The following is a 122,557-nucleotide window of genomic DNA, read 5'->3' on the forward strand; positions in this document are numbered from 1 at the left end:
TATGTTTGAAGCCTGAAATGTGGCAAAAGGTCGCAAAGTTCAAGGGGGCCCGAATACTTTCGCAAGGCACTGTAAGTATTTCAGACCCTTTACTCAGTCTTTTGTTGAAACACCTTGGGCAGCGATTACAGCCTTGAGTCTTCTTGGGTAAGATGCTACAAGCTTTGCACACCTGTATTTGGGGAGTTTCTCCACTTCTCTGCAGATCCTCTCAAGCTGTCAGATTGGATGGGGAGCATCGCAGCATAGCTATTTTCAGATCTTTCCAGAGATGTTCAATTGGGTTCAAGTCCTGGCTCTGGCTGGGCCACTCAAGGACATTCAGAGACTTGTCCCGAAGCCACTCCTGCTTTGTCTTGGCTGTGCGCTTAGGGTCGTTGTCCTGTTGGAAGGTGAACCTTTGCCCCAGTCTGAGCTCCTGAGCGCTCTGGAGCAGGTTTTCATCAAAGATCTCTCTGTACTTCGCTCCATTCATCTTTCCATCGATCCTAACTAGTCTTCCCAGTCCCTGCCGCTGAAAAACATCCCCAACGCATGTTGCTGCCACCACCATGCTTCACCGTAGGGATGGTGCCAGACTTCCTCCAGACGTGACACTTGGCATTCAGGCCAAAGAGTTCAATCTTGGTTTCATCAGACTAGAGAATCTTGTTTCTCATGGTCTGAGAGTCTTTATGTGCCCTTTGGCAAACTCCAAGAGGGCTGTCATGTGCCTTTTACTGAGGAGTGGCTTCCGTTTGGCCACTGATTGGTGGAGTGCTGGAGAGATGGTTGTCCTTCTGGAAGGTTCTCCCATCTCCACAGATGAACTGTGGAGCTCTGTCAGAGTGACCATCGGATTCTTGGTCACCTCTCTGACCAAGGCCCTTCTCCGCCAATTGCTCAGTTCAACCGGGCGGCCAGCTCTGGGAAGAGTCTTGGTGGTTCTAAACTTCTTCCATTTAAGAATGATGGAGGCAACTGTATTCCTGGGGACCTTCAATGCTGCAGAAATGTTTTGGTACCCTTCCCCAGATCTGTGCCTTGACAAAATCCTGTCTCGGAGCTCTACAGACAATTCCTTGGACCTCATGGCTTGGTTTTTGCTGTCATGGCTTGGTTTTTGCTGTCAACTGTGGGACCTTATATAGACAGCCTTTCCAAATCATGTCTAATCAATAGATTCTATTTTTTTTAAATTTAATTTAAGCTTTATTGAACTAGGCAAGTCCGTTAAGAACAAATTATTATTTACAATGACGGCCAAACCCGGACTACGCTGGGCCAATTGTGCGCCGCCCTATGGGACTCCCAATCACGGCCGGTTGTGATACAGCCTGGATTCGAACCAGGGTGTCTGTAGTGACGCCTCAAGCACTGAGAGGCAGTGCCTCAGACCGCTGCGCCACAGGTACACTCCAATCAAGTTGTAGAAACATATCAAGGATGATTAATGGAAATAGGATGCACCTGTGCTCAATTTCGAATCACATAGCAAAGGGTCTGAATACTTATGTAAATGTGATTTTTTAATTAATTTGCAAACATATCTAAACCTTTTTACGCTTTGTCATTATGGGGTATCGTGTGTAGGTTGATGAGAAATATAATTTAATCCATTTTAGAATAAGGCTAACATAACAAAATGAGGACAAAGTCAAGGGGTCTGAATACTTTCCCGAATGCGCTGTACGTTATTGTGTGTGTGTGTGTGTATGTCTGTTTGTGTTGCTTCACGGTCCCCGCTGTTCCATAAGGTGTATTTTAATCTTTTTTTCTTTAAAAAAAAAAATCTAATTTTACTGCTTGCGTCGGTTACTTTATGTGGAATAGAGTTCCATGTAGTCATGGCTCTATGTAGTACTGTGTGCCTCCCATAATCTGTTCTGGACTTGAGGGCTGTTTAGAGATCTCTGGTGGCATGTCTTGTGGGGTATGCATGGATGTCTGAGCTGTGTGCCAGTAGTTCAAACAGACAGCTCTATGCATTCAACATGTCAATATGTCTCACAAATACAAGTAGTGATGAAGTCAATCTCTCCTACACTTTCAGCCAGGAGAGATTGACATGCATGTTATTCATGTTAGCTCTCTGTGTACATCCAAGGGCCAGCCGTGCTGCCCTGTTCTGAGCCAATATAGGCTATGTGGTGTTTTTCTATTAGACCTACAAGGACATTTTATTTATCTGACAGTATTTTTGATTTAGAGATTCCGGTAAACTCTGTTTCCTTTCATGTGTCCTACCAATAATTATTGGATTATTCACCATGGTAACCAGTTAGTATAAAAACAGAATTAGCAGTTATTTCTCGGTTTTCAGTCAGTAACTTTAGGGAGTGAACATTATTAAAAATCGGACCTGAAATGAAAATGTCCCTTCAGCAAAATATATTTGACCTAAACCCTACCTGAACGCTTGAAGAAAATAAAAAAAGTGACTCTCCACTATACCCAAAATAATAAGTGGATAGCAGATAACAAAGCTACCATTTACCCTCACTTCTTGGACAGACCGGAGCCTTAGATATGCAGTTTTACAAACTGTTCTTCGTCCTGTAAGCATTACTTGGCAATGCAGGAATTTTGATAACGCAAACGGCTGCGGGCCAGAAGGTTGTGGGTTCGCAGACCACCGTGAACAAGAGTAGGGGTGGAAAGATCTCCTTTTATAGTAAAAGCATTGCATGAATCTATCATCATATTTGCAGGTCAGAGAAATTGAAATGTCATGCAACTCTTTGTCCTTTTACACCAAACAAATTTGCGAAATTACAGGCTAAGAATGGACTGATGTGTTCATCTTACCATATTTCTCCAATGCCAAATCAGTGTGTTTTGTTTGCAACAAAACTGTCCGTTTGCAAATCATTTAATTTGTGACATCATTAGGAATCTGAGCATGGTACATTCAGAAGTTGGGCCTATACCTTTCCAGCCCAAACAGAGTAGGTCTACCAACTAAGGAAATGTAAGCTTTAACTGCTGGCGACTCTTCTTCTGTGGCTTAACCCAAAGAGAGGTCACAAGTGTTCCCCTAAAAGCTGTCTGGGTTTGAACAGCTTCTGTTGTACAGAAAATGAATATTAATCAATTGATAGTGAAAGAATTAGATTACTTCCCAAGCATGGCAAATGTTTTCTCTCCTCGGCTATAGGTTGTAGCTCAGCCTCAATGTCAAAGAAACGAAACAACGATATTCCCATATATATATATCAGAGTCACGTCTTTCCTGGGTATTTCATAGTTTGTTCCTAGCTTAAAGCATCACGGACCCAAGCGCTGTTATAGATCCACTTTATATAATCAGATCGGTTTCATTTTCTTCAAAATCTTAAGCTAAGGGGTAGGCCTGTGTTTTTCACAATGTTCTTTAATAAAAAGGTAGGCCTATGTTATACCCTCTCAATTCGAGTCTTGGTTTTAACTTAACAGCCCTTCACTGACACCTAAGTAGGCTATTTAAAGAGTGCATGGTGGGTGGAGGATTTGACAGACAAATCTATGGATCAGTGTCTTCACCACCATAGTCCCTGTGCCCAAGGAAGCGAAGGTAACCTGCCTAAATGATTACTGCCCCGTAGCAGTCACATCGGTAGCCATGAAGTGCTTTGAAAGGCTGGTCATGGCTCACATCAACAGTATCCTCCCGGATACACTAGACCCACTCCAATTCTCATATCGCCCCAACAGATCCACAGATGACGTAATCTCAATTGCACTCCACACTGCCCTTTCCCACCTGGATGAAAGGAACACCCATGTGAGAATGCTGTTCATTGACTACAGCTCAGCATTCAACACCATAGGGCCCACGAAGAACATCACTAAGCTAAGGACCCTGGGACACCTCCCTCTGCAACTGGATCCTGGACTTCCTGACGTGCCGCCCCCGGGTGGTAAGGGTAGGCACCAACATGTCTGCCACACTGATCCTCAACACTGGGGCCCCTCTGGTGTTTAGTCCCCTCGTGTACTCCCTGTTCACCCACGACCGCGTGGCCAAACACGGCTTGTTGTTACTGTTGTTACTGCTATGAACAGAGAAAGTGAAATATTCCTTGATATTAAAAAAGAATCAAGCCGCTAAGAATAACAAGGCTTATAGAGACACTTTCCTCCTCATTCATTACCGCTGCACTGCTTGTTGTAGCGCTGAGTGGAAATAGGAAGAACGTGCATTGTATGGTTTATAAAAGTGTGAAATACAAAGTGTTGATAGTTCTGAGTAAGAACTTAAACATGAATTCACTCATAAAAACAGCAGCTATTTGCTGTGTTCGTTGACAGTCTCTCTCTAGTCATGGTTTTAAACGTTTTGAAATCTCACAGTATCAATTTTGTCATAGCTTTCTTTCATGCCTGCTACGTTACTGCAGACTCTCATCTGAGCATTCTGATTGGCCAGCGGTAGCATAGTGCACTTGATTTCCTCTCCAGGCCCACCGGAAGGCAGAGTTTGTACTTTCAGACACATGAAATGGCAACAGTTTGCCTACCCGGCACACAGGGTAGCTGAATTGGCTGCACCTACCACCAACAGCCCGAGACCAATTTAAAAAAAAATAGGAACACAAGGCTTTATATAGAAATGTTTGGTGATCGACTAGAAATGCCTTGGAGATTGACAGGTCGATCGAATGATTGGTGACCACTGGCCTGCCTACACAGTAGATATGTATATATATATATATATATATGCCTTATACAGAGTGTAAAAAAACATGAACATTATGCTCTTTCCATGATACTGACCAGGTGAATCCAGCTGAAAGCTATGATCCCTTATTGTTGTAACTTGTTAAATCCACTTCAATCAATGTCGATGAAGGGGAGGAGACAGGTTAAAGGAATTTTAAGCCTTGAGGCAATTGAGACAGGGATTGTGTATGTGTGCCATTCAGAGGGTTATTGGGAAAGATAAAATATTTAAGTGCCTTTAAAACGGGGGATGGTAGTAGGGGCACTAGTTTGTGTCAAGAACTGGAACGCTGCTGGGTTTTTCAAGCTCAACAGTTTCTCGTGTGTATCAAGAATAGTCCACCACAAAGGAACTTGACACAAATGTGGGAGGCAATGGAGTCAACACGTGCCAGCATCCCTGGGAAATGCTTTCGACATCTTGTAAAGTCCATGTCCCTGACGAATTGAGTCTGTGCTGAGGGTAAAAGGGGGTGGTACGACTCAATATTAGGAAGGTGTTCTTTATGTTTCATACACTCTGTGTATATCACACAATGCCTGGATGCAATATTCAACACTGAAATCTGTTACACTCGTTATTCTAAATGAATCTGTGGATATTTTCCACTGACAACAATATCAATCTATTTGTCTTTGTACAGGGTTTCATCTAAACGTCAGAGGATATCAAGTGGAATGGTTACTTTCTATGTTATAGAGTGGAATGGTTTTTCTGCTGGTGTATACTGAGGTAGCTCCTCTCGGAGAACCTCTTCCCGCAGTGTGTACAGGCAAACGGCTTTTCTCCCGTGTGGACCTTCAGGTGCATCTTCAGGTTGCCAGCCAGGGCGAAGCGCATGTGACACTGGGTACAGCTGAAGGGTTTCTCCCCTGTGTGGACCCTCTGGTGCCTCTTCAGGTCACCAGCCTGGGAGAACCTCTTCTCACACTGGGGGCAGCTGAAGGGTTTCTCCCCTGTGTGGACCATCTGGTGTCTCTTCAGGTTGCCAGCCAGGGCGAAGCGCATGTGACACTGGGTACAGCTGAAGGGTTTCACTCCTGTGTGGACCCTCTGGTGGATCTCCACCTTCTGAGGGCAGGTGAAGCCTTTGTTACAGAACATGCAGAGGAACTGTTTCTCTTTACTATTGCCTGAAGTGGCTCCCCCTCCCTGAGCCTGGGCTTTAGCCATGTCGTTTGAGTTTAATACCTGATCGAAAAAGATGCGGCCATGTGAATCGGAAGGTGCCATTGATGTGGACACTGGGTCGCGATCCCTGAATGCGTGTAAAGGGGAGTGAGTCGGGACATTTAGATTTGTTTTTAAGCTTCCCCTGTAATCTAAGAAATCTCTGCCATGTGAGTGTCCTTCTCCTAAGTGAGTCTCGTCTACATTCCATGCCAGAAGAGCGTCACCCTCCACTTTCACAGTCACTTCATCAACCACTATAACTTCCCCTTTCTTATCTAGGCACCCTTCAGAGTATACACTACTACTGTAGGGGTTCCAGTCCGCTCTAGACAGATCAGTCTGTGTCTCCAAATTCAAGGGCATGTTGCCACGGTCCACCTCTGTAGAGTAAGAACAAGACGGATCATTGCCAGTCTCTAATGTGTCACCTGAGTCCCGATGGGAATGAACAGTCCTCGGTCTCGGATTACTGTAAAGTAAAAACTCTGATCCGGTAGCAGGTGGACAGACCAGTCTCCCCAGCCCCAGACTCTCTGGGTCTGGCCTGTGGTCAGATCCTGTGTGTAAAAGCCTCTGTGTTACAACTAAAGTCTCTGTGTCCATCTCTGACTTGAGGGCCGCGTTCGGAGTTCCACTGACCTCCACCATGCTGCATTGCGTCCTGGGCTGGGGCGCAGCAGTGGATAGGTGATCCGTGGCTGCAGGGGGCACTAGTACAGCCGCTGTTCCAGTCTCGATGTCTCTGCTCTGTTGTGGGTCCTCCTCTCCTTCAGTCCTCTCCTGCTTGACCACAGAGGATCCTCCAGGACCTGCAGCCTCTGCAGACTGACAAGAAGAGAGAGGGTTATTACCGGTACATGAGTTGAATTGGATAACAATGTCGTAGGGAAGCCTCACAAGCTTCTCTATGGAAGATAAATGAGGACGTACATGTATGCAAGTGAATAGCTGAAGGGAGCCTTTCTGAAATAAATGGCCACATTTGATAGTCACAATTATGTTTAATGTAACCCTATTCCACTAACCTCTATCATGATAACGTGCTGGGTTGAGGTTCCACTCCCCTCACCAACAGTGATTGGTTGGTCATCACTCCATGTATTGCGTCCCGCTGACTTCACAAAGCTCCTGTGGCCTCCAGTGAGATGTCCTTCACCTGAGAGAGTGATTGGGGGAAAAGAGATGGTTAGGTTAGGTACTGTCAATGTTCAACAGTACATTGTACACTATTGATACTGTCTACAATTGGCAAAGATGTAAGGTAATACTTCTCATAACTTACTGATATACAATGTATTGATCTATGTATTATGTTCCATGCATCATATTGTTTTCATTGAGCAAATAATAGGAAATGCAGTAAATCCAGAATCTTGTTAAATATGATAGTGTCTTTTCACATGCATACAGTATGCAATAATTCCTCTGATTAGCTTTCTAAAAACTGACCAAGACCCAATTCTGGGTAACAAATCTAGACATGTGCATATGGGAACGGGGCGACAGGCACTGCGCTATAAATGACAGGCAGCCTTGGCCTTCTGTAAAATGTACCTCTTGCCATTCCTCTGTATCGGTCGAGGATCTTGACGCTACTGGGACGACTGGCGACGACGCGCTCCCGCAATGTCCTCTCTGCGCGCTCCCGTGCCACCTTAACTTCCAGTAGTTTCCTCCGTAATGCCCTGTTTTCTTTCTGGCTTTGAGTTATTTCCAAACGAAACACTGCATAGTCGTCGTCTACGAGTTTACAGATCTCTGCCACAGCTGCATTCGCTAACACCTCCATTATAGAGGCTATTTGAGTGTGAAAAACCATACAGTTAGAGTTAGCCATTGTTAGCAGCTCGACAACTAGCGTTACCTAGATAACATATATCATTCAAGTCCTGTCTCCAACGCGAATTAAACACTATAGCCGGTAAGTATTTGATACTTTGCAGTTAAATTAGTCACATTTTGAATTCCAGAGTGTTAATAACCGTTTAAATAACAACAATAAAAAGGCTAACGTATTAATTACTCTTGGGCACTGTTCGCGTCCGTTAACTTCTTCGTGTTAACGGACTAGACGCCGTGTTGCGGTATTGCTGCCGTTCACAGTTCGGAGTGTGAATTGCACATTTCTCGAATCCCAAAATTGAGATCTGAACCGAATTGGATCTGTAAAATTCCCATCCGACACCTACAGGACCCCGTCATTCTTTTAAAATCAATTCCGTTTTGAATCCGAGGTGGGTCGACCCAAAATATTTCAGAGATGAGGGTGAATCAGATCAAATTGGGTCTGGTCTATCAGACCGAAATAGATCCGAAATATATATATTTTAAAATCTGCTTGATTGCTGCGCTAGCCAGCATAATTGTTTTCACTGGTTTGGCAGGCAGTTAGCCATTTATCATGACTCTCAGTTCCATGACATTACACATAAAAGTAATTGGACGAAGGTGTCTTCTGTATGGGGAAGATTAGTTTAAGATCCCCGACACACAATCTTTTTATTTTTATTTCGCCTTTATTTAACCAGGTAGGCTAGTTGAGAACAAGTTCTCATTTACAACTGCGACCTGGCCAAAATAAAGAAAAGCAGTGCGACACAAACAACAACACAGAGTTACACATGGAATAAACAAGCGTACAGTCAATAACACGATAGGGAAAAAAATAAAGTCTATATACAGTGTGTGCAAATGGCGTGAGGAGGTAAGGCAATAAATAGTCCATAGTAGCGAAGTAATTACAGTTTAGCAAATGAACACTGGAGTGATAGATGATGATGTGCAGGTAGAAATACTGGTGTGCAAAAGACCAGAAAAGTAAATAAAAACAATATGGGAATGAGGTAGGTAGATTGGATGGGCTATTTACAGATGGGCTATGTGCAGCTGCAGCGATCGGTTAGCTGCTCAGATAGCTGATTTTTAAAGTTAGTGAGGGAAATATAAGTCTCCAGCTTCAGCGATTTTTTTTTTTTTTCTTCAATTCGTTCCAGTCATTGGCAGCAGAGAACTGGAAGGAAAGGCGGCCAAAGGAGGTGTTGGCTTTGGGGACGACCAGTGAGATACAGTGCCTTGCGAAAGTATTCGCCCCCCTTGAACTTTGCGACCTTTTGCCACATTTCAGTCTTCAAACATAAAGATATAAAACTGTATTTTTTTGTGAAGAATCAACAACAAATGGGACACAATCATGAAGTGGAACGACATTTATTGGATATTTCCAACTTTTTAAACAAATCTAAAACTGAAAAATTGGGCGTGCAAAATTATTCAGCCCCTTTACTTTCAGTGCAGCAAACTCTCTCCAGAAGTTCAGTGAGGATCTCTGAATGATCCAATGTTGACCTAAATGACTAATGATGATAAATACAATCCACCTGTGTGTAATCAAGTCTCCGTATAAATGCACCTGCACTGTGATAGGCTCAGAGGTCCGTTAAAAGCGCAGAGAGCATCATGAAGAACAAGGAACACACCAGGCAGGTCCGAGATACTGTTGTGAAGAAGTTTAAAGCCGGATTTGGATACAAAAAGATTTCCCAAGCTTTAAACATCCCAAGGAGCACTGTGCAAGCGATAATATTGAAATGGAAGGAGTATCAGACCACTGCAAATCTACCAAGACCTGGCCGTCCCTCTAAACTTTCAGCTCATACAAGGAGAAGACTGAGCAGAGATGCAGCCAAGAGGCCCATGATCACTCTGGATGAACTGCAGAGATCTACAGCTGAGGTGGGAGACTCTGTCCATAGGACAACAATCAGTCGTATATTGCACAAATCTGGCCTTTATGGAAGAGTGGCAAGAAGAAAGCCATTTCTTAAAGATATCCATAAAAAGTGTCGTTTAAAGTTTGCCACAAGCCACCTGCGAGACACACCAAACATGTGGAAGAAGGTGCTCTGGTCAGATGAAACCAAAATTGAACTTTTTGGCAACAATGCAAAACGTTATGTTTGGCGTAAAAGCAACACAGCTGAACACACCATCCCCACTGTCAAACATGGTGGTGGCAGCATCATGGTTTGGGCCTGCTTTTCTTCAGCAGAGACAGGGAAGATGGTTAAAATTGATGGGAAGATGGATGGAGCCAAATACAGGACCATTCTGGAAGAAAACCTGATGGAGTCTGCAAAAGACCTGAGACTGGGGCGGAGATTTGTCTTCCAACAAGACAATGATCCAAAACATAAAGCAAAATCTACAATGGAATGGTTCAAAAATAAACATATCCAGGTGTTAGAATGGCCAAGTCAAAGTCCAGACCTGAATCCAATCGAGAATCTGTGGAAAGAACTGAAAACTGCTGTTCACAAATGCTCTCCATCCAACCTCACTGAGCTCGAGCTGTTTTGCAAGGAGGAATGGGAAAAAATGTCAGTCTCTCGATGTGCAAAACTGATAGAGACATACCCCAAGCGACTTACAGCTGTAATCACAGCAAAAGGTGGCGCTACAAAGTATTAACTTAAGGGGGCTGAATAATTTTGCACACCCAATTTTTCAGTTTTTGATTTGTTAAAAAAGTTTGAAATATCCAATAAATGTCGTTCCACTTCATGATTGTGTCCCACTTGTTGTTGATTCTTCACAAAAAAATACAGTTTTATATCTTTATGTTTGAAGCCTGAAATGTGGCAAAAGGTCGCAAAGTTCAAGGGGGCCGAATACTTTCGCAAGGCACTGTATACCTGCTGGAGCGCGTGCTGCGGGTGGGTGTTGTTATTGTGACCAGTGAGCTGAGATAAGGCGGAGCTTTACATAGCATAGACTTATAGATGACCTGGAGCCAGTGGGTCTGGCGACGAATATGTAGCGAGGGCCAGCCGACTAGAGCATACAGTTCACAGTGGTGGGTGGTATAAGGGGCTTTGGTGACAAAACGGATGGCACTGTGATAGACTGCATCCAGTTTGCTGAGTAGAGTATTGGAAGCTATTTTGTAAATGACATCGTCGAGGTTCGGTAGGATAGTCAGTTTTACGAGGGTATGTTTGGCGACATGAGTGAAGGAGGCTTTGTTGTGAAATAGGAAGCCGATTCTAGATATAATTTTGGAATGGAGATGTTTAATATGAGTCTGGAAGGAGAGTTTACAGTCTAGCCAGACATCTAGGTATTTGTAGTTGTCCACATATTCTAAATCAGAACTGTCCAGAATAGTTGGGCGGGCAGGTGTGGGCAGCGATCGGTTGAAAAGCATGCATTTGGTTTTACTAGCGTTTAAGAGCAGTTGGAGGCCATGGAAGGAGTGTTGTATGGCATTGAAGCACGTTTGGAGTTTAGTTAACACGGTGTCCAAAGAAGGGCCAGATGTATACAGAATGGTGTCGTCTACGTAGAGGTGGATCAGGGAATCATCCGCAGCAAGAGCGACATAGTTGATATATACAGAGAAAGGAATCGGCCCGAGAATTGAACACTGTAGTACCCCCATAGAGACTGTCAGAGGTCCGGACAACAGGCCCTCCAATTTGAAACACTGAACTCTGTCTGAGAAGTAGTTGGTGAACCAGGCGAGGCAGTCATTTGAGAAACCAAGGCTGTTGAGTCTGCCGATAAGGATATGGTGATTGACAGAGTCGAAAGCCTTGGCCAGGTCGATGAAGATGGCTGCACAGTACTGTCTTTTATCGATGGTGGTTCTGATATTGTTTAGTACCTTGAGCGTGGCTGAGGTGCACCCGTGACCAGCTCGGAAGCCGGATTGCACAGTGGTGAAGGTACGGTGGGAAAATGGTCAGTGATCTGTTTATTAACTTAGCTTTCGAAGACTTTAGAAAGTCAGGGCAGGATGGATATAGGTCTATAACAGTTTGGGTCTAGAGCACATATGTCAGAGTCAAGGCCCGCGGGCCACATCCGGCCCGCAAGAAGGTTTTTTACGGCCCCTGGGATGATCTTGATTTATTATTAGAACCGGCCCGCAGCAAGCCGGCAGCCCGCAGATCTTTTACACGCACCAATACTACATTTCCCACAATGCAAAGGTGACGCACCGAGCAGTAGGCTGCTTCATTTCAATATTTATTGGCACAGCAGTCGTCAGCATCACAGTAAAATTAACTTTCAGATACCCATCAAAAATGGCAAAACGGAAGGTGGATACTGAGAACCGGGGGTTTCAAACAAGGTGGGAGTCGGAGTATATGTTCACGAAGGTAGCTGGAAAACCTGTGTGTCTTCTGTGTGGAGAAAGTGTGGCGGTACTGAAAGAGTATAATCTGAGACGACATTATGAAACGAAACACGCGGACAAAAACAAGAATATGGACATGGAACAAAGGCTACAAAAGGCAGAGGAATTAAAACGAGGCCTCAAATCTCGACAGGCTCTGTTCAAAAAAGCCAAATCACAAGGCCAGGCTGCTGTCAAGGCCAGTTTTATTTTGGCAGAAGAGATCGCTAAATCAGCCCGGCCATTTACGGAGGGGGATTTCATCAAAAACTGCATGATTAAAGTTTGTGACGAAGTTTGCCCAGAAAAAAGGCAACTCTTTTTAAATGTGAGTCTGAGCAGAAACACCATTGCCGAGAGAGTAGACCAGTTGTCCATCAATCTAAAAGAGCAGCTTGTGAAAAAGGGAAAAGATTTTATTGCATATTCCTTGGCTGTGGATGAGAGCACCGACATTTCTGACATTGCCCAGTTGTCAATTTTCATCCGCGGAGTGGACTCCAACCTAAGCGTGACAGAGGAGTTTTTGGCTTTACGTCCTATGCATGGCACAACTACGGGGCATGATTTGTATGAAGAGGTGTCAAGATGTGTAAATGAGATGGAGCTGCCTTGGGAAAAACTTGTGGGTTTGACAACCGACGGAGCACCTGCGATGTGTGGACACAGGAGCGGACTGGTGGCGAAGATACGGGAAAAGATGCAAGAGGAAAACGCGACAGGTGAGCTGACAGCTTATCATTGTATCATACACCAGGAAGCGTTGTGCGGTAAAGCCTTGAAAATGGAGCATGTAATGAGCATCATCACGCGCACAGTTAACTTTATCAGAGCCAAAGGTTTGAATCACCGCCAGTTCAAGGCATTTCTGACGGAGTTAGAAACGGAGCATGGTGATTTGCCTTATCACACAGAGGTGCGATGGCTAAGCCAGGGAAAGGTGCTTCAAAGATGTTTCGAGCTTCGTGAGGAGATTTGTCTGTTCTTGGACAGCAAAGGGAAAGACACAACACAACTCCGAGACGAAATGTTTCTGTGTGAAATGGCTTTTCTGTGTGACATTACGAGTCATCTGAATGCAATAAACTTGCAGCTGCAGGGTCGGGATCGTGTCATCTCTGATATGTACAGTACAGTGAAGGCATTTAAAACCAAACTGACTCTGTGGGAGACGCAGATGCGGAAAGAAAATTTGAGCCACTTTCCCAGCTGCCAGACCATGAAAGAGAAGCTCTCTACCAGTGCGTTCCCGAGCACACAGTTGGCTGATAAAATAGGTATGCTTGCCGCTGACTTTCGACGCCGATTTGCTGACTTTGAAGCACAAAAAAGCAGGTTGGAACTGCTCGGTAACCCATTTGCTGTTGACGTGGAAAGCTCACCACCAAACCTCCAAATGGAGTTGATTGACCTCCAATGCAATGATGCACTGAGGGCAAAATATGCGGCAGTGGGTGCTGCGGAGTTCGCCCGTTTCCTCCCCGGCACAATGCCCCAGCTGCGCATCCAGGCTGCTCAAACGTTGTCTATGTTTGGCAGCACATACCTGTGTGAACAACTGTTTTCTTTGATGAACCTGAACAAAACATCACACAGAAGTCGACTTACTGCTGAACACCTCCACTCAATTCTGAGGATTTCTTCAGCTCAGAGCCTTACCCCGAACATTGATGAACTTGTGGAAAAGATGGGACACCACCAAGTATCACCCTCAACCTCAAACAAGTGAACATTACTGTGCAATCACATATTTAGAGTTTTTACTCAGTTCAAGTTTAAAAGTTAAAATTTAATATTTGTTTTCACTGCATGTTACTTCTCCTTAAACAAAGTGTTGTTTTTGATTAATAGATTTTTGCACTTTATTTTTTTGTATTTCAATCCAATTATATTTTAAAAATATTTCAGTTGAGTGGATGATAGAAAATTGCTATTATTGTTTTTTCTTTGAAGTAAATTTAGCCCACTTTTGCTAAAATAGAAAATATAGTCTACTGATGGTGCCTTGAATACCGGTTTCTTTCATTTAATGTTCATGTTATGGGGATATTTATATAAAGGAAATTTGTCTTTTGTGTCTGTTGAAAATTAAAGATTACTGACAGAGCCATAAGAAAATATTGCTTTATTTATCTGATCATATTGTAATATATTTGTTAGGTTTTCAGTAGGTTCAATTAGGTTCACTAGACTATATGCGTCATTTAAAAATTTTTCAATGAACATTCGAACAGTCCGGCCCTCGTCTTTTTTATTTGGCCCTCCGTCCATTTGACTTTGACACCCCTGGTCTAGAGTGTCACCCCCTTTGAAGAGAGGGATGACCGCGGCAGCTTTCCAATCTTTAGGGATCTCGGACGATACGAAAGAGAGGTTGAACAGACTGGTAATAGGGGTTGCAACAATGGCGGCGGATCATTTTAGAAAGAGAGGGTCCAGATTATTTAGCCCAGCTGATTTGTACGGGTCCAGGTTTTGCAGCTCTTTCAGAACATCTGCTTTCTGGATTTGGGTGAAGGAGAAGCTGGGGAGGCTTGGGGTGCGGAGCTGTTGGCCGGGGTTGTGGTAACCAGGAGGAAAGCATGGCCACCTGTAGAAAAATGCTTATTGAAATTCTCGATTATCGTGGATTTATTGGTGGTGACAGTGTTACCTAGCCTCAGTGCAGTGGGCAGCTGGTAGGAGGTGCTCTTATTCTCCATGGACTTTACAGTGTTCCAAAACTTTTTGGAGTTAGAGCTACAGGATGCAAATTTCTGTTTGAAAAAGCTAGCCTTTGCTTTCCTGACTGACTGCGTGTATTGGTTCCTGATTTCCCTGAAAAGTTGCATATCTCGGGGGACTATTTGATGCTAGTGCAGTCCGCCACAGGATGTTTTTGTGCTGGTCAAGGGCAGTCAGGTCTGGAGTGAGCCAAGGGCTATATCTGTTCTTTGTTCTATATTTTTTGAAAGGGGCATGCTTATTTAAGATGGTGAGGAAATTACTTTTTAAAGAACGACCAGGCACCCTTGACTGACGGGATGAGGTCAATACCTTTCCAGGATACCTGGGCCAGGTTGATTAGAAAAGCCTGCTCGCAGAAGTGTTTTAGGGAGCGTTTGACAGTGATGAGGGGTGGTCGTTTGACAGCGGACCCATAACGGATGCAGGCAATGAGGCAGTGATCGCTGAGATCCTGATTGAAAACAGCAGAGGTGTATTTGGAGGGCAAATTTGTCAGGATAATATCTATTACGGTGCCCATGTTTATGGATTTAGGGTTGGACCTGGTGGGTTCCTTGATAATTTGTGTGAGATTGAGAGCATCTAGCTTAGATTGTAGGACTGCCGGGGTGTTAAGCATATCCCAGTTTAGGTCACCTTGCAGAACGAACTCTGAAGATAGATAGGGTGCAATCATTTCACATATGGTGTCCAGGGCACAGCTGGGAGCTGAGGGGGGTCTATAACAGGCGGCAACAGTGAGAGACTTATTTCTGGAGAGATACATTTTTTAAATTAGAAGCTCGAACTGTTTGGGCATAGACCTGGAAAGTATGACATAACTTTGCAGGCTATCTCTGCAGAAGATTGCAATTCCTCCCCCTTTGGCAGTTCTATCTTGATGGAAAATGTTGTAGTTTGGGATGGAAATCTCAGAATTTTTGGTGGCCTTCCTTAGCCAGGATTCAGACACGGCAAGGACATCAGGGTTGGCAGAGTGTGCTAAAGCAGTGAGTAAAACAAACTTAGGGAGAAGGCTTCTGATGTTAACATGCATGAAACCAAGGCTTTTTCGGTTACAGAAGTCAACAAATGAGAGTGCCTGGGGACACCTTTATTATTTTAGATTCTTTCTTGCTTGTGAAAGATAAGGGCCATATTTTTCGAAAGCCAAATCACAAGCGGTTTCTAAACGTTAAAACACAGCATCAGCAGGATTGTAGTTGGGAGAAGACTGAATGCCGCCTAGTGTTTTTGAGAGCAAGTAGGCAGTGAACGTTAACGTTAACATCATCCTCTACTCTCTTTACTGATTCAGCATAAAACCTGTCTTTCTTGCACCAGGCACTTCTAATCCCCAGCAACATGGGCACCCCCACAATTGACAGAGTTTATTTTTCAACTGATACCACACAGTCCCATACCCTCCTGTACACTTCTCACATCTCGAACTCTCCCTCCGACACACTGCTGCAACATCGCCATAAGCTTGGGATCTAAAACAGCCTTTGTGTGTTTGGCTAAAAAGCTCTCACAGGATAACTGACATATGCTAACATGACTTTTTCTGGTAAAGACTCCGCTTCAAAACTCAAAATGACAGACAGTGTCTTCTCAGTTTCACCTTTGTGTGAGTTTCTCAGGCAGACTACACGCTGCATTGCTGCCTTTCTCAGGTCGGAGTGTGATTACACATTTTAAACAACTAATAGCCTCACACCTGTAGGTGCAGGCCGGTGGAATAGAGAAAAACAACAACCGCAGTCTTGTCAACAGCACCCCTTTCACTCCCCAGATACCTACTGACCTTCCTCTCAGAATTCTGGATAGAGAAAAACTGCCTTCCCCACTCCCCCCCCCCCCCCCCCTCTCTCTCTCTCTCTCTCTCTCTCTCACATTGCCGCTCCTGGGTCAACCCTTCTGCTATGATGCGCCTACATTCCATCCCCCCCTAATAGGACCACCACATCTAAGTCCCTCTTCAGAGCCACCTCATCTGCTGACTCATTTCTCCCTATCCCAATATGAGCTGGGACCCACTGAAAACCTACTTTACACCCTTTCTTCCCCACCCTATAAAGTGCCATCAACAGCTGTTATCAGGTCTGGGCGTGCCTTTGACTAACCTTCTCTCAGCCTGACCAGGCTAGTCGCAGAGTCTGAACACGCAATTACCCCTTTAGGCCCCACTTCTTTCACCCATCCCAATACCCACACTAGTGCTAGCATTTTAGCAGAGAAAACTGAAGCTCCATCAGACAGCCGCCTACCCTGGTGTATCTGAAACTGGGGAATATGTATCCCAAACCCTGTTCTCCCACTGTCTGGGTCCCTTGACCCATCTGTGAAAATCTGCAATTAGGGACCCCACAACGGCCACAGATGCGCCTCAACCATCACAAAGGCTTTCCGCAGTCCTCGGCCCTTATTTCACAGAGAATGGTCATGTCAACATCAGGCTCTGGCAACAGCCACCGAGGAACACACGGCCAGCAGACAGGAGTCACATAGCTTGGCCTACCTCTTCCTCTTCTCACTCCAGTTCCCTCACCTCCCCATTCCCATGAGTCATGCCCCCATACTTTCATCCCATAGAACATGGCCAGCTTAGCTCGTCGCAGCCTCAACGAAACCACCCCCATTTCAACCAACAAAGCAGGTATAGGGGGAATAGACACTGTGCTGCACATTGCTGCCTCTTACAGGTCAGAATGTGAATTGCACGTTATCAAAAAAAAGTGGGGAAGGGAAAAAAAATAAAATAAATTTAACCCTACACATGCACTGAGTGTACAAAACATTAGACATCTGCTCTTTCCATGAGAGAGATTTCACCTGGATTCACCTGGTCAGTCTATGATCATTTATTTATGTCACTTGTTAAATCTGCTTTAATAAGTGTAGATGAAGGGGAGAAGACAGGTTAAAGAATGATTTTTAAGCCTTTAGACAATTGTGCCATGGATTGTGTATGTGTGCCATTCAGGAGGTAAATGGGCAAGACACAATATCTGAGTGCATTTGAACGGCGCACCGGTTTGTGTCATTTGATCCACCTCTACACTCAAAACCGCGAGGCACATGACGTGGAGTGCCAGCTGCCTCTGGGCGGAGGATGACGGCACGCGTCACAAACTCCAGGAATATCATTTGATCCACTTCTACACTACCCCATGCGGCATCCTGCTCTGGAGAGCAAGGCATAACACAGGTCAATCACCGAGGCGTAGGATATGGAGCATCTGTTGTCTCTGAGCAGAGAATGCACAAAAAATCTAAACCGTCCACCTCCTCGAAAATTTTACAGATGTAACAGTTCCCAGTTTGTCTTTTACCCAGCTTGAAACAACATATAGGTCAGCCAAAAAGCAGGGATACACTTTTTCAAAAATCCTCACTTCTAACGATCAAAAAAATCATCTCTGATAGGATTCTCAGGGATAACGTTGGAAGTCTCAACCACACCTGTCACTGCAGGTACTTTATCCTGGTCAGGCTCACTTCCAAACTCTGTCACTCCCTCCATGGTTAATTGTTGTAACAGTAGACATGCTCTCACAGTCAGTAGTTGATCTGTACTCTAACACCATTACTAGGTATATATTCAGAAGATGGAGGTTTGAGCCTTGTGCATTTCTTCCCATTCTTCCATGTCTGCATTATGACTCCGAAGCCACCTCAGTCCTCTCTGGCCTCCCTTTGAAAAAGGTCAAAGGTAATCGAGGAGAGGGAAAGTGGACATCCCACTTTTTTAATAGAAAAACAACATTGGATGTTCTAAGTCTATAACAATGCTTAAACCACATCAGGAGACCAATTTTGAGGTCTGGGAAAAATCTACGAAATGTTGGTTTCTGAGTGTAGTTGGCCTTTAATTGAAAACGCACAGGCACCTAGCACTGTTTGGTTAGTGGTGTTTCTGTTTCACGTGAGATGAGTTTGCAAAACAAATGGCCACTGGATTGAAGCAAATAATCACATTCTGCCAGGTAGACAGGCAACTTTATAGCTAGTTAACATTTGATTGAGAAGGTTTTCTGGAATGCCTTTCCATCTACGAGAAGACAGTTAGGCCTATCATTAGCGCCGCTATATTTTTCCTGTTCCTTAATTGTTTGAAAACTGGACGTTTTACTTCATATTATGAGGCATGTTTTACCGTAGCGTATAGCCAAAATCTGGAATGCCTTTCCATCTACGAGAAGACAGTTAGGCCAATCATTAGCGTCGCTATATTTTTCCTGTTCCTTAATTGTTTGAAACCTAGACGTTTTACTTCATATTATGAGGCATGTTTTACCGTAGCGTATAGCCCAAATCCCACCATTGAAACGTGGAGTCAATTATTTTATAACGACTTCCTCATACATTCTCCTGAAAAGCCAACTGCCATTTACTCCCGGGGTGTTGACCTGTTGCACCCTCTACAACCACTGATTATTATTATTTGACCCTGCTGATCATCTATGAACGTTTGAACATCTTGGCCATGTACTGTTATAATCTCCACCCAGGACAGCCAGAAGAGGACTGGCCACCCCTCAGAGCTTCTGCATTGCTTGCTGTTTGGGATTTTAAGCTGGGTTTCTGTATAGCAATTTTTTTATTTGACCCCCTTTTCTTCCCAATTTCATGGTATCCAATTGTTAGTAGTTACTATCTCGTCTCATCGCTACAACTCCCGCACGGGCTTGGGAGAGACGAAGGTCGAAAGCCATGCATCCTCCGAAACCCAACCAAGCCGCACTGCTTCTTAACACAGTGCACATCGCCCCACGGACCTCCCGGTCGCGGCCGGCTGCGACAGAGCCTGGGCGCGAACCCAGAGTCTCTGGTGGCACAGCTAGCACTGCGATGCAGTGCCCTAGACCACTGCGCCGGGCTGATGTAAAAAGGGCTTTATAAATTTGATTCTATTGGTTTTCTTTCTTTCATTGTCTAACAGCCAAGGCATTATCCTAGTCATATTAGCAACCCATTATAGTTGTTGCATCTTTAGATCTCCCCTCTTTCTAAATTTCTAACAGATATTACCATCTCTGTCCAGGAAACCGCTTGAATGTGCGGTGCACATTTTAGAATGGTGTTTACCTGGAAATTGCATTTTGGAACATTCCCACTGAGGCCTACTGCTGTGTGCACATTGCTGCACCTAAAATGTGAAGCAATAATAGTTTATCAACATTTTAAGCTAAACATTCTGATATGTTCCATCGGCCTTATTAATTTATGCAGTGTATACCTCCACTACACTACTTTTATACGCATTATGGGGATTTTAAGAAGTGAGTATACGCAATGCACACTGAAAAATAAGTGGATATAGGTGTATACCTGCATATACCCTACACTACTGCAGAGGACAGACTTTTGCCCAAATGAGAAAAGGCCAGAGAGAACTAGACAAATCAAGACACACCACTTCCGTTAACACTGAAGAGAAAGGATCTTATCGGTTGCCGTCAAAGCTCAAAGGGTGTGGTTAAAATAAAAAGGTGTGCCCTCTGTTCTTTGAAATACGGTACTACTTCTTACAATACACGTCAAATCTGCCATGATCAGTATCTTTTAAGCAGAGAGCAGACTTGTTTAGAAAGAACAGTGTGTTAGCAAGAAGAGAAATGTATAGAACTTTATTCCATCTACATCACGTCAATAACGTAAATATTAAACTGTCATTGTTTTAGCCTAGTTTTACTGTCACTCTAAAAACATGTATTTACACATGCCTGTTTCAGATGATAAGTTAACAAAGGGTTAATGAGGGGTATGTGGTTAATTACCCTCTTACGACAAGACACTTCACAATATAACTATGTCAGCTAAAGAATGGTTCCCCGACATCCCCTGTGTACATCTCAAGCCACACTGCTACAATTTCTCCCCATTGTGGACACTCCTATGTCTGATAAGGTTACTCCGGAAGGGGAAGCTCTTGTAACATAGTTTGCACTTGAAGGGCCTCTCCTTCGTGTGAACTGTCTGATGCTCCTTCAAATAGTTTGCCCGGGTGAAGTGCTTCCCACACGTGGCGCAGCTGTACGGCTTGTCGGCGTCTGCCCTAATATTCGGCTTGCCACATTGTGACCCAATGACACCAGAGGAGGTAGAAGCAGGAGCTTTTGAGCTCCCTCCTTGACCTCTTGCCATCGTTTCGGTGTTGTTGGGATTGTGCGCTGTGTTATAGGCTAAGTACTTCTTGTGGTGAACACCTATCCTGACCCCGTCTGTATTGGTGGGGTAACCCTGAGGTAACCGAGGAGGGCTAGACCCAGGTCCAGTCCCAGGCCTTCTATGAACCCAGTCACAAGGCAATAGACGAGACCCTGAAGGAAAAGACAGGCTTCCTGATAGGCTACCACCAGGGGGGTCTCCCACCACTCGCTGTGAATGCTGAGGCCCAAGGTGACCTGCTCTGTTCATCATGGATACTGTGGTGTTTGTATCATAGGAACAGGAGGGTCTATCTCTATCATCCCCAGGCCCTGCTCCATCCCTGCACTGAGACTGTGAAGAGAAGGGTCTGGGCTGCAGACTGGATCTCTGACTGGAGCCCCTGTCTCTCTGATGACCACCAGGACTGAGGTTATTCAGTCCACCTGTCCACTGGTTGTGTTCTGTGTGGTGGTGGAGTCTCTGTCCCTCGTGGTTCAGTCCTGGTTCAGACTCAGGAAGCAACCGTGACGGCTCCTGATCCAGGGTCATGATCAGGGGCCAGGTTTTGTGACCAGCCGCTTCAGAGGTCCAGTCTCTCCCGCCAGCAACACCGGATATCAGCAGGTCCTCATGGACTGCAGACTATAAACACAAATTGTACAGAAAAGCATAAAGGTTTATATAAGTAACTCTTTACTGTACACACAGAAACATGACATTATATTATAAATGTCAACCACAGTCAAGCCCATCTCTAACAATGTGATTAAATGAAGGTAGCCTAGTGGTTAGAGCGTTGGGCCAGTAACCGAAAGGTTTCTGGATCGACTCCCCGAGTTGACAAGGTTACAAATCTGTTGTTCTGCCCCTTAACGAGGCAGTTAACCCCCTGTTCCCCGGTAGGCCGTCATTGTAAATAACAATTTGTTCTTAACTGACTTGCCTAGTTAAATAAAGGTTACACGTTTTTAAAAGTACCAAACAATATGGAGCCATTGGAGTTTATTACAGAAAATGGCCATATGTGTTGATTCAGGAATTAAGTATAATGGAAACTCAGTCCCTGCAATGACACAAAAATAACCAAGTCAGTCAACACATGGTTAACTTGACCAAATGGTCAAAGTACTTTGTGTGTGTGTGATGCATCTAGTGCCGTGGTGTAGTGGTAGTTCGTCCCTGCCGCCTGCCTGCTTGCTACTTTCTGCTTTCAGCTATTCAGTAGTATTCAGACCCCTTCCCTTTTTCCACATTATGTTACAGCCTTATTTTAAATGGATTACGTTTTTAAAAAGTCCACAATCTACACACATTACCCCATAATAAAAAGTAAAAACAGGTTTAGAAATTGTTGCATATGTAAAAAAATATATAAAACAGAAATAAATACCTTACTTACATAAGTATTCAGACACTTTGCTATGGCACTCAAAATTGAGCTCCGGTGCATCCTGTTTCCATTGATCATCCTTGATGTTGCTACAACTTGATTGAAGTCCACCTGTGGTGAATTCAATTGATTGGACATGATTTGGAAAGGCACACACCTGTCTATATAAGGTCCTACAGTTGACCATGCATGTCAGAGCAAAAACCAAGCAATGAAGTCGAAGGAATTGTCCATAGAGCTCCGAAACAGGATTGTGTCGAGGCACAAATCTGGGGAAGGTTACCCAAAACATTCTGTAGCAATGAAGGTCCCCAAGAATACAGTGGCCTCCATCATTCTTAAATAGAAGACTTTGGAACCACCAGGCACTTCCTAGAGCTGGCCGCCCTGACAAACTGAGCAATCAGGGGAGAAGGGCCTTGGTCAGGGAAGGTGACCAAGAACCAAATGGTCACTCTGACAGAGCTCCAGAGTTCCTCTGTGAAGATGGGAGAACCTTCCAGAAGGACTCTCAAAACATGAAACAAGATTCTCTTGTCTGATGAAACCAAGATTGAACTCTTTGGTCTAAATGCCGAGTGTCATGTCTGGAGGAAACCTGGCACCATCCCTTTGTTGAAGCTTGGTGGTGGCAGCATCATGCTGTGGGGATGTTTTTCAGTGGCAGGGACTGGGAGACTAGTCAGGTTTGAGGGAAGATGAATGGAGCAAAGAACGGAGAGATCCTTGATGAAAACCTGCTCCAGAGTGCTCAGGACCTCAGACTGGGGCAAAGGTTCACCTTTCAACAGGACAACGACCCTATGCACACAGAAAAGCCAATGCAGGTGTGGCTTCGGGACAAGTCTCTGAATGTCCTTGAGGGGCCCAGCCAGAGCCCAGACTTGAACCCTATCAAACATCTCTGGAGAGACCTGAAAATAGCTATGCAGTGACACTCCCCATCCAACCTGACAGAGCTTGAGAGTATCTGCAGAGAAGAATGGGAGAAACTCCCCAAATACAGGTGTGCCAAGTTTGTAGCGTCATACCCAATAAGAATCAAGGCTGTAATCGCTGCCAAAGGTGCTTCAACAAAGTACTGAGTAAAGGGTCTGAATACTTCTGTAAATGTAATATTTCTGTTTATTTTTAATAAATGTGCAAAAATGTCATTATGGGGCATTGCGTGTTAGTTGACAGGGGGGGAAACAATTCCATCCATTTTAGAATAAGGCTGTAACTTAACAAAATGTGGAAAAAGTCAAGGGATCCGAATACTTTCTGAATGCACTGTATGTAAGTCTCCCCTGCCAGTACATAGCCTCTCCACCACCAAGACTACTGTAGTGCCTCCCCGTGGCAATACATCGTAACTGGGTATCGAGCGACCCCATATTAAACTCCAGGGGATCTCGGAGCAGTAGTGGGCAGTGAGCAGACATGCCCTGGCGCCCGTCAATCTCTAACCCACCTATGGATTAAATAGCAGCAATGCATTGTGGAGTGCACGAAAGCAGGACACACATGTCCCTGACCATCCACTGGAGCTGAAGAAGCTTCCAGCCGCAACATTTACCGTGCCTCTGGGCCCTAGCTTTGGACGCAGAGACAGTGGGACTTTCTCAGTGCAACGGCTCTCCCACTAAATTTAACTCACGCACAGGTAACTCATGCTAACATCACTTCTCTACAGCCCTACAGTGGTGGGGGAATGGCGAATGGACAGGGAGAGATGTTCACTGGCAGTCATAGCCATGAACCTGCATGTTGGCGGTCCAGGATATTGGCCGCTCATCTGCGTAACCAGGACAGAGAAAATGTGTGGCAGCACCCTGGATGTCTGAGCAGCCCTTTTAGGACAGCACTGTTCAATCTAACCTAAGGAAGGGGCTAGAAAAGGTGCCCTAGAAATCGCCTACTCTACTGAATCTGTCCAGCTTACCGTGGCTGGCAGATCATTCCCCAAACGGTAGAAACACAAGCAATATAAACAAAAAAGAAACAACAGGCAAACCGCTAAAAAATAAGCTCATAACCGCTGCTTGGAACGTTAGAACAATGGACAACATCCCGAGAGAAGAACTCCCTTGCTGTGCAGAAAACTGAGCAGATGTAAGATCAACATAGCAGCTCTGAGTGAAACAAGGTTAGCTGACGATGGCACCATCAGTGAACGTTTTTCTGGAAAGGGAAACCAAACGATGAGGATAGAATACATGGGTTGGGACTTGCCATGAAAACCAACCTTCACAGGCACCTGCAAGACTTCAGTAGTGGGCCCCAGACAAATTAAACAACTTCTTTACGCTCTTGGAGGACAATATAGTTCCACCGACACGGCCAGCGACCAAAGACTGTGGGTTCTCCTTCTCCGTAGTGTGTTTACGGACATTCAATCAATCTCTATCCCAGTCTGCTTTCCCCACATGCTTCAAGATGGCCACCAATGTTCCTGTTCCCAAGAAAGCAAAGATAACTGAACTAAATGACTATTGCCCCGTAGCACTCACTTCTGTCATCATGAAGTGCTTTGAGACAAGTCAAGGATCATGTAATTTCCACCCTACCTGTCACCCTAGACCCACTTCAATTTGCTTACCGCCCCAATCGGTCTAGACGATGCAATCGCCATCACACTGCACACTGCCCAATCGCATCTGGACAAGAGGAATACCTATGTAAGAATGCTGTTCATTGACTACATCTCAGCATTCAACACCATAGTACCCTCCAAGCTCATCATTAAGCTTGAGACCCTGGGTCTCGACTCCGCCCTGTGCAATTGGGTCCTGGACTTCCTGAAGGGCCGCCCCCAGGTGGTGAAAGTGGGAAACAAAATCTACACTCCGCTGATCCTCAACACTGGGGCCCCACAAGGGTGCATGCTCAGCCCCCTTCTGTACTTCCTGTTCACCCACGACTGCGTGGCCATGTACGCCTCCAACTCAATCATCAAGTTTGCCCTCACTAACTTTTACAGGTGCACAATTGAGAGCATCCTTGTTGGGCTGTATCATCGGCTAACCATGTGTATGTGACCAATAAAATTGTATTTTATTTGACTTACCCTCCGACATAAATGAGAGGCTAATGAAAATCAGGATTCCTCTCAACAAGACCAGACATGCCACAATAATCAGTGCTAATGCACCTACATTACCAAGCCCTGACAATATGAAAGAGCAGTTCTACTCATCCAACAACTCCCCGGAGTGACAAGCTAATCATTGCTGGAGACTTCAATGCCAGGGTGGGCAAAGACAGCACCAACTGGTAAGGAGTGATTAGCAAATATGGAGTGGGAACCATGAATGGAAATGGGCTCCTGCTCTTGAGCAAATGCTCAGAGCATAGCCTCACCATCAACACCATTGTCGGGCAATCAGACAAGTACAAAACTACATGAATGCACCCAAGATCCAAGCACCTGATGGATTATATCATTGTGCGACAGACCGACATTAAGGATGTCAAGATACCAAGAGCCATGCATGGTGAAGAGTGCTGCACATAGAATGGTCAGAGCAATCCTTGGTATGTACAGTGGGGCAAGAAAGTATTTAGTCAGCCACCAATTGTGCAAGTTCTCCCACTTAAAAAGATGAGGCCTGTCATTTTCATCATAGGTACACTTTAACTATGACAGACAAAATGAGAAAATCACATTGTAGGATTTTTAATGAATTTATTTGCAAATTATGGTGGAAAATAAGTATTTGGTCAATAACAAAAGTTTCTCAATACTTTGTTATATACCCTTTGTTGGCAATGACAGAGGTCAAACGTTTTCTGTAAGTCTTCACAAGGTTTTCACACACTGTTGCTGGTATTTTGGCCCATTCCTCCATGCAGATCTCCTCTAGAGCAGTGATGTTTTGGGGATGTTGCTGGGCAACACGGACTTTCAACTCCCTCCAAAGATTTTCTATGGGGTTGAGATCTGGAGACTGGTTAGGCCACTCCAGGACCTTGAAATGCTTCTTACGAAGCCACTCCTTCGTTGCCCGGGCGGTGTGTTTGGGATCATTGTCATGCTGAAAGACCCAGCCACGTTTCATCTTCAATGCCCTTGCTGATGGAGGGAGGTTTTCACTCAAAATCTCACGATACATGGCCCCATTCATTCTTTCCTTTACACGGATCAGTCGTCCTGGTCCCTTTGCAGAAAAACAGTCCCAAAGCATGATGTTTCCACCCCCATGCTTCACAGTAGGTATGGTGTTCTTTGGATGCAACTCAGCATTCTTTGTCCTCCAAACACGACGAGTTGAGTTTTTACCAAAAAGTTATATTTTGGTTTCATCTGACCATATGACATTCTCCCAATCTTCTTCTGGATCATCCAAATGCTCTCTAGCAAACTTCAGACGGGCCTGGACATGTACTGGCTTAAGCAGGGGGACACGTCTGGCACTGCAGGATTTGAGTCCCTGGCTGCGTAGTGTGTTACTGATGGTAGGCTTTGTTACTTTGCTCTCTGCAGGTCATTCACTAGGTCCCCCCGTGTGGTTCTGGGATTTTTGCTCACCGTTCTTGTGATAATTTTGACCCCACGGGGTGAGATCTTGCGTGGAGCCCCAGATCGAGGGAGATTATCAGTGGTCTTGTATGTCTTCCATTTCCTAATAATTGCTCCCACAGTTGATTTCTTCAAACCAAGCTGCTTACCTATTGCAGATTCAGTCTTCCCAGCCTGGTGCAGGTCTACAATTTTGTTTCTGGTGTCCTTTGACAGCTCTTTGGTCTTGGCCATAGTGGAGTTTGGAGTGTGACTGTTTGAGGTTGTGGACAGGTGTCTTTTTATACTGATAACAAGTTCAAACAGGTGCCATTAATACAGGTAACGAGTGGAGGACAGAGGAGCCTCTTAAAGAAGAAGTTACAGGTCTGTGAGAGCCAGAAATCTTGCTTGTTTGTAGGTGACCAAATACTTATTTTCCACCATAATTTGCAAATAAATGCATTAAAAATCCTACAATGTGATTTTCTGGATTTTTTTTCTCTTTTTGTCTGTCATAGTTGAAGTGTACCTATGATGAAAATTACAGGCCTCTCTCATCTTTTTGAGTGGGAGAACTTGCACAATTGGTGGCTGACTAAATACTTTTTTGCCCCACTGTACATCGTGCCAAACCACCCAAGGCGTCACAAAAAAAATCTACACCCTCCCCAGGGAAGCTGCAAGATGCCCATCTCAGGGCTCAGTTGCAAGGCAGCTTGGATACCCAACTTGCAAACTGCATCATGCCTTCGGAAAAATGTGAGGAGTTCAAAGAGACTGTACAGGAATCAGCAACAAAACTCCTTGGCACTAAAAAGAGAACCCACCAAGACTGGTTCAACGACAATGATGACGAAATCATGATGCTCCTGAAGGAAAAGAAGTCTGGGGGTTGTTTTGGAAAGACAAGAATGCAATCTGCCTCCTAGAGAGACAAGTTCAAAAACTTGCAGCAAAGACTGCAGAAACAGCTCCGATCGATGCAAGATCAATGGTGAGAGGGACTAGCAGAATGCACACAAATGTATGCAGACACACACTGCACCAAACAGTTATTTGAATGCCTCAAAACCATCTACGGACCGGTGAAATCTTGCACATCACCTCTGAGATCAGCAGATGACAAAAACCTCCTCAGAGACAAAACAAGTATTGCAGAGAGGTGGAACACTTAAGCAATCTCCTGAACAGACAATCCACTGTTCGACCCACAACCATAAACCTGATGCCCCAAAAGGCCATCCATGACGTGTACTCCATGACGAAATGCAAGGGCAGATCCACTGTTGTGGTGATATCTCTGAGGCTTTCCCATCTCCAATGGCATCAAGCAAGGATGTATCTTGAGCCCGATGCTGTTCAACCTCTTTTTCACCGCCGTCCTCAACCACGCCACTAAGGACCTCAACAGGCATCTACATCAGATATAGGGATGATGGTTGAATCTACGACCTGTGCAGGCTAAGAGCAAAGACCAAACCACAAGAACATTTTGTCCGCAAGGCCTTCTTTGCCGATGACTGTGCCCTACTTGCGCACACAGAGGCAGACCTCCAGTCTTTAGCAGACAACTTTGATAAAGCTTGGGAAAAAACTGTAATCATCAACCATCACTCCTGTCCAACCCAGTGGATCTAAGCTCCAGAATGTCGACCACTTCGTATATCTGGGGAGCACCATCTCCAAGGATGGCTCACTCGACCAAGAAATAACTAGCAGAATCCAGAAAGCAAGCCAGTCATTGGAAAGGCTGAGGAACAGAATACTAAACCGTAACATCACTCTTTTCACAAAGGTGAAAATCTACAATGTGGTAGTCATCCTAACTCTGTTGTATGGCTGTGAAACTTGGACCCTGTACAGTCACCACTTCAAACAGCTGGAGACATTCCATACACAATCTCTGAGATCTATTATGGGTATCTGGCGGCAAGACAAGGTCTCCAACCTGGAGGTACTGCAGAAAGCTAACAGTACCAGCATTGAGACTAAGATCATTAAGGCACAGCTCCGATGTACAGGCCACATCATCAGGATATTCTTTGGCAAGCTGCAGCAAGGGCACTAGAATATAGGCCGACCCCAAAAAGCGCTTCATAGACCACCTTAAACACAACCTCAAGTTTTGCAATATCCAGCCCAGCCAACTCACAGACATCGCCTCTACCCGATATCCACCTGGCACTCAAACGCTCACCTCTGTAGACAATTTAGAGCGGGACAGAAACATCTATCTGCAGCCAGAGCAAAGCATCATTCTTGCACAACCGCGCCCATAACACCACCAGAAGTACATGTCTGTCCCTCATGCCTCAGTTTGCTCTTCAAAACTGACTCCTGAGACACTGAAGAACCCACAATAAACCAAAATGACATCCACGAGTCGTCACCGTCGAAACCGACGGACCACTAGAGAGAGGGAGAAGGAAAATTCAGTCCCTGCAATGGTACAAAAATAGCCAAGGCAGTCGACACAGTTCACGTTGTATTTAACAAAATGGTCACACACTCACATATTATGAAGTACATCACTTTTATTGCACAAAACAATGTGACAAGTAGAATAACTTATCACTATGGTAACACTACCTTTTCTGTAAATCTGGTACCCTCGCTTTGATAAAAATGTATTTTAGAATACTTATGAAAAGGTTCAACATTACACACATCTTTACTACTTCATGTCAGGTAAACATGAATTAAGTCACTATCATTATCTGTCTATAAAACACCAGTATCAACCTAAAGGAACAACGTTTGTTACTCTTCATCAGTGAAGCATTTTTACAGACACCATCAAATCAACCATCACCATATCCAGTCTGCCTCATCATCATCATCATCATAATATAATACATTATATTTGGAGGACACCTTTCAGGGAAATCAAGGTAATCTTACATTAAACGTAGGCCTACATAAAATCAATAACTGTACAAAAGATCAAGTCAAGTGCATCAATCAAATTAATATTTAAATAAAGGACCAGACAAAACAGGGCAGATAAAAAGAGGAGGGAGGAGTTGGGTAGAGGATATGGACCCGGTTTAGGGTGCGGGATAGGGGGACACATACAGTGCATTCGGAAAGTATTGGGACCCCTTTTTCCACATTTTGTTAGTTTAAAGCCTTATTCTAAAATGTATTACATTGTTTTCCCCCCCTCATCAATCTACACACAATACCCCATAAAGACAAAGGAAAAACAGGTTTGTAATTTTTTGGGTAAATAAAAAGTAACAGGTATATTCCCTTTACATAAGTATTCAGACCCTTCACTCAGTACTTTGTTGAAGCTACAAGCTTGGCACACCTGTATTTAGGGAGTTTCTCCCATTCTTCTGTGCAGAGCCTCTCAAGCCCTGTCCGGTTGGATGGGGAGCGTTGCTGCACAGCTATTTTCAGGTCTCGTCAGAGATGTTCGATCAGGTTCAAGTCCGGGCTCTGGCTGGGCCACTCAAGAACATTCAGACTTGTCCCGAAGCCACTCCTGCGTTGTCTTGGCTGTGTGCTTATGGTAGTTGTCCTGTTGGACGGTGAATCTTCGCCCAAGTCTGAGGTCCTGAGCGCTCTGGAGCAGATTTTCATCAAGAATCTCTTTGTACTTTTCTCCATTCATCTTTGCCTTGATCCTGACTAGTCTCCCAGTCCCTGCCGCTGACAAACATCCCCACGGCATGATGCTGCCACCACCATCTTCACCGTAGGGATGGTGCTAGGTTTCCTCCAGATGTGACCCTTGGCATTCAGGCCAAAGAGTTCAATCTTCATTTCATCAGGCCAGAGAATCTTGTTTCTCATTGTCTGAGAGTCCGTTAGGTGCCTTTTGGCAAACTCCAAGCGGGCTGTCATGTGCTTTTTACTGAAGAGTGGCTTCCGTCTGGCCACTCTCCCATATAGGCCTGATTGGTGGAGTGCTGCAGAGATGGTTGTCCTTCTGGAAGCTTCTCCCATCTCCACAGAGGAACTCTGGAGCTCTGTCAGAGTGACCATCGAGTTCTTGGTCACATCAAGGCTCTTCTAACCAATTGCTCAGTTTGCCCGGGCAGCCAGTCTTGGTGGATCCAAACTTCTTCCATTTAAGAATGATAGAGGCCACTGTTCTTGGGGACCTTCAATGCTGCAGAAATGTTTTGGTACCCTTCCCCAGATCTGTGCCTTGACACAATCCTGTCTTGGAGCTCTACAGACAATTCGTTCGATATGATGGCTTGGTTTTTGCTCTGACATGCACTGTCAACTGTGGGACCGAATATAGACAGGTGTGTGCCTTCCCAAAGCATGTCCAATCAATTGGATTTACCACAGGTGGAATCCAATCAAGTTGTAGAAACATGTCAAGGATGATGAATGGAAGGATGCACCTGAGCACAATTTTGTGTCTCCTAGCAAAGGGTCTGAATACTTATGTAAATGTGATAGATTTTGTATTTTTTGTATGTGCATAACATTCTTAACTTGTTTTTACTTTATCATTATTGGGTATTGTGTTAATGAGATTTAAAAAAATATATATATAAGGCTGGAATGTAACAATGTGAACATTCAAGAGGTCTGAATACTTTCCGAATGTACTGTAGGTGCCTTAAGAAAGTATTCATACCCTTTGACTTATTCCACATTTATTTGTGCTAGTCTGAATTCAAAATTGATTAAATACATCTCACCCATCTACACACAATGCCCCATAATGACAAAGTTAAAAACTGTTTTTAGAAATGTTTGCAAATGTAGTACAGAAATCGAATTTACATACGTATTCACACCCCTGAGTCAATACTTTGTAGAAGCACCTTTGGCAACGATTACAGCTAGAGTGTTTCCGGGTAAGCCTTTAAGAGCTTTTCACACCTGGACTGTGCAACATTTTTCCAATATTCTATTCAAAATTCTTCAAGCTCTGTTGAATTGGATGTTGTTCATTGCTAGACAACCCATTTCATGTCTTGCCATAGAACCCAGCCACTCAGGAACATTCATTGTCTTCTTGGCAAGCAACTCAGGTGTATATTTGGCCTTGTATTTTAGGTTATTGTCCTGCAGAAAGTTGAATTAATCTCCCAGTGTCTGGTGGAAAGCAGACTTAACCAGGTTTTCCTCTAGGACTTTGCTTGTGCTTAGCTCTATTCTGTTTATTTTTATCCTGAAAAACTCCCCAGTCCTTAAAGATTACAAGCATACCCATAACATGATGCAGCCACCACAATGCTTGAAAATATGGAGAATGGTACTCAGTAATGTACTGTATTGGGTTTGCCCCAAACACAACACTTTGTATTCAGGACAAAAGGTGAATTGCTTTGCCACATTTTTTGAAGTATTACTTTATGCTTTTGTTGCAAACAGGATGCATGTTATGGACTATTTCAATTCTATACAGGCTTCTTTCTTCTCACTCTGTCTATTAGGTTAGTATTGTGGAGTAACTACAATGTCGTTGATCCATCCTCTGTTTTCTCCTTTCACAGCCATTAAACTCTGTTTTAAAGTCACCATTGGCATCATGGTGAAATCCCTGAGGTTTCCTTCCTCTACGGTAACTGAGTTAGGAAGGACGTCTGTATCTTTGTAGTGACTGAGTGTATTGATAACCATCCATAGTGTAACTAGCTTCCTCATGATCAATGGGATATTCAATGTCTGCTTTTTATTTTATTTTTACACATCTACCAATAGCTGCTTTTCTTTGCGAGGCATTGGAAAACCTCCCTGGTCTTTGTGGTTGAATCTTGCCATAACAAAGGGGTTGAATACTTATTGACTCAAGACATTTCAGCTTTTAACTTTTAATTAATTTGTAAACATTTCAAAAAACAGAATTTCACTTTGACATTATGGGGTATTGTGTGTAGTTCACTGACAAAACAAAAATCTCAATTTGATAATTTAATACAGTGACCTGCGAAAGTATTCACCCCCATTTTTCCTATTTTGTTGCCTTACAACCTGGAATTAAAATATACTTTTTTTGGGGGGGGTTGTATCATTTGATGTACACAACATGCATACCACTTTGAAGATGCAAAATATTTATTGTGAAACAAACAAGAAATAATACCAAAAAAAACAGAAATCTTGAGCTTGCATAACTATTCCCCCCCCAAAAGTCAATATTTTGTAGCGCCACCTTTTGCAGCTGCAAGTCTCTTGGGGTATGTCTCTATAAGCTTGGCACATCTAGCTACTGGGATTTTTGCCCATTCTTCAAGGCAAAACTGCTCCTGCTCTTTCAAATTGGATGGGTTCCGCTGGTGTAGAGTAATCTTTAAGTCATACCACAGATACTCAATTGGATTGAGGTCTGGGCTTTGACTAGGCCGTTCCAAGACATTTAAATGTTTCCCTTTAAACCACTCGAGTGTTGCTTTTGCAGTATGCTTAGGGTCATTGTCGTACTGGAAGGTGAACCTCCTTCCCAGTCTCAAATCTCTGGAAGACAAACAGGTTTCCCTCAAGAATTTCCCTGTATTTAGCACCATCCATCATTCCTTTAATTCTGACCAGTTTCCCAGTCCCTGCCCCAAAGCATGATGCTGCCACCACCATGCTTCACTGTCGGGGTGGTGTTCTCAGGGTGATGAGAGGTTTTGGATTTGTGCCAGTCATAGGGTTTTCCTTGATGGCCAAAAAGCTCAATTTTAGTCTTATCTGACCCGAGTACCTTCTTCCATATGTTTGGGGAGTCTCCCACATGCCTTTTGGCAAACACAAAACATGTTTGCTTATTTTTTTCTTTAAGCAGTGGCTTTTTTTCTGGCCACTCTTCCATAAAGCCAAGCTCTGTGGAGTGTACAGCTTAAAGTGGTCCTATGGACAGATACTCCAATCTCCGCTGTGGAGCTTTGCAACTCCTTCAGGGTTATCTTTGGTCTCTTTGTTGCCTCTGATTAATGCCCTCCTTGCCTGGTCCTTGAGTTTTGGTGGGCGGCCCTCTCTTGGCAGGTTTGTTTTGGTGCCATATTCTTTAAATTTTTAAAAAATTGATTTAATGGTGCTCAGTGGAATGTTCAACGTTTCTGATATTTTTCATAACCCAACTCTGATCTGTACTTCTTCACAACTTTGTCCCTGACCTGTTTGGAGAGCTCCTTGGTCTTCATAGTGCCGCTTGCTTGGTGGTGCCACTTGCTTAGTGGTGTTGCAGACTCTGGGGCCTTTCAGAACAGGTGTGTGTGTATATACTGAGATCATGTGACAGATCATGTGACCCTTAATTGCACACAGGTGGACTTTATTTAACAAATTATGTGACTTCTGAAGGTAATTGGTTGCACCAGATCTTATTTAGGGGCTTCATAGCAAAGGGGGTGAATACATATGCATGCACCACTTTTCCGTTTTAGATTTAGAAGAATTCTTTGAAACAAGTAATTTTTTTCATCTTCACTTCACCAATTTGGACTATTTTGTGTATGTACATTTACATGAAATCCAAATAAAAATCCATTTAAATTACAGGTTGTAATGCAACAAAATAGGAAAAACGCCATGGGGTACAAATACTTTTGCAAGGCACTGTAAATGTTCTATTTAATCCTGTAACACAACAACGTGGAAAAAATCAAGTGGTGTGAACTGAATACTTTCTGAAGGCACTGTAGGTATACTGAGAAGACACGGGGGTGGGGGGGTTAGGTAGGACAGAGTCAATGATAGGCTATAGGTTATAGGTATCTTTGAAGAGGTGTGTTTTTAGGATGTTTTTGAATGAGATGACTGAGTCTGCATGTTGTATGTTTGGGGTGTGTGCATTCCAGAGCCTGGTGCAGAGCAGTTGAAGGTTCAGGCAACTATGGTGGAGAGGCGGCAGGTAGCCTAGCGGTTAAGAGAATTGGGCTGGTTACCGAAAATGTTGCTGGTTCCAATCCTTGAGCAGACTAGATAAAAAATCTGTCAATGTACCCTAATTGCTCCAGTATCGCCGTCAATAATGGCTGATCCCTGCCCGTGACACTCTCCCAGGGTGTCTGAGGGCGTTGGGAAATTAAAAAAAAACACACATTTCCATTTCACACTGGTTAACCACTAATACATGCAGTGAAACAGGACAAATATAAGCACCCTCTATTTGACCTGTGAATGGGGGGGGGGTGACATGGAAAGAGGAAGAGCAGAGGGGGCACATGCTGGGTGAAGGTCAGAGAGGTAGGTGGGTGCCAGGTTGTGGGGGGCTTTGTAGATGAGGAGGAGTACCTTAGAAGTTAATACGGGATTGCACAGGGAGCCAGTGTAGATTGATGAGGATTGGTATAATGTGATCGGTTGATCTGGGTGAGGATTCTAGCAGTAGAGTTCTGGACCAGTTGAAGTTTGTTGGTGAGTTTGGGAGGGAGAGTGTTGCAATAGTCCAAACGGGAAGTGACGAGGGCATGGATGAGGGTTTCGGTCCAAAGTGACCCCAAGGCTTTTGACTTGTGTTGACAGAGGGACCGTAAAAACTGTCTATGGTGATGCTGAGGTTGTACTGGGCATTGTAAGTAGGTGTTGGTGAATGTCATGGATTTTCAGGAACTTGTTGCACTGTTTGGGGGAGGAGTCTGCAGGGAAGTTGTCAGGAGACTGAAGTAGGCGGTTCACTGTGGAGAAGATAACTTTTGGGTTGTTTTTAAACAGAGTTGATGTCGGAGTAGTAAAATGTTCTTGCAGCTGAGAGGGCGTTTTAACAGGTGATCTTTGTATGTTTGAGAATTAACTACTAGACCAGTCCCCTTGCTTTTAACTGGCGTAGCTCGGGGGTGTACCAGGGAGCAGTGTGGGTGAAGGAGACTGAGCGGGTTTTGAGGGGAGCGAGGGTATCCAGGGAAAAAGGCAGTCATTGCAGTTAGTGATGAGGTCAGGAGGAGACTGGGAGTAAGAACTGGGGTATGTATTAATAAGGCTCATGAGATCAGTGGGGTTTGTCACCATACTCATTCTTTCCTCAGTTCACCTCATCCAGTTCCCTAATACATCCAAAACCAACAGAACTACAAACAAACAAACTATTACTACATGTCACTATACTCTATACATGGGCCGTGTGCATTTTCTGCTGGTGTATCCTGAGGTAGCTCCTCTCTGAGAACCTCTTCCTGCAGTGAGTATAGGCAAACATTCTCCCGTATAGACCTTAAGATGCATCTTCAGATGGTACTGGTGGGAGAACCTCTTCTCACACTGGGGCAGCTGTAGGATTTCTCCCCTGTGTGGACCCTCTGGTGCCGCTTCAGGTGGTGCTGGTGGGAAAACCGCTTCTCACACTGGGGGCAGCTGTAGGTTTTCTCCCCTGTGTGGACCCTCTGGTGCCTCTTCAGGTTGAACGAGCGGGAGAAACTGGCATGGCACAGGTGGCAGCCAAACGATTTCTCCCCCGTGTGCATCCTCTGGTCGAGCTGCACCTGTTTGGGGAAATTGAAGGCTTTCCCACAAAATGAATACGAAAACCGCTTCTCCTTGCCACCGGATCTACTGACAGCGTCACTACTACTGTCATTTGTCAATGGGCTTGTGTAGCCATTTAGTGTTGAGGCACTGGCATTGTCTGAGTTCTGGTTTAACATTAGGAGAGTGTGAGGAGGATGAAGGCCAGGGAGTGTCTGTGTTGTCGCAGGGTCCATGTTCCAGTTGATAGATCCTATAGAAGGCAGGCTGAAGGCAGCACCTGTTAGGGGGTTAACCTGAGGCGCCATCAGTCTCTCTGAATCACAATTATAGGAGCAGGACGGAGCATCGCTAGCCGCATCTGCGTCTGTTTTCTCCTGCCGCATAGGGACACCTCCCCGTCCCTGCAGACCAAATCTACGCCTCACCCTGGTCTCAGCCAGTCTGTTGTCATGGAGACTAAATTCAGACGTGGTTTTGTGTTCGACTGTCTGTTTCTGGTTAACAGTGTTGTTCCCCAGCCCAGAGTTGAGGACGCTGTCCCATCCACTGACCTCCACTATGTTGTCCCGCGGGCCCTTAGCTGCATCCGTCTGGGTCTGTGAATCCAAGATGGCCGCCCAGTCTCCTCTGTCATCCTCCAGCCAACCACCTGCAGAAAAATAAACATGGCAGAGAACTCTAAATATGGAGTTTTTTTCTCTCAATTATCTGGTCAAGTTCATACATATAATGGGTTTTTGTATGTAAACATAAGTTGTATTGATTTAATTTTATGAAAGACAAAATCATAGCCAGGTGCATCACTATTCCCATTGAAGATCTATTACTGTATGTAGGCTATATGTATTTCTCCCTTACCTTGCTCCCCCATCTTTAGTCCACTCAGCAGGTCAATGCTCTCTGGTTCGTCTTCTATTGTCTCCTCTTTGACCAGCAGCAGATCAGGCTTCCCATCCTCCCTGTCTACTGACTGTAAGAGATACAGAGTGAGAGGATGTTGGATCAAGAATGAGGGATTGCTATGAGTATTATGCAAACATGTTAGTTGATTTGATTACTTGAAACGCTTTAATGGTTTGATAATTTAAAGCACATATGTCAGAGTCAAGGCCCGCGGGCCACATCCGGCCCGCAAGAAGGTTTTTTACGGCCCCTGGGATGATCTTGATTTATTATTAGAACCGGCCCGCAGCAAGCCGGCAGCCCGCAGATCTTTTACACGCACCAATACTACATTTCCCACAATGCAAAGGTGACGCACCGAGCAGTAGGCTGCTTCATTTCAATATTTATTGGCACAGCAGTCGTCAGCATCACAGTAAAATTAACTTTCAGATACCCATCAAAAATGGCAAAACGGAAGGTGGATACTGAGAACCGGGGGTTTCAAACAAGGTGGGAGTCGGAGTATATGTTCACGAAGGTAGCTGGAAAACCTGTGTGTCTTCTGTGTGGAGAAAGTGTGGCGGTACTGAAAGAGTATAATCTGAGACGACATTATGAAACGAAACACGCGGACACACACGCGGACGCAACTGTCAAGGCCAGTTTTATTTTGGCAGAAGAGATCGCTAAATCAGCCCGGCCATTTACGGAGGGGGATTTCATCAAAAACTGCATGATTAAAGTTTGTGACGAAGTTTGCCCAGAAAAAAGGCAACTCTTTTTAAATGTGAGTCTGAGCAGAAACACCATTGCCGAGAGAGTAGACCAGTTGTCCATCAATCTAAAAGAGCAGCTTGTGAAAAAGGGAAAAGATTTTATTGCATATTCCTTGGCTGTGGATGAGAGCACCGACATTTCTGACATTGCCCAGTTGTCAATTTTCATCCGCGGAGTGGACTCCAACCTAAGCGTGACAGAGGAGTTTTTGGCTTTACGTCCTATGCATGGCACAACTACGGGGCATGATTTGTATGAAGAGGTGTCAAGATGTGTAAATGAGATGGAGCTGCCTTGGGAAAAACTCGTGGGTTTGACAACCGACGGAGCACCTGCGATGTGTGGACACAGGAGCGGACTGGTGGCGAAGATACGGGAAAAGATGCAAGAGGAAAACGCGACAGGTGAGCTGACAGCTTATCATTGTATCATACACCAGGAAGCGTTGTGCGGTAAAGCCTTGAAAATGGAGCATGTAATGAGCATCATCACGCGCACAGTTAACTTTATCAGAGCCAAAGGTTTGAATCACCGCCAGTTCAAGGCATTTCTGACGGAGTTAGAAACGGAGCATGGTGATTTGCCTTATCACACAGAGGTGCGATGGCTAAGCCAGGGAAAGGTGCTTCAAAGATGTTTCGAGCTTCGTGAGGAGATTTGTCTGTTCTTGGACAGCAAAGGGAAAGACACAACACAACTCCGAGACGAAATGTTTCTGTGTGAAATGGCTTTTCTGTGTGACATTACGAGTCATCTGAATGCAATAAACTTGCAGCTGCAGGGTCGGGATCGTGTCATCTCTGATATGTACAGTACAGTGAAGGCATTTAAAACCAAACTGACTCTGTGGGAGACGCAGATGCGGAAAGAAAATTTGAGCCACTTTCCCAGCTGCCAGACCATGAAAGAGAAGCTCTCTACCAGTGCGTTCCCGAGCACACAGTTGGCTGATAAAATAGGTATGCTTGCCGCTGACTTTCGACGCCGATTTGCTGACTTTGAAGCACAAAAAAGCAGGTTGGAACTGCTCGGTAACCCATTTGCTGTTGACGTGGAAAGCTCACCACCAAACCTCCAAATGGAGTTGATTGACCTCCAATGCAATGATGCACTGAGGGCAAAATATGCGGCAGTGGGTGCTGCGGAGTTCGCCCGTTTCCTCCCCGGCACAATGCCCCAGCTGCGCATCCAGGCTGCTCAAACGTTGTCTATGTTTGGCAGCACATACCTGTGTGAACAACTGTTTTCTTTGATGAACCTGAACAAAACATCACACAGAAGTCGACTTACTGCTGAACACCTCCACTCAATTCTGAGGATTTCTTCAGCTCAGAGCCTTACCCCGAACATTGATGAACTTGTGGAAAAGATGGGACACCACCAAGTATCACCCTCAACCTCAAACAAGTGAACATTACTGTGCAATCACATATTTAGAGTTTTTACTCAGTTCAAGTTTAAAAGTTAAAATTTAATATTTGTTTTCACTGCATGTTACTTCTCCTTAAACAAAGTGTTGTTTTTGATTAATAGATTTTTGCACTTTATTTTTTTGTATTTCAATCCAATTATATTTTAAAAATATTTCAGTTGAGTGGATGATAGAAAATTGCTATTATTGTTTTTTCTTTGAAGTAAATTTAGCCCACTTTTGCTAAAATAGAAAATATAGTCTACTGATGGTGCCTTGAATACCGGTTTCTTTCATTTAATGTTCATGTTATGGGGATATTTATATAAAGGAAATTTGTCTTTTGTGTCTGTTGAAAATTAAAGATTACTGACAGAGCCATAAGAAAATATTGCTTTATTTATCTGATCATATTGTAATATATTTGTTAGGTTTTCAGTAGGTTCAATTAGGTTCACTAGACTATATGCGTCATTTAAAAATTTTTCAATGAACATTCGAACAGTCCGGCCCTCGTCTTGTAGCTGATTTTTTTATTTGGCCCTCCGTCCATTTGACTTTGACACCCCTGATTTAAAGGCATGGTCCCACACTTAAGACAAAATGAATCAAGACCTGGGCCCGTATCCACAAAGCATCTAAGTGTAAGAGTGCTGATCTAGGATAAGGTCCCCACCTGCCTATATAGTTTTATTCATTAGGATCTAAAAGGCTAAACTGATCCTAGATCAGCACTCCTGCAATGAGAGGCTTTGTGGATACAGGCCCTGACCTAATACCATTCAGACAGAAGTTCACAGTGGGCTCACCTCAGTGAGACTGTGTGTGGTCCTGTGCTGCTCAGCTGGTTCCTCTGTGGGTTCAGGAGGAGGTATAGTCTGGTTGTCCTCCATGACCATGGTCCCCTTAGGGTTGCCCAGACTCTCCTCACACCCCTCCTCCTTCACCAGCAGCACCTCTGGACCCTCCTCCTGGAAGAGACAGGTGATACAGATTACACAAACATACTGTATACTCCCTCAGGTATGTACACACAGATTAAACATGGAGTGTTTACCCATCCTCACTACGTTTGAGTCCTATACTGTAGTTACAGAATGATTTCATTGTTTTTAAACCCATCATGGTGGACATATAGTCAGCAATGATAAGTCAAAAGTCATCATCAGACAAGCCTGACTAAACTATTTTGTCGTGTACAGTAGGTGTTTGTTTGTGTGGGTATGTGAAGGTATATTTAAGTGTATATTGGTTATAAAGCGCTGTCGTGTTTATGCAGAATAGGGTGAGATCAGTTTTAAATACACCATATGAAACCACACATACACATGTCTCAACAAAAAATGTGCATGAACTTGATAAACTGCAGGCGGTGTGGTATATGGAGGGGGTGGTATATGATCAATATACTATGGCTAAGGGCTGTTCTTATGTACGACGCAACGCGGAATGCTAGGACACAGCCCTTAGCCGTGGTATATTGGCCATTTATCACAAACCCCCGAGGTGCCTTATTGCTATTATAAACTGGTTACCAACGTAATTAGAACAGTAAAAATACATGTTTTGTCATAACAAATGGTATACCATGGCTTTCAGCCAATCAGCATTCAGGGCTCGAACCACCCAGTTTATAATAGGCTATAGGAAGTGCATGCTCGGAGAAGCACAGGGAAAAGTTAAACGTCAAACTGCGTTCCCGAGTTTTTTGCGCTGCTGAGATGGTGAAAATAAAACGAGGCTGCACTGCATTACACACTGCAATTGATATTCCAATCATGAGCTACTGCCCTGCTATTGCTGATGTAAACATGTTTGTGCTGTCTAACTAATGGCTGTGCTGTGTATGGTGGCACTTTGGGAGGCAAGTCAAAGGCTTCTTCCGATGTTGTTGTATTTGTCCAAAAAATGCAATATACTGTACATGTGGAGGGACTGTTAAAGGGTGGACCAAGTGCGAAAGTAGGAGTTGACTGTACTGATAGTGACACCGTTGTCTGTGGTGATAGTTAAGTGTGGAGCGGACCGTACTGATAAATGCATAGATCTGAATAACGTGACACAACAGATGACAAATGAAAATAATGCTGTTGAACCACCAAATCTGAAACAAATTGTATGAGGGTGGCAGGGATGTTGGGGAGGATCAGAAAGTTAAGAATCACCCCATTTTTTTACAAAAAAAATGGTTCTTAAATACATTTTTAGATTATCATGCTATTTCAAATGGCGAAACATTTGACTTCCAATTTTGGGAGGAAGTTGCCAAAAACTTTGCAATGGCAAATTGGAAAACCCACTGTCATTAAACGTAGTGTCAAATGGTAAGAATATGTGTTACAATAATAGAGGTCATATTTAGACATTCTATTGCTCGTGACAACAAGGTGAAATTGAACAAAATGGTACAAACAGAGAATGTATATGAGGCTCAGCTACAACACCTATTGCCTGTAGAGAGTTTAAATGAGGGAATGTCAACTGCTCAGAGAAGACCCTCAGACTGCCAACTTAATATGCAAAATGGACACGCTTTTGAGGATAAAGATGCATCCAAGAGTGTCAGCGGTGCATACTACCACTTAGAGACAGAAAGTTGTGGTAGAGGTTTATCAGATGAGGAAATCATATAGTGGAGGGCACCAATATCTATAGTTGTATATAATATCGATTTGAGCGAGGCATTTTGTGATATTGGTTTATTCTTCCTTTTAACCTACACTATTCTCTAAAAAGGCATACATGACTGTTCCTGCGTGAACAAAGCCCTGACTGCTTAGCATACTTCAAAAAACTAACAATAAAACAAAAACCGGTTGCTTAGCCTACTTAATTATCTGCTGATGGACCGTCAATTGTGGATGGGCTTCTCATTGTATTCAATCTGGTTAGGTAGGTTTATACCACCAGAACACACCTGGCCACATGGGCAAGCCACAAGCAGTTGTCTGGACTTTGAACAATCACAGTTTCAAAGTATTTTCTATGAACCAATATCAATATCCTAATAAAAACATTTCCATTTCGGGGGTTCCCATCACTAATTCAGTGGATTTATTCTGAGGGATCGCAACAAATGAATGTATCATAACGTGTGTTAAATTCATTGTCTCTGCCGAAACATTTTATGAAATGGGGGACTGAAATTATTGAATGTATCCTAGAGTGTGTTTGACCATGATTTTTAAATGGTACACATCTGATAAAATTGGTGACTGTAGTGACTGTGTACCTATAGCCTGGTTGATGTTCATTACATTTAAATTGTAAATTAATTAGTTTTTGTTTAGACAACAGAAATTAGCCTTGTGTTGTTTTTTTTGTGCTGATATTTTAGTGTGTATATAGGTTTGTACTCCCAACCCCATGTTTACCTCTGCACATAGAATAGTTTCTTTCTCTATAAGCCAATATGTAATGTGTATTGCATTGCGACCAATGGAGTGGGTGGAGTAAAAGGTGTTGCTGTGCATATAGACCTCAGTCCCCCATGAAATAACTCCATATATAGATTCTGTTTTAAAATCCATATTTAATGTCACCTAAATATGTAGAAATATGAATCACTGTTAATGTTCAGACAATTATTTTTCATTTCATGAATAAATACAGGTTGACACTTCGACATGGAGGACTTTTATTTAGAAAAATGGTGAGATTCCGTGACCCGGAAGTACTCAGCAGTCTTATGGCTCGGGGGGGTAGAGCATTTTGGTCCTAGACTTGGTGCTCCGGTACCACTTGCCGTACAGTAGCAGAGAAAACAGTCTGACCTGGGTGACTAGAGTCTCTGACAATTTTATGGGCTTTCTTCTGGCACCGTCTATTATATAGGTCCTGGATTGCAGGAAGCTTGGCCCCAGCGATGTAAAGTTTGTTGGTGATGTGGACACCAAGGAACTTGAAACTCTCGACCTGCTCCACTACAGCCCCGTTGATGTGAATGGGGGCCTGTTTGGCCCGCCTTTTCCTGTAGTCCACGATCAGCTCCTTTTGTCTTGCTCACATTGAGGTTGTTGTCCTGGCACCACACTGCCAGTTCTCTGACCTCCTCCCTATAGGCTGTCTCTTCCTTGTCGGTGATCAGGCCTACCACTGTTGTGTCGTCAGCAAACTTAATGGTGGTGTTGGAGTCGTGTTTGGCCACACAGTCGTGGGTGAACAGGGAGTACAGGAGGGGACTAAACACCCCTGAGGGGCCCCAGTGTTGAGGATCAGCGTGGCAGACGTCTTTTGCCTACCCTTACTACCTGGGGGCGGCCCATCAGGAAGTCCAGGATCCAGTTGCAGAGGGAGGTGTTTAGTCCCAGGGTGATGAGCTTAATGGGCACTGGTGTTGAATGCTGAGCTGTAGTCAATGAACAGCATTCTCACATAGGTGTTCCTTTTGTTCAGTTGGGAAAGGGCAGTGTGGAGTGCAATTGAGATTGCGTCATCTGTGGATCTGTTGGGGCGGTTTGAGAATTGGAGTGGGTCTAGGGTATCCAGGAGGATGCTGTTGATGTGAGCCGTGACCAGCCTTTCAAAGCACTTCATGGCTACCGACGTGAGTGCTACGGGGCAGTAATAATTTAGCCAGGTTACCTTCGCTTCCTTGGGCACAGGGACTATGGTGGTATGCTTGAAACATGTAGGTATTACAGAGTCAGGGAGAGGTTGAAAATGTCAGTGAAGACACTTGCCAGTTTGTCCGCGCATGCTTGGAGTACACATCCTGGTAATCCATCTGGCCCCCTGCGGCTTTGTGAATGTTGACCTGTTTAAAGGTCTTGCTCACATCGGCTACCAAGAGCGTTGTCACACAGTCATCAAGAACAGGTGGTGTTCTCGTGCATGCTTCAGTATTGCTTACCTCGAAGCGAGCATAAAAGGCATTTAGCTCGTCTGGTAGGCTCGCGTCACTGGGCAGCTCGCGTCTGGGTTTCCCTTTGTAGTCAGTAATAGTTTGCAAGCCCTGCCACATCCGACAAGCGTCAGAGCCGGGGTAGTAGGATTCAATCTTAATCCTGTATTGATGCTTTGCTTGTTTGATGGGTCGTCTGAGGGCATAGCGGGATTTCTTATAAGCGTCCGGATTAGTGTCCCGCTCCTTGAAAGTGGCAGCTCTAGCTTTTAGCTAGATGCGGATGTTGCCTGTAATCCATGGCTTCTGGTTGGGATATGTACCGTGGGGATGATGCACTTATTGATGAAGCCGATGACTCAGGTGGTGGTACTGTATACTCCTCAATGCCATTGGATGAATCCCAGAACAAATTCCAGTCTGTGCTAGCAAAACAGTCCTGTAGCGTAGCATCTGCGTAATCTGACCACTTTGAGCAAGTCTCGGGTACTTCCTGCTTTAGTTTTAGCTTATAAGTAAGAATCAGGAGGATATAATTATGGTCAGATTTGCCAAATGGAGGGCGAGGGAGAGTTTTTTTATGGATCTCTGTGTGTGGAGTAAATGTGGTCTATTGTTTTTTTCCCTCTGGTTGCACATGTGACTTGCTGGTAAAAATGTGGCAAAATGGATTTAAGTTTGCCTGCATTAAAGTCCCCGGCCGCTAGGAGCACCGCTTCTGCGTGAGCATTTTTTTGTTTGCTTATGGCCTTCTAGAGTTGGTTGAGTGCGGTCTTCGTGCCAGCATAGGTCTGTGGTGGTAAATAGATGGCTACGAATAATATAGATGAGAACTCTCTTGGTAGATAGTGTGGTCTACAGCTTATCATTGGGTACTCTACCTCAGGCGAGCAATACCTCAAGATTTCTTTAATATTACACATTGCGCACCAGCTGTTATGGACAAAAAGACACACACACCCATCCCTCGTCTTACCAGACAGCTTCTCTGTTCTTACAACAGCTTCTCTGTTCTGCCAGTGCATGGAAAATCCCGCCAGCTCTATATTATCTGTGACGTCGTTCAGCCACGACTCTGTGAAACTTAAGATATTACTGTTCTTAATAATGAATGTGCCATTGGTAGGGTAATCGTAGGTCATCAATTTTATTTTCCAATGATTGCATGTTAGCAAGTAGAATGGATGGCAGTGGGAGTTTACTCGCTCGCTTAAGAATTCTCAGAAGGCAGCCCGATCTGCGTCCTCTTTTCCTCCGTCTTTTCTTCACGCAAAAGACTGGTATTTGGGCCAGTTCCCGGGAGAGCAGTATGTCCTTCTCGTTGGACTCGTTAAAGGAAAAAGCTTCTTCCAGTTCGTGGTGAGTAATCGCTGTTCTGATGTCCAGAAGTTATTTCCATTCATAAGAGATGGTAGCAGCAACATTATGTACAAAATAAGTTAAACAACACAAAGAAACTAGCACAATTGGTCAGGAGCATGTAAAACGTCAGCCATCCTCTTCAGCGCCATCTTTAACAAGCTCCCCTATGGCAGATAAATTAGGATGTACATGTAAGCAAATGAAAAGCTATGCGTAGCCTTTCTGAAATAAACGGGCCAAATTTGATGTACTGTAACTTTTAATGTTACACTACAGTGCCTTTCAAAAGTATTCACCTGCCTTGGAATTTTTCCTATATTGTTTCATTATAAAAGCGAAAGAATATGGCACCACAACAAACCTGCCAAGAGAGGGCCGACCACCAAAGACTCACGAACCAGGCAAGGAGGGCATTAATCAGAGAGGCAACAAAGAGACCAAATATAACCCTGAAGGAGCTGCAAAGCTCCACAGCAGAGAATGGAGTATCTGTCCATAGGACCACCTTAAGCCATACACTCCACAGAGCTGGGCTGTACAGAAGAGTGGCCAGAAAAAAAGCCATTGCTTAAAAAAATATATAATATGTTGGCCAAAAGGCACGTGGGAGACCCTCCAAACATGGAAGAAGGTACTCTGGTCAGATGAGACCAAAATTGAGCTTTTTGGCCATCAAGGAAAACGCTATGTCTGGCGCAAACTCAACACCTCTCATCACCTTGAACACCATCCCTGTCTATGTTTTTCCATCGGCAGGGACTGGGAAACTGGTCTGAATAGAAGGAATGATAAATGGTGCTAAATACAGGGACATTCTTGAGGGAAACCTGTTTGTCTTTCAGAGATTTGAGACTGGGACAGAGGTTGACTTTCCAGCAGGACAATAACCCTAAGCATACTGCTAAAGCAACACTCAAGTGGTTAAGGGGGAACATTTAAATGTCTTGGAATGGCCTAGTCAAAGCCCAGACCTCAATCCAATTGAGAATCTGTGGTATGACTTAAAGATTGTTGTACGGAACCCATCCAACTTGAAGGAGCTGGAGCAATTTTGCCTTGAAGAATGGGCAAAAATCCCAGTAGCTAGATGTGTCAAGCTTTCGAGACGTACGCCAAGAGACTTGCAGCTGTAATTGCTGCAAAAGGTGGCTCTACAAAGTATTGACTTTGGGGGGGTGAATAGTTATGCACGCTCAAGTTTTCATTTTTTTTCTATTTCTTGTTTATTTCACAAAACATATTTTGCATCTTCAACGAGGTAGGCATGTTGTATTATTGTTGCAAATTATATAAACCCCCCAAAAATATATTTTAACTCCAGGTTGTAAGGCAACAAAATAGGAAAAATGCCAAGGGGGGTGAATACTTTCGCAAGCCACTGTATGACACCAACCTCAATCATGATAACATGCTGGGTTGAGGTTCCACTCCCCTCATCAACAGCTAAGGGTGGGTCATCTCTCCACTTATTGTGTCCTGCCGGCTTCGCAAAGCTCCTGTGGTCTCCAGTGAGATGTCCTTCACCTGAGAAAATTATTGGAAAAGGGGTGCTTAAGTTTGGTACTGTCAATACTCAACACTATATGGTACACTATCACTATTGACACTGTCTAACAATTGGCAAGGATAAGGTTACACTTCTCATTACTTCTTAATATACTATTGATTGATTGACTGTTCCATGCATCACATTCTTTTGGAGTATGATAATTCAACATTCAGTTTATCAATAATCTACTTAGAATATGATCTTGTCTTTGTGGAATAATAATTTGTTCTTAATTGGTCTGCCTAGTAAAACAAAGGTAAAATAAAGTTGTGCAAGACGGGGTTGGTATTGCATACTATCCAAAAACTGTCCAAGACCCAATTCTGGACAACACATCTGAACACATACGCAGAGGAGAACCGGGCGACAGGCCCCGCAGCATCCGCATTCTAAAAAAATGTACCCCTTGCCGTTCCTCTGTATCGGTCGAGGATCTTGACACCACTGGGACGACTGGCGAGGGCGCGCTCTCGGATTGTCCTCTCTGCGCGCTCCCGTGCCACCTTCAGTTCCATTAGCTGTAGTTTCCTCCTCAATGCCCTGTTTTCTTTCTGGCTTTGAGTTATTTCCAAACGAAACACTGCATAGTCGTCGTCTACGAGTTTACAGATATCTGCCACGGCTGAATTCGCTAGCACCTCAATGATGGAGGCTATTTGAGTGTGGAAAACCATACAGTTAGCCATTGTTGCGTTTAGCTAACGTTAGCAACTAGCTAGCTAGCGTTACCTAAATAACGTCTATCAACCAAGTCCTGTCTCCAAGGCGAATTAAATACAACATTGGGTAAGTATGTGATGCTGTGCAGTTAAATTAGTCATATTTTTAGTTCCATCGTGTTAATAAACATCTAAATAACAACAATAAAAACGCTGACGTGGAAGTTGTTCTTTGTCATTGTTTACTTCCGTTTACACTCTTCTTCTTGTGCGTTTCCAGCAGACTAGTCGCTGTATTGCTGCCTTTCTCAGGTCAGAGTGCGAATTACACATTTAAATACACTACATTACCAAAAGTATGTGGACACCTGCTCATCGAACATCTCATTCCAAAACCTTGGGCATTAATATGGAGTTGGTCCCCCATTGCAGCAATAATAATAATAATAATAACACTCTTCTGGGAAGGCTTTCCACTAGATGTTGTAACATTACTGCAGGGAATTGCTTCCATTCAGACGCAAGTGCATTAGTGAAGTCAGGCACTGATGTTGGCTGATTAGGACTCCAATTCATCCCAAAGGTGTTCGATGGGGTTGAGGTCAGGGCTCATTCAAGTTTTTCCACATCGATCTCGACGAACCATTTCTGTATCGACCTCGCTTTGTGCATGGGGACATTGTCATGCTGAAACAGGAAAGGGTTTCCCCAAACTGTTGCCACAAAGTTGGACGCACAGAATCGTCCAGAATGTTGCTGCAGCGTTAAGATTTCCCTTCACTGGAACTAAGGGGCCTAGCCCGAACCGTGAAAAACAGGCCCAGACCATTATTCCTTCTCCACCAAATTTTCCAGGTGGCCCTATGCATTGGGGCAAGTAGGTAGCATTCTCTTGGCATCCGCCAAACCCAGATTCATCCATCAGACTGCCAGATGGTGGATCGTGATTCATCACTCCAGAGAACGCGTTTCCAATATTTCAGAGTCCAATGGCAGCGAGCTTTTCACCACTCCAGCCGATGCTTGGCCCTGCGTATGGTAATCTTAGGCTTGTGTGCGGCTGCTCGGCTATGGTAACCAATTTCATGAAGCTCTCGCCGTACAGCTCTTGTGCTGACGTTGCTTCCAGAGGAAGTTTGGAACTCGGTAGTGAGTGTTGCAACCGAGGACAGACAATGTTTACTTGCTACGTGCTTCAGCACGCTGCGCTCTCGTTCTGTGAGCTTGTGTGGCCTACCACTTCGCAGCAGAGCCATTGTGGCTCCTAGAAGTTACATTTGACAATAACATCAATTACAGTTGCCTCGGGCAGCTCTAGCAGGGAAGACATTTTACAAACTGACTTGTTGGAAAGGTGGCATCATATGACTGTGTCACGTTGAAAGTCACTGAGTTCTTCAGTAAGGCCCTCCTACTACCAATGTTTGTCTATGGAGATTGCGTAGCTGTGTGCTCGATTTTATACATACTTTTGTATACATAGTGTATGTCAAAGATTTAAAGTGGGGACTCTTGCTTCGCAAGCCTCACTAATAAACCATCCTTAATACTGTAGAAGCAGTGTTGTGCTAATTATAACAATTTGTAAATATTACACTTGTCTTTCATCTTTTGTTATTCACAGCCGATACAGATACTGTATCTATGAACATTTTGTCTGGTGGTGCTGGGGCTACCTTGCCAAGCATGTCAGTCATATTACCTTCCTTGATGGTGTCCTAGTATCATACAGGCATAGCCTATCAAATAATGACATGTAGCTAGCTATAAACAAAACATAGCTACTTACCAACAACACAGCAGTCTCGGGTTTGAGGGTTGACAGCCCAAGTAGAAGCTAGTTGGATAATAATCCAACTATTCCAGATGGCGCCGACAGACATGGCAGCTCTACTTCTAGCTCCGAAGCAACTTTGCAGTATTTTTTTTTTGTGTGTTATTTCTTACATTATTAGCCCAGAATGTTTTTTTGTGTTATTACATACAGCCGGAAATAACTTTTGGATATCAGAGCTGCGGTAAATCACCAGCATTACGACCAGGAATAAAACGTTCCCGATTTGGATCCTTTGTTCGTACCCCCCAGGGCAATTTAACTTATTCCAGAGGCTGCTCAAAGACGCGCCGGAAGAGAAGAGGTGTTCAGAGTGGGCTTCTAGTGCACACCATCCATCGCTTCCTGGGTATATTACGCTCATGTTCAGTCTCTGGACAATAAAGTAGACAAGCTCAGGGAGAGAATCTCCTTCCAGAGAGACATCAGGGATTGTAGCAAACTCTGTATCATGGAATCATGGCTCTCTAGGGATATACTGTCCCTGTCCATACAGCCAATTTGGTTCTCAGTTCATCGTGCAGACAGGAATAAAGAACTCTCTGGGAAGAAGAAAGGTGGTGGTGTATGTTTTATGATGAACTACTCATGGTGTGATTGTGATAATACAGTAACTCAAGTCCTTTTGTTCACCCGACCTAGAATACCTCACAATCAAATGCAGACCGTATTACCTCCCAAGAGAATTCTTGGGATTATTCGGTTATAGTCACAGCTGTGTATATTCCCCCTCAAGCCGAAACCACGAGACGGCCCTCAAGGAACTACACTGGACTTTATGCAAACTTTAAACCACATATCCTGAGGCCTCATTTGTTGAAGCTGGGATTTTAACAAAGCACATTTGAAGAAAACGCTACCGAAGTTCTATCAATACATTGACTGTAGTACTCGCTTAGGAAAAACACTAGACCACTGCTACTTTCCTTTTTGAGATGCCTACAAGGTCCTCACCTGCCCTCCTTCTGCAAATCAGATCAAGACTCCGTTTTGCTACTCTCTTCCTTTAGGCAGAAACTCAAACAGGAAGTACCTGGTCTATTCAATGCTGGTCTGACCAATCAGAATCCATGCTTCAAGATTGTTTTGATCAAGCGGACTGGGATATGTTCCGGGTCGCCTCTGAGAATAACAATGATATATACACGGACATGGTGACTGAATTCATCAGGAATCGATAGGGGATGTTGTTCCCACGGTGACTATTAAAACCTACCCAAACCAGAAACCGTGGATAGATGGCAGCATTCACGCCAAACTGAAAGCGCGAACCACCGCATTTAACCATGGCAAGGTGACTGGGAATATGGTTGAATACAAATAGTGTAGTTATTCCCTCCGTAAGGCAATCAAACAGGTAAAACGTCAGTACATAGACAGTGGAGTCGCAATTCAACGGCTCAGACACGAGACGTATGTGGCAGGGTCTACAGACAATAACGGACTACAAAGGGAAAACCAGCCACATCACGGACACCGACGTCTTGCTCCCAGACAAGCTAAACTCCTTCTTCGCCTGCTTTGAGGATAACACAGTGCCACCGACACGGCCCGCTCCCAAGGACTGTGGGCTCTCGTTCGCCGTGGCCGACATGAGTAAGACATTTAAGCGTGTTAACCCTCGCAAACCTGCCGGCCCAGACGGCATCCCTAGCCACGTCCTCGGAGCATGCGCAGACCAGCTGGCTGGAGTGTTTACAGACATATTCAATCTCTCTCTATCCAAGTCTGCTATCCCCACTTGCTTCAAGATGTCCACCATTGTTCCTGTACCCAAGAAAGCACAAGTAACTGAACTAAATGATTATCGCCCCATAGCACAACACTTCTGTCATCATGAAGTGCTTTGAAAGGCTAGTTAAGGAACATATCACCTCTACCTTACCTGTCACCCTAGACCCACTTCAATTTGCTTACCGCCCCAATAGATCCACAGACAATGCAATCGCCATCACACTGCACAAAACGAAGGAGCTTATTGTGGACTTCAGGAAACAGCCATGGGAGCATGCCCCTATCCACATCAACTGCAGTGGGGAAGGTGAAAAGCTCGGCATACACATCACTGACAATCTGAAATGGTCCACCCACACAGACAGTGTGGTAAAGAAGGCGCAACTGTTGGGCTATTTCACCGCCTGGTACGGCAACTGCACCACCCGTAACTGCAGGGCTCTCCAGAGGGTGGTGTGGTCTGCCCAACGCATCACCGGAGGCACACTGCCTGCCCTCCAGGCCACCTACAGCACCCGATGTCACAGGAAGGCCAAAAATATCATCAAGGACATCAACCACCTGAGCTACGGCCTGTTCACCCCGCTACCATCCAGAAGGCGAGGTCAGTACAGGTGCATCAAAGCTGGGACCGAGAGACTGGAAAAACATGTTCCATCTCAAGGCCATCAGACTGTTAAACAGCCATCACCGGTTACTCAACCCTGCACCTTAGAGGCTGCTGCCCTATGTACATAGACATGGAATCACTGGCCAAGTTAATAATAGAACACTAGTCACTTTAATGATGTTTACATACTGCTTTACTCATCTCCATATGTACATACTGTATCCTAGTCAATGCCACTCCATCATTGCTCATCCTAATATTTATATATTTTCTTAATTCCATTCTTTTACTTTTAGATTTGTGTATTGTTACTACTGCACTGTTGGAGCTCGGAACACAAGCATTTCGCTACACCCGTAATAATAACTGCTAAATATGTTTGTGACCAATACAATTTTATTTGAAATCTATATCCTGGCCATCTGCCCAAGGTTGTTGAACAACTTTTATGGAAGCCCACTTTCACTCCTATTTGCAGAGCGAAATGTGCGTGAGCTGCAGACTTAACAACAAATGCCCACATGGTTGGGGGCGGACCACAGCTGGGGGCGTGTTGGCTCTGGGCAATTAGGCATCATTGGCAAAAGTAAATAATCCATACCCAGCCCTCCAACAAGCTCAATCACTCTGTTTTGGACAAGACTAACTTCACACTTTGTGGTCAATTCTGACACTAGAATTAATGTTTGACTTGTATTGATGCGACATGGGCCATTTAAAGCCGGAGATGTTGGTTCTAAGGGGCAGTTGACCTTGAACAAATCACCTACTCTGTAACATGGACTCACTTGGTGAAATAATAGGGGTTGACATGATTTTTAAATGACTCCACCTTCCGCTGTCCCCAATTCATACAACATCTGCAAGGTCCCTGAGTCAAATAAAGCACATATTAAACTACAAAGAACAGGGAGCTTTTATAAAGCCTCATAAAGAAGGGCAGTGATTGGTAGATGGGTAACAATAACAAATCAGACATCGAATATCTATTTAAGCATGCTGAAGTTAATTTCCTTACAAAAAAATATTTCAGTTTTGAAACTACAGTAAAAGTTAAATAACTGCAGTTGACTGGTATTTTGGACACAGTAATTGCAGAATTACTGTTAATTATAAGTTATACTGCACTCTAACTGCAGTTACCTTGCAAAAATTACTGCAGTAAAAAAATATTTTGGAAGCAGTATTTGCAGTATTCTGCAGTTATACTGCACTCTGACTGCAATCTTTTTTTCATAAGGGTTAAGCTGTGGATGATGTATTAAACCACTCAGACACATAAAAGATGCAGTCGTCATTATGAACTGAGCTGCAGGACAGGAAGTAAACTGCTCAGGAATGTCCCCATTGGGACATTGGTGATTTTAAAACGGCTACAGAGTTCAATGGCTGTGATGGGAGAACTGAGGATGGATCAACAACATTGTAGTGACTCCACAATATTGACCTAAACGACAGAGTGAAAAGAATACAAATACACAAAACAAAAATATTCCTGTATACAACAAGGCACTAAAGTAATTGTACTTTTTTGGTTGCTTAAATTCAAAGCCTTATGTTTGGGGCAAATCCAACACATCACTGAGTAACCGCCTCATTTTCAAGCATGGTGGTGGCTCTAAACATGGTCTGGGTATGCTGGAACTCTGCAAAACTGGGGAGTTTTTCAGTATAAAAAGAAACGGGATGGAGCAAAGCACAGGAAAAATCCTTGAGGAAAACCTGCTTCTATCTGCTTTACACCAGACACTGAGAGAGGAATTCACCTTTCAGGCGGGACAATAACCTACAAGGCCAAATCTACATTGGAGTTGCTTACCAAGAAGACCGGGTATGTTCCTGAGTGGCCAAGTTACAGTTTTGAATTAAATCTGGGGGTGAATACTTAGCTAATCAAGGTATTCATTTTTATTTTTCATTCATCTTTCAAAAATGTTGGAATCTTTCTTTCACTTTGACATTGTAGATCATTGACTAAAAATGACAAGTCATTCCATTTTAATCATACTTTATTACAAAATTTGAAGAAATCCAAGGGTGGTGAATAAGTCTTAATGAAAAGTCCCATTATATGTTTATTAAACATAAACAAGTTTTAAATACACCATTACAACAAAAAATCTGCATGAACTTGATACTGCATTCATTTTCTCAAGTGTTTTGGGAAAAAAATTAAATAGTTGAATGGAAATAATTAAATAGGCATTTATGAACATTATATATCCTCCACAGTAGAAACACAATTATATAACAGACCTTTTAGGCTTATATATGCCTTATATATCACACAATGTCTGGATGCAATATTCTACCCAGTAATATTCAACACTGAAATCTGTTACTCTTGTTATTCCAAATTCATTTGTGGATCTTTTCTGATGGCAACAATGAAAATTAATCTTTGTCTATAATGCAGGGTTTGATCTAAACGTCAGAAGCTATCGAGTGGAATGTTTACTTTCTATGTTAGAGTTGAATGGTGTTTTTGCTGGTGTGTCCTGAGGTAGCTCCTCTCTGAGAACCTTTTCCCGCAGTGTGTACAGGCGAATGGCCTTTCTCCAGTGTGGACCTTCAGATGCATCTTCAGCTGGTCTTGGCGGGAGAACCTCTTCTCACACTGGGGGCAGCTGTAGGGTTTCTCCCCAGTGTGGACCCTCTGGTGCCTCTTCAGGTGGTGCTGGTGGGAGAACCTCTTCTCACACTGGGTACAGCTGAAGGATTTCTCCCCTGTGTGGACCCTCTGGTGACTCTCCACCTTCTGGAGGCAGCTAAAGCCTTTGTGACAGAACTTGCAGAGGAACCGTTTCTCTTTTGTATTGCCTGATGTTGCTCCCCCTCTCTGAGCCTGGGCTCTAGCCCTGTCATTTGAGTTCAGTACCTGATCAAAAAGAATGCGGCCGTGTGAATCAGAAGGCCCCATTGACGTGGACACTGGATCGCGATCCCTGAACGCGTGTAAAGGGGAGTGGGTTGCGACATTTGGATTTGTCTCTAAGCTTTCCCTGTAGTCTAAGTAGTCACTGGTGTTGCCCTGCGAGGGTCCTATGTGAGTTTCGTTTGCATTCCATGTCAGAGGAGTGTCGTCCTCCACTTTCACAATCATGTCATCTAAGACTATAACCTCCCCTTTCTTATTTAGGCACCGTTCAGAGTATACACTACTACTGTACCGGTTCCAGTCTCCTCTCATTGGATTAGTCTGTGTATCTAAGTCCACAGATATATCACTAGGTATCATCTCGGTCTCTGTAGCGTATGAACAGGACGGATCATTGCCAGTCTGTAACGCGTCACCTGTGTCCTGATGTGATAGAACTGTCCTCGGGCTCGGGTTACCGTAAAGTAAATACTCTGAGCGGGGAGCAGGAGGACAGCCCAGTCGCCCCAGCCCCGTTAAGGTCTCGGTGTCTGTCTCTGACTTGAGTACGGCGGTCGGCGTTCCACTGACCTCCGTGCTGCTGTGTTGGGTCCTGGGTTGCACTGGGGCAGTGGTTGGGTCATCCATGGCTACAGGGGGCACTCCAGTCTGGATGTCTCTGCTGTGCTGTGGGTCCACCTCTCCTTCAGACCTCTCCAGCTTGACCTCAGGGCCATCAGCCTCTGCATCTGCAGACTGCAAAGGAGAGAGGGTTACTACCAGTACATGAGTAGAATTTGATAAATATGTTGTAAGTCTCACAAGCTTGCAATTGGCAGATACATTAGGATGTACATGTAAGCAAGTGAATAGCTGAGGGAAGCCTTTGAAATAAATGGGCCACATCTGATTTACAAAGTAACTGTAATTTGTAATGCAACACAATTACACTAACCTCTATCATGATAATGTGCTGGGTTGAGGGTCCACTCCCCTCACCAATAGTGATTGGTTGGTCATCTCTCCATGTATTGTGTCCTGCTGGCTTCACAGAGATCCTGTGGCCTCCAGTGAGATGTCCTTCACCTGAGAGAGTGATTGAGAATAAAGAGGAGGTTATGTTTGCTACTGTCAATGCTCAACGCTATATTGTACACTATTGACAGTTTGGACACTATTTATTTATCTCTGTATTATGTTCCATGCATTACTTTGTTGTCATTGAGAAAATAATAGGAAATGCAGTTAATCAAGAATATGATATTGTGACTTAGCGAAAGATTTTTAAGTAATCAGGAGAATTATTGCATACTAGCCAAAAAACTGACCATGGCCCAATTAACACATCTGAACACATGTGCAGAGGAGAACATGGTGACAAGCGCTGAGCTATATATTTTTCAGCTAAATGTACCTCTTGCCATTCCTCTGTATCGGTCCAGGATATTGACACTACTCGTAGTCGTACTACCTGGGACGACGCGTCCTCGCGTCATTGTCCTCTCTGCGCGCTCCCGTGCCTCCTTCAGTTCCAGTAGCTGAAGTTTCCTCCGCAATGTCCTGTTTTCTTTCTGGCTTTGAGTTATTTCTAAACGAAACACTGCATAGTCGTCGTCTACGAGTTTACAAATGTCTGCCACGGCTGCATTCGCCAGCACCTCCATGATGGAGGCTATTTGAGTGTGAAAAACCATACAGTTAGCCATTATTAGCTAACGTTAACAGCTAGCTAGCGTTACTTATTAAAAATCTCTAATTTATGTCCTGTTTCCAACGCGAATTAAACACTACCTGGGGTAAGTATGTGATGCTGTGCCGTTAAATGAGTCATATGTTGAGTTATAGGGTGTTAATAAACGTCTAAATACAACAATAAAATGCTAACTTTGAAATGATTGTTCACTTCCGTTTACTTTTTTTTTGTTTGGTTTTCCGGGAGACTACGTCTTCAGTAAGTTTAATTCCGGTTGGCATCCAATATTAACGTTACATTACCGCCATCAGCTGGACTGGAGTATAATTGGGAAAAGTTCAAACCCTGCCAACTACCCCAACATTCATTAAAAACCCACCCCCCATTCCGCTATGTTGATCCTATCTGATAATACACCATGCCAACAGCCTGGGAGGACAGAACACTACCATTCAACACACCATATAACTCTTCCGTAGTCATTTCTCGTAATCCCAAGCACTTCTCTGCAGCTGCCACCACAACACCTATTGTCTGTGATTTACATTCCATTCCTGCGGTACAGTTGATAACCATGGCAATGAACACTAAAAAAGCCAACCTTACTGAAGCATGTTTCGTTTGTAGGCCTATCACTCTACTGACAAAAGTCTACTACTCAACTGGAGCCTCTTGGGATCCTTGACCCATCTTCACTGCCTCCGCATACGACATCTTCTGACTAGATGCTTTGTTGCGTATTGCTGCCCTTCACAGGTCAGTGTGAATCGCATATTTTGTTCACAGAAAAGGGGAATAGGAAAAAAGAAATTGCACCTCCATCTAACCCTTCATATACACCACTATCCCCAACAAACCCACCATTCCTTCCCACTACTTTGGCCCTGACGAATATGGAAGCCCTTCTCAAATTTCCTGTATTTCTTCTGCGCCTAAAATCTCTGACACCCAAAAACGTCCCTGCTGCTGCTACTAAAAAATCTATCTTCTGGGATGTCCATTCTATCTGTGCGGTACAATTAATGACCATAGCAATAAACACCAAGAAGCCAACCTTACTAAAGCCTAAACTATTCAAGTCACTATGTACTGGCCTACTACTCACAGGGATCCTCTCAGGATCTCTCACCCATAGCGCTCCATCTTCTACTTTCCTCAATGCCTCAGCATATGACACTTTCCGCTCTGCTCTCACCCTGTCTCACTCGCACAGGACATTTCTGATCCCCAGCAACATGGCCACCCCCATAATTGACACACAGCTTTTCACACCAAAACGACACACTCTTTTGTCCCACTGTAGGGGGTTTGGAACAAACGCTCTCACTGGATAACTTACATATCCTAACATTACTTTATCAGGTAATAGCTCTGTATCAAAACTCAAAAGTACCGACAGGGTCACTTCAGTCTTGCGTTCTCCACCGGGTCTGCGTCACACCAAACGGTGCCCCCTTTTACACTGAAGAGAGGATCTTATTGGTTGGGATCATAGCTCAAAGCGTGTGGTCGTTCCATTTGATTTCCATGACTTTTTTGATTTGATGCCAACTTTCTATACATATTTGCACATTGTAGAAGTGGTCAAGAAAGTGACTTTTTGGGTCTGATTGCCAAAACATTTAGGAGATAGAGGTGCTTAAAATTGATCCATTTTGCACCATTAGACATCCTGCGCACTGACGTCAGTTCAACGTCTAGTTTTGATTTACATTTGGTTGAATTAAATGTAAAATCAACAAAAAATTTAACTGGATTTAGGTTAAAAGTTATTCATTTGTATGACTTTTTAAAATAAATTATAAAATAGTTTGACAAACCTGTTTGTAAGCTCTTAAATTCTATCAAACTCAACTGTTTATCTTTCCCAGTGATGAAGACATGGATGTCTCATGGTATGGTGGGGTATGCAAATTGGGTAAACTTTGAGCACCTCTATCTCCTAAATGTTTTGGAATTCAGGTCCAAAAATGCACTTTCTGACCTCTTCTACCATGGGCAGATATGTATAAAGGGGTGTGGTCAAAAGTGATTAAAATCAGATGGAACAACCCGAGAATGACTATTCCATCTACATTACCTCAGTGTGGTAAATATTAAACTCTCCTTGTTCTAGCCTAGGTTTACTATTTCTCTAAAAACATTTACTCAAGCCTGTTTCAAATGACAAGTTAACAAAGGGTAATGAGGGGTATGTGGTTAATTACAATGGTTCCCAGATATCCCCTGTGTAAAACTCAAACCACACTGCTTTCTCCCCATTGTGGACACTCCTATGTCTGGTAAGGTTACTCAGGAAAGAGAAGCTCTTGTAACATACTTTGCACTTGAAAGGCCTCTCCTTGGTGTGAACTGTCTGGTGCTTGGCCACATTGTTTCCTGCTCTGTTCATCGTGGATACTGTGGTGTTTGTATCATAGGAACAGGAGGGTCTGTCTCTATCAGCCCCAGGCCCTGCTTCATCCCTGCACTGAGACTGTGAAGAGAAGGGTCTGGGCTGCAGACTGGATCCCTGACTGGAGCCTCTGTCTCTCTGATGACCACCAGGACTGCGGTTGTTCAGTCCACCTGTCCACTGGTTGTGTTCTGTGTGGTGGTGGAAACTGTCAGTCGTGGTCCGGTTCCGACTCAGGAAGGAAGATCGAAGGCTTCTGTTCCAGGGTTCTGATCTGGGGCTAGGCTTTGTGACCAGCTGCTTCAGATGTCCAGTCTCTCCCACCAGCAACACCAGATATCAGCAGGTCCTCATGGACTGCAGAATGTAAACACAAATTGTACAGAAGAACATAAAGGTTTATATAAGAAACTCTTTGCTGTACACACAGAAACATGATATTATAAAATGTTAACCACAGTCAAGCCCATCTCTAACACTGTGATTCAAGTACCCAACACTATGGAGCCATTGGAGTTTCTTATAAAAAATAATAACACAAATGTGTTGATTCAAGAATGAAGTATAATGTTTTGGTTTGACTGAGAGAAGGGAAACTCAGTCCCTGCAATGATACTAAAATAACCAAGTCAGTCAGCACAGAGTCAATTTTGTATTTGTCATACAAAATGGTCATACACTCACATAACATGAAGTACAGTACTTTTATTGCACAAAACGTAGAATAAGTAGAATAACTTTTCTCACTATGGTAACACTTTACCTTTTCTGTAAATCTGGTATGCTCACTTTCATGAAATTAATTTTAGAATAATTTGGAAAAGGTTAAACCTTTCATTACACACCCAACCTACAAGTACAAATGACCTCAAACAACCTGTACTCCCGCACATTGACTCGGTACCGGTACCCCGTGTATATAGCTTTGTTATTGTTATGTAATTGTGTTCGTTTTTATTTTATTTTTTGAGCAAATATTTTCTTAACTCTATTTCTTGAACTGTATTGTTGGTTATGTAAGCATTTCACGGTAAGGTGACACGGGGGATGTGACAAATAAAAATTGATGTGATATTTACTACTTCATGTCAAGAAAACATTAATTAAGGCACTATCATTATTTCACTATAAAACACCAGTATCAAACTAAAAGGACATAGTTGTCACTTTATCAGTGAAGCATTTTTACAGACACAATCTCACCATATCTACTCTGTCTCATCATACTCATTCTTTCCTCAGTTCTTCTCATCCAGTTCCCTACTACATCCAAAATGACAGAATGAACTAACTAGTACTACATCACGTCACTATACATGGGCTGTGTGCATTTTCTGCTTGTGTATCCTGAGGTAGCATCTCTCTGAGAACCTCTTCCTGCAGTGAGTACAGGCAAACGGTCTCTCTCCAGTGTGGACCTTCAGATGCATCTTCAGCTGGTGCTGGTGGGAGAACCTCGTCTCACACTGGGGGTAGCTGTAGGATTTCTCCCGTGTGGACCCTCTGGTGCCTCTCCTGGTTAAAGGAGTGGGAGAAATTGACCTGGCACACTTAGTAGCCGAACGTGTGTATCTTCTGGTGAATCTCCACCTGTTTGGGGAAACTAAAGACTTTCCCATAGAACGAACACGGGTAGCATCTGTACTACTGTCATTTGTCAATGGGCTTGTGTAGCCATTTAGTGTTAAGGTACTGGCGTTGTCTGAGGTCTGGTTTAACATAATGAGAGTGTGAGGAGGATGAAGGCCAGGGAGTGTCTGTGTTGTCGCAGGGTCCATGTTCCAGTTGATAGATCCTATAGAAGGCAGGCTGAAGGCAGCACCTGTTAGGGGGTTAACCTGAGGCCCCAGCAGTCTTTCTGAATCCCAACTATAGGAGCAGGACGGAGCATCGCCAGCAGAGTCTGTGTCTGTTCTTTCCAGCCACATACGGACACACCTCAAATCTACACCTCACCCGGTCTGTTGTCAGTTTGGTTGTTGTTAACAGTGTTGTTCCCCAGCCCAGAGTTGAGGACGCTGTCCCATCCACTTACCTCCACCATGTTGACTCTGGTCCCATTGAAGATCTATTACTGTATGTAGACTATATGTATTTCACCCTTAACTTGCTCTCCCATCTTTAGTTGACTCAGCAAATCAATGCTCTCTGGTTCGTCTTCTATTGTCTCTTCTTTGACTAGCAGCATATCAGGCTTCCCATCCTCCATGTCTACTGACTGTTAGAGATACTGAGTGAGAGGATGTTGGATCAAGAAATCTGATATCATTTTTTTTTTTAAATTGGTCATATACACATGGTTAGCAGATGTTATTGCGAGTGTAGCGAAATGCTTGTGCTTCTAGTTCCGACAGTGCAGTAATATCTAACAAGTAATCTAACAATTCCTCAACAACTACCTAATACACAAAAAATCTAAAGGGATGGAATAAGAATATGTACACCTAAATATATGGAGCACCCTGCTATGGAGCATCTGCTGATTGGGCAATGAGGGATTGTGATGAGTATTATGCAAGCATGTTAGTTGATTTGATTAGTTGACACTCTTTAATACGTTGATGATTCAAAGGCATGGTCCCACACCTCTCCTCCTCTGAGAGACTTTGTGGATACGGGCCCTGATCTAATACCATACAGACAGTAGTTCACAGTGGGCTCACCTCAGTGAGATTGCGTGTGGTTCTGTGCTGCTCAACTGGTTCCTTTGTGGATTCAGGAGGTGTAGTCTGGTTGTCCTCAATGACCATGGTCCCCCCCAGGGTTCCCCAGACCCTCCTCACACCCCTCCTCTATTAGCAGCACCTCTGGACCTTCCCCCTCCTGGAAGAGAGAGGTGATACAGACATCCACTCCCTCAGGTACGTACACACAGATAATAAATATGGAGTGTTTACCCATCCCCACTACATGAGTCCTGTACTGTAGTTACAGAATGGCTTCCTTGTTGTTAAACAAGTCCTCTATAATAAGTCAAAATGAATCAGCAGACAAACCTGACTAAACTAATTTGATGTGTACAGTAGGTGTTTGTTAGTGTAGGTATATTTAGTAAGTGTATAGTGGTTATAAAGTGCTGTCAGTGTATGCAGAATAGGGTGTGATGTTTACTGAAGGGAGTCTCAATGAAAGTCTTAGAATGAAAAGTCTCATTTTGTGTTTATTAACCCTTTTACACGGCCTACAATGCCTTCAGAAAGTATTCATACCACTTGACTTTTTCCACATGTTGTTGTGTTACAGTCTGAATGCAAAATGTATCAAATTTAGATGTTTAAGTCACTGGCCTACATACAAATACCCCATAATGTCAAAGTGGAATTATGTTTTTAGAAATTCTTTAAAATGTCTAAAAAACGAAAAGCTGAAATATCTTGAGTCAATAATTATTCAACCACGTTGTTATGACAAGCCTAAATAAGTTCAGGAGTAAGAATTTGCTGAACAAGTCTCATAAGTTGCATGTGTAATAATATCAACATGAAATCAACATGATTTGAATGACTACCTCATCTCAGTACCCTACAGGTTTTCCAATGCCTCGCAAAGAAGGGCAACTATTGGTAGATGGCTAAAAAAAAAAGACATTGAATATCCCTTTGAACATGGTGAATTTATTAAATGACACTTTGGATGGTGTATAAATACAACCAGTCACTACAAAGATACAGGCGTCCTTGTGATAGGAGAATACTGAGGATAGATGAACAACATTGTAGTTACTCCACAGTCCAAACCTATTTGACAGAGTGAAAAGAAGGAAGCCTGTAAAAAATAAAACATTTTTCCTAAACATGCATCCTGTTTGCAACAAGGCACTAAAGTAATACTACAAAAAATGTGGCAAAGCAATTGGCTTTTTGTCCTGAATACAAAGTGTTATGTTTGGGGAAAATCCAATACAACACATTACTGAGTACCACTCTCTATATTTTCAAGCATAGTATTGCTTTTAATCCTTTTTAAATGAATTTATCTTATTAACACTTTGTTCTAGCTAGCTATTTGTGTAGGTAGCTATCAAGTAAACCCAATGATGGTGGCTGCATCATGTTATGGGCATCCTTGTCATCGCTAAGGACTGGGGAGTTTTTCAGGATAAAAAATAAACTAAGCTAAGCACTGGCAAGTGGTTGCTTTCCACCAGATACTGGGATATTAATTCACCTTTCAACAGGACAACAACCTAAAGCATATTGGCAAATCTACACTGGAGTTCCTTACCAAAAAGACAGTGAATGTTCCTGAGTGCCAGAGTTACAGTTGACTCAAATCTACTTTAAAATCTATGACAAGACCTGAAAATGCTCATCTAGCAATGATCAACAACCAATTTGACAGAGCTTCAAAAATCTTGAAAATAATAAATGTGCAAATGTTGCACAGTCCAGGTGTGGAAAACTCTCAGAAACGTACACAGAAAGACTCAACGCTGTAATCGCTGCTTGCTTCTACAAAGTATTGACTCAGGTTTGTGAATACTTATGTAATGTAGATATGTCTGTATTTCATTTGCTAACATTTCGGAAAACATGTTTTCACTTTGTCAATATGGGGTATTGTGTGTAGATGGGTGAGGTAAAAAAATAATATTTAATCCATTTTGAATTCAGGCTGTAACACAAAATGTGGAATAAGTCAAGGGGTATGAATACTTTCTGAAGGCACTGTATAAGGATATTGATACATTTAAATGTTTCTTACAGAAGAAATATGAAATGCACGGTAATCAAATGAAAGGGAACAGTTTTGAGATCATGATAACTGTTGCGTCCAAAGTAGAGGACACAACAGTTCACCCAACACCATACTGAATCGCAATATTACACCGTTCATTTGATGTGCATTTTATATTTTACTATACTTTTTTTTACCGCATTTGTTAATAATGAAAATCAGAAAATACTCTTGATACATTCAGTAAGATGACAAGAATATTCCTGGAAAATGCTGGGTAGGTGCAACAAAAAATGACACGGGGTTTGAGTGAGGACTAACTGGCAACACACCTCTCCAAAGTGTACACAGTTCCAACATAATTTCAATGCACTTTTATGACTCAAAGAAGAGTCTTCAAAAAAAGAATGCACCTTGTAGTTGCTCTCCTAGCTGTGCCGTTGAGGAACTCCAGCAAGCGCACTTGTAGTCGTTTTGTTTGGAACACAACCCTGCAGCCTCGCCATCACACAAATGCTGTTATCGCAATCCAAAACCGGACCATTTTAAAATGGCAATCTGGGTCAGGTGCAGATCTATTGCCAACATGATTAGCTAAGTTATAAAATACGATATTACAGTGTTTGGCTTTCACAAGACATTTCAGAGAAACAGATTGTAATTTTGGTGAGCATTCAGGTGCGTGTTCTGTGGCGAATAGCTATACGCTCATTCTGTTCAGAACAGGTTATGATGGCATGTTATGACACCACATCTTGTAACTGTACATCAAACATAGTGATCAGAAACATTGACGCTGTACACTGAGTGTACAAAACCTTAGGAACACCTTCCTACTAATGAGTTGCACCCCCCTTTTGCCGTCAGAACAGCCTCAATTTGTCAGGAGGGCATGGACTCTACAAGGTGTCAAAAGCATTCCACAGGGATGCTGGCCCATATTGAGTCCAATGCTTCCCACAGCTGTGTCAAGTTGGCTGGATCTCCTTTGGGTGGTGGACCATTCTTGATACACAAGGGAAACTGTTGAGTGTGAAAAAACCACTCAAACTGGTGCACCTGGCACCTACCATACACCGATCAAAGGCTCTTCAATATTTTGTCTTGCTTATTCACCTTCTGAATGACACACATACATAATCCATGTCTCAAGGCTTAAAAATATTTTATAAACTGTCTCCTTCCATTCATCTACACTGATTAAAGTGGATTTAACAAGTGACATCAATATGGGATCATAGCTTTCATATGGATTCACCTGGTCAGTCAGTCATGGAAAGAGTGTTCCTAATGTTTTGTACACTCAGTGGACAGTAGTGGCCAAAAGTTTTGAGAATGACACAAATATTAATTTCCACAAAGTTTGCTGCTTCAGTGTCAGATATTTTTGTCAGATGTTACTATGGAATACTGAAGTAAAATTATAAGCATTTCATAAGTGTCAAAGGCTTTTATTGACAATTACATGAAGTTGATGCAAAGAGTCAATATTTGCAGCTTTGACCCTTCTTTTTCAAGACCTCTGCAATCCACCCTGGCATGCTGCCAATTAACTTCTGGGACACATCCTGACTGATGGCAGCCCATTCTTGCATAATTAATGCTTGGAGTTTGTCAGAATTTGTGGGTTTTTGTTTGTCCACCCACCTCTTGAGGATTGACCACAAGTTCTCAATGGGATTAAGGTCTGGGGAGTTTCCTGGCCATGGACCCAAAATATCGATGTTTTGTTCCCCGAGCCACTTAGGTATTACTTTTGCGTTATGGCAAGGTGCTCCATCATGCTGGAAAAGGCATTGTTCTTCACCAAACTGTTGCTGGATGGTTGGGAGAAGTTGCTCTCGGGGATGTGTTGGTACCATTCTTTATTCATGGCTTAGACACAATTGTGAGGGAGCCCACTCCCTTGGCTGAGAAGCAACCCCACGCATTGAATGGTCTCAGGATGCTTTACTGTTGGCATGACACAGGACTGATGGTAGCGCTCAACTTGTCTTCTCCGGACTAGCTTTTTTCCGGATGCCCCAAACAATCGGAAAGGGGATTCATCAAAGAAAATGATTTTACCCCAGTACTCAGCAGTCCAATCCCTGTACCTTTTGCAGAATATCAGTCTGTCCCTGATGTTTTTCCTGGAGAGAAGTGGCTTCTTTGCTGCCCTTCTTGATACCAGGCCATCCTCCAAAACTCTTCGCCTCACTGTGCATGCAGATGCACTCACACCTGCCTGCTGCCATTCCTGAGCAAGCTCTGTACTGGTGGTGCCCCGATCCCACAGCTGAATCAACTTAAGGAGACAGCCCTGGCGCTTGCTGAACTTTCTTGGGCGCCCTGAAGCCTTCTTCACAACAATTGAACCTCTCTCCTTGAAGTTCTTGATGATCCGATAAATGGTTGATTTAGGTGCAATCTTACTGGCAGCAATATCCTTGCCTGTGAAGCCCTTTTTGTGCAAAGCAATGATGACGGTACGTGTTTCCTTGCAGATAACCATGGTTGACAGAGGAACAATGATTCCAAGCACCACATATCTTTTGAAGCTTCCAGTCTGTTATTCAAACTCAATCAGCATGACAGAGTGATCTCCAGCCTTGTCCTCGTCAACACTCACACCTGTGTTAACGAGAGAATCACTGACATGATGGCAGCTGGTCCTTTTGTGGCAGGGCTGAAATGCAGTGGAAATGTTTTTGGGGGATTCAGTTCATTTGCATGGCAAAGAGAGACTTTGCAATTAATTGCAATTCATCTGATCACTTCATAACATTCTGGAGTATATGCAAATTGCCATCATACAAACTGGGGCAGCAGACTTTGTGAAAATTTATATTTGTGTCATTCTCAAAGCTTTTGGCCACGACTGTATATGACATGAGTTTTATGATATGGAAATGTGAAGTGCACAATTGGACTCATGAGTGTTTGGCTTGCTTGTATGACATCAAAGTGGTTTTTATTATAATCCTTAACATCTCATCTTTCAAAATAGATCGAGTCCTCTTAATTTACAGCATTTCCTTCACTCAGACAACAAAAACGTTGCCAAATTAGCGGGAGCGATGAGGGCAACTTGTCGCATGTTGTGCTCAAGTTCAGAACAGCTGTCAGTCAAAACCCAAACCGAGCCTGAGCACTGACGTCATTTATAGCATATTACTGTACAGCCACTGCATTAGAATTTAGGTGCTCAGTGGCCAAATCTGCCACTTTCAACCCGTATACAGATACGAGTCTAATGGGCTACACAAACAAGTGTTAAATACACCATATGAAAACCACACATACACGTATCAACAATAAATACACATACATTTTCTCATTAGGAGTGTCTTGGGGGCCTCCCGAGTGGCGCAGCGGTGTAAGTCTCTGCATGGCAGTGTTAGCTGCGTTACTACAGATCCTGGTTCGATACCGGGCTGTGTCGCAGCCGGCCATGACCGGGAGACCCATGAGGCGATGCACAATTGGCCCAGCGTCGTCCGGGTTAGGGGAGAGTATGGCCGGACGGGAAGTCCTGGAAACTCCTGTGACGGCCCGGGCGCAGTGCACGCCAGGTGTTCGGTGTTTCCTCTGACACATTGGTGCGGCTTGGCGGGGTTGTGTTTCGACCTTCGCCTCTCCCGAGTCCGTACGGGAGTTGCAGCGATGAGACAAGACTGTAACTAACAATTGGATATGACGAAATTGGTGAAAAAAAGGGGGTATTTAAAAACATTTTTTAATAACAAATAGAAAGTGTCTTGGGAAACAATTGAAGTAGTTGAATGGAAGTAATAAAACATATAGCCTAAACAGTACAAACACATTATGTAACAGACTTTTTAGGCTTATAATATGCCTTATATATCACACAATGTCTGGATGCAATATTCTACCCAGGAATATTCAACACTGAAATCTGTTACTCTTGTTATTCCAAATGCATCTGTGGATCTGTTCTGTTGACAACAATGAAAATTCACCTTTGTCTTTAATGCAGGATTTGATCTAAATATCAAAAGCAACAGTATCAAGTAGAAATGGTTACGTTCTTGGTCTGTTATAGAGTGGAATGGTTATTCTGCTGGTGCACCCTGAGGTAGCTACGCAAACGGCCTTTCTTCCATGTGGATCTTCAAGTGCATCTTCAGCTGGTCCTGGCGGGAGAACCTCTTCTCACACTGGGGGCACCTGAAGGGTTTCTCCCCCGTGTGGACCCTCTGGTGCCTCTTCAGGTCACCGGCCTGGGCGAAGCGCATGTGACACTGGGTACATTTGAAGGGTTTCTCTCCTGTGTGGACCCTCTGGTGCCTCTTCAGGGTGCCAGCTTGGGCGAAGCGCATGTGACACTGGGTACAGATGAATGGTTTCTCCTCTGTGTGGACCCTCTGGTGGATGTCCACCTTCTGGGTGCAGCTGAAGCCTTTGTTACAGAACTTGTATAGGAACTGTTTCTCTTTACTATTGCCTGATGTGGCTCCTCTTCCCTGAGCCTGGGCTCTAGCCCTGTCGTTTGAGTTCAATACCTGATCGAAAAGGACACGGCTGTGCGAATCGGAAGGCCGCATCGACGTGGACACTGGGTCGCGACCGCTGAATGCGTGTAAAGGTGAGTGGGTAACGACATTTGGATTTGTCTCCAAGCTTTCCCTGTTTTCTAAGAAATCTCTGCCCTGTGAGTGTCCGTCTCCTAGGTGACTATCTGCATTCCATGTGGGAGGGACATCGCCCTCCACTTTCACAGTCACTTTATCTACGACCAGACCCTCTACGCACCCTTCAGAGTATACACTACTACTGTACTGGTTCCAATCCCCTCTAGAGAGAACAGTCTGTGTCTCTAAACCCAAGGGAATTTTGCCAGTGCCCAGCTCTGTAGTGTAAGAACAAGACGGATCATTGCCAGTCTCTAACACGTCACCTGAGTCCTGATGAGAATGAACCGTCCTCGGGCTTGGGTTACCGTAAAGTAAATACTCTGAACTGGGAGCAGGAGAACAGCCCAGTGGCCCCAGTCTCTCTGGGTCTGATCTGTGGTCAGATCCTGTGTGCAAAAGCCTTTGTGTTACAGTTAAAGTCTCTGTGTCGGTCTCTGACTTGAGGACGGCGTTCAGTGTTCCACTGACCTCCGTGATGCTGCGTCGCGTCCTGGGCTGCGATGGGGTGGTGGAATAGTCCTCCTTAGCCACAGGGGGAACCACTCCAGCCGCTGCTCCAGTCTGGATGTCTCTGTTGTGTCGTTTGTTCTCCTCTCCTTCAGACCTCTCCTGCTTAACCCCAGGACCTGCAGCATCTGCATCTGCATACTGACACAAGAAGGCTGCATTTAGACAGCAGCCCAATTCAGATATTTTTTTTCACTAATTGTTCTTTTGACCAATCAGATCAGCTCTGAAAAAGATCTGATGTGAAAAGATGTGATGTGATTGGTCAAAAGACAACAACGATGTCGTAGGGATGTCTCACAAGCTACCCTATGGGGCATTCCATTTAATTTCAATCACTTTTTGACCGCACTCCTTTTGATTTGAATGAAACTTTCCATGGTAGAAGTGATCAGAAAGTAACATTTTAGACCCGAGTGCCAAAACATTCAGGAGAGGGAGGTGCTCAAAGTTGACCCATTTTGCATACCCCACCATACCACTGCAGAAGATAAATGGTGAGTTTGATATGATTTCAAAAGCTTACAAACAGGGGTCTATTTTTTGATTTCTCTAAAAATAAAAAGGTACTTTTCTTGCATATGTTGTAGCTTATACTATTTTACATCATCTGAGGTGTTTGTGTTGTGCCAGTCATCAGTTGCGGCACGCTCTTGAAAACAGGGTGGTGGGTTTCATGTTTTTACTGATAAATGTACTAAAATGGGAATACAATTTTAACTTTCAATTGGTACCAAAAGGTACCAATTGGTACCAAAAGGTTGGCGGTCCATACATCAGAGAATGTTGACTTGAATGGGAATATCAGCTGTTTTTTATTATACTGTGAATATATCCATAGGAAACCTATTGAAATCATAGAACTATAGATAACAGAATATACATTCTTACTTAAGTTGACATTCAATGGTGAATTGACCGGCGGCCATCTTTGTGGTCGTAATTGGAAGTTTAAATGCCCACACCAGTAGAAATCAACTTTTTCAAACTGAAAGATGATGGCCATAGCTTACCCATGATGTTGCACAATGATTTAAGTCAATAAGTCATTGTTTTAATCAAAGTATGATATATTTGGGTTTGAAGCGACAAATCCGAACTGTCCACTTTGTGCAAATCCATGTGAATGCGGTGTGTTTTCCTATGATACGACATACAAATGCTTTTCAAACTACTCTTCATTTCAGAGCTGGGTTTTATTTGAATGTTACCACCCACCAACATGGCATTGTTCATTAATCAGAAACAGCTGTAAAGTTATTCCCATTTGCGACTGAGATGAGCCAAATAGCCTTGTGTCTGTATTAAATATACATATAACTGAATATTTTATAAATGGTATAATTGCGTGATATGATCGCATTATGCAAACCTGTCGCCCCAAAATCAATGGTTTTGACCATTCAAGTTTTGCTTCACTTCACACAACACTGCTTTGATTGGTGTAACGTTAGCTAGAAACCACAAGTGTCTATCCAGATAATGAAAAGGCACCCATGAAAGTAAAATTCAAGGAACTTATAGTTAGTTACATGCAGGGCCTAAAATGAACCCCCCCCCCTCCCCCCTTCTCCTGCGGGTAGAATTTGGCATTGGTGGGTAAGATGTCTATTTCACTAGCCACGTTGACGGGTGGTCAGGGCTCCACAGTGTGAGCTTTTCACTCACATTTGTGAATATAAATAGTCAAGTATAATAAAATAAATGCTGCAGTAGTTGAAGTATTTCCAACGCTTTGTTTCATAGCTGGTAAATTAATCGCACAAAGTCAAAGAACTACGAATCCCATATAGCCTATTCCACCTCGCTCTGTGAAGAGCTGAGTGAAATATACATTTTTGGGAAATCTGCGAGCAGGCATAATAATTTCTGGGGAAAAAAACTGGCCACATTTGATTTACAAAGTAACTAATTGTTAATGCAACACTATTACACTAACCTCTATAACGATAACGTGCTGGGTTGAGGTTCCACTCCCCTCATCAACAGTGATTGGTTGGTCATCTCTCCATGTATTGTGTCCCACTGGCTTCACAAAGCCCCTGTGGCCTCCAGTGAGATGTCCTTCACCTGAGAGAGTGATTGAGGGAAAAGAGGTGGTTAGGTTAGGTACTGTCAATGATCACTCGCTATATTGTACACTGTGGACACTGTCTAGAATTGGCAAGAATGTAAGGTAACACTTCTCATAACTTCCTGACATTCTATGTATAGGTCAATTTATAGGTCAATTGATTATGTTCCATGCATCATATAGAACATTCAGAATATTATATTGTGCCTTTGTGCAAGACATCTAAGTAATCAGGTGAATTCTTGCATACTATCCAACTACTGACCGAGACCCAATTCTGGTTAACCATAATGTGGTTAACGCATCTAAAGCCACATGCGCCGAGGGGAACGGGGCCACAGGTCCCGCAGCCTCGGCCTTCTGCAAAATGTACCTCTTGCCATTCCTCTGTATCGGTCGAGGATCTTGACACTACTGGGACGACTGGCGAGGACGCGCTCTGCGCGCTCCCGTGCCACCTTCAGTTCCAGTAGCTGTAGTTTCCTCCGCAATCCCCTGTTTTCTTTCTGGCTTTGAGACATTTCCAACCGGATCACTGCATAGTCGTCGTCTACGAGTTTACAGATCTCTGCCACGGCTGCATTTGCTAACACCTCCATGATGGAGGCTATTTGAGTGTGAAAAACCATACAGTTAGCCATTGTTAGCTAGCGTTACCTAGATAACATCTATTAACCAAGCCCTGTCTCCAACAGGAATTAAACACTACCTGAAGTAAGTATGTGATGCCGTGCAGTTAAAGTAGTAATATGTTGCGTTCCATGGTGTTAATAAACGTCTAAATAACAAATTAAAACGCTAAAGTGGAAATTGTTCTTGGTCACTGTTCACTTCCGTTTACACTGAAGAGAAAGGATCTTATTGGCGTGCGTCATAGCTCAAAGGGTGTGGTTGAATGAAAAGGGGTATGCGCGCTGTTCTTTGAAATACGGTACTGTTTTACTACGTTAACTATAAGCCCAGGGCTCTTTTCGGCTGGCGCAAACACAGTGTTTTGACCGGAACCAGCGCCTTCGCTTGACAACGCTTCGCTCTAAAATATTGGCTGCTTCGTGGGCATAGGCGTGAACCTATTAAACTTAGTAAATACATACCGTTAGTGAAATATCACATCACTATGGAAATAATATGGTCCACACGCACCAACAGTCGTGAAGAAGACACGACAACGCCTCTTCCCTCCTCGGGAGCCTGAAAATATTTGGTTCTACCGCTGCACCATTGAGAGCATCTTGACTGCCAGCATCACCGCTTGGTACGGCAAGGCCATGACACAGAGGTCCGGACCTCCTATTTTGTTTTATAATCAAATAAATCAACAATATTTTGTACACAAAGAAAATCCATTAGCCCATGGGTCAACTCCCAGTGTTGAGCAAAGCTCAGAACGCGTATTCTTTATTTGACGGAGTTCTAATCGCCTGCCTCTTTGTGAACGAGTGGAATCGTGAAGTGCTTTGTTCGCCTGCATTCCCCTGGATTTGCATCCTGAATTTGTAAGTTCTCATAACTTTGCTTTACAGAGAGTAGGCTGCTGAGACAGACAGTAGTGCGACTGAGGCCTCTGCACAAGACGCTACAGAGGTGTGTATGGCACAGTACATCACTGAGGCCGAGCTCCCTGCCATCCCTCTATACCAGGCAGAAGAAGGCCCCAAACATTGTCAGCCACCCAAGTCCTAGACTGTCCTCTCTGTTACCGCATGGCAAGCTGTACCAATGCACAAAGTCTGGAACCAACAGGACCCTGAGCCATATGACAGCTTCTGCCCCCAAGCCATATGGCTGCTAAAAAGCTACCCGGACTATATGCAATGACCCTTTTTGCACTAACTTTTGACTCAACATACACTGCTGCTAATGTGTTATCTATCCTGTTGCCTAGTCACTTTACCCCTAACCAAATGTGCATTCAGAAAGTATTCAGACCCCTTTTTCCCCACATTTTGTTACATTACAGCCTTATTCTAAAAATGGATTTCCCCCCCCCCCTCATCAATCTACACACAATACCCCATAATGACAAAGCAAAAACATTTACAGAAGTATTCAGACCCTTTACTCAGTACTTTGTTGAAACACCTTTGGCAGCGATTACAGCCTCGAGTCTTCCTGTATTTGGGAAGTTTCTCCCATTCTTCTCTGCAGATCCTCTCAGCTACTTTCAGATCTCTCCAGAGATGTTTGATCTGGTTCAAGTCCGCACTCTGACGGGGCCACAAGGACATTCAGAGACTTGTCCCAAAGCCACTCCTGCATTGTCTTGGCTGTGTGCTTAGGGTTGTTGTCCTGTTGGAAGGTGAACCTTAGCCCCAGTCTGAGGTGCCGAGCGCTCTGGAGGAGGTTTTCATCAAGGATCTCTCCGCACTTTGCGCCGTTCATCTTTCCCTCGATCCGGACTAGTCTCCCAGTCCCTGCTGCTGAAAAACATCCCCACAGCATGATGCTGTCACCACCATGCTTCACTGTAGGGAAAGTGGGATACCTAGTCAGTTGTACAACAATGCATTTAACCCTCAATCAGAGCGGTGCGGGGGGCTGCCATAATCGACATCTTCGGATGGTGCCAGGTTTCCTCCAGATGTGCCGCTTGGCATTCAGGCCAAAGAGTTTAATCTTAGTTTCATCAGATCAGAGAATCTTGTTTCTCATGGTCAGTCCGTTAGGTGCCTTTTGGTAAACTCAAAGCGGGCTGTCATGCTTTTTACTGAGGAGTGGATTCCGTCTGGCCACTCTACCATAAAGGTCTGATTGGTGGAGTGTTACAGAGATGGTTGTCCTTCTGGAAGGTTCTCCCATCTCCACAGAGGAGCTCTGTAAGAGTGACCATCAGGTTCTTAGGCACCTTCCTGGCCAAGGCCCTTCTCCCCCCATTGCTCAGTTTGGCTGGGCGGCCAGCTCCAGGAAGAGTCTTGGTGGTTCCAAAGTTATTCCATTTAAGAATGATGGAGGCCACTGTATTTCTAGAAAACCTTTAATGCTGCAGACATGTTTTGGTACCCTTCCCAAGATCTGTGCCTCGACACAATCCTGTCTCGGAGCTCTATGGACAATTCCTTCAACCTCATGGCCTGGTTTTTGCTCTGACATGAACTGTCCAACTGTGGGACCTTATATAGACAGGTGTGTGCCTTTTCAAAATCATGTCAATTTACCACAGGTGGACTCCAATCAAGTTGTGGAAACAGGATGCACCTGAGCTCAATTTCGAGTCTCCTAGCAAAGGTCTAAATATTAATGTCCATAAGGTATAACCTACAGCATGGTCGAGCAAATTAATGTTTCTGACATTTTGGGGCCGCTAAACAAATATTGATTTAGAACCACGGAGAGTTAGCGCAAGTAGAAAACAGAAGCTGCCTCCACTATTCCAGCACCATTTCAACATGATCAAATCACCTATACTTAGTCTAATACAATGACAACTAAAAGATACCAAAAACGATTTAGTCCAATCAACGTAATCTAAATATTATGTGGCTCTTCATGGTTGTCCATGGTTCTGATTTCTGTGTGCACATGCAAGTAGAAAAAACATGTTGACTCTCCCTACTTGTTGAGAAACGCCAATGCCTTCCTCTTTCATGTTGACAAAACGGTTTATCACTGTCATACAGTACATGCTTTCATTTGTTGTCCTAGGCAACCTGGTTAAAATTCTAGCCTAACTTCCTTTCGTGGGCAACGTTAGCTAGTTAACATTAGCCTTCTACATCTTGAACTTCCATCCTCTCAGGCCAGTGGCACAATGTATGAATGTATGGTTGGATTAGAATAACATTTTATAATCATTGGCAGGTACAGAGAATTAAGTAAAACCACAAGTCCTTATCTCCATCCAGGGCTAATTTAGGAAAGGGACCATTTTAGCTAGCTAGCCACTGGAGGACGACAACACAATGAGTTTCTGTCAGTGACATACGTATGCTCTTGATGCGATTGGAGTGAAGCAAAATCCAAAATGGCTTCCCTTGACACTTTAATGACTTTTTTTGGTGCGCCTGGACCATTCACAGTTGAGCTCACTCAGTTTAACCAACGCTGATTGGCTATTATTATTTTTTATCAAGGGAGGCCAAATGCTTGTTGGCTTCCCTTGCATTCAATGCTATGGGCGGCAAACAGTGTCACACTGCTTTTTTGTGTGCATCAGACAGAGGGGCGCTGTTTAGCTCGCTCAGATGCTTTCTCCGGTGAGACATTCAGCCTCTTGTCGAATGTAAGGACAATTATGAAAGACAGACATTCTTTTCCTTGGTCAATTTGAGTAAACCTGGCTTCTCTTGGCAACCACGAACACACCACTGGTAGCCTACAGTAATTTACTATATTAGCCAGGTGAGGGCCTCAGATTTTCACTTAAGAGAGTCATAGTTGTCCCTGCAGTTGCAAGTGGGTTATTAGCATTTGTGGGCAGGTGCGGATGAACAGACAGCGCACCATTACCGCACTGTATCTGCGTGCGCCAATACCAGAGTGGGCACATTCCAGGTTTTCTCTTAGGAAAATGTGTCGCTGGACAGACGACGTGACCGGACATTTGAGAAAATTTACCAGACCCATATGAATTGGGTCCAATCGAGCATCCACCCACAGTGCTCCAAATGACCAAAATCATGACAATGCATTTTAACAGAACATACAACTCATGTAATGAAGCAAACTTTTAAAAAATCTAACATTTGCAAAAATGCAATTCGTGGGTTTGACCATTCTTAACAGAGCACCTGGTAAAACGCTATTCTAAACAGCAGCACCTGATAGCGGGTCCATATGTGACAGATTCAAATCTGTTGAACTTAGTAAAGAGGTGGAATCGAAAGATGCATCAACAAGGATGGGTTGCTATTATGACTGATTTGGTCTTTGGCTTCTGGACAATGAAAGCCAATAGTACAGGAGAGAAATGGCATAGTGGTGGGTCGAATAGGTAAGTAAATGAACAGTAAATGTTTATACATAAATAAAATAATACATACATAAAATACTATACCAGAAAGCATGACTTGGCCACAGAGGAATCCAGGATCATTAACTTATTTTTTAAAAAAAAGCTGTGGATTGTTTCAAATCACAGGCTCGTAGTGCTATGCCTGTTTGGGAAGCCTACAATTTTGGCAGAGGGGATGGCAATAGGCCTAGCTGATTTGAGTTGCTGCGGTCAGTGAAAAGCATCTAAAATATGTGTTTAGATGTGTATTGAGAAAATTGAAAATGTTGAGACAAGAAGGCGAGGGGGCCTCCCGATTGGCACAGCAGTCTAAGGCACTTTATAAACTGGGTGGTTTGAGACCTGAATGCCGATTGGCTGACAGCCGTGGTATATCACAGGTATAACAAAACATATTTTTACTGCTCTAATTACGTTGGTAACCAGTTTATAATAGCAATAAGGCACCTCGGGTGTTTGTGGTATATGGCCAATAAACCACAGCTAAGGGCTGTATCCAGGGACTCCATGTTTCGTCGTGCATAAGAACATCCCTTAGCCGTGGTATATTGGCCATATACACCACAACCCCTCGTGCTTTGTTGCTTAAGCATCGCAGTGCTAGAGCCGTCACTAAAGACCTGGGCTCAATCCAGGACTGTATCACAACCGGCTGTGATCGGGAGTCCCATAGGGCGGCGCACAATTGGCCCACCGTCGTGCGGTTTAGGGAAGGGTTTGGCCGGGAGTACTAGCGTCTCCTTGTGGCGGGCCGGGCGCCTGCATGCTGACCTCGTCGTCAGGTGAACGGTGTTGCCTCCAACACATTGGTGCGACTGGCTTCCGGGTTAAGCGAGCGGGTGTTAAATGCGCGGTTTGGCGGGTCAAGTTTCGGAGGACACATGACTTGAACCTTCGCCTCCCGAGCCCGTTGGTGAGTTGCAGCGATGGGACAAGATCGAAATTGGGGAGAAAAGGGGGTAAAAAAGAAGGGGAGGGGTGTGTGCCAAAGATATATGATGCTCAGCTTATTTTTATATCAATTCCCCATTACATATGTCACTAGTATGAAATGTACCATTAAATGCCCTTCATTTGGTTACATTCATTTCTGTTAATGCATGTATTAATTACAGTCAGTGGCGATTTTAGCATGTAAATCTTGGTGGGGCAAAAACATTATGTGGGCTGCATGCCAGCAAAGTCACAATACATTAATTGCACAATAACGGTGCCCACAAACTGTTAGGGCCTACATAAAGCTGTCCCAACAGCAGTCCCGAACACCTTACCACTGCTACACCTGGCTATCAGCGGAACCTTGTCTGGCAGCGAAACAGTTCATTCAGCCTCATTTACTGCCTTTTAGAAAAACATAGCTGACTTGCTTTAACAAATGTGGTTTCTACTGACAATTGAGATGTACAAACTATGGCACATGGGGACGACAAGCGTATGAGGCAATCCGTAATTTAGATTAAGACATTAATGAGGGAGCTAGGACAGACCTAGTCAATATAACTATTTGTTCAGCACTTTTGAAATGTACAGCAACAGAATTCAGAACCTGGTTGGGCCGTTCTTACAGTGTTCTCCCTGTACACCTAGTCAGAACCGTAGGATAAATAAAGGGCAGACAATGAATGCTATTACAATATTTGATTATTACATTTCTCAAAAACAGGTTATAGGCTACATGTGCACCACCAAGTCAGAACAGTAGGCAAAATTAAGAGGTGAAAATAGACCAAATTATTAGGGTGAGGCACATAGGCTACTAACAGCTTACTACACAACATACACTTTATTACTTTCTTAGCTACAGTATACATATCCCCTGGAATATTACATAATTTATGCAGCAGCATACAATACATTTTTGGACTCACCTTGTGCTGTGCTCACTTGTCATCAAAGTCTGGCATTCTCTGGATTTGTGGTGCTTTCAATACAATTGGGAACTCAACAACAACAAAATTTAAAGGTTGAATCATGATGTCAGTGATCTTCAGGTCGTAGCTCTCTAGAAAGGCCCGAGTTACAGAATTTACAATTCCGAGTTGGATGACCGTTCAAAACATATTTTCCTAGAACATCTACGAGAAATGTGGGGCTGAATGACGGGTCGCCACTGATTTAGTCATTTACGTTCTCATTCTCGGAGTGGAAACATTGTTTGCAGAGTTCACAACCTGCTACACTTGTGAGAAACAAGATTTGTTTATGACGTTTGTCTTTTGTTTGGGGTGCTCCAAGCTTGTAAACATCCATTGAAAATTATACTATACTAAAACTAGAGTTCCTCACAGTAAGCCATCTCACAAAATCTTCACAACAATGTCCCCCTTGGTGATCACCAATCCTCAGTGTTAGAGCAATGGAAGTTATAGGCCTACTGCTGCACTGGCCTATAGGCTGTTTCCTGAACTGCCAAAATGCTGAGTAAATTAGGGATACAAAGTATATTGAAAGCAGGTGATTCCACACAGGTGTGGTTCCTGAGTTAATTAAGCAATTAACAGGGTCATGTATAAAAATGCTGGGCAGGCCATCTGGCTTGTGGTGACAGTTACCTGTAGTTTGCACTTAAAGGCCTCTCCTTGGTGTGAACGGCCTGGTGCTCCCATAGTTCCCCTTAGCAAAGCGCTTCCCACATGTGGAGCAGTCATACTCCTTGTCGCCGTCTGTCCTAAATCTGGGCCTCCCACGTTATGTGACCCAATGACACCAGAAGAGGTAGAAGCAGGAACCAACGCTCTCAGGTGGTTCATCTTTGAGCTCCCTCCTTGATCTCTAGCCATTGTTTGGGTGGTGTTGGGATTGTGTGCTGTGTTATAGGCTAGGTACCTCTTAGGGTCAGGATGGACATTCACCTCATCTGTATTGGTGGGGTAACCATGAGGTAACTGAGGAAGCCTAGATTCGGGCTTTCTATGAACCCAGTCACCAGGCATTAGACGAGACCCTGAAGGAGAAGACAGACTACCAACAGGGGGGGGGGGGTGTCTATGGTAGAAAAATGATAAGATTGTTTAATACTGTTTTTGCTTTGATGCATTCTGTGTCTGTGGGACTGAGTTGGGCCTCTGGGGCTTGAGCTGACAATTGATTTATGATGGCTAAAGACTGCATTCCATAGACAAGATGTGGTGTGTGTGACCAGAGATAGAGCCTGGAGGAGTAGAACAACCCCCTCATTGTATCTGGGAAACTGAGCCGGGTTGGGGGTAAAACAACACCTAGTGCAGATAACCATGAGGTGGCTTATGATGCCCCCCAATCTGCTTGGGAGGGGTGGAACCAGCCATGACTAAGCATTTTTAAATCTACCATGTAAGAACTATGCATTTTTCTGTAAGGTTAAGCGCTCGGTCCAACACATGATTGTGGGGTTGACAGTTTCATTATTGCAATAATTAATCAATCTTAAATTAAGATTGACGAAATGAGTCTCTCTCACTTGATTAGAATATTCCATGACCGGTCTCACCACTCTCTGTGAATTCTGAAGCCCAGGGTGACCAGCTCTGTTCATTATGGATACTGTGGTGTTTATCATAGACCCTCCTGTTCCTATCTCTAAGCCCCAGGCCCGGCTCCGGAGCTGTTGACTGGAGCCTCTGTCTCTCTCTGATGACCACCAGGACTGAGGTTGTTCAGTCCCCCTGTCCACTGGTTCTGGAGTGTCTGTCCCTTACGGTTTGGTCCCTGTTCCAACTCGGGAAAGAACAGCGATGGCTTCTGATCTGGGGCCAGGGTTTGTGACTAGCCGCTTCAGAGGTCCAGTCTCTCCTGCCAGCAACACCTGGTCCTCATGGACTGCAGACTGTAAAGTTGTACAGACAAGCATACAGTGCCTAAGGAAAGTATTCTTGAGAAGATTGGGAGGAACTCCCCAAGTGCAGGTGTGCCAAGAGAAACAATGTGCTTAATATTAGGAAAATTGAGAAATAAATATAGTAGGCCTAGCCTATAGAAATCTGATGGGATACTCTTTTTAATGGAGGCCATCACTCTGTTTTCTCAAGCAATTGCATAGTCTATAGAAATGTTGTGCAACATGGGCTCTCATGAAGTGTTTGATTACATTTGCATTGATGTTAGAGAGATTAGAGGGACAACAGAATGCTGAGCACCAGGCAGTTAGCAAGTTTGGTAGGCTACTAATGATCATCAGCACCATCAGAGCTTGGAGAAGCTTAATTACCGTGACTAAATGGTCACGTGGAATTTGACTGCTGTCATGAGACGTGACAGCCGCTACGGCGGTCACTGTAACTAACAGCCCTACACCCACCTGGTGTCCCAGGTCTAAATCAATGCCTGATTTAGAGGAGAACAATGGAAAAAAAACACTGTGGAACTGGCATTGAGGTCCAGAGTTGAGTTTGGGGGCTATACTCTATACATGGGCCGTGTGAATTTCTGCTGGTGTATCCTGAAGTACCTCTTCCCACAGTGTGTACAGGCGAACGGCCTCTCTCCTGTGGACCTTCAGCTGCATCTTCAGCTGGTGGGAGAACCTCTTCTCACACTGGGTAAGCTGTAGGACTTCTCCCCTCTGTGGACTCTCTGGTGTCTCTTCAGGTTGGACGAGTGTGAAAAACTGGCCCGACACATGTGGCAGCCAAATGGTTTCTCCCCTGTGTGGACCCTCTGGTGCCTCTTCAGGCTGGACAAGTGTGAAAAACTGTCCTGACACATGTGGCAGATGAACGGTTTCTCCCCCGTGTGCATCCTTTGGTGGATCTCCACCTGTTTGGGGAAACGGAAGGCTTTCCCGCAGAACGAACACGGGAAGCGCTTCTCTTTGCCACCGGATCTACTGATAGCGTCACTACTACCGTCATTTGTCAATGGGCTTGTGTAGCCATTTAGTGTTGAGGCAATGGCATTGTCTGAGGTCTGGTTTAACATTAGGAGAGTGTGAGGAGGATTAAGGCTAGGGAGTGTCTGTGTTGTCGCAGGGTCCATGTCCCAGTTGATAGATCCTATAGAAGGCAGGCTGAAGGCAGCACCTGTTAGGGGGTTAACCTGAGGCGAAATCAGTCTCTCTGAATAACAACTATAGGAGCAGGACGGCGCATCGCTAGCCGAGTCTGTGTCTGATCTCTCCTGCCGCATATGGACACCTCCCCGTCCCTGCAGACCAAATCTACCCCTCGCCCTGGTCTCAGCCAATCTGTTGTCACGGAGAATAAATGTGGTTGTTGTTTTGTGTTTGACTGTCTGTTTCTGGTTGTTTTGTCCCAGCCCAGAGTTGAGGACGTTGTCCCAACCACTGGCCTCCACTATGTCGCGTCTGGTCCTGGCCTGCTCTGTGATGTTGTCCCCTGGGCCCTTGACTGCACCCGTCTTGGTCTGGGAATCCAATATGGCCGTCCAGTCTCCTCTGTTAGCCTCCAACCAACCACCTGCAAGGAGAGGTTAGAAAATATACTTTACAAACATGGCAGAGAACTCTACATATGGAGATTTTTTTCATTGTCAAGTTCGTATATTGTTTCAAATCATAGCCAGGTGCATCACTATTCCCATTGAAGATCTATTACTGTACAGTATGTAGGCTATATGTATTTCTCTCTTACCTTGCTCCCCCATCTTTAGTCCACTCAGCAGATCAATACCCTCTGGTCCATCTTCTATTATCTCCTCTTTGACCAGCAGCAGATCAGGCTTCCCATCCTCCATGTCTACTGACTGTAAGAGATACAGAGTGAGATGATGTTGTGTCAAAGAAATCTGATATGAGCACCTTGCTATGGAGCATTTTCTGATTGGGCAATGAGGGATTGCTATGTAAATGTCTTACTTCATTTGATTACTTGACACTTCAGACTAAATTAATCAAGACAGTATCCACAAAGTGTCTGTAAGAATCTGTCAGAAGTTTACCATAGCCAAATACATTTAAACTCAGTTTCACAATTCCTGACATTTAATCCGAGTAAAAATGCCCCGTCTTAGGTCAGTTAGGATCACCAATATATTTTAAGATGTCATAATAATAGTAGAGTGATTTATTTCAGCTTTTATTTATTTTTCATCACATTCCCAGTGGGTCAGAAGTTTGCACACACTCAATTTAGTATTTGGTAGCATTGATTTAAATTTATTAACTTAGGTCAAACGTTTTGGGTAGCCTTCCACAAGCTTCCCACAATCAGTTGGGTGAATTTTGGCCCATTCCTCCTGACTGAGCTGGTGTAACTGAGTCAGGTTTGTATGCCTCCTTGCTCGCACACACCTTTTCAGTTCTGCCCACCAATTTTCTATAGGATTGAGGTCAGGACTTTGATGGCCACTCCAATACCTTGACTTTGTTGTCCTTAAGCCATTTTGCCACAACTTTGGAAGTATGCTTGGGGTCATTGTCCATTGACCAAGCTTTAACTTCCTCACTGATGTCTTGATGTTGCTTCAATATATCCACATAATTTTACTGCCTCATGATGCCATCTATTTTGTGAAGTGCACCAGTCCCTCCTGCAGCAAAACACCCCCACAACATAATGCTGCCACCCCCGTGCTTCACGGTTGGGATGGTGTTCTTCGGCTTGCAAGCCTCCACCTTTTCCCTCCAAACATAACGATGGTCATTATGGCCAAACAGTTCTATTTTTGTTTCATTAGACCAGAGGACATTTCTCCAAAAAGTATGATCTTTGTCCCCATGTGCAGTTGCAAACCATTGTCTGGCTTTTTTATGTCGGTTTTGGAGCAGTGGCTTCTTCCTTGCTGAGCGGCCTTTCAGGTTATGTTGATATAGGACTAGTTTTACTGTGGATATAGATACTTTTGTACCTGTTTCCTCCAGCATCTTCACAAGGTCCTTTGCTGTTGTTCTGAGATTGATTTGCACTTTTCGCACCTTTTCGTATGTTCATCTCTAGGAAACAGAACGCGTCTCCTTCCTGAGCATTATGACGGCTGCGTGGTCCCATGGTGTTATTACTTGTGTACTATTGTTTGTAAAGATAAACATGGTACCTTCAGGCATTTGGAAATTGCTCCCAAGGATGAACCAGACTTGTGGAGGTATCCAATTCTTTTTTCTGAGGTCTTGGCTGATTTCTTTAGATTTTCCCATGATATCAAGCAAAGAGGCACTGAGTTCGAAGGTAGGCCTTGACATACATTCATAGATACACCTACAATTGACTCAAATGGTGTCAAGTAGCTTATCAGAAGCTTCTAAAGCCATGACATAATTTTCTGGAATTTTCCAAGCGATATAAAAAGGCACAAAGTAGATGTCCTAACCGACTTACCAAAACTATTGTTTGTTTAACAAGAAATTTGTGGAGTGGTTGAAAAACAAGTTTTAATGACTAAAACCTAAGGGTATGTAAACTTCGACTTCAACTGTAGCTTTATTCATTATAATCTAAAATCCTAAACTGATCCTAGATCGGCTTTGTGGATACAGGCTCTGACCTAATACCATACAGACAGTAGTTCAGTGGCTTCACCTCAGTGAGACTGTGTGTGGTCCTGTGCTGCTCAGCTGGTTCCTCTGGGGTTTCAGGAGGAGGTGTAGTCTGGTATACCTCCATGACTATGGTCCCCTCAGGGTTCCCCAGACTCCCCTCACACCCCTCCTCCTTCACCAGCAGCACCTCTGGACCCGCCTCCTCCTGGAAAAAGACAGGTGACAGAGACATACACTCCCTCAGGTACGTACACACACAGATAAACACACTTTCAACATGAAGAAGTGTTTACGAATCCCCACTACGTTTGAATCCTATATTGTCATTAGTTACTTCATTGTTAAACCCATCACAGACATTAATATGACGTTGTGGGTAAAAAGAAGTCCATTATAAGTCAAAAGTCAGACAAACCTGACTAATTTATTGGTGTACTGTAGGTGTTTTGCTTCATAGTTTGTTCTCCATATTCCTTTTAAAATAGGGAGCCAATTTGTTTTCACAACTTTTATTTCCATAAGTGTTCTAATGGAACTCTTGTCCCTCTGCAACAGACTTATGGTGAGAAATGTTTGAACCATGGAACAGCTATAAAATCACAGTATTGAATCGCAATACATATTGTATTTTGTGATATTGTATCCCGAGGTCCCTGGCAATTCCTGCCATAATTGGTTATAAAGTGTGGTTGTGTGTTTGCAAAATAGGGTGCGATCAGATGTGATGTGTACTGAAGAGTCTCAATTAAAGTCTTGAATTTTGTGTTTATTCAACATAAAACAAGTTTTAAATACACCATACGAAAACCACACATACGTGTTTCTCTGCGTACCCGGCCCACCACCTCAAGCTCAACAAGACGGAGCTGCTCTTCCTCTCGGGGAAGTCCTGCCAGCTCCAAAACCACATCACGGTTGATTGACAACTCCATGGAGTACAAAGAACAAAGCAGTGACTTCCTGCAACTGTGATATGTGGTTGTCTCACCCAGCTATCTTAAGATGAATGCACTACTAAGTCGCTCTGGATAAGAAAATCTGTTAAATGACTTGCATGTAATGTTACAACAAAAAATCTGCATGAACTTGATAAAACTGCATTCATTTCCTCATTAAAAGTGTCTTAGGAAAAATTAAGTAGTTGAATGGAAGTAATGAAATAGGCATTTGTGAACATCATATAGCCTACACAGTACAAACAATATGTAACACAATATTCAACAGTGAAATCTGTTTCTCTCGTTATTGCAAATGCATCTGTGGACCTTTTCTTCTAACAACCAAAATGAATCTTTATATTTAATGCAGGGTTTGATCTAAACATCAGAAGCTATTGAGTGGAATGGTTACTTTCTATGTTATAGTGGAATGGTTTTTCTGCTGCTTCCCTCTGAGAATCTCCCATGTGGACCTTCAGGTGCATCTTCAGGTTGCCAGCCAGGGCGAAGCGCATGTCACACTGGGTACAGCAAAATGGTTTCTCCCCTGTGTGGACCCTCTGGTGCCTCTTCAGGTCACCAGCCTGGGAGAACCTTTTCTCACACTGGGGGCAGCTATATGGTTTCTCCCCTGTGTGGACCCTCTGGTGCCTCTTCAGGTCACAAGCCTGGGAGAACCTCTTCTCACACTGGGGGCAGCTGAAGGGTTTCACCCCTGTGTGGACCCTCTGGTGGATCTCAACATTCTGGAGGCAGCTGAAGCCTTTGTTACAGAACATGCAGAGGAACCGTTTCTCTTTACTACTACCTGATTTTGCACACCCACCCTGTGCCTTGGCCCTTTGGTCCTTTGAGTTCAATACCTGATCGAAAAGGACGCGGTCGTGTGAATCCGAAGGGGCCATCAACGTGGATACTGGGTCGCAATCCCTGAAATTGTGTAAAGCGTAGTGGGTGGTGACATTTAGATTAGTCTTTAAGCTTCCCCTGTAATCAAATAAATCTTTGCCTTGTGAGTGTCCTCCTAAATGAGTCTCGTCTACCTTCCATGTCGGAGGAGCGTCGCTCTCCACTTTTACGTAATTTGCAACTATAACCTCCCCTTTCTTATCTTGGCACCCTTCAGAGTATACACTACTACTGTACCGGTTCCAGTCCCCTCTAGACAGATCAGTCTGTGTCTCTAAACCCAAGGATATGTTACCAGGGTCCATCTCTATAGCGTAAGAACAAGACGGATCATTGCCATTCTCGAATGCGTCACCTGAGTCCCGATTGGATGGAGCTGTCCTCGGGCTTGGGTTACCGTAAAGTAAATACTCTGAACTGGGAGCAGGAGAACAGCCCAGTGGCCCCAGTCTCTCTGGATCTGACCTGAGGTCAGATCCTATGTGTAAAAGCCTTTTGGTTACAGTTAAGGTCTCGGTGTCTGTCTCTGACTTGAGGACGGCGTTCGGCGTTCCACTGACCTCCGTGATGCTGTGCCGTGTCCTAGGCTTGGGCGCGGCAGCGGTGTGTAGGTCCTCCGTGGCTACAGGGTGGAAATCTCTGTTGTGCCGTGGGTCCTCCTCTCCTTCAGACTTCTCCTGCTTGACCAGAGACGATCCTCCAGGACCTGCAGCCTCTACATCTGCAGACTGACACAAAGAGAGGAGGTTATTAAAGGCATTTTAACTGGATAACAATGTCGCAGTGAACTCACAAGCTCTGTTATGGCAGATAAATAAGGATGTACATGAATAGCTGAGGGGAGTCTTTCTGAAATAAACAGGACACATCTGATGTACTGTAACGTTCTGTTACACTATGACACTGACCTCTATCACGTTAACATGCTGGGTTGAGGTTCCACTCCCCTCATCAACAGTGATTGGTTGGTCATCTTGCCATGTATTGTATCCCGCTGGCTTCACCAAGGTCCTGTGGCCTTCACCTGAGTGAGTGGGGGAAAATAGGTGGTTAGGTTAGCAACTCTCAATGATCAACGGTATATTGTACACTAATGACAGTCTACATTTGACAAGGATGTTAGGTAACACTTCACCTAACTTCATATACTATTTATTGATTATGTTCCATGCATCACATCCTTTTATAAGTATTACAATTGGAAATATGGTTAGAATATGATATGATCTTTGTGCAATAAGAACAGTCTTAATTGACTTGCCTGGTAAAATAAAACAAATTGTGCAGGGTATACTGCATACTATTCAAACACTAACCAAGACCATAGACTTAGATAGACATCACATTGTATCTGTCCCATTATGGGTCAGTGAGAGCATGGGCAGCACCATTGTAGTACAGACTGAGATATGTTCCCGGATTCATCCAAAGGCATTGAGATTACCAATAAGGAGGAAGGGGCGCGGCTCTGTTGCATCATACCGCAGTGTGTGTGACGTTTGATGTGGCGTTCTTTTATGTTTTTAATTTTTACACTTATTTCACAACATTTTAACCGCTCTCCTTGATGATCCTATAAATGGTTGATTCTGGTGCAATCGCACTGGCAACAATATACTTTCCCCTTCGAAGCCCTTTTTGTGCAAAGCAACGATGACGACACGTGTTTCCTTTGCAGGTAACCATGATTGACAGAGGAAGAACAATGATTCCAAGCACCACCCTCCTTTTGAAGCTTCCAGTCTGTTATTCAAACTCAATCAGCATGACAGAGTGATCTTCAGCCTTGTCCTCGTCAACACTCACACCTGTGTTAACGAGAGAATCACTGACATGTCAGCTGGTCCTTTTGTGACAGGGCTGAAATGCAGTGGAAATGTTTTTGGGGGATTCAGTTCATTTGCATGGCAAAGAGGGTCTTTGATATTAATTGCAATTTATCTGATCACTCTTCATAACATTCTGGAGTATATGCAAATTGCCATCATACAAACTGAGGCAGCAGACTTTGTGAAAATTAAAGTGTGTCATTCTCAAAACTTTTGGCCACAATTGTACAATGCAACACAAACGCGATGGATATCCCAATGGCCCATCTAATCCCCGATTGTCTGCGAGTGGATTACAAACCCAAATGCAAACGTGGAAAGAGGAAAAACTTCCCTGACCCATCAGTTGTTAATCAATGCCCAGTCACTGAGGGGGAAAAGCGCTCACACCTGTGTTAACGAGAGAATCACTGTCAGCGAATCTGCGCTTCCAACACGAATACCGGGAGGCCTGTTTGCTGGCATTTACTGAGACTTGGCTCAATGACAGAGTCCCGGACAGGGAAGTGGAGCTGGCCAGCTTCACTCTGGTCAGAGCGGACCGTGATCTGACAGTCACAGGGAAACATCACGGCGGGGGCATCTGCCTGCTTGTCAGGGACCAGTGGTGTAAATCGATCCTGCTGAGAGAGACGCTGTACCCCCGACATTGAACTGCTTTCTGTGTCACTGCGACCCTATTATCTGCCCCGTGAGTTCCCCCAATTGTTTGTTACCGTTGTGTACATTCAACCTAAAGCTAATATATATAAAATGTGGTAGTGGGAGAGGATGGTGAAACTGGGTCGACATTCTGCAAATTCTCAACCATGAAACGTCTGATCCCAAAACTATAATCTGTTATGAACACAGTGCACTAAGTTTGATAGACCTGACCCTTTGCCCCCCAAAAAATAAATTGCATTGTGTTGGAGTGCACATGTGCACTTCAGAGGTGGTGTTCCCTAATGGAAATATGCAAATACACACTACAACACACCAATAGGATCTTGCTAGCTCGTGCTTGGCTTTGCCCACCTCCTTGCTTGTTCTGACCACTATGCTTCATTTGCTCCCACTGTAAATGACACAGATGAACTATCTTGGGTTAGTTATAAATATCTTTGGTGATATGGTACTTTTTCTCCATGTATATAGCTTCAATCTTGTGTGTTTTACACCTCATGTTACAATTTGTATTTTGCTTATTTTTTACTCTGCAACGTTGGGAAGCGCTTGTAAGCATGCATTTCAAAGTGAAGTCTACACATGTTGTATTCGGCGCATGTGACAAATACAATTTGATTTGAGGCCATCTCCATTTTGAAGTAGTCCATTTTATTTTTCTACTACTTCTATGAGTTGGCAAACAAACTGGAAACGTGCATACTGCCACCTGTACTGCGTTGTTTGAACATGTATAAAGCCAAAGTTGGCGATTTACTGCCACCTGCAGTTATGGAATGTTTACTCACGAGTATAATTCGTTAGTTGATCAAAGATCACTGAATGGCATAATGTGGCCCTTCCTTAACCCATTGGAAGTCCCACCCAGTTGACTGCTTCAAAATGCTGCCCATGCTAACAAGCTTGAGTCCACTATCATTCTCTAGGACCAAGACACCATTTTGGGTAACACATCTGAACACATGCCCGCAGCCTCGGCCTTCTACAAAATGTACCTCTTGTCGTTCCTCTGTATCGGTCGAGGATCTTGACACTACTGGGACGACGCTCCCGTGCCACCTTCAGTTCCAGTAGCTGTAGTTTCCTCCGCAATCCCCGGTTTTCTTTCTGGCTTTGAGAAATTTCCAAACGAAACACTGCATAGTCGTCGTCTACGAGTTTACAGATCTCTACCACAGCTGCGTTAGCCAGCACCTCCATAATGGAGGCTATTTGAGTGTGAAAAACCATAACGTTGCCATTGCAGTTAGCCATTGTTAGCAGCTAGCTAGCGTTACCTAGATAACATATCGACCAAGTCGTCTCCAACGTGAATTAAAGACTACCTGAGTTAAGTATGTGATGCTGTGCCGTTAAATTAGTTTGTGTTCCAGGGTGTTAATAAACGTCTAAATAACATAAACGCTAACGTGAAATTGTATTTTGTCACCGTTAATTTATCTTCTGTGTAGAAGGAAGTTATCTTAGTGGTTGGCGTCATTGCTCAAAGGGCGTGGTTAAAATAAAAAGTTATGCGCACGGTTTTTTGAAATACGGTACTACAGATTACACATCAAATCTCCTATGATCAATGATTTTGTCCGAATAACAATACTAGCGTACTATGTGTTTAATAATTAAACTTCATACTAATATAGTCGCTTGATTTAGTAGAATTCACTCGTCTTTTTCAATTCACATGTTTGACGCGCTGTAGCAAAGTGAATGAATGGTAGGACTAACCGCAATTGTGCATTCGAAATTTCATATGCTATTTTTTCGCAGAACATACTTGTTTAGAAATAAGTGTGAGTAAGAATATAGTAAGAAAAAATAGAACAACTTTATACCATCTAAATCTAATTGTATTTAGTCGCATGCTTCGTAAACAACAGGTGTGGACTAACAGTGAAATGCTTACTTATGGGCCCTTCCCAACAATGTAAAGAGAAAGAAAATAGAGCCATAGGGTGGGTTTGTAAATTCTCTCTGGCTATCTACTCCGATTTCACTGCAACCTGTACACTCTCGTTCTCCGATTTCACTGCGACCTGTACACTCTCGTTGGCTGGCCCTTGAGTAATACTCATCGCCAAATCCATTGGCTCCAGGTCATCTACAAGTCTCTGCTAGTTAAAGTCGCGCCTTATCTCAGCTCACTGGTCACCATAGCAGCACCCACCCATAGCACGTGCTCCAGCAGGTATATCTCACTGGTCACCCCCAAAGCCAATTCCTCCTTTGGCCGCATTTCCTTCCAGTTCTCTGCTGCCAATAACTGGAACGAACTGCAAGAGACTCATATCTCTCTCACTAGCTTTAGAGCAGCTCACCAGCTGTCAGAGCAGCTCACAGATCACTGCACCTGTGCATAGCCCATCTGTAAAAAGCCCATCCAACTACCTAATCCCCATACTGTATTGATTTATTTATTTATCGATCTTGCTCCTTTGCACCCCAGTATCTCAACTTGCACATTCATTTTCTGCACATCTATCACTCGTTTAATTGGTATATTGTAATTACTTCGCCACCATGGCCTATTTATTGCCTTTACCTCCCTTATCTTACCCCATTTGCACACACTGTATATAAACTTTTTCTACTGTATTATTGACTGTATGTTTGTTTATGTAACGGATGTGAAACGGCTAGCTTAGTTAGCGGTGCACGCAAAAATAGCGTTTCAATCAGTGACGTCACTTGCTCTGAGACCTTGAAGTAGTAGTTCCCTGGCTTTTGTGGAGCGATGGGTAACGATGCTTCGTGGGTTGTTGATGTGTGCAGAGAGTCCCTGGTTCGCGCCCGGGTATGGGCGAGGGGACGGTCTAAAATTATACTGTTACATTGATGCTGTTGACCCGGATCACTGTTTGCTGCGGAAAAAAGGAGGAGGTCAAAAGGGGGGTGAGTGTAACGGATGTGAAACGGCTAGCTTAGTTAGCGGTGCGCGCTAAATAGCGTTTCAATCAGTGACGTCACTTGCTCTGAGACCTTGAAGTAGTATGCTCTGCAAGGGCCGCGGCTTTTGTGGAGCGATGGGTAACGATGCTTCGTGGGTGACGGTTTTTGATGTGTGCAGAGGGTCCCTGGTTCGCGCCCGGGTATGGGCGGTCTAAACTTCCCTTGGCCAGGTCGCAGTTGTATATGAGAACTTGTTCTCAACTAGCCTACCTGGTTAAATAAAGGTGAAAAAAAATAAAAATATGTACATATAATTACGAAATAAAGTGACATAGCAGCAGCTTATGTGATGAGTATAAAAAGTTGGTGCAAAAAGGGTCAATGGACAAAGTTCAGGTAGCTACTTGGTTAACTATTTAACTAACTACTTAGTCGTCTTATGGCTTGGGTGTATAAGCTGTTCATGGTCCTGTTAGTTCCAGACTTCGTGCTTTGGTACCACTTGCCGTGCGGTACTGGAGATTGCAATAAGACTTGGGTGGCTGGAGTCCGTGACAATTTTTAGGGCCTTCCTCAGACCACCATGTCACGTCTGATGCAGAGCTCACTGCTAGCCCGACCACCGAGGTTGAGGAGCCTAGCAGCAAATTCAATACCCGCCCATCCCCCATACCGCCTGCAGACCCAACAAGATTGAAAATAGTCATGGCCTAGCACCAACAGCACGAGGGAAACATCATCACCAAACACCACTGTTACTCCAGCCACTAGCACCTGAAAGTAGTGGTGCGTGGGTAAAATCCCTGGGGAAGTCAAGCCAGGAACAAAAATACCATATTACAACCTGTGTTGTGATAATAGCATTGTTTGCTCTATAACCTGTTAGTTCATATGCCTTGACATAGCTATATATAGGCCTAAGGCTGAGACAATAAGACGACACAGTGGCAGAATAAATTCAACCACACCTGCGTTTCATCACAAAACCAGAGAGCAACATCTGTCCGGTGAAGTCCACAAGGCATATTGCATGTAACAAGCAGTTACATGACCTACACAGCATGGTCAAGCAAGTTAATGTTTCCGACATTTTCGGACTCCTAACAACTATTGATTTAGAACCATGGAGAGTTAAGCAAGTCACAAATAAAACACTGTTCCAACGCAATTTCAACATTTCATCATCATCAAATCACCTATGCTTAGTCTAATACAGTGACAAATAACAGATACCAAAAACAATTTAATCCAACGTAAACTAAATACAGTATGATTTGGCTGTCCATGGTACTGATTTCATGTGTGTTCGTGCGTGCTTGCAAGTAGAACATGTTGACTCACCCTACTTGTAGAGAAACGCCAATGCCATCCTCCTCTCATGTTGCCGAAACGGTCTATGACTCTGTCATACAGTTCTTCCATTTAGTTGTTGTTGTCCTAGGCTACCTGATAAATGAGGTAGTTTTTTTTCTTGGTTCATATATTGCATCCAATGAATATACACCACTGCTGTCGACGACCCCGGTGATGAGGAGGAAGAGCCTCCCGTCTTGACACTTACCCAAGCCGCATTTTCAGTGGGAGAAAACAGGCTTTTTGTAGCGCCTGGTTCAAGGTCTGCAGTTGGTTGGGGTGTACGCTATGTCGTCTGAGGAGGCGATAGATTGACACGGTAATGTATGTAGTTCCCTGTACAATTTCTTTAGGAAACCCACGGTGGCTGCACAGTACAGTGGGAAAAAAACTGAAAAGACTGCTTGATCCGAGACGGAATGGCCACCTTGCCATGCTGTCAGTCATCTTTAAATCAAGTGACATCACAGAGATGCTCGATGAAGTGGAATCTACTCGCGTATATGGTGCTGCTATGTGAGACTTGAGATCACAGGCATACTGAAAGCAGCTGAGAGCCGAGCTTTAAGTTTATTGCTAACACGGCTCACAAAATCCTGGGGCTCCTTGACCCTCTTAACAAGTTACTGCAGTCTGAAACTACTGATTTGCAGACCGGTGTCAAACTTGACCGCAGTACCTATGGGTGAAAAACTGCTATGTGATGCTGAATTCTGAAAGCTTTGGGAGCCATTCCAGGAGGGAGGGCAGGAGCATATCTGCTCCAAGCAAATGATGGAGAGTCATGAGAAACTCTGCAAGAGTATCTATTTGAACAGCCTTGTCTCATAGACTAGAAGTAACATAGTAAATCTGGGACACTCAAATTAGTAGGATATGTTTGGTATGCTTCAAAATTCAAAAGGCACTCACACATCTGAGCCATCTTTTTTGCAGGTGCATGGTAACAATTGAATACAATGAGAAAAAAGAAGAAACCCACATACAGGAATATGATTCCAAATAAATGACATTATTACATGTTCCGCCACCCATGTTATCTACATTATTAAATGTCCACGTGGGCTATGTAGGTAAAACCTCTCGTTCTCTCAAGCAGATCATTTGTGAACATAATGGTTGAAATCAGGAGAAACGACAGGTATTATCCAGTCAGCAGTACATTTTAATGACCTGAAATATGACATTTCTACCTTTTAGATTTTGTGGTATACAGAAAGTTAAGATATCAGACAGGGGAGTTGATATAAATAATACACTGAGCAAAAGTAATGTTTTGGGGATTTTCATCCAGACATTATTTCCTAAAGGTCTTAATGATGAAATGACTATGTGAAATCGGCAAAAAAAAGAAACGTCTCTTTTTTTCAGGACCCTGTCTTTCAAAGATAATTTGTAAAAATCCAAATAACTTTACAGATCTTCATTGTAAAAGGGTTTAAACACTGCTTCCCATGCATATTCAATGAACCGTAAACAATTAATGAACATGCACCTGTGGAATGGTCGTTAAGGCATTAAAAGCTTACAGACACTAGGCAATTAAAGTCACAGTTCTGAAAACGTAGGACACGAAAGAGGCCTTTCTACAGACTTTGAAAAACACCAAAAGAAAGACTCCCAGGGTCCCCGCTCATCTGCGTGAATGTGCCTTAGGCATGCTGCAAGGAGGTATGAGGGCTTCAAGGAGGCATGAGGACTGCAGATGTGGCCAGGGCAATAAATTGCAATGTCCATACTGTGAGACGCCTAAGACAGCGCTACAGGGAGACAGCTGATCGTCATCGCAGTGGCAGACCGTCCTCGCAGTGGCAGACCACGTGTAACAACACCTGCACAGGATCGGTATATCCGAACATCACAACTGCGGGACAGGTACAGGATGGCAAAAACTGCCCGAGTTACACCAGGAACACACAACCCCTCCATCAGTTCTTAGGCTGTCCGCAATAGGCTGAGAGAGGCTGGACTGAGGGCTTGTAGGCCTGTTGTAAGGCAGGTCCTCACCAAACATCACCGGCAACATCGTCGGCTATGGGCACAAACCCACCGTCGCTGGACCAGACAGGACTGGCAAAAAGTGCTCTTCACTGACGAGTCGTGGTTTTATCTCACCAGGGGTGATGGTCAGATTCACGTTTATAGTCGAAGGAGGCCTGTACTCTGGAGCGGGATCGAGGTGGAGGGTCCGTCATGGTCTGGGGCGGTGTGTCACAGCATCATCGGACTGAGCTTGTTGTCATTGCAGGCAATCTCAACGCTGTGCGTTACAGGAAAGACATCCTCCCCCCTCATGTGGTACCCTTCCTGCAGGCTCAACCTGACATGACCCTCCAGCATGACAATGCCACCAGCCATACTGCTCGTTCTGTGCGTGATTTCCTGCAAGACAGGAATGTCAGTGCTCTGCCATGGCCAGCGAAGAGCCCGGATCTCAATCCCATTGAGCACATCTGGGACTTGTTGGATCGGAAGGTGAGAACTAGGGCCATTCCCCCCAGAAATATCCGGGAACTTGCAGGTGCCTTGGTCGAAGAGTGGGGTAACATCTCACAGCAAGAACTGGCAAATCTGATGCAGTCCATGAGGAGGAGAAGCACTGCAGTACTTAATGCAGCTGGTGGCCACACCAGATACTACCTGTTACTTTTGACCCCCCCCCCCCCCCCCCTCTCTCGGAGGACCTGAGCCCTAGGACTACCTGACATGATGACTCCTTGCTGTCCCCAGTCCACCTGGCTGTGCTGCTGCTCCAGTTTCAACTGTTCTGCCTTAATATTATTCGACCATGCTGGTCATTTATGAACATTTGAACATCTTGGCCATGTTCTGTTATAATCTCCACCCGGCACAGCCAGAAGAGGACTGGCCATCCCACATATGCTCTCTCTAATTCTCTCTTTCTTTCTCTCTCTCGGAGGACCTGAGCCCTAGGACCATGCCCCAGGAATACCTGACATGATGACTCCTTGCTGTCCCCAGTCCACCTGACTGTGCTGCTGCTCCAGTTTCAACTGTTCTGCCTTATTATTATTCGACCATGCTGGTCATTTATGAACATTTGAACATCTTGACCATGTTTTGTTATAATCTCTACCCGGCACAGCCAGAAGAGGACTGGCCACCCCACATAGCCTGGTTCCTCTCTAGGTTTCTTCCTAGGTTTTGGCCTTTCTAGGGAGTTTTTCCTAGCCACCGTGCTTCTACACCTGCATTGCTTGCTGTTTGGGGTTTTAGGCTGGGTTTCTGTACAGCACTTTGAGATATCAGCTGATGTACGAAGGACTATATAAATAAATTTGATTTGATTTGATTTTAGAGAATTACACTCATAATTATGCATTTCTATATAGTACAGATCAAGGACCCATGATGTCATTATGTTACTGCGTGTTGATCCACTTCACTGACTGTAGTTCAATCATCTACATTGTTTTTTTCAAACTCAAGGTGTCATATCATAGCTGACACATTCTTTCTGCAGACATATTTGAATCTGAATTCAGAGTTTTGGGGAAAAAGTGGTCACAAAAAAACTTTCTTTTATCAAAATTTGCATCTGCACCGTTCCTCAAATAAATGTGTTTTAGTAACATTGTCAGTGGCAATTGTTAAAAGTAGACTTCTGCATATACAGTTGAAGTCAGAAGTTTACATACACGTAGGTTGGAGTCATTAAAACTCCCTTTTCCACCACTCCACAAATTTCTTGTTAACAAACTATAGTTTTGGCAAGTCGGTTAGGACATCTACTGTGTGCATGACACAAGCAATTTTTTTCCAACAACTGTTTACAGATTATTTCACTTTTATTACAGATTACTTTTATTACAGACTATTACTTATAACTCACTGTGTCACAATTCCAGTGGGTCAGAAGTTTATATACACTAAGTTGACTGTGCCTTTAAAAAGCTTGGGAAAATTCCAGAAAATGATGTCATGGCTTTAGAAGCTTCTGATAGGCTAATTGACATAATTTGAGTCAATTGGAGGTGTACCTGTGGATGTATTTCAAGGCCTACCTTCAAACCCAGTGCCTCTTTGCTTGACATCATGGGAAAATCAAAAGAAATCATCCAAGACCTCCACAAGTCTGGTTCATCCTTGGGAGCAATTTCCAAACGCCTGAAGGTACCACGTTCATCTGTACAAACAATAGTACGCAAGTATAAACACCATGAGACTACGCAGCTGTCATACTGCTCCGGAATGAGACAAGTTCTGTCTTCTTGAGATGAACGTACTTTGGTGTGAAAAGTGCAAATCAATCCCAGAACAGCAAAGAACCTTGTGAAGATGCTGGAGGAAACAGGTACAAAATAATTTATATCCACAGTAAAACAGGTCCTATATCGACATGACCTGAAAGGCCGCTCAGCAAGAAAGAAGCCACTGCTCCAAAACCGCCATAAAAAAGCCAGACTACGGATTGCAAATGCACATAGGGACAAAGACCGTACTTTTTGGAGAAATGTCCTCTGGTCTGATGAAACAAAAATAGAACTGTTTGGCCATAATGACCATTGTTATGTTTGGAGGAAAAGGGGGAGGCTTGCAAGCCGAAGAACACCATCCCAACTGTGAAGCACGGAGGTGGCAGCATCATGTTGTGGAGGTGCTTTGCTGCAGGAGTGACTGGTGCACTTCACAAAATAGATGGCATCATGAGGATGGAAAATTATGTGGATATATTAAAGCAACATCTCAAGACATCAATCAGGAAGTTAAAGCTTGGTCGCAAATGAGTCCTCCAAATGGACAATGATCCCAAGCATTATTCCAAAGTTGTGGCAAAATGGCTTAAGGACAACTAAGTCAAGGTACTGGAGTGGCCATCACAAAACTCTGACATCAATCCTATAGAAAATGTGTGGGCAGAACTGAAAAAGCGTGTGCGAGCAAGAAGGCCTACAAACCTGACTCAGTTTTACCAGCTCTGTCAGGAGGAATGGGACAAAATTCACCCAACTTATTATGGAAAGCTTGTGGAAGGCTACCCAAAACGTTTGACCCAAGTTAAACAATAAAGGCAATGCTACCAAATACTAATTGAGTATACAAAAACTTCTGTCCCACTGGGAATGTGATGAATTAAATAATAGCTGAAATAAATCACTTTACTATTTTTCAGACATTTCACATTCTTAAAATATATTTGTGATCCTAACTGACTTAAGACAGGGAATTTTTACTAGGATTAAATGTCAGGAATTGTTTAAATGTATTTGGCTAAGGTGTATGTAAACTTCCAACTTCAACTGTAGGTGTATGTATGGTTTGTTAAACTTTGCAATCAATGGTTTTTTCTTAGCATACATAAAGTGAAAAAGTGAGCATCAGCGTCACTGTTAGCGTGGAATTGCACACTACATACATCTTCACTACTTCGTCAAGTAAACATTAATTAAGGCACTATCATTCTCACTAATAAACACCTAAAGACAAAGTCTGTCACTCTTCATCAGTGACGCATTTTTACAGACACCATCACACCAGCCATCACCATATTATCTACTCTGCCTCATCATACTTTTTCCTAAGTTCTCCTCATCCAGTTCCCTACTATATCCCAAACAGAATTAACTACAAACTAACTAACTAGTACTACGTTACATGTCACTACTCATGTGCATTTTCTGCTGGTGTATCCTGAGGTAGCTCCTCCCTGAGAACCTCTTCCTACAGTGCGTACAGGCGAAAGGCCTCTCTCCCTTGTGGACCTTCAACTGCATCTTCAGCTGGTGGGAGAACTTATTCTTACACTGGGGCAGCTGTAGGGTTTCTCCCCTGTGTGGACCCTCTGGTGCCTCTTCAGGTTGGACGAGTGTGAGAAACTAGCCCGGCACAAGTGGCAGCCGAATGGTTTCTCCCCTGTGTGGACCCTCTGGTGCCTCTTCAGGTTGGACGAGTGGGAGAAACTAGCCCGGCACAGGTGGCAGCCGAACGGTTTCTCCCCCATGTGCAACCTCTGGTGGATTGCCACCTGTTGGGGGAAACGGAAGGCTTTCCCACAGAACGAACACGGGAAGCGCTTCTCTTTGGCGCCGCCACCTTTACTAATGCTGCTTCCACTACTGTCATTTGTCAATGGGCTTGTGTTGCCATTTAGTGTTGAGGCACAGGCATTGTCTGAGGTCTGGTTTAACATTAGGAGAGTGTGAGGAGGACGAATGCCAGGGAGTGTCTGTGTTGTCGCAGGGTCCATGTTCCAATTGATAGATCCTATAGAAGGTAGGCTGAAGGCAGCATCGGTTACAGGGTTAACCTGAGGCCCAATCCGTCTCTCTGAATCACAACTATAGGAGCAGGACGGAGCATCGCTAGCAGAGTCTGTATCTGTTCTCTCCCGCCGCATACAGACACCTCCCCGTCCCTGCAGACCAAATCTACCCCTCGCCCTGGTCTCAGCCAGTCTGTTGTCACGGAGTCTAAGATCGGATGTTGTTTTGTGTTCGACTGTCTGTTTCTGGTTGTGGTTAACAGTGTTGTTCCCCAGCCCAGAGTTGAGGACACTGTCCCATCCCCTGACATCCACTATGTCACCTCTGGTCCTGGCCTGCGAATCCAAGATGGCCACCCAGTCTCCTTTGTTAGCCTCCAGCCAACTACCTGCAGGAATAGGTCACAAAATAGACTTTAAAAATATGGCAAAGAAAACTCTACATATGGAGTTGTATGGACAAAATAATAGCCAGGTGCATCACTATTCCCATTGAAGATCTATTACTGTATGTAGGCTATATGTATTTCTCTCTTACCTTGCTCCCCCATCTTTAGTCCACTCAGCAGATCAATGCTCTCTGCTTCATCTTCCATTGTCTCCTGTTTGACCAGCAGCAGATCAGGCTTCCCATCCTCCATGTCTATTGACTGCAATAGTAAAGGTTGGGTTTAGTTGGCACTATTTGGGTTGGACTTGTATCATTGAAAGGCATGTACGCAGACAACACTATTTGGATCCCCATCAGCTTTTGCTGAAGCAGCAGCAAAAGTCTTCCTGGGGTCCACAAAAAAAACACAAAGGACGACAAGTAACAAAACACTTAGTGATAGACAAGGACAGTCACACAAATTTAAAATACTATATACAAACAATACAACAACAAAAATGTGTGTGTTAGTGTGTCGCCTCACAGACCCCACCGGTCAATGAGATGCATGAGTAATAGGAGATGGAATGGAGTTCCATGCGATCACGGCTCAGTATAATACTGTGTGTTTCCGTTAATTTGTTTTCGGACTTGGGGACTGTGAAGAGACCCGTGGTGGCATGTCTTGTGGGGTGTGTAAGCTGAATGTTATTTGATTATGCAGACAATCGGGAATTTTCATCACAGTAATATTTCCGGATGAAAACTGGAATAGAAGCAGTTCATCTCTCGTCAACCCTTTAGTGCTCCTGAGTGGCGCAGAGGTCTGAGGCACTGCATCTCAGTGCTTTGAGACAGATGCAGCTTTGCTAGGTAGGTCTTTCTTTGCTGCACTTGACCATATTACCAGACAGTAATCAAGATGGGCCAAGACCAGACCCTTAACAGTTGATTTTACAGTGCAGGTGATTTGTACTGTAACACAGAACAACAGACAGGCCCCTCCCCATCTTCACAACAACTCTCATTATGACTTGACCATGATCAGAGGGGTGAAGAGGAGCTCCGTGGAACCTGAGAGTTCGGAAGTAATTTAGCCATTCAGTGTAGTCTTAGCGATCTGTAGATTTGCTATTTATGCAAGTTGTCATGTGAATTAACTTGTGACATTCCTGGATTACTCATTATACTGATAGTCCGATTTAATTAAGTAATTCAATAGTCAGTTAAAAAAATGGTTAAGGGTACAAGACTGTAAATATCTGGCTGTGTTGGCAAAAATCACTACATATCCCATTGAGCCAAGCGGAGAGAGGCTGACTGTTGTCACAGTTCCAAGACCAGTCAGAAATGTCCAGCTAACCCTACGCCAATGATGCCGGTGGATCTCAAAACTGAACTTGAATCCCCGTTAAGTAGCAATGATATCCTTCACCAACGTCATCTTATGACAGACATCTCAAACCAGATATGACTGTTCAACAAAACATAATTACATTTTTCCCCCAGCTAATTACTTAGTTACATGATTGTATAACTAGCAAAGAAGTTTTGAAATTGAGGGTGCAGTATTTATGAAGTTCGGCATAGTTCAGCTAGACAGCTAGTTTAGCCCAGTGAGGTATAATAAGAACATTTTAGCCAGGGAAAAAGAGCTTGGGCCTAGTGAGCATGTGCACTAATTAAAGAGACAGATTGTAGTTATGCCCTGATTAGTCATTGAAATGATTGTCAATATCAAAAGGTTTTGTTATAAATTACCCATCAAAATTAATGATGGAGAATAATTGGGATTTCTACCCATAATATAACTTAAGGTACTCCAAAGTATTTTTCCATTGGGATTTTAGGTCATTTATCTTGGTTTGGTAATATAATTTCATAATTTTGTTAAGTTTTGTAAAAAAAAAAAAAAATCTACATTTACATTATGTCAACCAATCAGCTGAGCTGCCTGGCTGACTTTGCCACCTATTTTGCATTATTTATTTGAACGAGTGTTGTCATGATACCAACATTTTACAAACGATACAATACCAGGCCAAGTATCACGACACCGAATAGTATCACGATACCATGGTTGGGGGGAAAAATCTGTGGCTTAGCATCCTGTGCGCACCGTTCATCGGACGCTTGTTCACGTTTTCAAAAATGCCTCCAAAAACCTGTCACTAAAATTCTGACTTCTACTCAATACAACACATTGAATTTAACTTCACAGTGTTTAACAGAACACGGCATAGAAGGGCTGATTTGTTGATATTTGCAAAGGCCTACCTGTGATTTAGCTGGAGGAATAGGAGGAAGGAATATACTGTACATGCATATTTATCTGCATGTCATTGTGCCAGTAAGGGGAAAAACACTGCATGAAACCTTTACTCTTTAGTTAACAGGCACACACACACTGTCGCCCTCACTCTCAAAAACACACACACACACACACACACACACACACACCACTCTCTCTAACCCCCCACAAACACACACTGCTCCCAACTTTTACAATGTTAGGCACCAAACTGAATTTAAGGAGCACCAGAAAGACATTGATTTTTGATATAGTTTAGGCTTACATTAGGCCTATGTGAATCCTACCTTTGGAAGCACATCTCATGAGCAGCAGAGCCTTTTCTTTCTTCCTGTGCCAATCAAATTTGCCTAAACTTACTGTCAAGTTTAGGTTGTTAGCTAGCTACAGTAGGTAACACGACCGAACAACGCTGTTAGTTATCAAACCAATTATTAGCGACCAGGGATTCTTTTAAAAATGGCCCGCGACATGACTTGTGAAATTATGTCAAATGCGTGCGAATCCCGATAGAAAGAAAAAAAGGCATCTCCGGTAATATTTGTTTAACCGTTTAGGTTAGAGACGAGTCGTTTTATTTGCTGTAAAGCTGCAAGCATGCGTGTCGCAAAGCAGTGCTTGATTTTCCCTCTCTGACACTCAGAGGCTGCATGACAGTGAACTTGCAAAGTCTACCCAGACTGATCTGTGCTCATGGTTATAAAAGGCGAGGACATTTTACAATTTATCCACATTGCTTACTTTGTGCGCTGCTCCCATGTAATACGTTTACAAATCTAACAGAAGATTCATCAGGGTCTGCATCACCGCAAAATTATATATATATATATTTTAATGACAGAGGAATAGACTCACATGGAGAACAGACGGAGAGAAGCAGGTGAGTGAGGGCTGGTAGGGGATGCGGCTGGCTGATTTACAGCTGCCACGTGATATGCCCATGAAAGTTGAGTGGATATTACTGGACCTGCTTAAACAAGACACTCTGTGTGCAATAATAGTGTTTAACATGCTTTTTGAATGACTACTTCATCTATGTATCCCCCACATACAATCATCTGTAAAGGTCCCTCAGTCAAGCAGTGAATTTCAAACACAGATTCAACCACCAAGACCAGGGAGGTTTTCCAATGCCTCGCAAAGAAGGGAACATGTATGTACATTTCTATTAATTGGATTGTTGGTTCTCCCATTGATCAGGTTCCCAATTGTAAATATCTGGGCATTTGGATTGACAAAGATTTAATATTCCCCAAAAAAGTTACGGATGAGCTAGTTAAAAAACTTGAAAGTGGGATTATTTTCTAGAAATAGATATTTCCTTTCCCAGAATAGCAGAAAGCAGATTGTACAGTCAACTTTCCTGATAGTTTTTGAAAACGGTGACACCATTTACAAGATTGCCGCAGCCACTAGTTTTAAACCTTTAGATACCGTCGACCATAGTGCCATTTGTTTTATCACAGGTGACAGTTTTAATATTCACCACTGCATCCTGTATCAAATTGGCTGGTCCTCATTAAAGTCCCGAAGATCACTTCATTACTCCTTATTTGTTTGTTTAATTGTTTACAAAGCTCTACTACACAAGCTTCCAACTTACCTAACTTTGTTGTTAAAGTATAAAAATCATGAGATACCAAACCCATTCATACGGTTGGTTAACACTTGAGTTTCCTCGGGTCTCCGCCAAACTAGGTAAATCCACTTTTTGTTATAATGCACCTCATTGCTGGAACCAACTACAAAATACATTACAATTGGATGTTCTGGTGCCGCTCGGGCAATTTAAAATATTGTTTGGTGGCCATCGTAAACTTTTCTTGAATATTTGTGTAATTCTGTATTTTTGTTTGTTTTACATTATATCGGATTTGATTATGAATTGTATAAGCAGGGCCCACTTGTGAAAGAGACCCTGGTCGCAATGATGACTAAGGCAACATCAGGGCCGGTATCTAGAAGTAGGAGGGCTCATCTAGGATCACATTTTATTGGTCACATACACAGATGTACACAGATGTTATTGCGGTTGTAGCGAAATACTTGTACGTCTCAGCGTAATAATGCTGATCTAGGATTAGGTCCCCATCTGTCTACCTATCTTTATTCATTAGAATCTAAAAGGCTAAACAGATCCTAGATCAGCTACCCTGCTCTGAGAGGCTTTGTAGATACGAGCCCTGACCTACTAACATGCAGACAGTAGTTTACAGTGGGCTCACCTCAGTGAGACTGTGTGTGATCCTGTGCTGCTCAGCTGGTTCCTCTGTGGGTTCAGGAGGTGTAGTCTGGTTTTCCTCCATGTCCATGTTCCCCTCAGGGTTCCCCAGACTCTCCTCACACCCCTCCTCCTTCACCAGCAGCACCTCTGGACCCTCCTCCTCCTGGAAGAGACAGGTGATACAGATATACACTCCCTCAGGTATATACACACAAATAATAAACACACTTTCAACATGGAGTGTTTACCCATCCCCACTGCGTTTGAGTCCTATACTCTAGTTACATAACTTTATTACTTTATTGTTGTTAAACCCATCATAGTGGACATGTTGTGGGTAAAAAATAATTCAGCTATGATAAGTTCTAAGTCGCCATCAGACAAACCTGACTAAACTATTTTGAGGTGTACAGTAGGTGTTTGTTAGTGTGTGGGTATGTGTAGGTATATTTAGTAAGTGTATATTGGTTATAAAGCACTGTCAGGTGTATGCAGAATAGGGTGAGATCAGATGTGAACTAAAGAAAGTCTCAGTCTGCATGAAAAGTCCCATTTTGTATTTATTAAACACAAGTTTTAAATACACCATATGAAAACCACATATACACGTCTCAACTACAAATCTCCATGATAAACGACATACATTCTCATTAAAAAGTGTCTTGGGAAAGAAATGAAGTAGTTGAATGGAAGTAATGAAATAGGCATTTATGAACGTCAGAGCCTATACAATACAAACAATATATAAACATACTTTTTAGGCTTATATGCCTAGGGCTGGGCGATACGGCCTAAAAATCATTTAGATTTTTTCAAACTTATGGGTGATTCATGATCTATATCTCGATTTTCTAAATAAGCTTTGTTGCACAATTAAAAAAGGTCAATACAATTAATTTCAAACAGTCATAAATAAATCTAATGAATTAAGGGTTTGTAAAATTATACCTAGGCTAAATATGACCTTCCACAACCATAAGACCCACAAATAATGTAATTATTTTATCAAAATATTTTAAACAGCTTTTTTTTGCATTAATCACTGACCTAGCTTTCTAGTCTATGAAAATGCCATTTATGTTACAAATTTAACCAGAACCCTGCATAACGTGCATTCACTAATAATGACTATCTCCTTGTAGCTGAAAATTAACACCAGTCTCATAAACAATCTCTCAAGCACAAGTCCACGTTCTAGTGAGTAGCCAGCTAATCTTTATATTTCAAGTCTAGCCAACTTCAAATCAAAGTTATTGGTTCACTTGGATCTATTTGCTTGCTACCAAGGCAGAACAGTTGAAGTGTGATGATTGCACCCTCCTGTCCATCTCCAACTGTTTGAACAACATAGCCTGTTCACTTTGTTTAGATATTGAAATCAAGTGGCCTACCTGGACAAGAAGATGCTTATTTCTCGGAATGAGAACGAGTTGCCAATTCCTTTTATGAATGTATTTTTTTTTCTTTACATACATACATTGCACATTTATAAAACACAGACTAGACAGCAAGCGCATGTGTGCTATGTGGCTAAAATACAGCTAGCGGTACGTAGAACCACAACCACTTGCGACAAAACTGAACATTAATTTTCCACAATCATGTTTTTTTAAATATTTTTTTCACCCCAATTTTGTGGTATCAATTGGTAGTTACAGTCTTGTCCCATCGCTGCAACTCAGATTCAACCACAAAGACCAGGGAGGTTTTCCAATTCCTCGCAAATAAGGGCACCCAGTAGATGGGTAAAACATTTTAAAAAGCAGACATTGAATATACCTTTCAGCATGGTGAAGTTATGAATTACACTTTGGATACACTCAGTCACAACAAATATATAGGCGTTCTTCCTAACTCAGTTGCTGGAGAGGAAGGAAACCGCTCAGGAACTTCATCACAAGGCCAATTGTGACTTTTAAACAGTTAGAGTTTCATGGCTGAGAGAAGAAAATTGAGGATGGATCAACAACATTATAGTTAATCCACAACACTAACACAAATTACAGAGTGAAAAGAAGGAAGCCTGTACAGAATAAAAATATTCCAAAACATGCCTCCTGTTTGCAATAAGGCACTAAAGTAATAATGCAAAAAAATATGGCAAAGAAATAAAAGTCCTGAATGCAAAGCGTTACGTTTGGGGCAAATCCAATACATCACTGAGTAACACATCATATTTTCAAGCATGATGATAGCCACATCATGTTATGGGTTAGCTTGTAAATTGGCAAAGGACTACGGAATAGAGCTAGGCGCAGGCAAATGCCTAGTGGAAAACCTGGTTCAGTTTGCTTTCCAACAGACACTGGGAAAGAGTTCACCTTTCAGAAGGACAATAACCCAAAACACAAGGCCAAATATATACTGGAGTTGCTTACCAAGATGACGTTGAATGTTCCTGAGGGGCCTAAGTACAGTTTTGACTTAAATCTACTTGAAAATCTATTGCAAGACTTGAAAATGGCTGTGGAGCAATTATCAACAACCAACTTGGCAGAGTTTGAAGAATTAAAAACGTATGTGCAAATATTGTACAATCCAGGTGTGGAAAGATCTTAGACACTCACAGCTGTAATTCTAACATGCATTGACTTAGGAGTGTGACTACTTTTATAAATTAGATATTTCTGTATTTTCATTATGGGTTATTGTGTATTTTCATTATGGAGTATTGTGTATTTTCATTATGGGGTATTGTGTAGATGGTCAAGAGTTATTATATTTTTAATCCATTTTGAATTCAGGCTGTAACAAAATATGGAATAAGTCAAGGGCTATGAATACTTTCTGAAGGCACTGTAGAATGCAAAATATATATACAAATAAAAACAAAATTCTTGTGATACATGCATTTCAAACATTAATTTGAATTAATTGGATATAAATCGCCCAGCCCTATACAGTTGAAGTCAGAAGTTTACTGTGACTTTAAACAGCTTGGAAAATTCCCCAATGTTAGGTCATGGCTTTAGAAGCTTCTGTTAGGCTAATTGACACCATTTGAGTCAATTGGAGGTGTACCTGTGGTTTTATTTCAAGGCCTACCTTCAAACGCACTGCCTCTTTGCTTGACATCATGGGAAAATCAAAAGAAATCCGCCAAGACCTCAGAAAAAACATTGTAGACCTCCACAAGTCAAGTTCATCCTTGGGAACAACTTCCAAATGCCTGAAGGTACCATGTTCATCTGTACAAACAATAGGACGCAAGTATAAACACCATGGGACCACGCAGCTGTCATACCGCTCAGGAAGGAGACACGTTCTGTCTCCTGGAGATGAACGTACTTTGGTGTGAAAAGTGCAAATCAATCCCAGAACAACAGCAAAGGACCTTGTGAAGATGCTGGAGGAAACAGGTACAAAAGTATCTATATCCACAGTAAAACAAGTCCTAAATCGACATAACCTGAAAGGCCGCTCAGTAAGGGAGTAGCCCCTGCTCCAAAACCGACATAAAAATGCCAGACTAAGGTTTACAACTGCACATGGGGACAAAGATCGTACTTTTTGGAGAAACGACCATCGTTATGTTTGGAGGAAAAAGGGGGAGGCTTGCAAGCCGAAGAAAACCATCCCAACCGTGAAGCACAGAGGTGGCAGCATCATGTTGTGGGGGTGCTTTGCTGCAGGAGGGACTGGTGCACTTCACAAAATAGATGACTTCATTAGGAAGGAAAATTATGTGGATATATTGAAGCAACATCTCAAGTCAGGAAGTTAAAGCTTGGTTGCAAATTGGTCTTCCAAATGGACAATGACCCAAAGCATACTTCCAAAGTTGTGGTAAAATGGTTTAAGGACATCGAAGTCAAGGTATTGGAGTGGCCATCACAAAGCCCTGACCTCAATCCTATAGAACATTTGTGGGCAGAACTGAACAAACGTATGTGAGCAAGAAGGCCTACAAACCTGACTCAGTTACACCAGCTCTGTCAGGAGGAATGTGCCAAAATTCACCCAACTTATTGTGGGAAGCTTGTGGAAGGCTACCTGAAATGTTTTACCCAAGTTAAACTATTTAAAGGCAATGCTACCAAATACTAATTGAGTGTATGTAAACTTCTGAGCCACTGGGAATGTGATGAAAGAAATAAAAGCTGAAATAAATCGTTCTCTACTATTATTCTGACATTTCCCATTCTTAAAATAAAGTGGTGATCCTAACTGACCTAAAACAGGGAATTTTTACCAGGATTAAATGTCAGGAATTGTGAAAAACTGAGTCTAAATGTATTTGGCTAAGGTCTATGTAAACTTCCGACTTCAACTGTACATGCCTTATACACTGCTCAAAAAAATAAAGGGAACACTTAAACAACACAATGTAACTTCAAGTCAATCACACTTCTGTGAAATCAAACTATCCACTTAGGAAGCAACACTGATTGACAATAAATTCCACATGCTGTTGTGCAAATGGAATAGACAACAGGTGGAAATTATAGGTAATTAGCAAGACACCCCCAATAAAGGAGTGGTTCTGCAGGTGGTGACCACAGACCACTTCTCAGTTCCTATGCTTCCTGGCTGATGTTTTGGTCACTTTTGAATGCTGGCGGTGCTTTCACTCTAGTGGTAGCATGAGACGGAGTCTACAACCCACACAAGTGGCTCAGGTAGTGCAGCTCATCCAGGATGGCACATCAATGCGAGCTGTGGCAAGAAGGTTTGGCGCAACCAGGAGACAGGCCAGTACATCAGGAGATGTGGAGGAGGCCGTTGGAGGGCAACAACCCAGCAGCAGGACCGCTACCTCCGCCTTTGTGCAAGGAGGAGCAGGAGGAGCACTGCCAGAGCCGTGCAAAATGACCTCCAGCAGGCCACAAATGTGCATGTGTCTGCTCAAACGGTCAGAAACAGACTCCATGAGGGTGGTATGAGGGCCCGACGTCCACAGGTGGGGGTTGTGCTTACAGCCCAACACCGTGCAGGACGTTTGGCATTTGCCAGAGAACACCAAGATTGGCAAATTCGCCACTGGCGCCCTGTGCTCTTCACAGATGAAAGCAGGTTCACACTGAGCACGTGACAGACGTGAAAGAGTCTGGAGACACCGTGGAGAACGTTCTGCTGCCTGCAACATCCTCCAGCATGACCGGTTTGGCGGTGGGTCAGTCATGGTGTGGGGTGGCATTTCTTTGGGGGGCCGCACAGCCCTCCATGTGCTCGCCTGACTGCCATTAGGTACCGAGATGAGATCCTCAGACCCCTTGTGAGACCACATGCTGGTGCGGTTGGCCCTGGGTTCCTCCTAATGCAAGACAATGCTAGACCTCATGTGGCTGGAGTGTGTCAGCAGTTCCTGCAAGAGGAAGGCATTGATGCTATGGACCGCCAGTTCCCCAGACCTGAATCCAATTGAGCACATCTGGGACATCATGTCTCACTCCATCCACCAACGCCACGTTGCACCACAGACTCTCCAGGAGTTGGCGGATGCTTTAGTCCAGGTCTGGGAGGAGATCCCTCAGGAGACCATCCGCCACCTCATCAGGAGCATGCCCAGGCATTGTAGGGAGGTCATACAGGCACGTGGAGGCCACACACACTACTGAGCCTCATTTAGACTTGTTTTAAGGACATTACATCAAAGTTGGATCAGCCTGTAATGTGGTTTTCCACTTTAATTTTGAGTGTGACTCCAAATCCAGACCTCCATGGGTTGATAAATTTGATTTCCATTGATAATTTGTGTCATTTTGTTGTCAGCACATTCAACTATGTAAAGAAAAAAGTATTTATTAAGAATATTTCATTCATTCAGACCTAGGATGTGTTATTTTAGTGTTCCCTTTATTTTTTTGAGCAGTGTATATATATCACACAACGTCGAATGCAATATTCTACACTGAAATCGGTAACTCTTGTAATTCCAAATGAGTCTGTGGATCTTTTTCGTCTTCTTGTCTTTAATGCAGGGTTTGATCTAACCGTCAGAAGCTACCGAGTGGAATGTTTTTTCTTCTGGTATCTCCTCTCTGAGAACCTCTTCCCGCAGTGCGTACAGGCAAATAGCCTCTCTACCATGTGGACCTTCAGGTGCATCTTCAGCTGTTGCAAGAATCTCTTCTGACAATGGGGTCAGCTGTATTATTTCTACCCTGTGTGGACCCTCTGGTGTCTCTTCAGGTGACCAGCCTGGGCAAAGGCCATGGGACACTGGGTACAGCTGAAGGGTTTCTCCCCCGTATGGACCCTCTGGTGCCTCTTCAGGTCACCAGCCTGAGCGAAGGCCATGGGACACTGGGTACAGCTGAAGGGTTTCACCCCTGTGTGGACCCTCTGGTGGATCTCCACCTTCTGGGGGCAGCTGAAGCCTTTGCTACAGAAAATGCAGAGGAACCGTTTCTCTTTACTTTTGCCTGATGTTGCTCCTCCACGCCGAGCCTGGGCTTTAGCCCTGTCATTTGAGTTCAATCCCTTATCGAAAAGGACGAGGCAGTGTGGATCAGTAGGCCCCATTGATCTGGACACTGGGTCGCGATTCCTGAACGTGTGTAAAGGGGAGTGGGTAGCGACATTTGGATTTGTCTCTAAGCTTTCCCTGTAATCTAAGAAATCTCTGCCCTGTGTGAGTCCATCTCCTAGGTGACTATCTGCATTCCATGTGGGAGGAACGTCGCCCTCCACTTTCACAGTCACTTCATCTATGCCCAGAACCTCGCCTTTCTCATCTAGGCACCCTTCAGAGTATACACTACTACTGTACTGGTTCCAGTCCCCTCTAGACAGATCAGTTCGTGTCTCTAAACCCAAGGATATGTTACCAGGGTCCATTTCTGTTGCATAAGAGCAAGACGGTTCATCCCCGCCAGTGTCTAACGAGTCACCATCAACATCCCCACGGGAATGAACAGTCCTCTGGTTCTGGTGAAATACTGGTAAATACTCTGAGCCAGGAGGACAGCCCAATCTCCCCAGGCCCAGTATCTCTGGGCCTGATGATCTGTGTTCAGATCCTCTGTGTAATTGCATTTGTGTTACAGTTAAAGTCTCGGTGTCTGTCTCAGACTTGAGGACGGCGATCGGCGTTCCACTGACCTCCGTGATGCTGTGTCTGGTCCTGGGCTGCGCAGTGGTGGGGTCCTTCGTGGCTACAGGGGGCTCTCCAGCCGTTCCATTCTGGATGTCTCTGCTATGCCGTGGGTCCTGCTTTCCTTCAGACCTCTCCTGCTTGACCCCAGGACCTGCAGCCTCTGTAGACTGACACAAGAAGAGTGGAGGTTATTAACGGATAACAATGTCGTAGGGAAGTCTCACAAGCTCCATTATGGCAGATAAAAGAGGATGTACATGTAAGCAAGTGAAAAGCTGAGGGGAGCCTTTCTGAAGTGAACTGGTCACACGATGCACTGTAATTTAATGTAACACTATTCCACTAACCTCTATCACGATAATGTTCTGTGGTGAGGTTCCACTCCCCTCATCAACAGTGATTAGTTGGTCATCTCTGCATGTATTGTGTCCCGCTGGATTCACAAAGCTCTTGTGGCCTCCAGTGAGATGTATTTCACCTGAGAGAATGATTGGGGGAAAGAGGTGGTTTAGGTGCTGTCAATGGTATATTGTACACTATTGACACTGTCTACAATTGACAAGGATGTAAAGTAGCAATTCTCATAACTTCTTGATATAATATGTACTGAGATGTATTATATTCCATGCATAACACTGTTTTCATTGTGTAAATAGAATATGCAGTAAATCAAGAATCTGGTTAGAATATGATATTGTGTCTTTGCGCAAGATAGCTTACTAATCAGGGTAATTATTGCACACTATCCAACAACTGACCAATACCTAATTATGTGTAATACATCCGAACACAGAGCGGATTGGGGCGACAGTCACTAAACTATATATTAACGGTGACAGGCTGCGCAGCCTCCGCCAAAATGTACCTCTTGCCATTCTTCTGTGTCGGTCAAGGATCTTGACACTACTGGGACTGGCAACGACACGCTCCCGTGCCACCTTCAGTTCCAGTAGCTGTAGTTTCCTCCGCAATGCCCTGTTTTCTTTCTGGCTTTGAGTTATTTCCAAACGAAACACTGCATAGTCGTCATCTACGAGTTTACAGACCTCTGCCACGGCTGCATTCGCCAGCACCTCCATGATGGAGGCTATTTGAGTGTGAAAAACCATACAGTTAGCCATTGTTAGCTAACGTTATATAGATAACATCTATCAACCAAGTCGTCTTCAACGCAAATTAAACACTACATGTGATGCTGTGCAGTTAAATTCGTTATATTTTGAGTTCCATGATGTTAATAAACGTATAAATAACAACAATAAAACCGCTAACGTGGAAATTGTTCATGGTCACTGTTCACTTCTTCTTCCTTGGTATAGTGTCGCCTTATTCTGAAACGTCACGGTGATCCTGGCGAGTTATCAGCTGCAATCGTGTTTCTATTTCCGGCAACATTCGCGAAACGCTAGCGCGTGCTAGAGGCGGGAGGTGAAAGCTGCAAAAGCGGTACCTTTAGTTGAGAGCTTGATAGTTTTACAATGACAGAACCGCACAAAATCCTAATATCGATCAACATGACAAGCATTATGTGTTCAGTAAGAGGCTATTACAATAATTGTATGAAGAGGAGGTCGTTTTTACAACAAGAACGTTTTGAACACCATCTCTGCGACATCGATCTGTATGTACCTGTGGAGCCCCATAGGACCTGCATCCACCTTTGCGGCTCTGGCTCAAAGCGTTGAACCTAAAGAAACTTCCAAAACGTCTCTTTGTGGGCTCCTACCACTTCTTTGACAAGAAGCCTAAAGTGGAGCATCCTTACCCAGACAAATGGCTTGGCTACGATCCTCCATTGTTGTGTTTTTTTTCACCTTTATTTAACCAGGTAGGCTAGTTGAGAACAAGTTCTCATTTACAACTGCGACCTGGCCAAGATAAAGCATAGCAGTGTGAACAGACAACAACACAGAGTTACACATGGAGTAAACAATTAACAAGTCAATAACACAGTAGAAAGAGAAGAAGAAGCAAAAGAGTCTATATACTTGTGTGCAATAGGGCACGAGGAGGTAGACGAATAATTAAAATTTTGCAGATTAACACTGGAGTGATAAATGATCAGATGGTCATGTACAGGTAGAGATACTGGTGTGCAAAAGAGCAGAAAAGTAAATAAATATAAACAGTATGGGGATGAGGTAGGTAAATTGGGTGGGCTATTTACCGATAGACTATGTACAGCTGCAGCGATCGGTTAGCTGCTCAGATAGCAGATGTTTAAAGTTGGTGAGGGAGATAAAAGTCTCCAACTTCAGCGATTTTTGCAATTCGTTCCAGTCACAGGCAGCAGAGAACTGGAACGAAAGGCGGCCAAATGAGGTGTTGGCTTTAGGGATGATCAGTGAGATACACCTGCTGGAGCGCGTGCTACGGGTGGGTGTTGCCATCGTGACCAGTGAACTGAGATAAGGCGGAGCTTTACTTAGCATGGACTTGTAGATGACCTGGAGCCAGTGGGTCTGGCGACGAATATGTAGCGAGGGCCAGCCGACTAGAGCTTAGATGCATTCATGAAGAAGGGTTGGTCAGACAGTCATCAGTGACAGTTAAGCCAAACACTAGAGCAGTTTGCCTGCTCTCATTGTGTGTCTCCCTCTTGCATCTAAGCACAGTCATAATAGCACAATTTATTTCCTTCCCAACTAAAAAAAAATCTAATTTTATATATACTTAATTATTATGATTATTAAATATTATTAGGAGCGTTCATGCAGTATGGTGTTTTATTGTACGGTTTTGTCCATGAACTTGTTTAACAAGCCATACTGATTTCTGAACCGGGGCTTCAAGACCGGGGCTTCACAAACCGTGATCTGCTACATGAGAGGAAGGTCAAATGAACAATTCCAGCCTTCACAAAAAGAGGCGCACAGCTGTCAGAAGAGGAGACCACATGTACACGACGGATAGCTAACGTGCGGGTTCATGTGGAACGCGTAATTCAAAGGCTCAAACGGTTTAGAATCATCTCACAGACAGTGCCAATCAACCTCTCATCTAAAATGGACAAAATACTTTGAATCTGTGCTGCATTGTGTAACCTGCGTGGTGATATCAATCATGAAGACGCTGAATGAAAGTTCTCAAAAGTTATGTTAAATAAATGTCAATTCATTCTATAACAACTCAACTTAATTATTAGTTTTACATACTGATTAATATTAAAAACAAAGTCAAAAACAATTTCCACAACACTGAGACTGTTGATGCATTAAGTTAGGCTTTTTAATTGAAAAACAATTTGTTAATGGTAACTGAAAACAGGAGAGACATCTGACTACATACGTCTACAGAGCTGCATATTTTTGTCATTATATTTTGCCTTCCTGATGCTCCTCAACAATAAATGGCAGCATGTGTGTTGAGTAGAATGCCTTCAACCCCCGGACAGCCTCTGCACAGAACTATGCATCATAGGGAACAGGGATGGCAACTTGCTGGGACGGAGTCCAGATGAACACCTTACTTTCTCACAGTCCTGTGCAAAACAGACCAATTTGCATCTGCATGTAGTAGCCACGTGGCCCATGTGGTTGCAGTTGGGGTGTGCCCTCCACCACCTTCACATTACAGGCTTTCCCATTGAAGACAACATCCAGAGAAAACCACCCTTCCCCATGACAGGACACTTGATCTCAAACAGCTCCTTGGTGTTCAGCACTTCATCAGGGCTTGCTGATAGCCATGGCTCTTCAACACTGACAACAGTGCCTCTGTGGGCCACAGAGTATCCACAGTCTTCCAGCCACTGAGAGGCCATCAGCTCATTTTCTTCAAATACATTAAAATGGTACAGCCACAAATAAATAATCCTTTCAGTCCAATTTTACCTAGGATGCTACTGGCTGTGAAATTATTGTTGGTTCAGCATTAACACACTTATAGAGCAGACTCCCCACAGGCAGATTCAGGTGTCTCAAGCTCCTATTCAATTCCTCCTGTGAGTGGAATGCAGGAGTGGGAGGCAGGGGATGACATTCTGGACACTTTTCTGCATATTGGTCACTGGCCTTATGGTGTGTATAGTCTCAAGGTTCCTCCGAGTCCCTGCATTCCATTGTCACTGCTAATCTGTGCAGACTATGCCAGTTAGCCCACTGGACACTGCACCTGTGATAGAATGTTTGTTACAAAAAAAATAACATTATTAACAATTGTGTGACTGAAGACTATGTGATCAACTTAATCAAAAACACATGCAAGTTTCATCATAAACTTACCTTGCTATTGTTCCCAATGAGATGAGACCACTTATACTGACCATACTTTAGGCAAAACCCCCCCAACCACAAGGATATTTTTTTACAAACCTTATTCACCCAGAAAAAAAAATAACACTAAAGACGCTAATAACACTAAAGAAATACATGTGAAGCTGATATGTTTAAATACATTTTATACCCTACTCCATGCTTCACCTACCTTGCTTCACCAACATGAGATTTGACAGGATACTTACAGATTCCCCACATAAATACAGCAGTTCTGTTGATCCACAAATACATGTTATTAACATAACCAATAAATAAGGACATTCTCAATTCAGCTTTCATCCAACAAAACGTTTGTTCTAATTGCTATGTTAATGCATATTAAAAGTAAAATGATAAATCTTTATGACTAGGCCCACAGAGATCCTGTTCCAAATGTATGTGGCGGTTCTAGCTTGTATGGCGCCTTCAGCGCCCGCCCGCACCCTGGGCAGCTGCCCATGTCGCCAGCACCTAAATCCGCTACTGATTTAAATAAATAAATAAATAAATAAATCTCTTTGCCAAAATTCGTAGTCTCTCCCATGTCTTATTCGACTAGTATTTTTGAAAGTGTAAGGATAATAATTCAGCCATAGTTGTTCTGAAATGTTTATTGCTTGCCAACATTTTACTCCCTCTTCTATGTTTAATATAACACACACATACATTAATTATTCATTTCGGTTGTCTACGTGAAGCTTGTTCTATACAAAGTATTTGACTCTGATCTGTGCCAGAGAAAGTATTTGACTCTATACACAAAATTAAGGAAATTAGAAAGGACCCCCTGGCAGGGGGGAGATTTTCGGCACAACACCCGCCCGCCCATTAGGCAGCCACATAGAGCAGCAGTTTAAGGGCCACACGTTCCGTGCTAAACTGACAAAGATGCACCTCCAACAACACATAACACCTCACATTACTCTGCCTCAAAACAATGATAACTTCTCTCAACCAGTGGCATGCGGCCTATTAGGTGAGCGCTGATGCCGCACCCATGATAAGCAGTGCCCACTTTGCCAAAGGCAGGGGTGCAAAATATTATTTAGCTTGTTCATGCCCAGCGCGCCTCTCAAGGGTGATGTTGGAGAGACGCAGCGCTGTGGCGCTCCAACAAATTAATTTAACATAAACTATGTAGCCTACGGTTGAAAGAGTAGTCGTCTATTTGTTTTTTCTGTAGCCTATTACAATGTCATGAGACAGACACTTTTAATTCATTAACTTATTAACCAGGAGAAAATCAACTAAAAAGGCACGCGGGCAGATAGCTTTGGAACGGCTGCGGAATAATGAAAAAGAGGGGGACAACGAATGGTGTTGAAAGTTATTCATTTCAACAATTGTCTTCATTTGAATTCGACTTTACTAACTACAAGAAGGCTTTGTTTGAGCCCATTTCTTCCTGTTTGAAAGACGGAATTATGCTATCCATAGATTTGTCAGAATAGCCAAATCCTCAAATACTCCTTATTAATAAACACCCACGTGTTAATTATTATTATTTATTTATTATTTAACTAGGCAAGTCAGTTAAGAACTAATTCTTATTTACAATGACGGCCTATCAAAAGGCAAAAGGCCTCCTGTGGGGACGGGGCTGGGATTAAAAATAACAAATATAGGACAAAACACACATCACGACAAGAGAGACATAAGACAACAACATAGCATGGCAGCAACACATGAAAACACAGCATGGTAGCAGCACAACATGACAACAACATGGTAGCAGCACAACATGGTAGCAGCACAAAACATGGTACAAACATTATTGGGCACAGACAACAGCACAAAGGATTGGAAGGTAAAGACAATACATCACAGGAAGCAACCACAACTGTCAGTAAGAGTGTCCATGATTGTCTTTGAATGAAGAGACTCAGTTTGAGTGTTTTTTGCAGCTCATTCCAGTCGCTAGCTGCAGCGAATTGAAAAGAGGAGCGACTCTTGCTTTGGGGACCTTTAACAAAATGTGACTGGCAGAACGGGTGTTGTATGTGGAGGATGAGGGCTGCAGTAGGTATCTCAGATTGGACAGAGTGAGGCCTAAGAGGGTTTTATAAATAAGCATCAACCAGCATCAACCAATTTTCCGAGGTCTCTCTGTGGCACCTGACCACACGGCTGAATAGTAGTCCAGGTGAGACAAAACTACAGCCTGTAGGACCTGCCTTGTTGATAGTGTTAAAAAGGCATAGTAGCCCTTTATCCTTCTAGTCCTCTCGTTGTAGCTAGCTAGCTTTCCCATTCTTTGTTTAACACTTTTTTGGTTACTACATGATTCCATGTGTTATTTCATAGTTTTGATGTCTTCATTATTATTCTACAATGTAGAAAATAGTAAAAATAAAGAAAAACCCTTGAATTAGTAGGTGTCCAAACTTGACTGGTACTGTATGCAAATAAGGTGTTTTTTATTGGTAATACATTTGCAAAAATGTCTAAAAACCTATTTTCGCATTATGGGTTGTTGTGTGTAGATTGCTGAGGATTTGGTTAATTTAATCAATTTTAGAATAAAGCCGTAATGTAAAAAAATGTGGAAAAAGTCAAGGCGTCTCAATACTTCCCGAAGGCACTGTATATATTATATATCACACACTGTCTCGATGCAATATTCTACTCAGGAATATTCAACACTGAAATCTGTAACTCTTGTTATACCAAATGCACCTCTGTTTTTTTTCTGCTGACAACAATAAATTTATCTTTGTCTTTAATGCAAGGTTTGATCTAAACTTTGAGCAGAATGGTTACTTTCTATGTTATAGGATGGAATGTTTTTTCTGCTGGTGTATTCTGAGGTAGCTCCTCTCTGAGAAACTTTTCCCGCAGTGCGTACAGGCAAACGACCTCGCTCCCGTGTGGACCTTCAGGTGCATCTTCAAATGGTGCTGGTGGGAGAACCTCTTCTCACACTGGGGGCAACTGTAGGGTTTCTCCCCTGTGTGGACCCTCTGGTGCCTTTTCAGGCTGGAGGAGTGGGAGAAACTAGCCCGGCACAGGTGGCAGCCAAATGGTTTCTCCCCCGTGTGGACCCTCTGGTGCCTTTTTAGGTCACCAGTCTGGGCAAAACGCATCTGACACTGGGTACAGCTGAATGGTTTCTCCCCTGTGTGGACCCTCTGGTGGATCTCCACCTTCTGGAGGCAGCTGAAGCCTTTGTTACAGAACATGCAGAGGAACCGTTTATCTTTACTATTGCCTGATGTGGCTTCCCCTCCCTGAGCCTGGGCTCTAGCCCTGTCATTTGAGCCGTGTGGGTCGGAAGGTCCCATCGACGTGGACACTGGGTCGCCATCCCTGAATGCGTGTAAAGTGCAGTGGTTTGTGACATTTGGATTTGTCTCTAAGCTTTCCCTGTAATCTAAGAAATCTCTGCCCTGTGAGTGTCCGTCTCCAAGGTGACGATCTCCATTCCGTGTGGGAGGAGTGTCGCCCTCCACTTTCACTTCATCTACGACCAGACCCTCCCCTTTCTTATCTAGGCACCCTTCAAAGTATACACTACTACTGTACCGGTTCCAGTCCCCTCTAGACATATCAGTCTGTGTCTCTAAACCCAAGGGCATGTTGCCAGGGTCCAACTCTGTAGAGTAAGAACAAGACGGATCATCACTGCCTGTGTCTAACGCGTCACGATCACCATCTCCACAGGAATGATCCGTCATCTGGCTCTGACGAAATAATGGTAAGTACTCTGAGCCAGGAACAGCAGGACAGCCCAGTGGCCTCAGCCTCAGTCTCTCTGGGTCTGACCTGTGGTCAGATCCTGTGTGTAAAAGCCTTTTGGTTACAGTTAAAGTCTCTTTGTCTGTCTCGGACTTGAGGACGGCGTTCGGCATTCCACTGACTTCCGTGATGCTGCGTCTGGTCCTGGGCTGGGGCATAGCGGTGGTGGAATGGTCCCCCGTGTCTACAGTCTGGATTTCTCTGCTGTGTTGTGGGTCGTCTCCTTCAGTCCTCTCCTGCTTGACCAGACACGATCCTCCAGTACCTGCAGCCTCTCCATCTGCAGACTGACAAGAAGAGAGGAGGTTATTACCGGTACATGAGTTGAATTGGATAACAATGTCATAGGCGTTGAGATAATAGTCATAATACCAACCCAGAGATGGCGCTAGTGGGACACATATCTAGGATAGATAAACAGGTGCATTATGAGTGTCTGATTAGGATGTCGTGACCTGCAACGTGTAACACCCGAGTAAAGGATTATGATCGGAACTTATTTAAACACTCTGATGTGAGTTATTCACATATACAGTCAAAGTCGGAAGTTTACATACACCTTAGCCAAATACATTTAAACTCAGTTTTTCACAAATTCTGACATTTAATCCTAGTAAAAATTACCTGTTTTAGGTCAGTTAGGATCACCACTTTATTTTAAGAATGTGAAATGTCAGATTAAAAGTAGAGAATGATTTCAGCTTTTATTTATTTCATCACCTTCCCAGTGGGTCAGACGTTCACATACACTCAATTAGTATTTGGTAGCATTGCCTTTAAATTGTTTAACTTGGGTCAAACGTTTCGGCTAGCCTTCCACAAGCTTCCCACAATAAGTTGGGTGAATTTTGGCACATTCCTCCTGACAGAGCTGGTGAAACTGAGTCAGGTTTGTAGGCCTCCTTGCTCGCACACGCTTTTTCAGTTCTGCCCACACATTTTCTATAGGATTGATGTCAGAGCTTTGTGATGGCCACTCCAATACCTTGACTTTGTTGTCCTTAAGCCATTTTGCCACAACTTTGGAAGTATGCTTGGGGTCATTGTCCATTTGGAAGACCCCCCTCCCCCCTTTTCCTCCAAATATAATGACGGTCATTATGGCCAAACAGTTCTATTTTTGTTTCATCAGATCAGAGGACATTTCTCCAAAAAGTATGATCTTTGTCCCCATGTACAGTTGCAAACCGTAGTCTGGCTTTTTTATGGTGGTTTTGGAGTAGTGGCTTCTTCCTTGCTGAGCGGCCTTCAGGTTATGTCGATATAGGACTCGTTTTACTGTGGATATAGATACTTTTGTACCCGTTTCCTCCAGCATCTTCACAAGGTCCTTTGCTGTTGTTCTGGGATTGATTTGCACTTTTCGTACCAAAGTGCATTCATCTCTAGGGGACAGAATGCGTCTCCTTCCAGAGCGGTATGACGGCTGCGTGGTCCCATGGTGTTTATACTTGCGTACTATTGTTTGTACAGATGAACGTGGTACCTTCAAGCATTTGTAAATTGCTCCCAAGGATGAACCAGACTTGTGCAGGTCTACATGGGAAGAATGTGAATATCCTCTGGATGGTGTGGGCGGGACACATAATGAGGAGATGGGGAAGACCCCACCAGGGCAGTTCTCTGCCGACCGTGCCTCCACATTTTCAAGAGGACGTGGAAGAGGAAGGAGAGGCCCTGAGGCTCCCAGAGGTGCTCAACCTTCCAGAATCGCCCAATATGCTACCACTGCGCCAAACTTGGGCAAGAAAGGGGAAAAGTGTTGATAATGTAAATAGGTATATTCACTGTGGTAATAAAATGGTATGAAGTGCTCAAGCTAATTCTATATGAAAAGGAAGGTGTTGAGATAATGGGCATAATACCAACCCAGAGAAGGCGTTAGCGGGGCAACTAGCAAGGACAGATCAATCTATCAAATTTGATTGGTCACATACACATGGTTGTGATTCTAGTTCCGACAGTTCAGCAATATCTAACAATTCCACAACAAATACCCAATTCACACAAATCTAAGTAAGGAACGGAATAAGAATATATGGATGAGCAATGTCAGAGTGGCCTAGGCTAAGATAGACAGGCCACATTTGAGTTACAAAGTAATTGTAATTTTCAATGCAACACTGTTACACTAACCTCTATCATGATAACATGCTGGTTTGAGGTTCCACACCCCTCATCAACAGTGATTGGTTGGTCATCTCTCCATGTATTGTGCCCTGCTGGCTTCACAAAGTTCCTGTGGCCTCCAGTGAGATGTCCTTCACTCGAGAGATTGATTGGAGGAAAAGAGGTGGTTCGGTTAGCTACTGTTAATGTTCAACGGTATATTGTACACTATTGATGCTGTCTAGAATTGGCAAGGTAACACTTCTCATAACTACTTGATATACTATTAATTGATTGATGTAGGCCGATTATGTTCCATGCATCACATTGTTTTCAATTAGTAAATAATAAGAAATACAGTAAATAAAGGATCTGGTTACAATATGATATTGTGTTTTTGCGCAAGGTAGCCAAGTAATCAGGAGAATTATTGCATTCTATCCAAAAACTGACCAAGACCCAATTCTGGGTTACACATCTGAACACGTGCAGAGGGGAACGGGGCAACAGGCACTGAGCTATATATGAACGGCGACCTGCTCCGCAGCCTCCTACAAAATGTACCTCTTGCCATTCCTCTGTATCGGTCGAGGATCTTGACACTACTGGGACGACTGGCGAGGACGCGCTCTCGCATTGTTCTATCTGCGCGCTCCCGTGACACCTTCATTTCCAGTAGTTTCCTCCGCAATCCTCTGTTTTCTTTCTGGCTTTGAGTTATTTCCAAACGAAACACTGCATAGTCGTCATCTACGAGTTTACAGATCTCTGCCACGGCTGTATTTGCTAGCACCTCCATGATGGAGGCTATTTGAGTGTGAAAAACCATACAGTTAGCCATTGTTAGCAGCTAGCGATACCAAGCTAACAACCAAGTCCTGTCTCTAACGCGAATTAAATAATAGATGGGGAATGTGATGCTGCGCAGTTATATGAGCCATATTTTGAGTTCCATGGTATTTATAAATGTCCAAATAACAATGAAAAAACGCTCATGTGTAAATTGTTCTTGGTCATTGTTTACTTCCGTACACACTGAAGAGAAAGGATGTTATTAGTTGGTGTCTTCTTCGTGTGGCTTTCCAGCAGACTAGACGCCGTATTGCTTATTGCTGCCTTTCGCAGCTCGGAGGGGGGATTGCACCTTTTTGGTTAAAAAAAAAAAGTAATGGGAAAATCATCAAGGTCACTGTTGCTTCTACATTTATAAAGTTTTATCATAAATTACTGGTCCCCTCCCCATGTCAAACACTTGGATTCATTATTAAGGGGTTAAGGTGACATCACCTTAACTCTCATTTTCATACAACATGATATTCTCTTATCTAATTTAAATAAGGACCACCGTGAAACCAACACCAGAGAAGGCGTGTTTGCAGAGGAGCGTGGTTTATATTGCTATATAGCTACTCCACTGGTGCCAAAATTTGACAGTGAGGTGTCAGCAAATATAATTGAACGTTTACCCTATTCATCTATTGGCTGTGCCTGAGGGTAGCTAGTTACGGGCTAGCTAGGTCTTCAGCCTGCATGGAACAAAAGGGTCGTTCAAAACTCCAACGCAGTTGTCAGGTCAACACACCCGTCAGTGCTGCTGTGAACTGCATCACGAGAGACATGCCAAACGGGAGATGTATTACAAAAAAACGGAGATGATTTTACAGCAACACTTCTCCCTGCATCCAAGTTGCTTGATATAGGTGTTTCAAAGGGCAGTCAAGGCAAGCTCATTAATATAAGCTTCCCACACATCCAACCTGTCTTTTCTAACTTCCTGGTAGTTAGTTAAAAAATATGTTTCAGAATGACTGTTCAGGACCTCTAAATTGCACCACCATCTAACCCTACACCTACCCACTCTCCCCAAAAACACACCACCCCATCAAACTACTTTGGCCCTAAGAGATCCAACATCTGGCCGTCAGCCTTGGAGGATGGAACCCCTTCTCTCAAAACTCCCTGTACATTTTCTGCACTAAAGTCTCTCACACCCAAATATTTCTCTGCTGCTGCAACTACCACATCTATCTTCTGTGATTTCTACTCCATCAGTGCAGTGTGGTTGATCACCATGGCTATAAAAGCAGGAAGTCCAACCTGACAAAATCTCATACTCTCTGGATCTCTCCCTTTAGGCCTACTCACTAGGGGGCTCCCAGTCAAATCACTCACCTCTACTCTCTTCCCTGCCTCAGCATAGGAAACTTTCCTCCCAACTCGAACTCTGGCAATCTCAACCTGTCCTTGAGGGCGCTCGGATCCCCAGCTGCATGAGCGCCCCCACAGTTGACATACAATGCTTTCTCTATCCCAACTGTACACTCCTTATGACTATTCCCTCCTACACATTTCTCACATTGTGTGATATCCCTTCTACACACTGATGCAACATGTTTGAATCCTTGGCACCTAAAGAACCGTAGCGGGCTCCGTATAGGCCCTCTGTATAGGCCCTCATAGAATAGCAAATATAACCTAACCTGACCTTATCAGGTAGAAACTCTGTCAAAGCTCAACAAGACAGACGATATTCTCAGTCTCATCATTGCCACCGGGTCTCACCAAATAGCGGGCGTCACAAACTCCACAAATATAATTTTTCCTTTGATCCACCTCTACACGCAACACTACCCCACTGATCACCCCTTTGAGCGGCTCCCTGTTCCAGAGCATGACACAGGGCAAAGCATGACACAGGTTGAGCCCTGAGCAGGGA

General features: G+C 43.6%; 8 protein-coding genes and 1 long non-coding RNA gene across 12 annotated transcripts; 1 reads left to right on the forward strand and 8 right to left on the reverse strand.

Moving 5' to 3' along the window:
- Nucleotides 1-2,651: 2,651 nt before the first annotated feature.
- Nucleotides 2,652-7,910, reverse strand: LOC139374832 (uncharacterized). The gene is made up of 3 exons (XM_071115984.1): nucleotides 7,409-7,910; nucleotides 6,880-7,010; nucleotides 2,652-6,679 (listed from the first exon to the last, which is right to left on the reverse strand). The coding sequence occupies exons 1-3, from the start codon at nucleotides 7,689-7,691 to the stop codon at nucleotides 5,375-5,377; spliced, it is 1,719 nt and encodes a 572-aa protein (XP_070972085.1). The 5' UTR covers nucleotides 7,692-7,910; the 3' UTR covers nucleotides 2,652-5,374.
- A 12,258-nt stretch (nucleotides 7,911-20,168) lies between these two features.
- On the reverse strand, nucleotides 20,169-56,577 carry LOC139374831 (uncharacterized). Of its 4 annotated transcripts, XM_071115983.1 has the most exons (7): nucleotides 56,066-56,357; nucleotides 55,607-55,737; nucleotides 55,243-55,407; nucleotides 40,013-40,174; nucleotides 36,989-37,100; nucleotides 36,682-36,779; nucleotides 20,169-21,536 (listed from the first exon to the last, which is right to left on the reverse strand). In XM_071115983.1, the coding sequence occupies exons 1-7, from the start codon at nucleotides 56,355-56,357 to the stop codon at nucleotides 20,610-20,612; spliced, it is 1,887 nt and encodes a 628-aa protein (XP_070972084.1). In that variant the 3' UTR covers nucleotides 20,169-20,609. The 4 variants fall into 4 exon arrangements, with proteins under 4 accessions (XP_070972084.1, XP_070972080.1, XP_070972081.1 ...); XM_071115979.1 differs by lacking the exons at nucleotides 55,243-55,407; nucleotides 55,607-55,737; nucleotides 56,066-56,357 and adding exons at nucleotides 46,802-46,932; nucleotides 47,361-47,886; XM_071115980.1 differs by lacking the exons at nucleotides 20,169-21,536; nucleotides 55,243-55,407; nucleotides 55,607-55,737; nucleotides 56,066-56,357 and adding exons at nucleotides 46,802-46,932; nucleotides 47,361-47,886 and having other exon boundaries at nucleotides 29,287-36,779.
- LOC139374843 (uncharacterized) lies at nucleotides 56,343-59,842 on the forward strand. The gene is made up of 3 exons (XR_011627736.1): nucleotides 56,343-56,447; nucleotides 56,972-57,100; nucleotides 58,765-59,842. It is a non-coding gene; the product is annotated as an uncharacterized lncRNA (long non-coding RNA).
- A 6,501-nt stretch (nucleotides 59,843-66,343) lies between these two features.
- Nucleotides 66,344-71,492, reverse strand: LOC139374837 (uncharacterized). Its single transcript, XM_071115991.1, has 3 exons — nucleotides 71,008-71,492; nucleotides 70,500-70,630; nucleotides 66,344-68,701 (listed from the first exon to the last, which is right to left on the reverse strand). The coding sequence occupies exons 1-3, from the start codon at nucleotides 71,273-71,275 to the stop codon at nucleotides 67,499-67,501; spliced, it is 1,602 nt and encodes a 533-aa protein (XP_070972092.1). The 5' UTR covers nucleotides 71,276-71,492; the 3' UTR covers nucleotides 66,344-67,498.
- Nucleotides 71,493-78,323: 6,831 nt separating this feature from the next.
- On the reverse strand, nucleotides 78,324-81,260 carry LOC139374132 (uncharacterized). Its single transcript, XM_071115133.1, has 2 exons — nucleotides 81,153-81,260; nucleotides 78,324-80,978 (listed from the first exon to the last, which is right to left on the reverse strand). The coding sequence occupies exons 1-2, from the start codon at nucleotides 81,253-81,255 to the stop codon at nucleotides 80,071-80,073; spliced, it is 1,011 nt and encodes a 336-aa protein (XP_070971234.1). The 5' UTR covers nucleotides 81,256-81,260; the 3' UTR covers nucleotides 78,324-80,070.
- Nucleotides 81,261-83,042: 1,782 nt separating this feature from the next.
- On the reverse strand, nucleotides 83,043-88,823 carry LOC139374133 (uncharacterized). The gene is made up of 3 exons (XM_071115134.1): nucleotides 88,334-88,823; nucleotides 85,752-85,867; nucleotides 83,043-85,571 (listed from the first exon to the last, which is right to left on the reverse strand). The coding sequence occupies exons 1-3, from the start codon at nucleotides 88,590-88,592 to the stop codon at nucleotides 84,327-84,329; spliced, it is 1,620 nt and encodes a 539-aa protein (XP_070971235.1). The 5' UTR covers nucleotides 88,593-88,823; the 3' UTR covers nucleotides 83,043-84,326.
- A 6,065-nt stretch (nucleotides 88,824-94,888) lies between these two features.
- On the reverse strand, nucleotides 94,889-111,074 carry LOC139374751 (uncharacterized). The gene is made up of 6 exons (XM_071115880.1): nucleotides 110,607-111,074; nucleotides 110,089-110,219; nucleotides 109,747-109,908; nucleotides 102,704-102,865; nucleotides 98,336-98,447; nucleotides 94,889-98,186 (listed from the first exon to the last, which is right to left on the reverse strand). The coding sequence occupies exons 1-6, from the start codon at nucleotides 110,860-110,862 to the stop codon at nucleotides 97,312-97,314; spliced, it is 1,698 nt and encodes a 565-aa protein (XP_070971981.1). The 5' UTR covers nucleotides 110,863-111,074; the 3' UTR covers nucleotides 94,889-97,311.
- On the reverse strand, nucleotides 108,582-109,482 carry LOC139374752 (gastrula zinc finger protein xLCGF3.1-like). The gene is given in 1 exon segment (XM_071115881.1): nucleotides 108,582-109,482. A coding segment is annotated over 1 exon segment (837 nt). The 3' UTR covers nucleotides 108,582-108,645.
- Nucleotides 111,075-112,942: 1,868 nt separating the features above from the next.
- Nucleotides 112,943-120,887, reverse strand: LOC139374755 (uncharacterized). The gene is made up of 3 exons (XM_071115883.1): nucleotides 120,406-120,887; nucleotides 119,869-119,993; nucleotides 112,943-118,019 (listed from the first exon to the last, which is right to left on the reverse strand). Exons 1-3 carry the CDS (start codon nucleotides 120,680-120,682, stop codon nucleotides 116,766-116,768), a joined length of 1,656 nt encoding a protein of 551 aa, XP_070971984.1. The 5' UTR covers nucleotides 120,683-120,887; the 3' UTR covers nucleotides 112,943-116,765.
- Nucleotides 120,888-122,557: the final 1,670 nt, after the last annotated feature.

Source organism: Oncorhynchus clarkii, chromosome 19 (genome assembly GCF_045791955.1).
Source record: "Oncorhynchus clarkii lewisi isolate Uvic-CL-2024 chromosome 19, UVic_Ocla_1.0, whole genome shotgun sequence".
In the NCBI taxonomy this organism is placed as follows: domain Eukaryota; kingdom Metazoa; phylum Chordata; class Actinopteri; order Salmoniformes; family Salmonidae; genus Oncorhynchus; species Oncorhynchus clarkii.

Coding starts and splice junctions, on each gene's coding strand:
- LOC139374832 (XM_071115984.1), bottom strand. CDS start 7,691: ATGGCTAACTCTAACTGTATGGTTTTTCACACTCAAATAGCCTCTATA. Junction 7,011..7,408: donor ATACAGAGGAATGGCAAGAG/GTACATTTTACA, acceptor TCACTCTCTCAG/GTGAAGGACATCTCACTGGA. Junction 6,680..6,879: donor AGCACGTTATCATGATAGAG/GTTAGTGGAATA, acceptor TCTTCTTGTCAG/TCTGCAGAGGCTGCAGGTCC.
- LOC139374831 (XM_071115983.1), bottom strand. CDS start 56,357: ATGGCTAACTGTATGGTTTTTCACACTCAAATAGCCTCCATCATGGAG. Junction 36,780..36,988: donor ACTAAAGATGGGGGAGCAAG/GTAAGGGAGAAA, acceptor ATTTTTCTGCAG/GTGGTTGGCTGGAGGATGAC. Junction 21,537..36,681: donor CGCGGGACAACATAGTGGAG/GTCAGTGGATGG, acceptor TTGTGTTTATAG/TCTGCAGTCCATGAGGACCT.
- LOC139374837 (XM_071115991.1), bottom strand. CDS start 71,275: ATGGCTAACTGTATGGTTTTTCACACTCAAATAGCCTCCATCATGGAG. Junction 70,631..71,007: donor ATACAGAGGAATGGCAAGAG/GTACATTTTGCA, acceptor TCACTCTCTCAG/GTGAAGGACATCTCACTGGA. Junction 68,702..70,499: donor AGCACGTTATCGTTATAGAG/GTTAGTGTAATA, acceptor TTCTTGTGTCAG/TATGCAGATGCAGATGCTGC.
- LOC139374132 (XM_071115133.1), bottom strand. CDS start 81,255: ATGGAGGATGGGAAGCCTGATCTGCTGCTGGTCAAAGAGGAGATAATA. Junction 80,979..81,152: donor ACTAAAGATGGGGGAGCAAG/GTAAGAGAGAAA, acceptor CTCTCCTTGCAG/GTGGTTGGTTGGAGGCTAAC.
- LOC139374133 (XM_071115134.1), bottom strand. CDS start 88,592: ATGGCTAACTGCAATGGCAACGTTATGGTTTTTCACACTCAAATAGCC. Junction 85,868..88,333: donor ATACAGAGGAACGACAAGAG/GTACATTTTGTA, acceptor CCACTCACTCAG/GTGAAGGCCACAGGACCTTG. Junction 85,572..85,751: donor AGCATGTTAACGTGATAGAG/GTCAGTGTCATA, acceptor TCTTTGTGTCAG/TCTGCAGATGTAGAGGCTGC.
- LOC139374751 (XM_071115880.1), bottom strand. CDS start 110,862: ATGGCTAACTGTATGGTTTTTCACACTCAAATAGCCTCCATCATGGAG. Junction 102,866..109,746: donor CCAGACACAGCATCACGGAG/GTCAGTGGAACG, acceptor TGTCTCTTCCAG/GAGGAGGAGGGTCCAGAGGT. Junction 98,448..102,703: donor TCACACACAGTCTCACTGAG/GTGAGCCCACTG, acceptor TTACTATTGCAG/TCAATAGACATGGAGGATGG.
- LOC139374755 (XM_071115883.1), bottom strand. CDS start 120,682: ATGGCTAACTGTATGGTTTTTCACACTCAAATAGCCTCCATCATGGAG. Junction 119,994..120,405: donor ATACAGAGGAATGGCAAGAG/GTACATTTTGTA, acceptor TCTCGAGTGAAG/GACATCTCACTGGAGGCCAC. Junction 118,020..119,868: donor AGCATGTTATCATGATAGAG/GTTAGTGTAACA, acceptor TCTTCTTGTCAG/TCTGCAGATGGAGAGGCTGC.